The sequence below is a fragment of the Dermacentor albipictus genome, unplaced genomic scaffold (assembly GCF_038994185.2).
Source record: "Dermacentor albipictus isolate Rhodes 1998 colony unplaced genomic scaffold, USDA_Dalb.pri_finalv2 scaffold_24, whole genome shotgun sequence".
NCBI lineage: Eukaryota > Metazoa > Arthropoda > Arachnida > Ixodida > Ixodidae > Dermacentor > Dermacentor albipictus.
The window spans coordinates 1-104,189 of record NW_027225578.1 but is presented as its reverse complement, the minus strand read 5'-3'; the positions used below and the strand labels follow the sequence as shown (position 1 = coordinate 104,189).

Below are 104,189 nucleotides of genomic sequence, written 5' to 3'. Positions count from 1 at the left end.
GAGGCCCGCGCCCTGGCCATACACAAGCGATACGGAACTTTACCCTCTACAGCCTACACTGACGCGGCTTCTTACTCCAGACGCGCAGCCACAACAGCCACCGTAGTCGTCAACACAGAACATCGGAGCAGCATTTCGCTCACACGAAACAATCCCCTCCAAGCTGAGGAAGCGGCCATAGCCCTCGCTCTCTCCCAAACAGAGGTTGAAGTCATAGTGACCGACTCCCAACAGGCGTGCCGCAACTTTGCTAGCGGCAGAATTCATGCCACTACACTCCGGATCATCCATCAAAAGCCGCCAACGAGATCAGTCATGATCATCTGGGCGCCAGCTCATCAAGGCATTCCTGGCAACGAGGTCGCCAACCACGTGGCTCGAGATCTGACCCACCGAGCCGACGCCGAGGAATCTGAACCCGAGCGCATGCACCCTCTAGTCTCTTACCAAGACATCACACAACACTACAAGCTAACCCGCAGAACATATGCACCCCCACACAAGTCACTACCTAGAGAGCAGGAGCGATTCCTCCGGGCTCTACAGGTCAATACATTCCCCCACCCAACCAGGAATCACCTCATAGACCCTACAAAATTCTCTCCGCAATGCCGCTTCTGCGCAGAGCCCGGGTCCCTCAGGCACATAGTAGGAGGTTGCAGAGCGGCACCATTACATCATCCGAACCCTTACCCCACTAACGAGCTTTGGGAGAGAGCCTTGGCCAGCTCCGACCTCGAGGATCAGCAACAGCTGATTGCGAGGGCCCAGGACGCGGCCCGAGCTCAAGGCATTCTGGACTGAGGACGCCTCTCCCTAGCTGCTTCACCTAATAAAAATGTTTATTCTCTCTCTCTCTCTCTGTCGGCGGAATTGAACCCGTGCCATTTGTGGACTCTAGATAGCGCAGCGTGTGGAGTGGCCTACTAAAAAAAGTTGATGTTTTGCCCGAAGGACAACGCATCGCTTGCGAGAGCAAATTAGTAGTTACCTAAAGGCAGTAAAAATAGTAGTTTTATCTGCCGTATAAACAGTGGACGCATTCGCTTACTACGTGAACTAACGAGCATGGTGTGAGCGACACAAGCATTCATGCACACATCACAATCAATGAGCGCGAACACTCGCTCTCAAAACGCTGGTGTGAGCAAGCGCGGCAGCAGCAGCGAGCGAAGTGACCTTCGTGCGGTCTATCGCTTCAGTGCAAGAGCGGCGCGAAAACAGTGCGCACAAAGGTACGAGCCTTTGCAGACCCCTTTCAAGATACGGTGAGCGCAATCGCGCGCGACCGTGCAAAGTACGCACTTGTTGGCGATGTCGAAGCCACCCCCGCCTACCTCCCACGCTGCCTTCCCACTTTGCTTAAGTATGGCACGCGATAATGTGCCGCGACGGTCGGTTCCCTTTTCGCCCAGTCGCGAAATGCGCAGTTCCTGCTCGAAAACTGGCAGCAGGCTAAGGATTAGCTTGAAAGCAGAATTCAGGAATTCAGCGCGTTGCCATGCCCATTGACTGCCCGAGCGACAATTCTTCGCTCACTTGTGTTTTTCTTCCTTGTATACGTATGTGGCGTCTGTGTGTCCAGTTCCAACCCGAACCAAGCTTATCTTCGAGAGGGTCCTCGTTTGCTTCCTCTGGAACGGGACAACTGGTTGTGTAGCTAGGCAGGTGGTCAAGTTGTCCAAGGATAAGGGAGGATTCAGAATTGCCTCAGAACTCAGAATCGTGGCTACTGCACGACACGTCAGGTGGACCCAGGTCACTCTCTCGGATATGCTCCTGACTCGAAGCTTTACTTCCTTTTTTCTTAGCACCGGACTGCGCTTGTTTTCGCAGAGTACAAATACAAGAGCTAGTCGATATCGTCACCCCAGGTTTTCAGGTTTTCCCCCGCATTGCCAAAGATGCGATCTGTCCATCCAGAGGCCAAGCTGGAAGATTATCATGGCCGGTTTCGTCTGCGCTAGGCGAGCTACGTTCATGTGCCGCCTGGCGCTAGGGTGCCTGGCGTTGTGTTACAGGCCCTTCACAGCCGTCCCGACTCATAGAGCGTGCCCTTTTTGTGGCGGTTGGGAGGACTCGGTTCATCATCATCATCATCATCATCATCATCATCGTCGTCGTCGTCGTCGTCGTCATCATCATCATTATTGTGCTATCTATGTCCACTGCAAGACGAAGGCCTCTCCCCGCGATCTCCAATCCCCCCGTCCTGCGCCAACAGATTCCAACTAGCACCCGCAAATTTCCTAATTTCGTCGCACCACCTAGTCTTCTGCCGTCCTCTACTGCACTTCCCTTCTCTTGGTACCCATTCTGTCACCCTAATGGTCCAACGGTTATCTAATCTGTGCATCACATACCCTGCCCAGCGCAATTTTTTTCTCCTAATGTCTATTAGAATATCGTCTATACCCGTTTGCTTTCTGATCCAAACCACTCTCTTTCTGTCTGTTAATGTTATGCCTAGCATTCTTCATTCCATCGCTCTTTGTGCAGTCCTTCACTTATTCTCAAGCTCCTTTGTAAGTCTCCAAGTCTTTGCGCCATATGTCAGCACCAGTAAAAAGCAGTGATTGTATAGTTTTCTTTCCAAGGATAACGGTAAGATCCCAGTCAAGAGCTCACATTGTCACCTGTATGCCCGATCCAACTATTTTTTATTCTTCTGGGAATTTCCTTCTCATGGTCAGGGTTCCTTATGATTAGTTGACCTAGGCAAATGTACTCCTTTACAGACTTTAGAGGCTGACTTGCGATCTTGAGCTCTTGTTTCTTTGCCCCGTTAATTATCATTGTCTTCATCTTCTGAATATTAATCTTCAGCCCCACTTTTACACTCTCCGTGTTAAGGTCCTCAATCATTTGTTGCAACTCGTCCGCAGTGTTGCTGAATAGAACAATGTCATTGGCAAACCGAAGGTTGCTGAGGTATTCCCCGTTGATCCTTACTCGCATAGCTTCCGAGTTTAATAGCTTGAATACTTCTTCCAAGCACGCAGAGATTGTGTATATTTGTCTGACCCCTTTCTTCATAGGTATCTTCCTACATTTATTGTATACAATAGTGGCTGTGGAATTTATGTAGATATTTTCCATGGTATTAATGTAAGCGGTCTGTACTCCTTAATTGCGCAATGCCTCTATGACTGGTGGTATCTCTAGTGAGTCAAATTCTTTTTTCATAATCTATGAAAGCCATATAGATGGGCTTGTTGTACTGCGCGGATTTCTCGGTAACCTGATTAATGACATGGGTGTGACCCATTGTAGTGTATCCCTTCCTGAAACCAGCCTGTTCCTTTTGTTGACTAAAGTCCAGTGTTGCACATATTCTATTGGAGATTATTTTGATAAATATTTTATATAATACTGGGAGTAAGCTAATCGGCCTATGATTTTGCAGTTCATCAACGTCGCCATTTTTGTGGATTAGTATAATGTTTGCATTCTTCCAGTTTCCTGGGACCCTTGCAATCGATAGACGCTTCGAATAGAGAGTCGCCAGACTTTCTAGCAATATGTCTCCTCCGTCTTTGATTACATCGACCGATATTCCATCTTCTCCTAACGCTTGTCCCCGTTTCCCGTCTTGCAAGGCCCTTCTGGCCTCATTTCTTGTTGTAGGAGGAGTTTCTGCATCCTGTTCATTATTGTTTCGAATGGAGTACTCCCGAGTCCTCCGGGTACTGTACAGGTCAGTATAGAATTCTTCCGTTGCTTTTATTATACCTTCGAGATTGCTGATGATATTACCTTGCTTATCTTTCAGTGCATACATCTTGGTTTGTCCTATCAAAAGTTTGCTTCTCACTGTTTTCAGGCTGCGTCCATTTTTTTACGGTTTCTTCAGTGTTTCTCGCGTTATAATTCCTAATATCGCTTATTTTCGCTTCGTTGATCACTTGTGACAGTTCCGCGAATTCTATCTTATCTCTTGAGTTGGATACTTTCATTCTTTGTCGTTATTTTATTAGGTCTTTTGTTACTTAAGAGAGCTTGCGTACTTGTTACCGTGGTGCCTTTCCTCCCACTTTAATTGTTGCCTCTGAAACCAGCCTCGTTACGGTTTTATTCATTAGCTCTATGTCATCATCATCATCTCTCTGTTCTAAGGCTGCATACTTGTTTGCAAGTACTAGCCTAAATTTATCTGCTTTTTCCATAACTGCCTCTAAGTTTACTTGTTTTTTCTTGACCAATTTTACTCTTTCTCTGTTGAAACTGCACTATGCTGAGATCGGCAGAAAGTATGAAATCAATATCATTTCTTGTTTCACCATTACGGTTTTTCCAGGTCCACTTTTTGCTGATACGGTTCCTGAAAAAGGTGTTCAGTATTCTCCGCTTATTCCTTTCTTCGAATTCTACCAGCATCTTTCCTCTAGCGTTTCTAGAATCGACACTGTAGTTGCCAGTTGCCTGTTCACCGGCCTGCTTTTCCCCACTTTTGCATTGAAGTCACCCATTACTACTGTTTTCTTTAAGGCCATGATGACGGTTAGCCACCTTAAAGAAAACAGTTGTAATGGATGACTTCAATGCAAAAGTGGGGAAAAGCAGGCCGGTGAACAGGCAACTGGCAACTGTTACGCAACAATCTGTTACGGTTGATCAACGCCTTTGTGCTTTGCCACTTTGCCTACGTGGCGGCTATGCACAGATGGCAAAGAGCAGAGAGGAACAAACCTCAACACGTTGCTCAGAAAAATAACTAAGCGAGCCCTTCTTTGCCACGTTGCCTGCGTGGCGGCTATGCACAGGTGGCAAAGAGCAGAGAGGAACAAACTCAACACGTTGCTCAGAAAAATAACTAAGTGAGCCCTGGGTATGCCGATCTTCACCAACACCAATCGCCTCCTCCAGCTAGGTGTGCATAACACTCTGGAGGAGATATCAGAGGCTCAGGAAAGAGCGCAACTTGCCAGACTCTCCACGACCACCACCGGTAGGAGGATATTACAAGAGCTCGGCTACCCACCATCTGCAGAAGCACCAAGAAAATGCCAGTTACCACGGGACATACGAGATTTGATCTCTGTATCGCCGATACCAAGAAATGTACAACCTGAATATAACAAGGGTAGAAGGAAAGCAAGAGCTTCAGCCATACTCAAACAGATCCAGACAGAGGGGCGTAGAGCCTGCTTTGTTGACACGGCCGCATATCGGAAGGGGTGCTCCTTTTCTGCAGTAGTGGTGGATTCCAAACAGCGACTCACGAACTGTGCATCTGTACGAATCGGAGATCCGGCGATAGCCGAGCAGGTGGCCATTGCCTAGGCGATGCTTGATGACAGCAGCGACGTCATCTACAATGACTCACGGTCGGCCATTAGGGCATTTCAGTGTGGAGTGATCTCAGAACAGGCTTTTGGGCTGCTTCGTAAGGCAGGTCCGGATAGAATCAAGTATCACTTGCTTACTTGGTTCCCAGCCCACGTTGGGCACATGGCGGGTGTCCCCACGAACCTCAATGAGACGGCCCACGCTGCCGCGCGCGCACTGACTGACTGCGCTGGCGCTGTAACGGCCGAAGAGAGAGTTGCGCATGGTAGGGACGCGCCTGCCACTTATAATGAACTTCTTAAACACTTCTATCTCTCGCGGCGACAATACCCTCCTCCTCACCCCAAGCTCACTAGGCCTCAGGCACTGACATTCAGACTGCTGCAGACAGAAACCTACCCCAACCTGTTCACGTTACATGCGATATATCCGGAGATTTACACTGATGACGCGTGCCCTGCTTGCGGGGATAGATCAACACTTTCGCACATGCTCTGGGGATGTATCTCTATAGCAAGCCGTGACCTCAGCTCAGCTAGGTGGGAGGCGGCCCTCCGCAACCCACTCCTGGCTGAGCAGCGTTGGGCTGTCCAGCAGGCCCACGATGTGGCTGGCAGGCTAGGCCTGTCGGTCCCGACGTGGGAGCGGCCCGCGACGTGCTAATACGCGTTCTGCAGGACTGTAAAATAAAAGTTACTCAATCAATCAATTACTACTGTTTACCGCGCTTGCACTTTTGTTGTAATTGTTGTTGTGGCCTGTGATGCATGTGGCTCCAACCCACGATGGGGGATTGGCCAAGAAATGGGTGGATTATTCGAAATTATTATGGAGCATAAATTTCCTAATAGCTATTGAAATAGCATTGAATAGCGCAGAATTACCTGTTAAATAAAATGAGGAAGGTCATATTGAATGAGTAATAATTAATCTAAAAGTAAAAACAAAAAGAAATTGAATTGAATTATGGGGTTTCACGTGCCAAAACCACTTTCTGATTATGAGGCACGCCGTAGTGGAGGACTCCGGAAATTTCGACTACCTGGGGTTCTTTAACGTGCACCTAAATCTAAGTACACGGGCGTTTTCGCATTTCGCCCCCATCGAAATGCGGCCGCCGTGGCCGGGATTCGATCCCGCGACCTCGTGCTCAGCAGCCTAACACCATAGCCACTGAGCAACCACGGCGGGTAAACAAAAAGAAAGGAATTTAGCAGGGAATTCGTTTAGATTCCGTAAGGAATGTTCGGACAGCGAAGCATGCATCCGCGTGGCTAAATCCCAAAGTGGACGCTCCGAACGAAAGAATTGCAGGCTCTGTCAAGTCCAGGCCAATTCTTCGAAAAGGTATTTCCAACCATCTTTTTCTAACCGCAGTAAAGCGGCGACAAGATAGAAGAAAGTGGTGTATCGTCTCTTCCTCATTACAAAAAGAACAGAAGGGGGGAGGGAACCAAACCCGACCTGTGTAAATAGAAATTCAGCGAGGGTATGCGGCAGCGTAATTTGGTGAGGCAGACCTCAAGCATCTTTGTGTCACAGGATTCGCTATGCCAGGGAAATGCCAAGTGATCATACTCTGGAGAAGCAGTCAAATGTGGGTTTGATAAGGCTAATCTTATTGATCGCATCCGAAATCTTGCCGCCGTGATCTGTGCTGTCACTGGTAGAATAGGAAGAACAGGGCCGGATAGTGATGCATTTGCCAGTGAATCAGCAGTTTCATTAAAAAACAAACCTTTATGCCCTGGCGCCCAAATCAAATGAACACATTGCACATGGGCTGGAACTAATAAGTGGAATAGTTTTAGCATGGGTGACTCATTAGTAGCGGTAAGGCAAGAGCATACTGAAAGGGAGTCAGTCAGAATGGCAGCTGTTGTAATATTTGGGTCTAATTTACGTAAAGATAGGATTACTGCTAACAACTCGGCCAGAAAAATAGGCACAAAATCAGGCAACCTTAAAGAAAAAGACCAGTCGAGTGCAGGAAAAAATATTCCAATGCCAGCTTTTTCCTCGCACTGTGAGGCATCTGTTGCAATGATAACGTTTGTTTCTAGGCTGCTTAGGTGGGCATGCAACATGGCGTTTAAGATGCCGTAAGGGAGTAGTTTCGCGTGGTTTGGGAAAATGTCATCGAACATGATCTCTGGGCAATTTGAATGCGTATTATCATGACGCACCTCGCGAATTTGCACATTTAGTGGTTCAAGTAATGTTTGCACAAATATAATCTGTGGTCTATAAAACCTGGGCCAATGAATAGGAAAAAATAATTCTGGATCAGAGAGGAAAATAATTTGAAGGCGGTTTAATGTGGATTCATATAGCCTTAGGAAAGTCTGAAGTGTGAGAAGGCGAAATTATGGGTGGGATTCTTGCCTCCAGGTATAATACGGCATTCGAAACGTATCTTGCGAGGCCTTAGCACAGACGTAGCGTCTCTCGTTCCAGCAAAACTAGCGGCCGAAGCTTGTATGCTGCAACATCTGAGAATAAAACCCATCCAAATTCTAACACCGTACGAACATACATCTTATATACCATCAAGAGGGATTTTCTAGGCATACCTGTTCTTCGGTTGCTCAACTTGCGCAAAATGCCCATTGAACGAGCTCCTTTTGTCGCAATATATTTAATATGCGGCCGCCAGTTAAGATTTCAGTCGTAAATAACTCCAAGGTATTTTAGTGACTCTATGACTCTACTTGTGGGATATCTTCGAGATGATAGTTAAGCGATATGTATACTGGGTCTTTAACGGGAAAAACAAGGATAGCACACTTATTAGCATTCAGGTTTAAGTGTAAGCTATCCAGCCAGCCTTCCAGTTCCCTTAGATACGACTCCAGTGTTTCGTAAAGAGAGTATATGTCGCTAGCCATACCAAAAAAGGCAATGTCATCAGCATAAACGTATGTACTGACAGCTGGGTGAACGGGGATTCTGCTCAGTAAAATATCAAATAATACTGGTGAAAGTACCGATCCCTGAGGCACACCTCTTGTTTGCTTATATTTACTGGAAGAATAGCCGCTTCGAAAACAATAGAACTCCCGGTCTTTTAAAAATTCATGCACCCATGCTACAATATAGCCTGGAAAGCAATGGCTCTGTAACCGACTAATTAAAATTGTATGTTCAATGCTGTCATAGGCTTTACATATATATAAGGTAACTAGAGCCGCGTATTGTTTTTTCTGTCTGGCGATGTTAATGCGACTTTCAAGGTCTACATGGGCGTGCCATATTGAATAGCCAGATCGAAATCCAATTTGACACGGACTCAACAATCGATTGTCGTCAATAAAATCTATTATATGTCCGAGAAGCACTCTTTCAATAATTTCACTATGCTTGATGTCAACGCAATTGGTCTGATGTTGTTGATAGTATACCATGCCCCTTGCTTTTTAATCAATGGTAATAATTTTGGCGATCTTCCATTCTGGTGGAATCCATGCGTTACTAACAGTGTAGTTTAGAAACTTCAGAAGCTCACGTGGAGCTTCTTGAAAGAAAATTTTAACATTGCATTTGTTATGCCGTCCGGGCCAGGCGCTGTAGTTGGCAACTGTAACATAACCTTTGCTACTTCCGAATAGGACATCTACTTGTAGCCCGAGAATGCAGGAGAAAAAGCAAAAGTTTGAAGGCGCATTGCGAACCGACTCTCCAGTCCTTTAGCCAGTAGTTCTAAGGACTCCTGCATTTCCTGTGAGGTATAGACGATTGAGTCTGCATTAATGCTCATTGGGAGTTTGTTTCTAGAACGAAGGTAATTAAATAAAGCACGTTTGTTTTCGGAATTCTTCGTACTCATCTTTTGCATGTTTAATAGTACGTTTGAAGGTTGCTGAAATAAATTGATAATCTTTCCAATTTTGTGGGCTCTGATTATGTAGAAGTTTTTTTCCAAGCAGATTTCCTTTTTCGATAAACTCGTGTGCATTCGCTGTTCCACCAGGGACTAGATGAGGAACGCTTAGCTGTCTGAATCACAAATTCAGACTTTTGTCGGGACGTCTGTAATGCTGAACAAATATTCAAGCCAATTTCTTCGTCATTATTATTATTTAGTGATGCAATGGTGGACCGCAAGCAGTCTTTATATTTTTTTTCAATTCACAAATATTCTGCCTTGTCGTTCAACGGATGTTAAAGGGCATGCGATTTCAAAGTATACCGAGAGATGATCACTGTTTGTACAGAAATCAATCGTTTTCCAAGATGTCACAGTGACACTTATGCTAGAAAACGTCAAATCTAACACTGAGCGAGATTGTCCGCAGAAAAATGTAGGTCCACTGATATTAAGGCATGAAATGTTTTTATCTACGGTCCAGTTCCACAGACGAGTCCCACCTGAATCCGTTTTGTAACCCCAAGGCACGTGATGTGAGTTGAAGTCAGCAGTAAGAATGACTTCATTTTTGCAGCTGGCAAGCGCACTATCCAATTGGTATGTACTGTGTACGCCCGTGGGGAAATAAGCATATATAATTGAAAATGTACGGTAGCCTGGGATGCTAAGGTGCACTGCCAAAATTTCACATTCCGGAGACATTAACTTGAAAGCTATTTTGGCCTTATGGCAGAAGTTAGATGACAACAAAATCATTAAGCCCCCTCCTTGTGTAAGGCGATCTAATCGAAAAGATCGAAAATCTTTAAAATGGAAATTTTTCTCAGGAGTAAGCCAGGTTTCTTGTAAGATTATGACGTCAGGATTAAGATGAGTTGTTAAGCAATATAAGTCTGTTGAAGCAGAAAACAGGGAACGACAGTTCCACTGTAGCACATTTAAGGAAGCTATAATGATGATCTAATTGATTTAGTTACTTCAGCTACTACCATCGCAATGAACTTTCTTGGATGCCAGAATGAGAAATTGGATTACCCTTTTTGTTTTTTGTATACAGACAAGAAGCAGTTACTGGAGACCCAGTTCGTTTTTGTGGCCTGGTATCATGGCCTGTTTCCATGTCGACCTGCGCGTCTGACTGACGCGAAGAACAAGGATCGGATCCAAGAAATGTTGGGTCCGATGTGGTACTCAGCACTAGGACTGAACTGGCTACCTGTTCTGCAGCACAAGCAATTGATTTTGTGATTGGAGTTGCAGCTGTTTGCAATAGCTGTGTCATCTGCGCAGTAAACACTTGGGAAAGACAGTCGGTAACACTTGTGACAATATGTTGCATAGCCTTTGTCATTGCTGTTTCTATGGCCGATTCAATGAGTTTCGACAAGTTGTCTTCCTGTAAAGTAGATTGCCTCGAATTTACGCCAGCGTATCCAAAGGCTCTTTCCTTGACGACTGCAATAGCTTCTCGCCGCGAACATCGTCGCCTGTCAATTAGCTCGAGTACCTGTATTTCGTTAGCTCTAGCCGAGCAGTTTGCATAGTCAGCCGCATGGTTTCCTCCACATAGGCAGCAAGTTTCGGCTTCAGCTGTGCACTCATTGGGAGAATGATCGGCACCACAGGCGCGACAGCGTCCATTTGATTTCCAGCCTCCTGCACTATGGCCAAAACGCCAGCAGTTCAGACACTGAAATGGACGGGAAGCGAGAGGTTCCACTCTAAAGATAAGTGGCCACACTTTCAGTTCAGAAGGGTAGGACATGCCAGCAAACGTAGCAATAACTGATTCTGTGATTCTGATCGCTAATTCAACATCTTCATAAAACTGATCTACTTCCTCATCGTCGTGACTGGACGTTGGGGCTGAGGTTTGTACAGCCTTTAATCTATACCTCTCATTGAGTTTGATCACGACTACTAATACCCTCTCGTTGATGCTGTAAAATTCGTCAATGTTGCCCGCTATGTGTTTATGGATTAGGAATCCTACCCCGTATTGATTCTTATCCGGGAGACCTCTACAGCAGAAGACATGGCCATTGTTCAGCAACGTGTAAGCCTCACCAGTTCTTCTAATCTCACTAAGGCCGATAATATCCCAAACAGTGTCTGATAGTTCTTCGAGGAGTCCTGCTAAGCTAGCCTCACTCGAGAGCGTTCTGGTGTTAAACGTTGCAAGGGTCAATTTTTATTGGCGGCTTGTCCGGACCCAGATATTCTTACTCTGCTGCGTTGCAAGTCTGACCGCCGCGTTGGTCAGATGCTCCGCCGCTGCTGGTGACTCAGGGCCATTGGTTAATTGAAGACATAATTTGCGAGGTTCATATCTTTACGCAGTGTTTACTTCTTGCAGCTGTTCTTGAAAGAATTGCTAGTCTCTTTAAGCTCCCAGGTGTTCGTGGGCTCGTGGGGTCGTGCTGCACCACGGATCCCTTTGGTGGTCTCCATGGCTGTATGCCTTGACGTCTTTTGTGTCAAGGTAGTCCGAGGGTCAGTCAGGCTTGCGTCCTGTAAGACCGACAGGGATGTTTGTCCGATGAGTGCAGTAAATCAGTTGTGCTGCAAAACAGCAGCCCCTTGACCGGGAAGCACCGTTGGCCCGATCAAAGCGCCCCGCCTATTCAGCCTGGGTAGAGGGGAACGCCGGGGTCAATGTAACGAAGGATGCTGGGTTGATGAGTACATGAAAGCTATGGGACGTGGCACCTCCGGGTGCCAAGTTTTCTTCCCATCTAACCACGGCGCTGCTAGAGCAAAAACGACGCCCCCCCCCCCCCTCTCTCCCTCACTGCGATCGCCCCATGGCCTTTCACGCAACGAAAAGAAGGTGCGTTTGCTCTCCGCTTTCTTGCTACGCGCGCCGCAGATTGAGCCGCTTTCGTCGGCTTCCCTCGCTTGCTTTCCCTCAAGGGGGCTACTGTGCTGCAGCACTAGTGAGTTACTGCACTCAACGCACAAACATCCATGTCGGTCTTACATGACGCGAGCATGTATGATCCCCGGACTGCCTTCACCCAAAAGACGTCACGGCATACAGCCATGGAGACCACGAAAGCCATCCGTGGTGCAGCGCGACCACAGGAGGGTGCGCCATGACCGCTTCCGGCTCTGGGTTCCACTGAGCCAAACAAAACCCAGTGGATCAACTGGCACATACGGCCGAGCCGTGCAACCTTAGGGCGATGCCTCATCACAGTCAGGATATTAATGTACTCTTTGATATCATGTTAACACATGATCTCAGACAAGTCGCTCATGAGCCGACACGCGTGCAAGGTTCTACATCTTCAGTTGTGGACCTTGTTTTCTTAGCTCGGAAATTCGCTGAATGCACGGTGGTGATCGAGCAGGGGCTCTCTGACCACTATCTTGTTTGTGTTTGCTTACAGCTTGTTTCCTGTGCTAAAACTAAAAAAAAACATCTGTACATTTTGTCAAAGAATATTCTCGAGCGAACGACGCATGCGTGATTGATTACTTGGAAATTTGTCTGGCTGATTTTGACGAAAATAATGTTAACTTACTTTGGACCCGCTATAAGAAAATGTGCCATTTTTGCCTTAATAAAATCATACCAAATAAGAAAAAACTAGTTCACAAGCAAACACCATGGATCAATCTCAACATCATTAATATGAAACGTACAATTAAGAGATTAAGAAAGTCCCGTACGCCGCTATATTTAATATCTGAAGCACAAGACAAGCTTGTACTTGCGTTCGTAGATCAAAGGATTGTTATTTTAACTCATCTCTGCCTAACTTTTTTTACAAACGATCCAAGTAAATTTTGGAATTACGTTTACGAGAAGAAGAAGCCAATATCCCAAATGACAATAAATGGACAGATGGTTACAAAGAAGGTTGAACTTGCTCATCACTTTAATATATTTTTTCGCTGTGTCGTCTCGAATCCCAGTGATTCTTCACGTAACTGCCCAGCGTACCAACCATTTTATGCGAGTTTTGTATCGTATGCTGGTGTACTCTCTATGGTGCTGAACGTAAAACCGAAATGTTTAAGTGAGCCTGATAATATCCCTAATTTGTTTCTCCGTATATATGCTGTAACCTCATCAAAGTATCTTGTTATAATATTCTATGCTTCATTATTGTCGTCTGAATTACCGAGTGATTGGAGAACAACCCAAATAGCACGAATTCATAAAAAGGGAGACCATCTACGTGTACAAAATTATCGTCCTATTTCTTTAACGTCATCATGCTGCAAGCTCATCGAACATATCATGGCAAAACGCATAACCACATATCTAGAAAAGCATTCAATTTTAACTAACTTTTAGCACCGGTTCATTAGAGGGTATTCGACTGTTACACAGCTGGTCACTGTTGTTCATCCCTTTGCATGAACCCTTGACAACAATTGACCAATAGACGTAATATTGCTTGACTTCCGTAAGACATTCGATATGGTTCCTCATGATAAATTAATTCTAAAACTTGAAAATGCAGGAATCACTGAGACGTTTATTTTTTGGGTTTCTGCTTATTTCTCTAACCGGAAACAATTGGTTGGCATAAATGGCGAAAAATCGGGCTGCCTTCCGGTCACACCGGGTGTTCCCCAGGGCAGTGTGTTTCGTACTCTCCTTTTTGTTCGATGTACTAATGATATTGTTAACACCGTTGAAGGTGGTGTACAGATTCGATCATTTACCGATGATTGCGTGTTCTTTAAAGATATTGTTTCTCTCCATGATCAAACTAGTTTATGTTGTAGTTTGAATAATATTCTGGCATGGTACAGGTACTGGGGTATGACACTAAACACAGATAAAAGCGTACTACTGCGTATGACACTTAAGAAATCACCCCCACTTTATACATGTAAGTTAGGTCCATCACCTCTTCATGAAGTCACTAGCTATAAATACCTAGGAGTGACCCTTAACAATACACTAATATGGATTGATCACGTAACTAACACTTGCGTTTCAGCTTTCAGAAAACTATGCCTGTTGAGACACAAACCTAAGAAAGACCCATCTAACCTTAAACTGCTATGCAACATCTCCCTAATTAGACCTAAGCTGGAATATGCTTGCATAATTTGGGATCCATACACAATAACTGATATCAATTGTCTTGAGGGAATTTAGAGAAAAGCGGTCAGATTTATATTCAACAAATTTTGCAGATGTGATTCCCCCACCGAACTTATGGAAATTAACAACCTTGAACCACTCGAAATTAGAAGACAGAAACAGAGACTTGAATTCCTTAAACTGCTTCACACCAACAATTTATTCCTTGACCCATTTGAACATTTATCACAGTTATCGACCAGAACTACACGCCACCGCAGATACAATACATTAACCCCTTACTTTGCAAGGACAAACACACATAGGTTTTCTTTTTTTCGTCGAACTGTAACTGAATGGAATTGTATAATTGAATTCACTTCCTAATCTTGTATTTCATGGTTCTGTTTGTTTTGTCAACTTGATTTTCATTGTATGTACCATATGTCGCCCTACCTGCTTGGACCACGTGTCAGCAGTATGCAATGAATAAAAATAAATGAGATAAATAAGAGTTTACACCCTTTGAGTCGTATCTTGCCACATAACAATAAACATCATCTGTCATGTAAAACTCTTGCTTGGGCTAGTTGGTTCATGCTTGAATTAGCAAAGGCAAGGCGCAGAAGACCAGGACTCAAGAAGAAGAACAGAAACGACGTACAGGACAGGTCCCGGTCCGGTCGTTTGTGTTCTTCTTCTTGAGTCCTGCTCTTCTGCGCCTTGCCTTTACTAATTCATCTGTCATGTTCGCATTTCCTTTCTTTAAAGCTGCGAGCCCGGTACTTCCCAGTAACGAACGTCACGCGCGTTATCAGCATGAAATAGCATTGCCGACAGGAAAGTAGAGGGCCCGGTGTTTTCAAGAAAGGAAACGCCAGCAAGGCAGATGACTATTATTGTTGGTGGCATATTTACACCCGAAAAGGGTGTAAACTTTTCTGAGAGTGTACGACGCGCGGCGACGGTGGTATCACCCTTGAAGTTATACGAAATATCTTGGCGACTGTGACGGCCAGATTGTGCTTGGAGTGTCCATGTAATTGGTGTCGCAATACAGTAGGGAGAAATTCACCCAGCGAGATCAGTTGGTAACCTAGACCTTCCAGAAGTGCCTGGATTTAAAGTGGATGGAACCGGTCATCAATCGACCTAACCAAGAAACGTTTAGCGTACTGGTGAAAAAATAAGCGGGGAAGAGATTGACACAAGCGGATTCGTTACAGATTAGGATAGTGGCCCAAGGTGGATAAGTTTTGACGAAGAGAAAAATGACTAAGGGATGTGTACGAATATCCTAGAATAAAAACCATGTGCAGCATACCTAATTAACTCCAGCTCGTTAGGGGACTATTTGTCACCGCCCTGTTTCGAAGGGGATTTTAATAAATCATCATCATCAGCAGTAGGATCATAGAAGGTGCGAGAGAGGAGCACGGCTGCATACACGTTTCGGCTTTGGAGACACCGTCTGTCTCTACGTGGCTTCAATGCTAATGACATTACCGTCGACATTCATCGTGCGATCTGTTCTGCCGGATGTCTTTTCTTCTTGCTTTTCAAATTATATATATATATATATATATATATATATATATATATATATATATATATATATATATATATATATATATATATATATATATATATATATAGGCCACCGAAGTGTGCTTGAACATTCCTGCGCGTGTTCTGAAACGGCCAAATATTAAATCAAGTTTCCTAATACATGTTCTCAAACGCTTTGGTTTTGGTAAAAGACTGCTATGCATATGTCGTGTCGCTGCCTGCAACTGTTACAAAGCAAATAGACTCGAAGGCATGCATTCCCACACACGAGATGTTTGTCCTTTAAAGGAATCCTAAACCCCTTTGAGCTCAAAAGCAAGCGAGTGTTTTTCTATAATGTGTTTACAGGAACATACTTTCACCTTTGCGCATCCCTCTTGCTATATCATCATCATCATCCCTCAACCCACGTTTATGTCCTCGTTCCCCCTCCCCCTGTGCAGAGTAGCAGGCTAGAGCACCTTAGCTCGGGCCGACCTCTCTGCCTTCTTTCAATTAAATTATCTGTCTCTTACAGGCTGAATAATATCAGCAATACTTCCACAGAAGGATAGTCGTCATCGATCGTTTTTCTGCTATAGCACCGTGTTCTCCAGAACCAGATACCCTTATAAGAGTTCAAACAGTAGTACTTAGCACAGTGAATGAGAACGAAACTTTGTTTTGATTTCATACATTGCGGCTACATTGCAGTGCGCTATGATTTGCGCAGTTATCTTTTCCCTGCTATAAAGAAAACGCGCGAAATATGAAGATAGCCGCATGATTACGCGTATGCGCGCCACGGCACCTGCGATCCCAAACATTACTCTGAAGAATTAACTCTGCTCAATACGTTTGACTTCCTCCTCAATGCCGCTGCACACTGCATTGACTTCGCGCTTCACGCGCCAAAGGCACCTCGCACTTCGCGAGGACCAATGCCAATACCTATGCCTCGCCACTTCCACGTGGCCTTCTAGCCAAGTGTCAGAAGAGTTCATTATTCCGAGTAACGCCTGGGACCGCTGATGTCACGGCGCGGGGACGCGTAATCATGCGACTACTTTCATATTTCGCGCGTTTTCGTTGCAACGCCGATATAATAATTACGCAAGAATTAGCACACTGTGAACAACTGAACCGGCTGTTTTAAACCACAGTTATTACATTTCTGTGAATATTTGTGCCTCAATCAGTAATTAAAGAAATTGTTAATTCCTCTAAATTAATTTCAATAGCATAATTAGGAAAGAAATCCTCTGATGCGCTACGTCACTGATAACAGAATATCATTGGTTGCGTCCTCCTGTATTCTATATCTTATATTTCAGAGCTTGGCTAAAGTTAACCGGCGATAAGGAACGTACAAGTCAACTATTGCAAACTAGGGGGGGGGGGAGGGGGAGGCTCCACACTACATTGTAGCTAAAATGAGAAAATGACGAACGCTATCGGAATATCTTAACATACAAATGGCAAGTATTGTATCACACATATTTGATGTCGTATTATCTTTTATCTTGTGTGTGGCACGATTTCAAAGTACCTTCTCCCAGTCCTGCTGCTGTGAAGGCCTCCGCCTGCCGTCGCTCTTGCTTCGTACGGTGAATGACGCATTCTTGGTGCAGGTGCGGGAACATGCCAATATATTCCACACATCATATTCCAGAGAACTGAACTTGGGCTAGCGGGGCTATATGATGCGGCAAACACACCATGTTTTTTGGTGTAACACCACCGCAAGCTGAATGAGACCTGTAGCAGTGCACGTTTAACCAAAAAACCGTTTCTGTGTATGCAACGCGCTCGCATTCATGCCTATACTTCACGATAGTGGTGGGAGCCCCATTTGGCCTTGCTTGCACACACGATTGTTGGCATTAGGCAAAAGTTATGTTGCTGCTACATAATGAAGTTGATGCGACTATGAGAGCCATAATGTTTTTGGTCGTCGCCACGCTATATGTAGTACGAATTCATACAGGTCGCTCCAAACGCTGCACGCAGCTTGCGGAATCATCACAAGAGCACGCAGTTACTTTTGCATTGACAGCTTCAACGCATTTTCGATTCTTCATAGTCATTTTTGGAATCTCTGCGGGATCTACGTACCGCAGTTACTATGTCGTTCAGTAGATCAATCACACCGTTTCGAGAACTGTACCTTTTCGAGAATAATTTCCTTTGGCATGAAAGCAAAGCAACTTGGTACGAAAAGCGCATATCTGATCACCTTTTCTATTTTCATGCTACTGTTTTTTTTTCCTTTTCTCAATATGTCAGTCTGACCATGTACAATTACGCGTTTTGCCCTCTTTTCTTCAAAGTTCTGTATATCTTAATTCAACTTTAAGAGCTCTTAAATCCTTCTTGCACACGCAGCGCTCCATTCGTGGTCGACCGCCTCCGTAGTGGGTACGGGCCATACCATGATGCACCGAGAGCCTCGGTAAACGCTTGTTGTAGTTAGGACTTTATATGATGGCTCAAAAGTGCTGACACAATGTCTCCTACTAACAACGCTGGAGAGCGTGGATCGTGAGCGCTGTTACCTGACGGCAAATTAATTAAAACAGAAAATAGTGCGCGTATGGCCTGCCAGAGCATTGCAAGCTTTCGCAACGCATATATAACCAGGATATTTTAGTTCGAACAGTTCTTTTACGCGAAGATTTCTTTCCGAACCCGTCTGCGATTTGGCAAGTTGCCGTTGTCTTCGCTGTCGTCGTCGTGGTAGACGCGGTGGCCAGAACCTGTCGCTCTTCTATAGACCCTTAGGCCTTAGGCTAGAGGCACAAGATGGCGCTTGCGCACGATTACGAAATCATTACCGCTTCTTCCCTGATACTGTGCGATAACCTATCAGAATTCGAACACCAACTAGGTGTGTGCTAACGCACTCCATTTATGCTCTAAAGCACGGAACCGTAGAGAGAAGACATGTTCAATAGTTTGCTGCAAAAACAGTGACGGGCATATTAAGGAATGAAATGGATCAGTGCAACCAAGTCCACGGACTGCTGCTACATAAGGACTGCCTATGTTGTCGCGTCTTCGCGATGCACCGCTTTCCTTGAGGATAAAAAAATTTTAGTCATCTGCCAGCGTTGTGTTGCGAACCTTCAAAGAGTTGCACCTCGCAACATCGGGAAGAGTGAGTACCACTTGTTACACGGTGACAAAGAGAGTAGCGCCCTTCCTTGCACAGCATGTTTCTCACACATTATCTTCATGAATCTACCCCAACTCCCACGCAAAATTACGCCCTCTATATCGCCAACATCTCATAAATTACTGTATGGGCGCACACTTGAATCAATGCGCCGAAGCAAGGGTGACGGCGGCTACACCGCGTCAATACACGAACGTTCGAAGCTGAACTCTTCGTAATGGTCTACGGTGTAAACGAGTGACAAGCGATAACACGCATTCGTTACAAGCTAATAAAGAGTATAAAATATCTACTTCTCAGGGAAAACTGAGAGAAAACTCGTGAACGGTGCATTGAGTGCTCTTTAAGGAATCCCAAGGAGTCAAAATGAACCCGGAGTCAGCCCCTATGGCGTACTTCATAATCATATCGTGGTTTTGGCACGTAAAACCACAGCTCATTCAGGTGACGCAAAGCTCGGTTTCCTTCAACACCACCACATGTTACTGCCCTCTGCGCATCACGGACGGTGGAACTGGCGGAACCCACTGACTGCGTCCAAAGTATAGAGGGAGTTTTGCCGCGGCTCGGACACGCTTCGCGGTTTCTTTAGTGCGGATGCCCTCGCGTCGGTGGTGGCGCGGGCGTTTGCAGCCGCGCCATGCTTTCACTCGCGACAATCGTAACAAATGAGCCATGCAGTCCTAGCTGACATTTCCGGAACTCTCTATGTTCGCACAGTGCCAGGAACGCTTCCGGCCGTCTACTACGCATCTGGCGGAAATACATGCAAAATCTCGCAAATATGAGTCTCACAAAGTGTTCGATTGAGAATATCACTTCTACGAAGATATTAAAACATGCCATCGCTCTGCAAGGTAAGGCAACGCAGCTAACGAACGCCACAGACATGTTACGGGACGCGCTAGTCGATGAAAACAGCTGCGAGTTTCTTATCATTATGAGCCGTTTGGCTAGCCATGTACTCGACCAAGGTTTCGCTTACACCAATTTCTACGCACATTTTTGCTTACTCGCTTGGTCTATATAGCAAAATTTGGCCTCTCCTGCAAAACTGTTAAAAAGTACACTGATGTTACAGTTAAGAACCGGAAGTACTCAGCACAAGCTTTCGTGATGGTTAGATAAAACGCGAATGCATTTCGAAGCGCGTATTGAGGCCGTATATTTCAAAAATCATGCTACCCTTGAGACTTCTGCTACTTCAACGTCACTTCACTGCTTCTCGGCTTCAGTTTCGCAACTGAAGTATGTGTCACCATCCGTTAATCCGCACTTTCAAGGAATTAGTTGTGGACTACACCAACGGTCCGAAGAAATATATATTACACAAATGCATACGCAAGAATAAATGTGAAAGTGAACAGTACTGTTAAATGGATGCCGCACAGAATCAAACACAGCAGAAGAAAATGTAGCCGACTGGTAAGTCTGCCAAGATTTTTGTTCCGGGGTTCGCTGTCCCAACACGCCTTCAGTGTTTTTCCGTGTTGTGGCCTACGAGTGCCACGATGGCGTTTAAAGTAATTCGGGAGAGGCCGCCCTGTGAACCGCGCAAGTGGTCCACCCGCTCGCGGATCTCTTTGTGCATGTAGTTCGGATGCTTCTTCTGGACCATCTGCACAATTTTAATATCTGCTGTTCCACCACACTCTTCGTCGACGATTCTCCACGGCTGGGCCACGTGGGCTCGACGTGGGATGATGGGAAACAAGTGCGGCTTCTCTTTGGTCTTTTGACGGAGAGGCGGCGGAACCCTGTGACGCAGCTATAGTCGTGGCAGTGGATGCAACAGCCGGGGGCTAGCCTGGGCACTTACCCTCGGTGTGCTGGTGGGCGTGTGCTCATCCATGGCGTTCTTTACTTCCGCCGCACTGTGTGGCAGTGCTAGCGATGTGGGTGAGGACCTCTTGAACAGCTCCTCAATCTTGGCATGGAGCTGCTGCACCTCACTGTCATGGATCTCTCGGAAAGTTTGTAGCTTCTCCTTAAGTAACGCGATTTTCAAGTCACCATTCCGCAGTGTCGTCTCCAACTCGGCCAGCCGGACAGGGCTCCATCCCTGTGTCGGAGTCCCCGCATTGCAATTTTGCTGCACCACCTGCGGGGCTCGTGATTGATTGCGAGGAAGCGGGGGTACCTGGCTGGAACTGTCCTTCATTCGGTTTTTTTCTTGTTCATCATCTTCTCCATCGACGAATGACTCGTAAGAACCGCTGCTCGAAGAAGTACGAAGCAAGCGACGAGGTCTACCTTCAGGAACCACCGCATACTGACGTGCACTGTTGGTGCAACAATCCAGTGATGGCTCAGTGGTAGCTCCATACTGGACGAAGGATGTGCAGCTGCGTTCATTGCCTCTGACTTCTGTATGCAGAGTCAGAGGCATACAGATACAGAGCATTCTGTATATACAGAGCATTCTGTATACAGAGTCAGAGGTTCTGAAGAACCTCTGACTCTGTATTTTCATTAGCGACTTCTTCCTCTTTGATCAAGTTAGTTTCATGTTTAACTTCGGACGTGCTTGCCTGACATTCTTTTCTTTCTGATGATGATTGAGCATTGCATCTACCACTCGGCGCCATCACTGGACTCGTGAGGCGCTCACCATTTGAACAGTGCTTGGAAGCAGCTATTTCTACGTCATTTCCGGCCCCAGGGCTCCGATGTTTGTCTTCGTGAGCTGTGTGCGGCATTTCGAGAACGGTGAGGATGTCCGGGAGATTCGCCTTCATGTTGGACGGCAAGCTACTTGGACCGCTACTTGTCGAGCCGAACGACAGCTTGAACTTCAGCTTCCTCCTCCTGTCGCCCTTTGGAGCAGCGACGGTTGACATGCTTTAAAGCTGGTCTACCTCTGATGAAAAAGTCGATGCCCCCCGTGAGCGCTGGTTCCGGCTGCTAGATTCCAATGGCAGGCATGAACCGATTTGACCGCGAGCAGAATGTCAAGCTCGCGCGGGGCCGCGCATCCAAAGATACAACCAGCGGTCCCATGATGCCACGCGTGGCGCAAGGTGCACGTAGCACGGTAACGAAAGCACCGTGTAATCTTGCATATCCTTTAGTGACGACTTGTGTGGCACATCAGTGTCATCTTTATCTCGCCGGGCCAACTGCTGACTGAAAATGGCGCCGATTCTGGAAATACGCAATTTTATAAGGACATGACCACTTGGCTAGTCAAATGAACGTTTTTGTTCGAGGCTCGTTACGATGCCACCTCAAGCAGCTCCGACGCATGCGACAGGCCGGAGAAAGTGCAATGCACGTCGGGTAGATGATTACTGGTCCGATATGAAAGCACTGCAAACAACTAAATTTGATTTCCATGGGGACAGTGGCAAGGGTAAGATAACGAGAGTCATGCATAAAGCACAAGCGCTCATTCCCTAATCTTCGAATCGAATAACCTTCGAAAAGTGGTTTGGGTCCCTTTACACGTTATTTCTCAAATACTTGCATAATATAAACAAGTTTTCTTTGTTTTCTGTCATCATAAACCTCACGGCAATGCGTCTAATATCCAAGTCTACACTCAAAATCAATTTAAGAGCGATACGTTTCTATGTAGCCGCTTTTTAGATATTGTCAGTTGTGTATCGACGAGCCTCAACATTTTTGTCGAACCATTTCGACATTCTCGTAGGCATGGCTGGTTGAAAATTGGCCAGAACGAGGGGGCTGACCCTTAACATTCATTTCTTCTCTTTGATCCAAGCAAACCATTCGAAAACTCGTGCACGGCTGAGTGCCTGCTTCATAAACGTCGCTTGAAGCGTTGCATGTATTTCGGCGGCATTTTTTTAAAGAAGATATGAAAATGTTCAGCAGATGCACTGTCCTTTACGAAGACACTTCACAATATCTAAATAGTAGCGGGTCAACAGTTGGGACAACAGTCAACAGAAACCTTTAACATATTCTGCGCTGGCGTCCGCTTCACTGCAAACTTGTGAAGTGCCCACCTACGCCCACCTCTTGGGAGAACTACAATACAATTACGAAGAGCTTGATGAATCAATTTCTTTTTTCCGGTTCTTGGCGGTGCCCCATTGTGTATATACAAGGGGGGACGCGAAAGTGACAGGAAATATTTTACCGAGGTGGAAGGCATAGATTCCGACATCACGCACGCAGGTATTGTGCGATCTCTGAGACCATGCCGAAGAGCAGATAATACCGGCGGCTGCGTCTAGGTGCGGGTAGCACATTGTCATTGCCACAGAGTGTCCTCCAACAATTGCTAGAGGAAATCCTGGGGCTGCGATCGTTCAGCCACCATGGGAATGATAGGAAGTACATGAATTTGTCTGATCTTGTGCTTGTGGCTTCATACGTTCTTGCGACTTCGTTTATTACGCTTTATCTCTCTTCATTTTCCTCAATTGCAAAGCAATCAATACTTTTCTAAGTGCGGAAGACTCCGCGAACACGCACAATCACTACTAAATGCAGCGGTTCAGCCTGTTGAGGTGGCCAAATCGAAACTCGCCAAGCGTTTCAACGCGCCGACTTGCCCACGAGAAATTCATAAGGGCGTTCTGTCGCTCTTTTCGGTGCGTGCGTCCGTAGCGTAATGGTTTCAATATCGGACTTCTGTGCTAGTGGCCCTGTGTTCGAGTCGTTCTGTCGGGCAATTTTAATTAAGTTTATTTACTTATTTATTACACATTACTTCGTTGAAAATTATGAGTGTACAAAGTTACCAGGCAGTTTGAAGCCACAAGGATGAAATTTAGGCCAATTCATGTACGTTCCATATTTCACTCGCTGGCTGAACCGCCTCAATTACAGCTTCCGTAGATACTTGCGCCAGAGTTCCCACTAGCAATTATTATATGAAACTCTGTGGTCATCCCCATCAATTCGCGAAACATCGTTCCTGTGTAAAGCTTCCTCTGCTCCCTGCCTTGCTTCCTTCTCAACCTATGTTGCTGTCTGCGTCGGTTTTGCGATAGCAAAAGTCGAACAATGTGTGTGTATGAAGTTTTATTTTCTGTAGGGTGTTTTTGTTTATATATACATCGAATAGCATGTTTACGTTATCTTTGCGGCATAAGGTCAAAGACTCGAGCAGCATTTTTATGATGAAGTGCTCAAACGGTTGCGTGATGCAGTTCCAAAGAAAGGCCACGACCTGTGAAACTCCGGCCAATAGCTCGTGCACCACGACAACGATCCCACATGCGCAGCTCTAAGCGTGCAGCGCTAGTGTTTCTGTAAAAAAAATGTGATGACAACCCTACCTTAGCTTTACTGCCCGTATTTTGCACCTGATAGCTCCTTGTCTCCATGGTCTAAACGAGACTTCTAAGGAAAATGTTTTCCATATCTAGAAGAGGTACAGAAAAAAAAGTGACTGAAGCATTTAGGGTCGTGAAATTGCATGAATTCCAGAACAATTTTGAACTATCGGTAGGAGAAGTTTATTGCGTCCCTGAGATAGTAGTTGATGGTTAGTGACGTTCAGAATTATTTGGAGAAATTTGTGAATTGAGAAAGAAGATTCTCATTACTATTTGTCGCTTCTCCCTATACATAGATATATATCCCGTCCTATGACGACGGTTGAAGCTGAGGATAAGGAGAATGGCTTCACAATTACGCCGTCATAGTCGGCGTAACGCAAACGAGTGACGAAGGACACCGCAAACCTGGCTTTGAGCTCTGAACTGCTGTCACAGCAGAAAAAAAAGAAAAAAAGAAAACAAGTGTAATCTAGTCCATCAGTACTACTTGGGACGCATACACGCACGCACTGGCGTTGCTCTCTCTTTCTCTGTGTGCGCGTGTGTGCGTGCATGCGAGTGAGTGTGAGTGTTGTTGTTGTTGAAATGTAGTACTATTCAAGTATCAATTTAAATTCTACAAAAAGTGGCAACAGTGGGTGCGACTGGCAAATATTCCATCGAGGGACGCCCTATGTCATCATCGGGGACAAGGGCACGTACCCACTCCGGGGGATAAGCCCAAAATCGGGCGCCGTACGCAGTTTTTTAAGGCATCTCTAAGTCGAATCAAAATATAGCCAATTTAGAGGTAACGGAGGAAAATGCGCAGAGTTTTTTCTGCCAGCTTTCATTTCCTCTATTTTTTTCTCCTTTTCTTAAGATGACGCGAGCTCCTGTCTCGTGATTGTTGGCTGGCGCGCGCTGTGGTTCTAGCATCAAAGACAGACGAAGATGAACGCGTAAGAGGCGACGCGTCGCTGCCAGACCGGCCTTTGCCGTGGCTGTAACGAGGCCGTCTGAAGCGTTGGTGCTCCACAGGTGTACACCGATTACTGGGAGTTACCCGCTCACCGGCGGCGGCCATCATGAGCAGCGGCAGCATCGGCTCCTGCGAGCACCTGGTAGAGCAGGTGCTGCACTACGTGCCCGTGCGGGATTTGTTCAGCTGCAGCCAGGTGAACACCCTGTGGCAGCGACTCAGCCTGGTGCTGCTACGAACCAAGCTCAAGTGGGTCCTCTGCACCGCCGTGAGTGGAGGCGCCCTGCGCACACGCGAGTTCGCAATGGTTTGAGGGGTTGAGTTATGGGTGCTTCCGAAACACTGTAAAGCTAGACAATTTCCCCGACATCAACCTGACGCCAACATCCGGTTCACAATGAGGGCCGCCGTAGAGCCAGAGCGCATGACGCATCTATGGCCGTGCTTCCAAAGTTATAGCTGCTGCGAACGTTAGTGGGATCAATACAACTTCTCTTTGGGCGAGCTGGCTCATACTGCTTAAGCAGGGAAAAACTGTGCCAAAGATAAGCACGCGAGATACCCCGCATCTTTCGTGTTTGTCTGTCGTGTTTGTCTGTCTTTTGCGCAGTCTCTTTTATGCGAAGCATATTACGAGAGCTCAACCCAGCTCCTCAGGCGCGGCGGTGTCGCTTTCAATACCACGTGACACCGTGACGTCACGACAGAGGAGAAACGGGGCTCGCGCCGTCGCTCGCGGCGTCGCGGCGGTATATAAGCAGCTGCGCTTGCCTCTGCTAGACACTCACGAGGTGAGATGCCTCCTGGAGACAGAGCTGCTCGTTGGAATGAGAAGCGAAGGTTGCGGCGTGCTACAGAAACTGATTTTCTAGGTGGCTTTGGCTCAACTCTTGCAAGATGGGCTGGGTGGGAATCGAACCAGGGTCTCCGGAGTGTGAGACGGAGACGCTACCACTGAGCCACGAGTACGATGCTTCAAAGCGGTACAAAAGCGCCTCTAGTGAATGCGGTGTTGCCTTAGAAACGAGCTGTTTCTAAGGCTCAGGCGTGCGTCGCTTGCTCAGGCGCACATTTCATTGCCGCGCCGAACGCTGCGTTGCTCGACGCTCACCGCGTCCAATGCGGGGCGCGTAGTCGCTGCGCCGTAGCCCATTGTCTTACACCCCTTGGTGGGTCGACCTCGACGGGAACGCTGGCGCGTTCCACTCTTGAAGGCGAAGCAGAGTAACGCATGAGTTGTTTCTTCGTCTAGCCGAACCAAATATACCCAAGCAATTAACAGCAGTTCACCAGGCTAAACAGTGGTTCAACAACTAAAATAAAGGCTAGTATGCTTCGCATCCTGGGCTTAACCTTAGCTAAGCCACAGCCATTTTTTTTACCTAGGGGTTACTGGAGCTTGCATGAATAATGCATGAAGAATCGCACTTGCGTAATATGTACCCGTTTGGAGGACGGGCTCATACGGAACAGGTACTCGTATTGGACATTGTACACGCAACTTAGCATACGTGACCTCAAATTGCTTACTTTTCAGTCACGTACGTTATCCCTTTGGTAAACATGTATACCCAGCGTGTGAAAAAGAAGAGAAAATTATAAGTTCCGCGTAGTGTCATGTTCTCGCGCCGCAAGACGGTATAATCTTTAGGAATTCATCGTTGTCCTAAGAAAAACGAACGCTACTATAGTTTACCGAACTTCAAAAGCGGAGTAGACCAATCATTCACTATCGCAGTTCTATGACGGCTACTATTGGACGGACGGAGACAGACAGACACTGTATTTATATATGTAATTAAATTATGGGGTTTTACGTGCCAAACCACTTTCTGATTATGAGGCACGCCGTAGTGGAGGACTCCGGAAATTTCGAGCATCTGGGTATCTTTAACGTGCACCTAAATCTAAGTACACAGGTGTTTTCGCATTTCGGCCCCATCGAAATGCGGCCGCCGTGGCCGGGATTCGATTCCGCGACCTCGTGCTCAGCAGCCCAACACCATAGCCACTGAGCAACCAGGGCGGGTTGTATGTATGTATGTATGTATGTATGTATGTATGTATGTATGTATGTATGTATGTATGTATGTATGTATGTATGTATGTATGTATGTATGTATGTATGTATGTATGTATGTATGTATGTATGTACAGAGCGACACTAAAGAGTTAGGCTCAATAGAAAGCCAGTCGTGTTCAAAGACGAGAAAATATTTGACATTGCCGAAACGACCGTCGACTTTTACTAACCAGAAGCCCGCAAATGTAGATGAATGCTTTTGATTTCCTTTCTGTATCTTCGCCCGGTGCCTTCTGTTTTCTGTTGTGCTGCTAACATCCGCAATGGCACAGTAACTGGCACTTTGAAATGGTTTACAGCTTTACAGCTCTAAGTGTACCAGGAAAACTTTCTAGGATATGCGACGATGTTGGATATTGGACAACCTTTTAGAGTGATTACTATGTAGCTTTGGAAAAGGCATCCTCCGGTGCACATATGAAATAGTCCCAATGAATCAAAGCGCCTTCAGCAATACACGTCGCACATTAAAGAAATTAAACAATTCATGGGTGCACCAATTTGAGCAAAGCTACGTGAAATTGTGTTATAATGCAGTGCTGAGAAAAACAAGCGATTTTATTAAGTTAGCACCTATAGCATTCATACCACCGCGGCGCCGCGTGGTATGCTGAGGGCAATCGGTCACCCAGGTAATGGCAGTAGCACATCTTCGACTGAAGATACAAGACGTCGTATTCAATGTATTGTCAAAAAAAATAGTTCCTTTCCATTTTATTTACTTACTCCTTCCTGAATCTGCGTTTGAACAAATGTTGGCTTTCCTGCTAAAAAAAAAAATTCGTACCGTGAGGACAAAGAGACTGCAAACAGAGGAAGAAAAGCTCACAGAACAAATCAACACCTGTTCTAAAAAGAATTAGGTTGAAGAATGTCCGATATTGTTGACCTATGAAAGAATATTCTGAAGAGAGGCCGGATCTCCTTCAGCGCTTGTAGTCAGAGGCGCAGAACAAATGAAATAGTACACAGAACCACAGTTAACGTTAGTGAGCCATCCTTGTTTCGTCGCACAACTTCACTATTTTTAATTATGTTGATTTTTCATTTTCCGTCCAGCAAATATGGTCCAATAGCCCGTCGATGCACTCAGAGATGGTCCATTTATTTATTTGTTTATTTACTCATTTATTTATTTATGAGCGTGCCGAGTTAAGCAAACGGCGTTTGGTTTGAAATTTAAGCTCTTTTCGCACCGCCAAGGGTTGTAATACTCAGCAAACACGATCGTTGGTCAGCATTGTACGCACTGTACGCTTGTACAGCATTGTACGCTTGTCAGCTCGAAGTGACCAGATCAGGTGATGGGCCCTTTAACTTCTTTCTTTACACTCGGCTGCTTGCTGTTGTGCACTTATTCATTTCTCTGAAGCCAACGTGAAATTTTTTTTTTTTGGTTTCCGACTTCTTCAGTATCTGTCACTCAATGCTTCTCGCTCAATGACCGGTATCGTTCCATTTTATTCCCTTTACTTCTTTCGTCCCCCTCTCCTTTTGCTGGCGACTTCTTTGCCTATTGACTCTCATTCTACTTGTCTAATGGGGCTCCTGTCCAGTGGCACATGCTCAGGGGCACATACTCAGTGACACAGGCGCAGTGCTCAAAGTTCTCTTTGGAAACATGCTCAGTGGCACACACCCAGTGACAGGGACATATTGACCCAAGTTGCTCATTTCGGCAGATTTCCAATGGCACAAACCAAGTGGTGGTTGTATAATCAGCAAGGCAGAAGCTGCCATCATCCGCAAAGAGAGGGTGGGGGCGAAGAGCCAAAGAAAGCTTCGGTTTAAAAAGCTTCGCATCGGCTTTTGCTATCAGTGTGCGAGCACGGAAAGTACAAGACGCTCGGTATTTGTCCGGAGGAGGTAGAACCCCAGCGGGAGCCTTCAAATCGACTGAACCGAGGTAGAAAAGGCACGGGAGCGGGATGGGCGTTGTTCGGAACCGCCATGGTAGTGATGCGCCATGGTACAGCTTCTCGAAAAGGAGCGTACCTGTAATGAAAGAGAGCCGCGAGAACAAACTCTTCATAACTGCTGTTCACTGGAACTTAGTTAAGGGTGTGAAAGAGTCACTAGTGCAGGCCAGTTTTTTTTTCTTCTTTGTACTAACGTGACAGCACTCAGGGTCTTCCGGTTTCACATACGTGATTAGCTGCGACTCGAAGTTGAGGTAATCTAGGCCGAGAACTAAGTTCGTGCTGCTACATACTACTGAGTTGAAAGCACGCGAGAAACCGCGTTTCATTAATCTCCCTTTATTCCACATCTTGAGGAAAGTAGCAGAACACAGCACGAAGACCTGCCTATTGGTTGCATGGCAGAAAACGTTTCCGCATTCCTTGCATCCCACCCATCATTTCGCCGCACGTTTCAAGTTACTCGTTATAAGGCTAGTCGTAAAGAGCGAGGCCTGTCCCTATAGCAGTACGATGTGATCATAGAGTATTTTAGAGCAAAGATATTTGTCCACTGGCTGCGCAGTGGGCGAGGAATCCCCAATAAGTATATATATATAAAACTGAGGTGGCAGTTCAAGAGCACCAAAGCAACAAATGTGCGCATCTATAATGGCTCTACAAATACCTGAAGTAAAAACTGTCATTAGTGGCGAAAAAAGCATAACATCAGTAATAATGATCTTTCTTACGTTCGGTCTAATCATGCATAATCAGTGTGTAAATCTCATATCAGAGGGGGAGTTTTCGCGTTCTCCGTGGCATCGCGCGACAGACAGCCGAAAAGGAATCACCAGAAAAAATTTTTGACCAATTGGGGTAGGCCGATTGATGAAAAAGAGTAAAAACAGTTTGAAAGATCTTTACGCTATAGCGCCCCTTTTTCGCTGTAGTGGAAGCCCCTTTGTAATTAACGTATATATGCGTTGGTTATTAGAAAGCCTTAGCTCGTCCGTAAGCGTATTACCTTTTGCAGAACACAGGGTTACCTGAGAGGTGTATAGATAAAGCGCCTAGAATGTACTACTAGTGTGTTGGACGCAGGTGCCGCGTTGGCACCGAGAATGCCTGCCACGGGGGGTAGCACGGTGCCGTACTGCAGCGCACCAAGTGGTTTTTCTTGTCAGTGCGCACTTCGGAACCACGTGCCCTTGCTGAAAACGTCACTTCGGTGCCCCTTTCTTCACATGCGTACGCGATTATTCAATATAAATAACAAACTATGGGTTCTTTGCACTAGCGAACGGTCATACGTTTGGTTGACGTGGTACCGTGCGTGTCCCTCAGAGGTCATTTCCCGTGGGGACTGCGCTACACATAGAGTGCAGGAAAATTATGGGGTTTTACGTGCCAAAACCACTTTCTGATTATGAGGTACGCCGTAGTGGAGGACTCCGGAAGTTTCGACCACCTGGGGTTCTTTAACGTGCACCTAAATCTAAGTACATGGGTGTTTTCGCATTTCGCCCCCGTCGAAATGCGGCCGCCGTGGCCGGCATACAAGAGTGCAGGAACAGAGCAAGGAAGTCGCAACCAAGTAAAGTGTAATTCAATCTGTAAATATACAAGCAGAAGTCATCAAAAAGAAACTGAGAGAAACATTGAGACAAAATTACATGCAAAGAATGCAAACAAAAAATACCATGGACATTTATAAGAATGACAAGGAAGAACATAGAATGATAAATCTATATGATAACAGAAATGACACTGCCTTGCTATATTATGCTTGAGCTGCTTGCCTGAGTACAAAATCATACCGGGACAATTGTTCGCTACAATATGAATTGTGTGTCTGCTGCAGCAAATATTCAGAGACCACTCAGCACACGTCCTAACAGAAAGTGAAGCATTGCGAAGAATGCGAAGGAAGCGCTTGGATTGAAAGTGGATGGAAGCATCAGTCGGTCAGCAGTCCAGATAAGCAAGAGGCATTTAGAGCATTTGTGGAAGAAAAGCAAACAAGAGATTGATACGACCAGATCCGCTACAGGCAAAGGTAGTGATATGAGGTAGATATTGACAGTTTAAGGAAGGAAGATAAAGGAGTTCTATACAAAATGCTAGAATGAAAGCGTGTATAGCATATAAACTTAACTCAAGAACGTTAGGGGACTATTTCTCACCACCTAAATTCAAAAGGGATGCCAATAAATCATCATCGTCATGATCACCATCGTCGTCATGGTACCAACCATGCGGTCCCCAGGCATCATTGGTGGTACCACCATCCACCATTGGAGAGGCCCGGCGTTCGGCAGACTAGTCACTATATCCTAGACACTGTATAGTGTGGCAATGACTGCGCTTGTAGCGACACCTTGTTACTCAGAGTTTAACCAGGGAGCCCACAAATGTAAAACTGCAGTTATATAGCATATTATACTTAACTTCTGGCGCAAAACGTTAGTAGCGACGTAATTGTTGACTTGATGAAACCGTTACGGGCAGCCTTTTATTTCTTCTTTTTTTTTGTATGAGAGCACCCATGTTATAGTGGGACACGTGTGTACAACGTTGCAGTTGGACAAGCCGTCGCAAGATGCCACTACCCGCTTTGCTGCTTCCGCGCACGGCTCTGGTATAGCCCTGGAATACTTAAACGATAAGAAGTGTACGGGCAAGCTTAAATTCAGCAATATCTTCAATTGCAGATTACCTACAAAGAGTGCACTCATAGTTTGTAGAGATTAACGTTTCTCGGCCCTATAGTAGTGATCGTTGCAAATAATCACCGAATACTCCTTTTTCATGCCTGCACTTGTGTCCTACTCGACGGGGGATGCGGTGGAGCAGCCCCGGAAGGACGAGGACGAGACGTGGTGTCTTCGAAGCTACTGCTCGCAGTTGCACCATTTCTCCGCCATCGCCAAGGAGGCCGGAAAGAAAGCCACACTCAACTTCCTGCTCATCTCGATCAAGCACGATGACGAACGCCGGGGTGAGATAGATGCGCGCTCGAGGGCCGACAGATACACGCGTCTAAGCGTCTGGAATTACGCCTATACGAAATGCGTGGCCCGTTGCGTCGCTGTTGGTGTTACGTAAAGCTTAGTAGAGTGCGTTCCACGCCCCGTTGGGAGAAGACACCTTACTAAATATACGACATCAGTCTGAAACAAAGAGCAGCGCAGGTGGGAAAACGGTGTTAATCCTGTTGCCAGGCTACTGAAAACCAGCGCGTGTTCTGTCGCCTACCTTAACTCCGCCGTCGACATTTTTAGGCTGGTTTTCGTATCTTTATTGGCATTTAATAAAATGTTCGCCATCTGTATCACTTATTATGAAAATGAAGGGTATGGTCCCATTAGCCTGTAGAGCCTCAACATGTCTTGCATGTAACAAAACAGGTGTACCCTACGCCGAAGTTTTCGGAGTGCTTTGGCTTTCTTTTTCGCAACTTGGACGTGCATTCAAAACATAGGGAGCAGTACGCTTATCGCACGCAGAGTTACTGCCTATGCCCCTCTCCTCGATTTGGTTGCGCTTCCTTCTCCCAGGATGCCCCATTATTTCTCCGTCCGGTTGCGCCTACAAATATAACGCGCACACTAGCTGGCGAGTCAGACTCATTCTCATCCGCCGCTACACACGCGTAACCACTGCGAATCATCGAATTTGTTCGTAGCATTGTATTTTTACTTTGTAACGAGCAAACGAGGTAAAAGATAAAAAACGCAGTTCCGTTTTTGGAGCACTGCACACTGGGTCACTGGAGAATCAAACGAGATGGCGTGCACCTCACTACACCGGTGACTCATTTTTTTCACCTCGCGTCAGCAGTGACAGGCTTTGTCACAGCGCTCGTGCGTGGAGCTAAAATGTTTAAATCTGCAAATGAAGTAGTCAGTACAATATTCTCCTAGATCAAATTATTACAGAACCAATCTCACGATGACTGTCTAACTTAATGCGAGAGAATTCACACGCACACGCAAAGGGCACTATGACGTAAAGCTATTACAACCTTTTTTATTCCAACTCTGCAATCAGCCCCCCGCGATTGGTCAGAAACATTTTGTACCACCCCCCAGTTCGCCTGTGTGTTACGCGAAGTCACGACAACCGCGGTAGCTCCCCATCTGATACGACGTGTGCACACTGATTATGCATGATTTGGCCGAACAAACGAAAAATAGATATCTCTGATTTGATGCCTTTTCCCCATTAGACCTCGCCTATTGGTCAATAGTTTTCGGGCTGCACCCACTTCACCTGCCTGTCAAGCGACGTCACAAAACCGCGAAAACTCACCGTGTCAAAGTGACGTGTACGCGTTGAAGATGCATTAATATGCAGAACAAAACTGGATTTTCTTCTGAATAGCCGCAGGCTGCCCCGTCATAGAGAAAGGAATACAACAAGAGCGGACACTCCCATAGAGCCCAGAGGCCGAATGGACTGCAGCGCACCAAGCCGTGGATGTTAAAACCTGAATCACACTTCCGGTTTCGGTTTTGTGCGCGCGCGTTTTAAATTCTAGCTGGTGCGCGTCACGCCGGCTCCGTTTTTTTTTTTTTGCTTTTGCAGCAAATATCTATTTACACACTTTTTTTCATTTATTAAACATTTATGTGCAAATTATTTTATTCAGTAAAATTGATTCCGAACGATCTTCACAAGCATCCATTGAATATGTGCCACGTGCAATTTCATAAAGACGCAAGACACCTTGTGAAATGTGGAAAACTTAACGTTTATTTAATTCGTTGTAAATGCTCGTCGCGGGCTTTTTGTGCAATCATCCAGCGTTGTGGCACCAGGTAAGCAGCAGTAGTTTCCGCAGGAAGCTCCACCAGATGACGTGAGCTGAGAAAATTACAAGCGTTATCTTGGTATTAACATGTAAGAATAATGCCTGTAGAGGCGAAGCGTGCGAAAGTGGTGAGTGGGCGGCATTACAAACAAAAGCAGTTCGTATTTACACACACGGCGTAGAAAATACCCGAGTCATCCCAAGCAATACCGTACATACCACAAACACATTCTAATTCCAAGCATTTCCCTCTTCCCAATACTTATTTCCTGCACTTTAATAGCATGAATCCGCGGGCAACGGCGCGTTTCGCGAACTTGGCTACAACCGACGCGATAGTACGCTACGAATACACAGAGGTGGCCACCACACAGGCTCTCAACCAGAGCATGCTGGACGCTCGCAGAATACCTTCTACTCGAACTCAAGACAAAATGCGTGGGTGCCGTTCAGAAGACAGAATTTTCTAGTTACTAGTTCCTGGCGTTTGAGCTCCTTGGCTTATCACTTGTGCGTTCTGCAGGCGCAAGCAACGCACTCCCGTGTTATCACTCTTGACGATTGCTCGTCGCGTTTTCGACAAGCGTGGGTACCGAAAGAAGGCTTAAATTGTTGCGGGGACATAAAAATTGCGACAAATTTGTCGCAGTAAGATTCAGTACGCGCCAAACTAACTGTCACCACGGCCGAGCTGCTTTTCTGCGTCACAACAGGCGCGGCGAGCGGGCCTCATAACATAAAGGTATCGAAAATAATTTTCAACAATGGTGGGCGTCAGAGAAAGAAAAGCGCCATGAACTTGTCAGTGCATTAAAGCGTGAAACCGCGCACCACGGCCGAGCTGATTTTCGCTAACCGAGTCACAGCGCCAGGCGCGCCCACTGCACTCGAAGGGTAGCCCAAAAAGTAATTAAATTAGTTTCAATAATGTTGGCAGTCAGAGAAAGCACCAAAACTTGTCGCAGTAAAATTCAGTACACGCGAAACTGCGTCACAGGACCCTGTGCGACTAGCGTTCCCAAAAACTACCGAAATTAGTTAAAACAATATTGAGGCGTATAGGAAGCGTCGCAAACATCTCCCAGTGCGATTCTTTAATTCAAATTAACTGCTCCACGATGGCCACGCTGTTTTTCGTTAATTGCGTCACAAGTCTAGCCTAGTTGCCGGGCAGTAAGCCTAATTACTTGAAGTGCGTCGCAAACTGTCGAACAAAGTTTCTCACCTTGCCGTAGTCCAATAGTGCAGTGCTGCCTTGTCGAAGTTCCGAATGAACGCAATAATTCGCCGGGAGGCCACCAAACTAGGCTAAATCCCAATATAGAAAAACAGGAAGACGGGCGCCCGAACAGTCCAACGCTCAGATGCGCGGCCGGTCTCTCTCGCTTCGGCGGCGTGTCTGACGAATGACGCAAACATCTGGCTCATCATTCGCCGGTTCGCCTGTCGCTAGGCGACGGAAGTAAGCCGCAAAGTTTAATTTAATTTATACGCAGATATTTTTGATTTTTCCGGGAAAGAATAAAAAAATAAAACAATTTCTGTTAATCTCATTTCACATTCTTCTTTTTTTTCGATGCTCGCGACCCCAATTCGTCGATGTTAATACTATAGCGTGACGTGTTTCCTGTTTCCAATTTTCGCCGAGGGTCCGCTCTTGTTCAATCCCTTTCTCTATGGCCCCGTTCTGAAAGGAATAAAAGATGGCTTCCGCCGATCACTCAGGCACTGGCTGCTCGCACCTGCCGGAGAGCATCAGTTTATTTGCGCATAATAAAACTTTCTGCGTGGTCGTGTTACGTTTTCGAGTCCTTTCGGCACGTTTACGACCTCATTCTACCAACGTTTCTTTGCTGAGGATGCGTTTTAGTGTCATTCTTAAGCTTCCGTTGCATGCCGCCGCGATTTGAGACAAGCCACCGCAAGCTAAGTAAGGGAAAGCGGACCAATCGCAGACGCCGGCACCATCATCTTCATCCCTTTATCGATTTTCAGTGCGCTGGCTCGGCCCCATCGAATCCCTCTCCACTTCAGTGTGCTCCTCGCCTCTTGTCAGCCAATTAGATGAGACAAGCCGCTCAATGTAGGCAATGATATTCGTTTTTCAAGGAAACAAAAGTGACCTCCTATGATCGAGGAGAGTGTTTGATTGGTCTGTTCAGACATACCTGCGGGTCACTGCCCGATGCTTCCGTCGGTGGTTACGCATATTTGACATCAGTAGATTGGAATAAAAGCACATTGGAATAATTTTACGTTACAGGGCCCAAGCACACACAAGCACACGTGCACACACATGCGCACGCAGGCGTGCGCGCCGTTGGAGCTGGCGTTTCCTGGCTGACCCAGTTTGGCCAGTTTGGGGCATAGCAAAGGCGTTCCGTTTCAACACGCCGTTGTTTCCGATCCACGCCTCTTCTGTTAGCGTACGGATCCACTATAACTGCGTGAATAACAAACCAACTTCTAAAGCCTTTATTTAAACGCAAGATCTGCAATGTAGATGTTGTAGAGCCTGTTGAGAAATATCCAAACAATTGTCGTGATGATAGCTGCTGCGCTTTTATTTCAGCGCAGTGAGACTTAAAAAAGTGCCACATGACTGCCCGCTTATGCGCAGCGACATTAGGGCATTCAATGATTCTACCATTGAAGTATCGACGCTATACGCAGACCAAAGGCCTTAAAGTATAAACCCCATGCAAGCGATCTTGCACGCCACAGTGACAAGCGACGCGATGGAGATGGCTGTCGCGTTCGCTCGTCGCCTACAAGTCGTACCCCATGCGAGCCATGACTTCGAGCGACGTCGGCGACGTCTCCTCAGTGTTGCCGGTATGAGGGCAGCACTATAGGCGCCGAAACTAGCGTGACGCGTGCTTTATTAACTTAAGTTGATGTGTTTTACTGTAAAAAGCAGGATAAAATATTTTTGAAAGTCTTGCAGTACGTTCTTATCCTTGCAAGTATAAAAATTCAATCGTTTGCTTGTTCCGTGCGACAATGTGGAAGTACTTGAGTTATGTACAGGCTCGTCCACTCTTAGGGTGAGCACGGCTCACCGTGGCCGCGCTCCGTGGGGCGCCAGTGCGTCCGGCGCGGCGGCTCATCGAAGCGAAGCGGCGCAGGCGCACACGGACCCAGGGGAGGTGCCTCGCGTCGTCTGCTACAGCGCTGGAGCGCACCGCTGCTTGCTTTGCTGTACACTTCGCTAGACCCAGGTGACTGAGTGCCCGAGGCGGCATTGCAGGAAGGCGCACTTCACTAACTTTAGCAGTTTCCAGCTGGTTCCGTCTACAGCTTGTCAACAGCCTGCTTAATGAATATACATAAACAGAAGCAAGCTTCTCATCACATATGTCATTTAGCATGTTTTTCATATGTGATAAGGGTAAAAATTAATAATCAGTTTTTCGCGCTCTTTATTAGGCTGGGGCCCTCTTATTTTACTCTCACAGCACTTGGTGTAGTGCATACCGAGAAACCTATTAGGCGCGCTCTTGGTTGGAGTCATCATGGCATGAGCCTAGCACGCCGTTTCGCGCATGTCTTGATGCTAGAACGAATGTGCTTAATTGACTTAAGAAAACGACCGAAACCCGCTATAAATTTCGCAGAAAGTTAGAGAGCGATTGTTCAACCACGCATCATCATGTTTGTCATGGATTTTACCATTAAAGAGGGCGATACTATTACTTCGACAACAACTAAGAAGTGACATCCACTGCTTCGCACTCTCTTATTGACGCGTTAATGTCGCTGGTAGGAGAGCATGGAGCGCTTTACGCGGTGTAGGAAAGTGCTCTCCCTGGCATAGCAACTGATTTGGCGGCGATTTTACTCCCCCTTTTCATCTTTCTGCATCCTTTAAAAAAAACTAAATTCATTTTTGCTGTCACAGCTTGTGTAAAATCACCGAAGCGGTGCCGGTCCTCTGACGGCTACCTGATGCGAGATGTCGCATTCTCATTTTGAAGAATCGTCGGTCAATTATTTGATTACATTGATTAGGTGAACTAAAACATATGGCGCCGACGCTTTTTTTGTTGTTGTTTTTTTTTCTCTTGGGAATCAATGCACGCCGCATGCGAATGCTGTTTCCGTCCGTTTCGAATAGGTAATTAAAGTGGAAAATCTATAATCTACATGTCGCTTTTCTAGTTTAAATTACGCCTTGCCGGGTAATTAAGTCGTTATTTGCTTCTATTTCATTTCAGTACTTCCTCAGAATGGGCCATATGCATATTCTCACTAGCATATAAGAATTTGCTAATTGTGCGGTATACGTCCCGAAGTGACACATGGAGTTACGCCATAGAGGTGGGCATCGGATAAATTTGGAGATTAGGAGGAATTTATTTCTTTTTCTTTGGGGGGGGGGGGGGTGGGCTAGGCAGGGGTGGGCTGGGCTGAGTGGGTAAAACCAAAATATGAATACGGCACAGGAAACCTTGCCGCCGACAAGCGATGCTGTTGCCGTCGTGGGGAAGTGGCCGGTCCGTGTGTTGGACGAAGGTGGCCACGACATATAAACCGACGGTCATGAGGCCGGCATGGTGTCGTCTGCCCACAGCATGCCGGTGGTCGGTAAACGGACTCGCCGTTTGTAAACGCTAAGCCCGGACCAAGCCAGATTGCTGTGTTATAAGGCCAGTCTACTTTTTAACTGACCATGGGTGTCAGCCCGATCAACCGCTGAGCCCCCCTCCCCCTTTTTTTTTGCGTAGGTCATGCTACCCCATTCTAGCTTAATATGATGATGCGGTGCAGCCAGCGACTACTCAACTGGGTGACTGGCCACTCAGGAGTTACAGATTCTGGGATGACTCGCCAAATCGAAAGACACCAGAGGTGTTTCCATTAAACGCATTTCCGTCGACTTGCATGATGAATTGCATTTTGTTCGGTTGCTGGTTGCCATGGCACTTCGGCGATAAAAACGCTGTAAACGTGCAGGATAATTTCATTTCCCCGGTGTGCTTTGGAAACTAGCCATGTCGCAGGTACTGGAAAAAGAACGACGACGCATCGTAGATGTGTGCCTACAAAACTATTCTCAACGCGTTATATCGGAGATGACAAAAAGGCCACAGAAAACTGTAAATAGAATCGTCCAGGCTACTACAAGAAGGATGGAAGAATTGCGGATGCTCCCCGTAAAGCCCGGCAAAGAGTGACCATTGTTGAGGCAGCTTCAGCAAACCCGACCTCCACCATTCGAGAAATTAAGAACAGCCTCAGGCTGGGTGACGTCCCTGACATGACTATCAAGCGTCGCCTCTAGACCCCAGCCTAATTAGGAACGCGAAAAAAAAAAGACCGCATTTTTACCCTCATCACATATGAAAAACATGCTAAGTGACATATGTGATGAGAAGCTTGCTTCTGTTTATGTATATTGATTAAGCAGGCTGTTGACAAGCTGTAGACGGAACCAGCTGGAAAATGCTAAAGTTAGTGAAGTGCGCCTTCCTGCAATGCCGCCTCGGGTACTCAGTCACCTGGGTCTAGCGAAGTGTACAGCAAAGCAAGCGGCGGTGCGCTCCAGCGCTGTAGCAGACGACGCGAGGCACCTCCCCTGGGTCCGTGTGCGCCTGCGCCGCTTCGCTTCGATGCGCCACCGCGCCGGACGCACTGGCGCCCCGCGGAGCGCGGCCACGGTGAGCCGTGTTCACCCTAAGAGTGGACGAGCCTGTACATCCAGTTCTAGCTTTGCGTTATTGGCTAGTCGCTCATAACACTTCCGGGCGACGAGCGACGAATTCTAGATTTGCAGAAGCGAGCGATCGCGCGACAAGACCGAGTGATCTGTACACGCGACGGCCCGATCCGTCGCTCGAAGCCGTCGCTCGTCGCCGTCGCGCATAAAATCGCGCTCATGGTGTCTAGCCTTAATAAGGAACCAGCACTGGCCAGTAGGCTGTACGGCTATTTTACTGTCCTACTAAATGCTGGTGTGGCCGTCCGACGCATACGCCAAGAAAATGCTACGAGATGTTCAATGGGGACAGACGCATGCCTATGTCAGCGCTTCATAAGGCCCTGCGCATCTGGCGAAGCAGGGTTTGGGTACGCGCTAGTTATGATGCCATTGCAAACTTGACTACAGCGCGCACATAGACAAAAGGACCGAAGGAACGACAACTACAAGCGCTTGTTCTTCGAGGCACGCTGTTCTTCATCCGTGAAGGAACAGCTACTCGATGGGCCCGAACCGTTGGCCCATTCGCGCTACTGTTTTCGATGCCACTCCTTGAGGGCACGTTCTTCTTCGGAGCGAACGATACGCGTCCTGCCCAAAGCGCGGCTTAAGTACAGCTGATAACGTCGCTACAGAAATGACTACGGCAGGACAGAATGAAGCACAACTAATGGTTGATACAGTATTTCATTTTACTCCGACACGCCTATCGTCGAGCAACGCTCACCCACGCGCCGATAACGTCAGACTATAAACGCTAAAGGCGAGTTCTACGCTGCTAGATAGACACACGTAATTTTTAACGCGATAGCGTTAAGGAGCTCGTGTTGCAGATAAGCCGATGTTATCGGCGTCGGCGGTGTTGGCCGTGAACAAAAATGGCGGAAGGCAATTCATAAAAACAACTTGCAAGATAGGCTGGGTGGGAATTGAACCAGGGTCTCCGGAGTGTGAGACGCTACCACTCAGCCATGAGCTCGATGGTTTAAGGCGGGACAAAAGCGCCTCTAGTGAATGCGTGTTGCCTTAGAAACGTGCCGTAGAAAGTTATACTGCGGTGTATATCGGTAATTATGAGCATGTATATTACAGAAGTCGCAGTTAAACGAGTAGCGAAGTACGTTTCCGCTACATTTCTTCTGCGCTTGGCACACACGCAGAGCCATCTTCCGGCATACACAGAAGACCTCGCAATGTACGGCGCTGCCCCGACAGGTGGCAGGCCACTCGCCCGCTTCTCGCCTTCGTCTTATTTGAGCGCATTGGGGCCGTGCGGGGACCGGTGCGAGGATGCCCCAATACCCTTGCGTTTAATAAGTTTTCTCGCTCTCTCCCCTTCCAACTTCCAGCGTGCGTCACTCGAATCCTCGTGTTTAGGCAACGCGGCTCCTCTTTCCGCTCACAGCGCGATTCCTAGGTGCAGCGTCCGATGCGGGACGCCTCTGACGTGGTCGCTGCGCTGTAGTGCGTCTGGTGGGAAAGCATATCCTGCGATGTGTGCCGTGCTGCTGGCGAGGAGTCATACGTCTGCGTGGTGCTCCCAAGCGAGATAGAGGACGATCCCATCGAGGCGTCAGCCCCATGATCGCGTCCGCCTTCATGGCGCGTCGCGGCGCGGCTGTGCGTGCCGATCACGACGTTTGGCTCGCGTAAATCGTTTCTCCCTCCGAGACACCGAGTTATTTGGTTCATTCCGCTTGCTCAGGCACACGTTTCGTCTTTGTGTGACTCAAGATCATGCCGAGCGAATGAGTGGGCGGTGCGAACGGGGTGTGATAACGCTATCGAGTTCCACTCTTGAAGGCGAAGCTTAAGCGTCCTTTTTTTCGAGAACGAGAACGAGAACGAATAAGTTTTTTTTCGAGAACCGAGCCATATACAGTGTCGCTGTGAAAAGTCGCAGTTTCAAACGAAAGGCGAATCATCAATTGCGATACCAAATTAGTATATAGCTATTTGAAGTATAGTAGTATTATCGGCCGTGTAAACTTGGAAACATTCGCTTACTAACTAAATCAATGAGCATAGTGTCACCGTGCACAAGCAAACATGAGCACATCAAACTCAATGAACGCGGACACTCACTGTCAGAACGTTGGTGTGAGCAAGCTCGGCAGCCGCAGCGAGCGAAGTGGCCTTCTTGCCATCTGTCGCTTCAATTCAAGAGCGCGAGAACAAAGCGCGCACAAAGGTATGAACTATCTGCAGATCCCTGTCAAGATACGGCGCGCGCGACTGCATGTGCAGCATGTATTTAAATAAATTATGGGGTTTTACTTGCCAAAACCACTTTATGATTATGAGGCATTCCGTAGCGGGGGACTCCGGAAGTTTGGAGCACCTGGGGCTCGTTAACGTGGACCTAAATCTAAGTAAACGGGTGTTTTACAGCCGTGAAAGTACGCACTCGTTGGCGCAGTCGAAGCCACACCGCCTTCCTCCGTCCATCCCATCCCCCCATGGCCTTTCGTGCGACGGAAGACCGCGCATTTGCTATCCGCTTTGCTCCTTCGAGCGCGCAGGTCTGAGCCACGATCGTCGGCTTCCCCCGCGTGCTTTCACTCGCATATGCAGCATACGCCACGCGGTGACAGTTTTATTGCCCTTGGACTTCTGTACGGAACATCACGCGGACCCAGAAAATGCGCCTGAAGTGTCCATATAATTGCTACCGGAATAAAATATAATCTCAGTTCCCTAAACTCGTTCCTAGGCGCTGCTATCGCCACGCAACGTTCAGTGCTGGTTCCCTATAAACCCCAAGAAAAATTGATAGGTGATGACCACACCTGCCATGTCTAATACACCTCCAATCCGCCGCCAAAACCTCCTCGCCCTTTACGCTGCCAGTGAACAAAAATAGTACTCGGAAATCTTTAATAATTTCCATGCGCTATTTATCGCGTACCCCATCGCTTCAACCAACAAGATTTCTCGGCAAAAATGGAAGCTTAGACCATTATATTCGATCCATCTCAGTTGCTCAAGGCCTGTCCGTGCCTTTGGTCTGTGTGTAATATCGATAATTCACTCGTGGCATGCTTGAGGGCCCTAATGTCGCTGCGTGTAGGGTCGTATTCATGTGGTACTTCTTGAAATCTCGCGCGTTTTCTTTGCAGGTCGTCAAAATTTAAACCACAGCAGCTATCATCACGAAAAAAAACTTTATTTGAACATTTCTCAGTAATCCAGAGTTCGACGGAAGCCCGTAATTAAATAATGAAATAACATCGTCCCTCAGTGCCCAACCGCCAAGCGGTTACAAAGAAGTGTAAACGCGCAGCCCTTCCGTATGCGCGCGGAGTAAGCCAGGCATCGGCAAAAGTTTTATGCGAAGCATATTACGAGGGCTCAACCCAGCTCCTCAGGCGCGGCGGTGACCATGAAATCACGTGACACCGTGACGTCACGACAGAGGAGAACCGGCGCTCCAACTCCCGCCGTCGCTCGCGGCGTCGCGCCCCGCATCGGACGCGGTGCGCGTCGAGCAACGCAGCGTTCGGCGCGACAACGAAATGTGCGCCTGAGCAAGCGCCGCACGCCTGAGCCGACGTTATGCGAAGCATATTACGAGGGCTCAACCCAGCTCCTCAGGCGCGGCGGTGACCATGAAATCACGTGACACCGTGACGTCACGACAGAGGAGAACCGGCGCTCCAACTCCCGCCGTCGCTCGCGGCGTCGCGCCCCGCATCGGACGCGGTGCGCGTCGAGCAACGCAGCGTTCGGCGCGACAACGAAATGTGCGCCTGAGCAAGCGCCGCGCGCCTGAGCCGACGCCGACGACACCGGCTTTTCTGCGACACGAGCTCCTTAACGCTGTCGCGTTAAAATAAAGGCTAGTATGCTTCGCATCCTGGGCTTAACCTTAGCTAAGCCACAGCCATTTTTTTGATGAGTACGACGTTTAGGTTGCGCATGTCCCGTCAAGCGCGATATGCGGTCAAATGATGCGCATAAAGGACCCCTTGCAACGACCGAGGTACCCCGATGGTGTGTATAAAATGCCATGCAGAGATTGTGACGCAACCTATGTCGGCGAGACCAGTAACTTCAAGAAACGCATAAAACAGCATCAGTGCGACGTCGCCAAGGGCAACACATCTCCAAACACTTTATCAGAACACCATGTGAACACAGATCACTGCATAGACCGGGAATCGGCACCCATTATTGCCATAGAGAAGAAACTGCCTGCAAGACTAATGCTTGAATCACGGCCCATTCAGACGACGCAACATGCGATAAGTAAGACACAGGGGAATCTGCCAGAAATCTACACACGCCCACTGTGCCGTCTATGTCATATTTAAACAAGAGCCACAGTGTTTACTTTGTGATGAAGGGTCCGGTAAGGGACCCGATACGTCAAGTTTTATTTTCCTATAGATGTCTTTCCATTGGCGAGTGGTAGTTTTATTTCACTACAACATTTCTCAGTAGGCTCAACAATTTTCACAATGAAGATCTTGCGTTTAAATTGTTACTCTAAAAGTTTCTCAATTATTGATTTTTAGTTATCTAAGATGATAATAAAAAATAGTTTGAGTTGCCCAAGAGGAGAGAAAATAATATGAAGTCGGTTGCATTCTCGCAACTCACACGTGGATTTTTCAATGTTTGGTCCGACTTAGCTGATACACCTTGTGCAGCGTGTCCCAGTTAACGCTTAGCCAAACTCTGAAAATTTTCGCATAGGAGGACGCAATTAATGGTATTGGGCCAGTATTCACCTATCGCACCTAGGAGTATTTCTTTCCTAAACGGAATTATGGATAATTAGATGGAATTATTAACAAAGTTTTTCATTATTGCATTGATGGTAGGAGTTGCAATAGGAAAGTTGGGAATGCGTTCTGAAACATCTGATTGACTTTTCTGTGTGATATGACCCGCGTAATTATCTTTTTAGCGTTATAAAGAAAAAACGCGACATATGGAAATAGCCGTGTGATCGCGCGCTCCCGCACCACGACACCAGTGGTCCCACACATCACTCGTAAGAACTTACTCCACTCACTGCCTGCGTAGTTTCCTGCAATAATTACTAGAGGGAGCTCTGGCGCTGCAATCGTTCACCCACCATGGGAATGATGGGACGTACATGGACTTGTCTCATCTTTCTGCTTGTGTATTCAGACGTTCTTGTGGATTCCTTTATTACCATTTGTATTCCTTCATTGTCATATATTTCAGAACAACCTTTGCTTTTCTAAGTGCAGAAGATGCTGGAAACACGTGCAATCACTGCTTAATGCAATGGTTCCGCTTGTCGAGGTGGCCAAATCAAAACGCACCAAGCCTATCAAAGCATTGACTTGCCTGCGATAAATTAATAAGGGTGTTATTGACTCTTTCCTCGGTGCATTTTGTTCTAGAGAAACGAGATGACGTTTTCAGCGGGACGCTCAATGTCCACTAGCGCTTCCACCTCATTCGTGTGCGATTAGTTGTCGGAAATGCAACTGAGTTTTCACTAAAGCACTGTGCTCCAGTAATGCCGGAATAAATAATGTGGATTGAAGATGTGTGAGTACTTGGCTGCAAAAATAGTTATTGGTATATTAAGGAATGGAATCAATCTGTGTGGCCAAGTTCGCTGACTGCAGTTACAACTGTCCATACTTGTTACCGGTACTTCGAGATGTACGGCTTTCCTCGAGCAAATGGAAATTTGCTCATCCGCCAGCGTTGTATCGCTAACCTTCAAAGAAAGCGCTTATGCCCCGGAACGTCGGCAAGAGTTGGCACCGCTCATTAAACAATGACAGGGCTGAGTAGTGCCGCTTCATATCATACTAAGTTTCGCGCACTCTTTCAATACACATCTACCCCAACTGGCACAGAAAGTTAGTATTCCATCGCGAACATGTGAATGAATTAATAGGCGCACACACCATATACACACCGTATATGCGAACCAAACCTAAGATTTACGAAATGGGCAGCAGAAACTTCTGAGGCGCGCTGCCGAGGCGTGCCAATTCAGACGCACGCCCTCCTTTTGTGGTCCAAGCGAGTGCATCGAGCACGTTATTATAATTTTTAAATGCGAGTAGCGTTATGGGCTCCATGCTCCAGAAAATCCGGTGTCACAGCCTTCCGATTCGTTCGTGAGCGAAAGTTCTCGCGTGTATATACGCATATATATATATATATATATATATATATATATATATATATATATATATATATATATATATATATATATACGTGACTGAGCAGCTTATCCGGCTTGGCCTTTAAAGCAGCACAAGATGGAGGTACCTGTGTCTCGGCGCCTTTCCGGTGAGAGAAGCGACCAGTTCTACTATTATTCCGCCCCTTCTCGTTTTAAGCGCTGTCAGATGTGGTCGAAATGCCTTCTACCTAGCCGGGTTCACGGCCGATTGCGTACGTGAGATTTCATCTATCGCGGATACACCAAGGAACATAATGAGAGCAGCATTCCGGGAAAGTTGGTAATCCTTTACTCAGATGCTATTGCGCAACAAAAAATGACATGGACGTAAGAGAAGACGACACACCAAGCGCAACTGCGCTTGGTATGTCGTCTTCTCTTGCGTCTGTGTCGTTTATTGTTGCGCAATATCATTTGAGAAATCAAGGAAGCTTTTAGGCATGTATAGGGCCCTCTGTGCTCTACTTGATGGCCATAAGGTAGCCTCGCCGCCTACGGGATTACCTGACTGAACTAAGTGGAATGCTATGTGGCCACAGTCGGAAGTCCGAATTCTTCTATAAGATTCTTTTTTCTTTTCTTTTTTTTAATCTGACGATGGTGAGCTTAAATTTCACTTCCTCCACTGTACATCTGCAGGCTTGGAGTGACGCCTGACACCGGCAAAAGATGCCGAGAGCTAGTGGTGTGATAATAAAGAAAAAAAATTAAATTATGGGGTTTTACGTGCCAAAACCACTTTCTGATTATGAGGCACGCCGTAGTGGATGACTCCGGAAATTTCGACCACCTGGGGTTCTTTAACGTGCACCTAAGTCTAAGTACACGGGTGTTTTCGCATTTCGCCCCCATCGAAATGCGGCCGCCGTGGCAGGGGTCTGATCCCGCGTCCTCGTGCTCAGCAGCCTAACACCATAGCCACTGAGCAACCACGGCGGGTCTTATTAAACCAGGTACAACCAAATTAAGAAGGCCCCCTAAGCTTCAACAAAGACACTCCCTCATCAGAACAGGAATTCGCCTCCCTGGTGGAGTATTCGGCCACTACCTCCCTGATCATTGCTACTGTGAGCATTATTTTACCCCTTCATCTTCTTCATCTGTATATATTCATCATCATGGCCAGCGTCATCGTATTGCCCGGTGTCGCGAACGTGCCCGCCTCAACACCGACGCCGGTCAACAAGACCGCAAAATTCGCTATGATGCATCTGACCGTGTCGTTTCCTTCCCCCCAGGAGACGAAGTGTTACTGTGGACCCCAGTTCGCGCTCCTGGATTGTGCGAGAAACTTCAGTCCCGTTTTAACGTGCCCTACATTGTTCGGGAACAGACCACGCCAGTTAACTATCGTGTCACTCCCGTTGTTCCGCCTTTGGACGGCCGCTGCCGTGCCACAAAGATTGTGCATGTTTCGCGTTTAAAGCCTTTCATACGGCATTAAATTTCCCGCCATAACCAGCGTAACTAGCGGCCAGGTTGGCCGCTTTCACGCGCGGGGGAAATTGTGTGAGCATTATTTTACCCCTTCATCTTCTTCATCTGTATATATTCATCATCATGGCCAGCGTCATCGTCTTCAGCGCGCGAGCTGCGAAATAAACCGTTGAAGCTGAACAGCTGTCTCGCACTACAATTAACTCATGGCCCTCAGTCCCTTGCAGCTGTGGAGCACTTCACCAAGGCGGCGGTCACACCTGTAACGCAGCAGAGGGTGCTAAGAATCTCTTTGTCCGGCCAGGGCACCAATAGAAGCTGACCCTGTCAACATTTAACAGCCGAACTCTGTTGAGTTAGGCTAGCTTAGCAGGACTTTGTGAGGAACTATCAGACATTGTTTGGGATACCATCGGCCTTAGTGAGATTAGAAGAACTGTTTAGGCTTATACATTGCTGAATAATGGCCATGTACTCTGCTATAGAGGTCTCCCAAGTAAGAAGAAATATGGGGTGGGATTCCTAATCCATAAGGACATAGCGGGCAACATTGACGAATATTACAGCATTAAGGAAATGGTAGCAGTAGTCCAGTGGCGTAGCCAGAAATTTTGTTCAGGGAGGGGGGGGGGGGGGGGGCTCACGTTCCAGCTGGGCCTGCTCCCTATAGAATTTGTCGAGGGATCAAATACATCAATGATAACCGAATTGCCATTACCAAAGATGCTGCAAACAAATTCTTGTGCGCTACGCACTGTCACGGCATTTAAAATATATATTTTTTCATAAACGGATATATTCGTTATTCCCTAACAAATGTGCCAGAAATAACCGATATCAACGCTCCCACCATTCTCGTCTATTTAAAAGAAGATATGTTAGAACTATATCAGTTCGAAACCAGCAAAGGAGTGCATGCAGCTGATATGAAAAAACTGAAGGCCATGAAATGACCAAGTTGCGGACAGATACTTTAATTAATGAAACCTTGTAATTCAGGAACCTTCTTTACTTTTCTCTACATATGCAATGGCCAGAAAAAAATCTCAATGACGCTGTCCTTCGTTCCAATGTATTGCGCAGGAGCAGATGCCACCGCTCCTGTACTGTTATTAATTGCACCAAAATTAGAGTCGAAACAGAGAGCACATATAAAAAGCAGGAGTTCTGCAAAATATGCATTAGAAATGCAAAGACACAAAGGAATATACAAATGCGAAGAAACAGCTTGATAACGGGCAAAAAGTGTCATTGGAAACAAAGTTCACTGCATGTATACACAAAAGCTCAAAATAAGATATAAATATACCTGCAAGTCTCCAATAAATCTACGTATCTAAACAAATTTCACTGTATATAATGCATCAAACAAGGCAAATAAACATGTTGTGCAATCGCAGATTCAGAGATCACACAATCCTAAGCCCCCTCCTCTCCCTACCTCCACTCTCCCCGATGCATCGCGCGCGACGGAAGGCAGCGCGCTTCCTCCCTTCTTTTCTCCCTTGCGCACACAAGACTGATCCACCATCCTCGTCTCACCTATCCCCCTTCCCCCATACGTTTTCACTCGCACGTACAGCATGCGGCGCGCATTGATGATGTTATCGCCCTTGAAGTTTGATGAATAAGCGCGAAAAGATGCACCGACTAAGATAACTGAAAATTTAATGACGTTTTGGCTCGCCGTACGGGAGCTTTGTTCACAATAAAACACATAACAGAGATACAACCTATTTAAGTACGTTTCAGTACGTGACAGAAGCGGCGAGTGTACACCGTCGGAAGTATCCCGTCACGCCCATTCAATGGGTTCGCCTTGGTCTCTATGTGCAAGGACTCGAGATGTAGGCGTGATGCAAGCTTCTTTTCCTTGGCCAGGACACGTGCACTTGCCCAGTCAATATTGTGGCCTGTAGATTCCACATGTTCAGCAAGGGCGCTCGAGGCCACGTGCCGTTCCTTGACGTCATGCTTATGCTGCTTCACGCGTTTCTTGAAATCACCTGTCTCGCCGATATTCTGGTTATCACAGTTCTCGCGCGTTATGGCGTAGACTACAGGAGGGAAATTTTCTTGTGGCAATTTCTTTTACGTTTACTAAATCGTTTCTTAGACTGCGGGTTAGCACATGTCTAACTTGGCGTCGTACCTGCGCATGATGTGAGTGATGGTCTTTGTGCCAGGGACATATGGAATGGCAGGTCACTTCTTCGGAGACGACCTATAACGCCGTCTTTCTGGGAGTGACACTTCTTTCCTTACCGAGGAGAAAAAGCACGGAGGGTAGACGAAGTTTCCTAAATCTGTACAAATGCTTTTAATATAACACGTGTAGTCTTTCTGTCTTGTGTAAATGGTTTTTGCTCGCTGGAAAAGCGTAGCAAGAACAGGGCCGGTATTTTGTAGCGATGCCTTTTCCCATTCTATGCCTTTTCCGGCTTTTCGCGCTTGGCCAGTGGTCAGAGCGACGGTCTGCCCACATTATCAACGGGATCAGGCGGCCCTGTGTGGTGGATGATAAGAGTAGCATAGAATAAGGCATAAGGCATCGCTACAAAATAGCGGCCCTGACCTTTTGTGGGAAAGCGGCTGTACCGAGTTAAAATGCAGATACCGGCCTCTATATGTGTGCTTCCTGTAGACATTGAAAGAAAGGCAAGCGTCATCGCACTTGACAATAACACCAAGAAACGGTATAGACAACCGTATGCTTCTTGCTCGACAGTAAACTGAATCGCCTGTTCCACACAGTTAAGACAGGCAGTGAAGGCAGCGAGAGCATCCTTCTGAATTATGCAGAAGCAGTCATCTACATATCCCAGGAAAACCTTTGGATAGGGGGTAAAAGACGCAAACACCTGGCTTTCGACGTCGTCCATGACCAGATTCGCAGCAGTAACTGATATAGATGTACCCATAGCCTTAGCATGCATTTGCAGGTAAAAATTCTGTTGGACGATGAAGTATGTATTCGATAAACCGAACCTAAAGAGACCGGACAGGTCTGAGGCGTCAATCGGATACCTATTGGGAAACGACCCGTCAGGTCCTAGGGCAGCGGTGCAAACCTTTACAGCCAGTTCTACTGGAAGGCTTATGAATATTGACTTAACATCAAATGAGAACAAGACGTCATCATGAGCAGGAACAACGTGCCATATCTTTTAGATAAAGTCGCCAGAATTGTGTACGATAGCACCGCTTTTTCCAACGAGTGGCGAGATGTTCCGGTGTAAGAAACGTGAAAGCTTGTACAGAGATTAACAAGCGTAGTTGACAATGGGCCACATTGGAACACCTTGCTTGTGTATTTTCGGTAGGCCATGAGGTGCAGTAGCTGATTTGTTGTGACAAAGTAGTTGGTAATAGAGTGATATGCCGGAGCGGGACCAAACGGAAGTCGTCGAGATAGAAGGTTTTTAGAAGTCCCTTTGCACTTCCTGTGGGCACAGGAATTCTGATCGGCGACGGGCATAGAACGTATCATTTTCCAGTATACACACCTTAGCCTTGCACTCTGATATCCTTGGTTGTAGTGGTAGTCTCTCAACCCTTGAAATCGCGCAGTCTTAACGCGTTTAATCAACCTGTATTTTTCCGGCCAGACGGGCCACTGTCAGAGTTTTGATTTCAGCTCTTGGAGTTTACACTGAACATGACGGTGACGGCAGGAATGCGCCTGAAGTGCCCATATAATTGCTATCTCAATAATATAATAAGAGTGTAAGAGTACCGTGGCCCATCACTTTCCGCAAAAGAAGTAACAAAATCAAACTTTCACCATGCGAGAATTCACTGCGCCGCAACAATGTCTTTCTTGCGCGAGGTGGGGGCACCAAAGTGAAAAAAAGAAAACGCAAGGGAAACCATGTTGTACGCAATCAAATGCCTACTTTGGGCACCTAACTTGGCTACCGAAGTAATATCGAAGAAAACGTGAGACGCTTGGTCCACAGAGAACCATGCGCATACTGCTTGGTATCCTACACCGGCGAGACAAAACTTTCCGGAGAGGTTGCAATAACCTGAAAGTGAAAGTAATGCCCTCAAGCGGAGGCGTCGCAATCCATCGAGCCCCACAGTAATGGTGACGAGCGACCATTGTTTCTTTTTATATAGAGAGCAACGGCAACACTGGACTTTAGCCACCCAAGGGAACAGGCTGGCTTCAAGAAGGGATACTCTACAATGGATCACATGCATGTCATTTATCAGGTGATCGAGAAATCCGCAGAGTAGAACAAGCCTCCCTATATGGCTTTCATAGGTTACGATAAGGCATTTGATTCAGTAGAGATACCAGCAGTAATAGAGGCATTATGTAATCAAGGAGTACAAATCGCTTACGTAAATACCTTAAAAAATCTACAGATATTCCACAGCTACCTTATTTCTACACAAGAAAAGTAGGAAGATACCTATAAAGAAAGGGGTCAGACAGGGAGAAACAATGTCTCCAATGCTATTCACTGCGTGCTTGGAATAAGTAGTCAAGCTGTTAAACTGGGAAGACTTAGGAGTAAGGATCGAAGGCGAATGTCTCAGCAACTTTCGGTTTGCCGATGACGTTGTTCTATTAAGCAACACTGCAGACGAGTTACAAAAAATGATTGAGGACTTTAACAGAGAGAGTGTAAGAGTGGGGTTGAAGATTATTATGCAGAAGACAAAGACAATGTTGAATAGAATGATAAGGTAATAAGAGTTCAGGATCACCAGTCACCCTCTAGAATCTGTGAAGGAGTACGTTTACCTAGGTCAACTAATCACAGGGAATCCTGCTCATGAGAAAAAAATTCATAGAAGAATAAAAATGAGCTGGCTCGCATATGGTAGACATTGTCATCTCCTGAGTGGAAGCTTAGCATTAGCATTGAAAAGGAAGGCGTACAATCAGTGCATTTTACCGGTGCTGACTTACGGGGCAGAAACTTAGAAATTGACAAAAAAAGCTTTAGACCAAGTTAAGGACCTCGCAATTAGCGATGGAACGAAAAATGCTAGGCATAACGTTAAGAGGCAGGAAGATAGTGGTTTGTATCAGAGAGCAAACTGGTCCAGCCGATATTTTAATTGACATTAGGATAAAAAGATGGAGCTGGGCAGGTAATGTAATGCACAGGATAGATAACCGTTGCACCATTAGGGTTGCAGAATGAGTACCAAGAGAAGAGAAATGCAGTCGAGGGCGGCAAAAAACTAGGTGGAGAGATGAAATTAGGAAATTCGCGGGCTCTAGTTGGAATCGGTTGGCGCAGACGAGGGGTAATGGGAGATCGCAGGGAGAGGCCTTCGTCCTGCAGTGGACATAAAATAGGCTGATTATGATGATGACACGCAGAGTAAATAACGGACTGAACCGATAGCGCACGGATGGTCGAAGCTAAACATTTCGTGACGGTCCACAAGGGTAAGCGAGTTACTAGCGATAATACATCTCGGATAAAAAGTGTCAGAACGTACCAGAAAGAACAAATATATTGGAAATGAGCACAGCCGCAAGCGGTTAGGGAGAAAATAATCAGATATGACCGCACCGAGTAAATTTACTGAGTCACAAATGGGACAAGCTGCTGCTTAAAAAATATTTGCCAAATAAAGAACGAAGATGAAAACAAAGTAATCCTGATTCAATTCATGAGCGGAAAGTTTGGATACCTTGGAATACATACTTAGCCTCGCTTTTAGAACAAGCATCATTTTCGCTGGTCGCGCCGTTTGGACATAGCTTGATCAGCTCTCGAAGCTGTGGCCAAAGCTTCGTGTCATCAACCTAGTCACAGTCTACGATATCTCCAGACGCAGAGGTTTTCTAAGCTGCACCGGCGTCATACACACGCATTGTAAACATGTAGGCAACGGAGGCTGTTGAGGCAAGCAGTGGACGCGTCACCACGTGATATAACATGGCCGCGCCATGGGATCACCGCGAAAAGTGTTAATATGTCGCTTGTAGATGAGTGCGCCCGTGGCGTAATGGCTTCAATATTGAGTGTCTGTACTAGAGGTCCTGTGTTCGAATCGTGCCATCGGATAATTTTAATAGTTTTTATTTTATAACACAACGCATTGCTGAAAATGAGGAACTTACAAAGTCACGAAGCCGTTTGAAGCCAGAAGGACTAAGTTTAGGCAAATCCATGTACTTCCCGCAATTCCCATGCTGGCTCAACCACCTCTACTGAAGCTCCCGCGGACTCTAGCGGCCGAGTTTCCCCTAGTAACTATTGCATGGAACTCTATGACTGCCTAGCTCGGCGTCCTTGTGAAAGTGGTGAGGCGTCGGCATTGGCGTTCGCCACCACGAACTGCCAGCTGCGTTTTCCGCGTGATGCCCGAAGCCAATGCACCGTTTACTACTTGGGGTTGTTCGACTGGCGCCTAAATCAAGTAAACGTTCACCTTGCAATTCCTCCCCTATCGGAATGCGGCTGGTGAAGCCGGGAAATGTAACGCGCGTTCTCGTGTACGTACGCCATAACTTGGCCACCAAAAGAGGTGCGCACAAATGATCCCTCGACTTTTTCTCTCGTATAGTTATCGCGTTTAACTTAGACCGTAATATATGTTACTGAATAAACACCTAAGTTTCATACCTCGGAAGCTCAATGTGACCAGCGTTTGCGACCTCGCACGCCTTCAGCCGGCAATTAATCTCTACTCGTGCGGACTTCAAAATGCCGTGTCATATACTATGTTACCTTTCTCAGCCGCGATGTGCGCCTTGCGTCAAGCTTAAACGAGAGCGGTGGTAACTAGGCTTGATTTTTACCATAAGCCAGAAATAAAAGAAAGAAAACAGAACAAGAAAACAGATCATGGGACTCGTTGAGCCTAAGCGCCTCACTTACACCGCCTGCCGAAGCTCGTCCAATGCAGAGCGTACGCCGTTTCTCACTAGCCGTATAGCACCGCATGTCTTTATAGGATAAATGCTTGAAGGCAGTCCCCTACAGAACAATGTAGGCTACATGTCGTTCAATCAGCCATACACGTGGCAGGGAGAGCAAAATCGTTGCGGTTAGTTTAACCTCCGCGATATAGAAATGTTGCTTGATTTCTCTGCCCCCCTCCCCCTCTTGCATTGCGCATGGTGACACAGAAATCGAGAAAATCGCTCATGTTTTCAAAAGAAACCAACAAAGATTAGCTGCCTTGTTATATGGATCTGAGACTTGTTGCACTACACTGGAAGATGAATAGAAACCGCAGGTATATGTGGTCATTGATGCGCTGTAAAAAGTAGTCCAGGGTAATCATTTTTGCTATCCCTGAAGATAGCAGGGCAGACGTTGATGCCATGGCATCATCCTAACGCGTTACAACTGTTAGATTGAAGTGGTTTGATAATTGATGTGCTCTTGTTTTACTTAACGCGTACGTCCATCGTGTTAATTTGCCCTGTTGTGTGTGTGTTCATTTGCCTTCAAGTCTATGACTTGAAGTGTGCGTGAAATCCGATTCGCTTTGACCTTTCTTATGACCGAAGGCAACAATTCGAAGCCCAACGGTGCAATCAGGTGTGTCGGTGTTCTGGAAGAAAGCGCGTAAGGAATGCAATGACTAATATTTTCGGTGTCTCTGCACTGCTCGGGACAATCAGTGGAGGAGTCACTTTGTGGACCAAATCAGAAGCCGTTTGGCCCAGACGAATTATCGACTGTGACACCAACGTATTAGAGAAAACACGCAGTTCCAACGTAAGCTTGGAACCGTCATGACGCGAAGCGTCTTTGAGTTGGAGAGCTACACTAACGGAAGGGGATGACACGCAAAACTACGACACCTTGACACGAAATTCTATGGCGTCCTTCACTGTGAGTTGTACCGCATTCAGAAGCTTTATTCCATTGCTGATATTGCTAGAGCAGCGTTACAGCTGGCAAACTTCTAATTCGTCTGCTAATATTTTTTGTTTTGTCTAACGGATAGCGACAGAATCCCATCTTTCTTTTTTTTTGCTCACACTCTGTCACAAACTGAGATTTTGCACCACTCAACTTGCAAAGGCAAATTTTTTCTTCATAAAACATATAAATAAACAAAATTATATGTACGCCAAGCCACATTTGTTCTAGGTGAGAACAGTTTCGGGAGGCGTCAATAATGATAAATATGCTTGTATTTCAGCCCCTTGAAGCTAGACACCTTTCCTTTTTTTTTCACAGAAATATGCCCTATGTATTGGAACACATATTTACGCGAAGAAAAAATGGCGTTAAATGTATTTGCATAATATTTACAGTGCACATAGCAGTCGGAAAGTTAATGGGTTGTCCATGAAATTGAATCTGTGCCCCAGTGTTCCGCTCGCGCTGCTGTCAAATAACCTACTGTGGTTGAAGTGCCGTTCCAGGGCTGGCTAAGGCGCAGCTAAAAATTGCGGCTTCAGAGAGGGCGGCGTGATCGATATCGGTAAATGTTTGGACCACGTGGAATCGAGGGGGGCCAATTTCGCACGTGACATCAGTGGCATGTCGTAAAACGTGATAAAGGTAGGAACACAGATGGTCGGGGCAGCGGGAAAGATGCTTCTCCAAGAGGCGGACGGAGCCGGGAGGGAGCCAAGCCAAGGCCATAACACCCGTGCCGAGAATTGCTCCACTGTGCGGGTGTCATAAATGCGCCGCTGGCTGGCCTTTTCAATTTTGTACATGCATAGCGCCACAGTCGTGTCATCCTTGGTCGTACACGCCATCGTCTTCAAGCGTATTGGAAGAGCTTTTATCAAAAGTCAACGTAAGATATCGATGTACAGCACTGCATGGTAAACGAAGACGCAGAACGAGAAAAAGACTGAACAAGTGCTTACTCCTTTTGTGTCTATGTTAATTGGTTAATCGTACGCTGCAATCATGGGTAATTCCAACTCGCACGATTCATCAACTTTCGTTATATATCGGCTGTACAAGAGATAAAAAAGATTACGACAGGTAAAAAGCTCTTTTTCGGAATCAACGTTAAGCGTAGCTTTCATGATGCGTTTCAATAAATAATTTGCATATGTACGCATTAGGCGTGCAAGTATACTTGATACTCGCAAGGAACTGTTCAAAGGTTAGATCACGCAAATATCTCACTTTTGGAACGTTGACTTGCACTCTCGTGATTCGACGGCGCAGCGCTTTCGTCAACGGTCGTCGGTTCGGCGAGACGGGCACGCCAATTCAGCCTGCTTAGTGACGTAGGAGGCAATGCGAACGTTCTGAAAGCTAGACGCTTGCGCAGTCTCGCCCCAGGTTTTGCTCTCCATGGCACAAGTTTCCTGTCATTCGGCTTCGCGGTTATGAGCGTGTCCATCTCGCTTCACCGTGTTTTGCGGCATAGCGGTTACGTGGCCGCCCGGCAAGACGATAACACATGGAGATTGCCACCATGTGACCACGTGAATCACGAGGCCGCACGTTACACTGCCTCCGGTGAAAAAGTTATAGGATGTTTCGTTTTAATAAAGAAAATATGCGATTTAAGGCGTACATGCTTTGCAGCGAGAATTTTTAGGTACTGTCGTTTCATTGAGTAATTCGGTAGAGAACGGAGCAGGTCACCGGAAAAACTGTAGGGGTAGTACAGATAATGGCAGCATAAGTCGATTGGATAACGTGCAAAAAGTCAGCCACGGCGCGTTCCTGCATGAAGCGCGCAAGTCGAGCTACTGTGATTTATGCGGTCATATACCTTAATCCGCAATTTTTCTGCTGGGGCGCTCAAAGCGACTGGATAATTTATTTATAAATGTACATATGAAACCGACAAACATAGCTAACATTTAATTTTTTACGAAATAAGTGGGTGATTGTTTTCACTTGACCTTTTTGTTAAAGTCTGCGCTTTATTACTCGAAGAAAGGCTTTGAGATTTCAATGACGGGCGATAAGCAGCAGAAATTTGGTATCGATTGTAGTCTGGGCCCTTTATCGATTCTAATTGTACGGCGGTAATTTTTGCCAACCGGGTGGTCATTTCCTTTGAGCAGAATAACGTATGTTCGTTTTAAGAGGAAGCTTTAGCTCAGGTGCTCCTATCTAAATACATGTAAAAGGAGAATTCGTTTTTCTCGGCAACCACTGCACCAAATTAGGCGAGGTTTGTTGCATTTAAAAGAAGAACTTAAAGTCTAGTCAGTGTTGGTTCTGAATTGTTGATTTATCTCGTCAAGTTTTTAATTAAAAAGTGGCAGAAATCGAAAATTTTCAGAAAACAAAACTATTAAGTTTACAACACTGTAACTCAGCAATAAAAATGATATCACAATCATGTGAATTGCATCTAATAGTACATTAATTAATACGTTACACATGAATTGAAAAAAATTAGCAATTTGGAAATGCAGCTTTTGCAGAACCTTTGCAAACAACGTAACAATTTCACGTAATATATAGAATGACGTATCAAATTTGTCCGCTTTCAATGATCTAGTGGATGCCGATTACAGAACCGTGATATCTATTCTTGATGCAGAGCTATTAATTTGCAAAATTCGTGCTTCTATATTCTTCAAACTTTCGAATATTTGAGTTTTTTTTTTAAAAGTGCATGCGCTAAATTGAAATTCCACTTCCAAGAGTCAGTAGAATTTAACTTTCTCTCTAAAATGCAACAAATTTCATTAAACTCGGCCCAGGAGTTATCTCAGAAAAACACTTTTGCATTTTACATATGTTTGAATAGGCCGCGTTGGAGTTGGGTCCGAGCTAAAGCTTCCTCTTAAAGCAGGTTTCTTTGGTAATAATAATATCTCAGCTAGTTTATGAGTCCAACATACGATAGCCGCCATCAAGCGGACGTGATTAAAGACGGTGAATTTTATGAGCTACGGCGTTTCACTGGGATAATGTCTGCACGGCTTCCATCGTTAGTCATCAGTCGCGTCTTGTCCCGTAATGACGTCTTGCTTTAAAAAAAAAGTGCTAGCTAGCGCGAAAATTCACTGCTGGAACCGAGCACAGTCTGTAGGAGACTACTCACGAAAGCGGATTAACCTTGCAGCCTCTGGGCGTGTACATCGGTGAGTAAAAGAAAGCACTGTTTCCCGTTTTTAACTTTAAATTTATTTGCATGCGAGGCGGATAAAACCGATTCCTGTAGAAATTTCTAGAAGTGAAAAATAAATATTATATAGTTATTGCTATTGAATGGCAATTCAAACGAGGCTCTTGGTAATTTGCCAAGTCGCTAAAATTCCTAACATGGAGTACAGTATAAATAATAAATAGTTTTTGCTGATTCTGCATAAATGTACGAGTGCGATTTCACTGCACTTTACTGGCAAATGTACTTCCACTGACACAGTTAGATTCGTTGCATTTGAGACATAATAAAATGACTGTTCATTATTAGTATCCAAGAGAAGCAATCTTCACCTAATCGAGACTTGACTATGCACAGCCATCACAAGGACAACATTGAAAGAAATGCACATACAAAACAGTGTTGTGGGAGTCTGCTTTTCTGTGATGGACCGTTTTGTGCACTGTTCTTAGTCATAAATCACAAACTCACCTACACTTTCACCATAGTAATTGAGGCTCCTTTTTCTTTCAACTCTAGCCTCCAAAACACTGCTCCTGATTATTGACGCCTGATCACTCTCTAGCCTCTGGACGTACAAATAAACAGTGAATGTGTCACCACTGAAAGTAACAAGAAGGCCCAGAATACTCACAGGTTATGTTTCTGAACGCTTCACCTAGAATCGTGATACGTTCATTTATTAGGCTAACTTTTGCCTCAACATTTTTTGTTTGCATTTTGTCATGGCTTCATCATTTTTCTTTTGAGGAAGACGGACAAAAGGGAAATTATTGGTCTGCAGCCTGACCATAAGAAGCCCGACGCTCACCCCAACGACAACAGGTCGTCTTGAACTCCATGCCTCACCATGAAATGTTTACCTGTTTACCAGATAGAAGGGTGTGAGCCGTATCGGAAAAGCCGCAGTCTACAATTTTGTATCATATTGAGCAGGAATGTTAAAATGTGACATATAAGCTTACTTAGCTTTAAGGCCATCTCATCACAAACGGAGAAGTAACATGTTGAGTCCCAACTTTCTTTTTCAAGTCACTAACAACCATGACCACCAGAACAGAAACAAGGTAGCAAGGTTCTAATTGCTAATGTAAAAATTTTGTCATCTGCTCCTTGCTAATCAAGTTGGCGGCCAGTACCACCAAGTATCGAATGCTCCCTCACAACAATGATCTGTTACATGAAAATGCAAAGAATTTAAAATGATCGAAAGTGCTCAAAGGAATTTTGAGCATGTAATATTTCATGGTGACTGAATCTCTGGCAGTCAGTTACATGGTTCATGAACAGTTAGAAATCAAGGACTAAGCTATCCCTTTACCTGTAAGATAAGAGAACTAGAAAAGGCAAGCTCATGCCAACAGCCACCACCACATTTCACAAATATGACAAATCACTAAAACATTTTTTTTTCTCTTCAAACAGCAGATGATAAACCTGAACACAGTGTGCCTCCAAAATTATTTCGAAATATATATTATTTCGAAATATAGTTGCAGAATAAGTTCGGCTTAACGTTCAGCCAATGAACACTGGACGAGCAAGGCAAGCATAAGCGGGGGAACTTGTCTTCGTCACGGCTCTCCCAAAAATGTTTGCTTGTTGAAATTTTCGCTCCAGGCTGAACCTCCACTTGCTCAGCTCTTTTAGTCAATTCAAATGTTCTCCTTACACTCTCTTCGCCTTGTATGAATACACAAACAGGGATAGTCAATTCAAATGTTCTCCTTGCAATCTATTCGCCTTGTATGAATACATAAACCGGGATATGTTTCCAACATGAAACCGCAAATTGCATTTTCCAAGAATATGCGAGTATTAATTGGGATTGATTATATGTTTATTTAGCGTGTTTTGTTTACACAATCTTTGCAGAAGTCCTTGTAAGCACTGTTCTCTCCATAAATTTCCTTGAGCTCCTTTGAGTACTCCACTTGTGTCAAAGCGTTTACTGCCGTACCTGAGCACTAACTGTGTAGCAGAAATATGAAAAGCATAACATACGTGCGGGAAACTTAGCATAACGTTTGTTTCCCCAACACTAAGCGCCTCTCGCCAATGTGTTATGAAAGGTATTGTACATTGCAGCTCGATTGCGGCAATTTAACGGAAGTGAAAGCTGAAGTCAAGCGAAGTCAAGTGAAGCAATATCTGTGTTTCGTATGTTGCAAACTCGCTGACTGACAGCATTAGGTTTACGTGACCTATATGAATTGTGTGGGCACGTAGTACTGCTTCATTCAGGATTGACAATAAACGATGCAAGCTTACGTGTTCGAATTTTTTTTTTATTTTTTGCCAGTTGAGGCCTTCCGGTCACCTGGCGACATAATAAAGATATCTGTAGTCATGTTACATCCCTGTACACACGAATACCGCCTCGACATTGGTAACAAAACTGCCAAAACCAGCAAGTCCGCAGCAACAGCAGCCCCCCCCCCCCCTCCTCCCCAGCTGCTACTGCAGCAGCCATATCACAGTGTACTAGAAGGGGGTAGCGTGTTTAGGGGTGGCACGTGCCATGGATTGACGTGAGGCCGAAAGTGTGAAAAAATCCGGCAGTTGGCGGATGCTAGCCCATGCGATAGCAGCGCCGCCACAAGCATCCGTCGTATAGGGTTTCCCGCCGCTCATTCCTGCTGTTGGCAGTTGTGCTGATTGTGGGCCGCCATCGTGTGTGTCCAGCTTTGTCTTGACCGTGATTTTTTTGTAGTTTATTTTGTTCAAACGACGTATTCATTTAAAACAAAGGCTTGCTTTTTCCTGAGGTGTACCAGTTTAAATTATACCCAGCGGTTGTTCCCCGCAATATAAAGATTTGAATGTAGTACAACGTATTCGATTACTTTTAATTACCAACGTTGAAATATTTCATGCTAGTGAAGCTTATATTTATTAACAAGTAAGTAATTAATCTCAAATTAATCAATCCATTAATAAATAAATAATTGATAACCTAAGCGTGCTGTTGGTTTGCATTACTCATATTACTTCAATATTTGAGTGATTAGGTAAATAATCATTTTATTATTAATTACGTTTGCTATCTCCAATAGAGTGTTGATCCTGGGAGTTTTAGAATTTAAGTGGCCAGTCTAAAGAATGTCCATGCATTGTTTGAGTGATATCTGCACACGATGGAGTAGGTTCTCGCTGATAATTTTTTTATGTGGTCCATGTGATTGTAAGAATGGCATGTGCATTTCCACAGATGATTTTCTGCAGCCTAAACATGTATAAGCAACAATTGGGATTTCTAGGGCGAACTATTGTATAACACTTGATTTAATACTGCGAAACGTTATGTAACGAGTTGGTTCGCTCTTCTTTTGAATATGTTTGCCCTTTCTTAGACCCATTACGCAATACTCCACCTCAGAGCATGCAAGGATCTTGAATTAAAAAAAAAACTAAGGTACAAACATTACCAAGCGCAACCGGCGCAACGAGCCGTCGTTGCAGAGCGTCTCAAGGGAAACACGGCGGCTTCCATGTTGCCCATGAGGAAGTGGCGCCAGCTGGCGACGTCTACAAAAGCAGCCTATGCCACGAACCCTCCTTGAACACACTACCCCCTTCTAGCACACTGCACCCTCATTACTCACTACGTAATGAGTCCGCGCTACTGTTATTTTTGTGGCACTCTGAAGAGTACAGTTTCCATTCTCTAAGCTCTATAGCTGTTCTTTGCCTATACAATGTGCGGACTATTCGGCAAGAGAACAATATACATGCTATGTTCTTTAAGTTTCCTTATGAGTGGGTTGAAGGTTAGTCACAAAACCAGTTGGACAGCTTCATTCAGATATGTCTTCTGTTTATACATTGATACACGTATATTGCTCATGTTTTTTCCGGTGACTGTTCTTTACCGGCTAGCTACTGTACAAAGTTAACCCTTGGCGCAAGACCCATCTGCATGCATTATAACTTTCTAGAATGTTGTAGCCGTTTCTGTGTGACAGAAATCTTGTCTAATCAGAATGCATAAGCGAAGCGAATAAATTCCGCAACCCCTGCGAGCACCAGCGATTCCGCTAAAAGCTACGATCAGCATGGTCGGCAGTGCGGAAGAATACTCACTCACACTGACTCACCATAATTTTTCCAGACCCCGCACTCACTCATGTTGACGCTCACCTCCGCTCACACTCACTGGCACTCACTCGCACTCGCACTCACGTCCATCGACACTCACTGGCACTCACTAGCACTCACCTCTACTTAAAATTACTGGCCCTCACTCGCACTCGCACTCTCCTCCTCACTCACAGTGGCACTTACTCGCACTCGCCTCCATTCACACTCAGTGGCACTCACTTCCACTCGCACTCATCTCCACTGACATTCACTGTACGTTATCCTTCTGGGTGAAGGCAACTAGTCAATAAACCCGCAGAAAGGATGTTCTACATCCGCCGCCAAGGTTTGTTAGTTCGAACGATACTTCGTTCGAAAATTCATTTCAAGTGGATCCACCTTGCGAAGTCCCCGGCTAGAATTTGTAAATTGCAATAAGGGCCATTAGATAATTAGATAAAATGTTAATGAGTGAATTCTTGTTAATTAGACGATTTTGGATATCAATTTTTTGTACAAGTAGTGTCCGCCACTTCGAGAAGAGCGGCTTATCAACTAGAATTGAGCTATCTGCCACAGGCGACCTTGGAAAAAATTTGAAAGTGTTCGCTGAAACACCCTGTATGTTTATATATGAAGGGTGTCCCAGTTAACTTGGAGCAAGATTTTGAAAAAACCTATGCGTGCTTCGGAACAGAAATTGCGTGGATGTTGTTAGCGTTTATCTAAACATAAAGTACTATTTTTTGCTTGTCTTTTGTTGAGTAATTAGCCGAGACAAATTAATGAACTATTTAGATATAGCTTGATACGTTCAGGCGTCAATAGGAAAGTTGTGGAGCTGCAAAAATATTGCCCAACTCAGGCACTTCCAACGAGAAAGATTTAGCATGGCCGTGTTTATTCGGGAAAAACGAAATCCCGCGGAGTTTAAAAAATACCACGCGACAGCGCGGTCTGTGCCCCCGATATTTATTTATTCATTTATTTGAAATACTGTTAGCTCTTCCGGGCTGTTACAGGTTAGAAAGAGTACAGTCAATCAATACAACACAGTTCCAACTCTTTTTCCAATGTTTTTAGTGAACAAGCGTTATCGAATACGCGTCGGTCAAGGCTATTCCATTGTATAATTGTTTCAAGCAGAAACGAATATTTATAGACGTGAACTCTTGGCACGTAAGACATAAGTGCAAATGAATGGTTAGTACGCGATGATCGTCTACAGGGCGGCTGCAAGTACAAGGCAGGAATCCCAACTGAACGTGTTGTGATAGAGCTGGTAACGATACATAGGCCTAGCGATTTTTCTGCGAACAGCCAAGGTTCGTAGCTCTGCACGTGCAAGAAGTTCTGTTACTGACTGCGTTCTTCGGTAACTGGAAAATACGAACCTCAATGCCAATCTCTGAACACGTTCAAGTTTGTCAACGAGATATTACGGATTTCGATCTCAAATTATACGGGCGTATTTCAGAATTGGCCTTATTATTGATTTATATGCTTTTAGTTTTACATCCAATGCTGCATTTTTTACGTTTCGTCGTAGGAATCCAAGTTTTCATTGGGCGGTTCCACATATATTTTGTACATGATCACTCCAGTTCATCTCATGAGAAACCGTAATACCTAAATATTTTAATTTACTGGAACGTTTAAACTCTGTGTTGTGAATTATGTAGAGGAACACAAATGGCGCCTTCTTGTTTGACAGAATTATAGAAGATATCTTTTTTTTTAATTTAGGGTTTCTACATATATATTTTTACAACTGTATCTTACGCTGAATAATCACAGTTACAGTTCTGAACGCCAAAGGAAACAGCTATCACAGTTCCGCAAACAGCTATTGACTGAGCGTTTCAAGGGCAGAAGTTTGCATCAACCTACAGCTTACATGTGAATAACACTTACTTCTTAACTTCTTAATGAGATTCCTTTTAGGGGATTGAATTGAATTCTGCAGTTTTAGAAGCCGAAATCACTTTTTTTTATTATGCGACATGCTGTAGTGGGAACTACGAAATAATTTTGTCCACCGGAGATCGTTAACATGCCCCTAATGCGCGTGACATGTGCCCTTCTTGGGAATCATTGAAAGATATTAAGATGGTGGTACATTCTAGAGCTAGGTGCAATGTTTGATTGCTTCTCCTCCATAAAAGCAAAAAAAGAAATGGTAAACATTATTCTTTTCCCGGCAGTGCTGAAGGGAGCCCGTGAGTCGCTTCCACAAGATTGCGTGACGGTGCTGTTCAAGTCAAAGCGAGACAGGACGCTCAATTTTGAGGAGAGCTGTAAGGGGCTCAATGGCATCCTCGTCTTTGATTCCGCCGTCAGAAATTCGCGGCCTTCACTAAGGGTAAGACATCTGCACTGTCAACTATTCATCAGATATTTTCGCCGTACTTACAGTGCTGAGCAAATGAAACGCGATACACAGAGTGCGTGGCCACCGGCGCTTGTTGAGCCTCCGGTGGGCTCTCGTGAAAGCGAGCAGGTGCGTTGAGGTACACGCTGAGGGCGAGAGGGTTGATGACGCATGTAGGTCACATGGGGTAGGGAGCGTATCAACGACCGTCTTGTGCTGCTTGGTAAATCTAGGCCGATTTTACAGCGGCGAGAAAGCGATCTTGTCCACAACGCCTTTGTCCTCCATCGTTTAGAGCACAGCTCTTAGCCGCCCGTTCTTGCGGTGAGTGTCGGTGTTGTCCGACGGCGTCGGCGTAACCGCGAGAACGAGCGAAGAATGAAAACGAACGAGGAGGGCAGCGGAACATGAAGAAAGGGTGATAGCGCAGGAGGAGGGTGTAGCGGAACCATGAGGCGGAAAGCGGAGAAGAGAAGGGGGCGGCCTGCGCATGCGCTGAGTTGCCGTCGGCCAAGGCATCCGCAGCCGCAGGTGCGATCTCGTCTGCGCTTCCGAGGTAGGGAACAGGGTGCCGTGAGTTGAGGAGGGCTACGCTCGCTGGGGCGTCAGCTGCTGAGGTCAGCCGGCGGTACCAGCGTGTGTGACGGCGACCACTGCTCCTACAAAGGGCGATGCCAAGCGGCTGCAACTAAAAGACACTTCCTAGTCCAACCCAGCATGTGCGTCAAGCAGCGGCGGTGGAGGTCGGCGACACCAGGTTCGCCACGTTAAGGCCCGACCACTCATGCGTCGGTATGCTTCGGCACGCGCCGACAAGCGAACGCGTCGCTTCGCCTTGGTTGGAGGAAAAGGGCACGCAACCACTGGAAAGAAGCTCAGACACGCGCCGACCCTCGCTCCCCGGCTGCGGCGCACTGTTGCTGGACTATTCTGTCTTCAACCATGCAAGTCCAACCTAAAACAGCATGCTGCAAACTAATGTTGAAACAGTAAGTTAGTTATCTGTATGCTCTTTTGCATACCAAAAACACGTTTGATTATTGAATGTACGCCTGCCGCAACAGTTTTTTTTTTTTTACATACGAAGACTAGTACACAAAATATCGACATCAGCGCTCGCACTCGTGCGTCGTCTGTCGAAGGTCGATCGAAATAGGTCGCGAAGCTTGGGGCGAAAAGCGGTTCAGTACAAATTGTCAACGACATCAACAAGGGGGGTTAGCAGCGATTGAAGAGCGACTATGCTTGAAGGGAACAAACATTGGGAAAGAAAAAAAAAGCGTTTTTTAAATTCAAGCTAGACATTGTTAGTCATTCAACGAAAATAAAATTTTTGGTCAGTTAAGAAAATACAAGTTTATTTAATTTCATTAGTATTATAAATACATTTATTTTCCGCATGCATCGTTACAGGAGGCGTTGACGCCGCTTTCACTCGCAGTGCAATGCAGCTCTTGAAATGTGCAAGAAAGGCGCGCTCGTAAAGTTCATCTTTTGAAATACGCCCCACTCACACTTGCTTTTTTGCTTCTCGACGTTTGTCTGAATTTGGTGACGCGGGTAGCTTCATTCTTTCTTAAGCTGTTCACTCCAAATTAATGAGTTACGATCGCCAGATAATTGTTTATTTCTTTTCATGCGACTGCGCTTGCCGACGGGCTTGGCGTCCCACGACAGGACCAGCACTCTACAAGCTTTCGTCGGCCTCCAAAGAAAGTATGTTCTGTGCAAGGGTGCGATTTCGAAAACCGTACGGCTGGCCTATTCCTGCATTGCTTTCCGAGCTGAAAGCTCGAAACGCCCATCAAGTGGAATGGCCCATCAAGTGGAATTTGAATATGTAGCTCAAAAGGCAGGCCAACAAAAATTTCGTGCCTTCTAAAACAAAATGACGTCACTTCTGTTTTTAACGGATATGTCATTACATTATTTTTTCTTCCAACGGAAATGTTCCCTCCACATAAAGATGGCGCTAAGCCCCATGAATTGCCGATGAAGCGCCATGTTTTGAACGTATGGGCTCCTATGAGAGCTGCGCTACCAGGTATATCTACTTTGGTCTGTCTGCAAGATAAACTTAGAAACACCTGCACGACCATGCCATATTGTATCAAAAGCTGTTGTATGATTTCATTTTTGGTAGCTCATTGCGCAGCCAAATATGTAAGAATTAGGCATGCAAAGTATCACTGAAAGATCTCTGTTAGACACATTGTCACGTAGTAGTGACGGTGAAAAATTATGCAGAGTCAAAAGTGGGAATTACAAATTTAACTCTTTACTAGTCGAACTTGTGCCCAGCAAAAAGCAACACTCATTCGCAATGATAGCGGCGACCAAAGTAGGCGACCGTCGAAAATCTCATCTGTGGATGAAGCGCGTCGGCTGTAATATATCAGTCCTCGAAAGTTCTATCGTATTCGTCAGTGCCCAGACGCGTTCTAGAAAGCACTACGCAATTAGTGTCACGTATACAATCAGATTATACAAGGTTCGTCGACAACAGACAACCGTCAAATTCACTGATAACATTCGCGAAATTTCCGATACGTGCAGGCGCGTTCTGCGCCGAGCGATAACGTTAGCATTTGTTAGCCGCTGAAATACGGTCACCGGACACAGATGAAAAAGTATCCGTGTCAATATAACTATGCTTGTTGGTGTATAAAAGAAAAGTGAAAAAAAAATGGGTTCGGAGAAAATCAGCAAAAAGAATTGAAACACCTGTAGCACTCACAAAAACACATCTGGAATAGCTAAAATTAGCATAATTCGTAGCTTGTCTCCTGCACTCCTTTATTCTGTCAAATCTCAACCATGGAGCGCTTCATTTATTATTCTATGTTGTTTTGAAGCATCGGCACCGCATCGGGAGGCCTTCACATTGAGTGCATTGCTAGAACAAATTTCACTGTGTAAAGGCCATGATCTATTGTAAGTGGTTGCAGCATCTCAAGCCTGTCTTTTTCGACATTAATAAAATGACATACCATCAGATAGCACATGCTTGAAAATTGGAGGCTTTTATTAGGTGACATTCGTTGCCCTTTGCGAAGTCGTACTATAGAAGCACTTATTCGAATGTATAGGGACAGCTCCATTGGAGAATATATATATATATATATATATATATATATATATATATCTATATAGATATATATATGACATAAGTGGATGAGAGAAAATGAGAGAGTGAGCCGGTAGCCGTAATAGAGATCTTCACGAGAATCATGTATTGTTGGGCTAGTTGGTTTGAATTGTGAAATTCCCCACACGAAAGAAAGGTTGTTGTCAGCCTACTATGATGTTTGGACTGAGAAAGACATTGAATTTATGTGAGGCACGCAATAATTGCTGTTGTATATTGTTATTGCACAACACTGGATACAGTAGCTAAGCGTTATTACAACTCAGAAGAAATTAATAGCCCCATGCATACGATCAGGCACACAGCATTTTATTGCACTTTCTTAATTGATGCCTTTTGTTTAATGGTACCAATGTAGCTGCACTGAAATAATATACTAGTGCATACTTAAAAACCACGATTTTATCCTGCAATAATAATTCTGAATCAATCAGTCAAATGTTAATTATGGCACCCAAAAACAGCTAGAGAGCCTTCGTACTGGTGCACTTTAAAAGCAATATGTGAGACAGAATGTACAGAAAACATGAATGTGGTAGACAAAACAAACAATGCGAGTTGGAGAAACTATTAAGGAAAAATAAAATGAGGAAGGCTCAAAGGGTGTTAATCATACATCATTATCTACAGATGCACGAAACACAGGAAATGAATTCTGAAGTATGTCAATACATGTACAATTCTTATTACCTGTTTCTCGGAGTAGAGCCATATATTATAGCACAGTCTTTAATGCAGCAAGGCCAGGCAAAGAATGCGATTGCTGCCTGGTATGCTGTTGCGGCACGAACAATTGCATATGATGAAGAAGCTTTAGGGAATGCATAATGCCATGGACCTTCTTATACTGGAACAAAAGATCTGATTAATTAAGTCTTGAGTCTAGAGGTGCAAGTTGAGGTATATTTGAGAAGGCTGAACTATGGTCACCAGAATGGCAAAAGTGGTGCTTGAAGATAGATATCAATTTATTTTGGGCGCTTTCATTGAGGTCGAAATTAGATGTGCACGTTGCACCCCATCTACAGAGGCATACTTTATTAGTAGAAGGCACACAGCAGAAAACAATTTCAGAAATAGAACAGGTGAGTGGAAAACATGCAATATACGACATACAATTCAAAGAGCGTGAAGGGCACGTTGTGTCGTTGTGTGATTATCTGTCTGAAGAGAAGCTGAGCGTTTTGTCGAAGTACACACGAAGATCTTTCATTCCATCGACGCTGGGCAGTGGAGCATCCCGAAGGATGTATGAAAGTAGCACATGGTGTGTTTTTCGCATATAACTTAGTGTCATGGTACTGGAAACATTTTACCTTATTATTTCTGCACCAGATTGAGAGAGAAAAATGACTTTTTGGAGGTTGATGCAGCTGTGAAGACTGTTGGCAGTCTCAAATAGGTTATTATTTGATAATAAGTTATTGGCACACAAACCCATGCTGTTCACTTATTAAAGTGTTCTCAGCACTAACAGAACGCAATAAATGCAATACCGATTCAAATACTTTTGACGCACTGCAGAGGATAGATGTAGGCCGGCAGTCAGTAACTGCACATCTAGCACCCGATTTGTGCATGTGCAATGTCCATGCTACCTTCCGAGCGCTAGAAAACCTACCAACTTTAGGGAACTATTGAAGATGCCTGTGAGAACAGGGAACAGGTATGCTTCATACGCCCCAAGCACTGCGGAAAGAATACCATCAGTACCACAAAAAAGGGAAAGTTTGAGGCGCTTCATACTATTTAGAACAACGCCTTCATTGACTGATAGCGTCCAGCAATCTCCTGCAATGCCCTGCAAAGCCATCAGCAGTGTTCGGTACTACCATTTTCATCAAGAATGCATACATAATTGGCGCTCTCTTTAGAAGAGTGAGAGTGCTACACACACACACACACACAAACACACACACACACACACACGCACACACGCACACGCACACACACGCACACGCACACACACACACACACAAAATTTGTGGTAATGTTCATAGGCTGGCATGAGCTTACGATGACTGAAAACACAGGAGTAGACGGTGCGTGTTGCCCAGCTCTGAACAAAATCACCTTTGTCAGCGACCTGAGTTTGGTAGAGGGACTATACTGAATAGCAGTACTCAAGCCGTGGCAGAATGATAGAACTGTAGAGTGCTAGGAAAACCTCAGGTCCACAGGGAAGGGATACACGGGACACAAAACGAAGAATGCGGTGATCGTCAGATACAGTGCTGGTGACATATGCAGAAAAGTCGCGAGAAGGGTTGAATGTTACACCCCGAATGGGTAGGGCCCGAACGGGTGCTTCCGAGGAAGTAGGTTGTACACGCATCAGCTTTGTTGTTGCTGATGCTCATGACCGGACTTTTTGCAGTGCTACTACAAAGTTTATTGTTGTAGGCCCAGTCGTTCACCTTTACGGAATGTATTTATTTCAAGTGCGTATGCTGTTGCAGTGGAGGTCTTAACTTGTTAATCGAATGTAGATGCATTAAGGACTTGGTGTTGAGTTTACCTTTTTCCTGACTGCAGTTTATAGTATCGCAGCGAGAAACATTTTAGTGGTAGCTGAAGAGATTTGGGTAGTTTAAGCACACCGGCTGCACAAAGCACCGAAGACACCTTTTCACCTTGCCCACAAAGCTCTCGCACTATCTGTTCTCTCCATAAACAAAACAGATCAAAAGCCAATTACAATTTCATTGACTCAGTATGTCATCCTCATCATCATCAGCCTGGTTACGCCCACTGCAGGGCAAAGGCCTCTCCCATATTTCTCCAACAGCCCCGGTCATGTACTAATTGTGGCCATGCCGTCCCTGCAAACTTCTTAATCTCATCCGCCCACCTAACTTTCTGCCGCCCCCTGCTACGCTTCCCTTCCCTTGGGATCCAGTCCGGAACCCTTAATGACCATCCGTTATCTTCCCTCCTCATTACATGTCCTGCCCATGCCCATTTCGTTTTCTTGATTTCAACTAAGATGTCATTAACTCGCGTTTGTTCCCTGACCCAATCTGCTCTTTTCTTATCCCTTAACGTTACACCTATCATTCTTCTTTCCATAGCTCGTTGCGTCGTCCTCAATTTGAGTAGAACTCTTTTCGTAAGCCTCCAGGTTTCTGCCCCGTAGGTATAAGTACTGGTAAGACACAGCTATTATATACTTTTCTCTTAAGGGATAATGGCAACCTGCTGTTCATGATCTGAGAATGCCTGCCAAACGCACCCCAGCCCATTCTTATTCTCCTGATGTTTTCCGTCTCATGATCCGGATCCGTGGTCACTACCTGCCCCAAGTAGGTGTATTCCCTTACGACTTCCAGTGCCTCGCTGCCTATTGTAAATTGATGCTCTCTTCCGAGACTGTTAAACATATTTTAGTTTTCAGCAGATTAATTTTTAGACCCACTCTTCTGCTTTGCCTCTCCAGGTCAGTGAGCATGCATTGCAATTGGATCCCTGAGTTACTAAGCAAGGCAATATCATCAGCGAATCGCAAGTTACTAAGGTATTCTCCATTAACTTTTATCCCCAATTCTTCCCAATCCAGGACTCTGAATACCTCCTGTAAACATGCTGTGAATAGCATTGGAGAGATCGTATCTCCCTGCCTGACGCCTTTCTTTATTGGTATTTTGTTGCTTGCTTTATGGAGGACTACGGTGGCTGTAGAGCCACTATAGATATATTTCAGTATTGTTACATACGGCTCGTCTACACCCTGATTCCGTAATGCCTCCATGACTGCTGAGGTTTCGACAGAATCAAACGCTTTCTCGTAATCAATGAAAGCTATATATAAGGGTTGGTTATATTCCGCACATTTCTCTATTACCTGATTGATAGTGTGAATATGATCTATTGTTGAGTAGTCTTTACGGAATCCTGTCTGGTCCTTTGCTTGACAGAAGTCTAAAGTGTTACTGATTCTATTTGCGATTACCTTAGTAAATAGTTTGTAGGCAACGGACAGTAAGCTGATCGGTGTATAATTTTTCAAGTCTTTGGCGTCTCCATTCTTATGAATTAGGATTATGTTAGCGTTCTTCCAAGATTCCGGTACGCTCGAGGTCATGAGGCATTGCGTATACAGGGTGGCCAGTTTCTCTAGAACAATCTGTCCACCATCCTTCAACAAATCTGCTGTTATCTGATCCGCCCCAGCTGTCTTCCCCCTTTACATATCTCCCAAGGCTTTCATTACTTCTTCCGGCGTTACCTTTGGGATTTCGAATTCCTCTAGACTATTTTCCCTTCCATTATCGTCGTGGGTGCCACTGGTACTGTATAAATCTCTATAGAACTCCTCAGCCACTTGAACTATCTCATCCATATTAGTCATGATATTGCCGGCTTTGTCTCTTAACGCATACATCTGATTCTTGCCAATTCCTAGTTTCTTCTTCACTGTTTTTAGGCTTCCTCCGTTCCTGAGAGCATGTTCAATTCTAACAATATTACACTTCCTTATGTATGTGCTGTATGTGCAGTATGTGCTGCTTCTCAATAGGCATCGAAGCAATCCAGGCGTACGCGGCTGCACGCATAGGTATTGCATGACGCAGGTCCACCTATGCATTGCACACGGTGCACATATTGGAAACAGATCATTCCTTTTTGAAGTGCTCAAGTATAAGGACACATTGACTCAAACATCACTGAACTGTGTCATATTTCCTTGAGGGCGTCAGCGTTCTTAAGTTCTGCACAAGCGATTTATGCCCGACTAGCTCATGCACTTCAAAAAAGGGAGTAATGGAGAACGGAGTACTGTGAACTCGTATACTGTACTGTATTTATATGATGAATAGAAATGCGCACTGTCAACTGAAACGGACGGCGTGGCTGAGGACGTACGTACTTCCCATTGTTCGGCTATTATTGCCTTTTGCTTTCGAAATTTATCTTTGCCACTGGAAACAGCGCACAGCTCGCCCGTTAAACTTCAGTCATCTGAGACCAAACGAAACACGCCGTGGTTCACCCCACAGAATTCCACACGGTTCATCCACCACATCAAAAACCACACGCAGTCAGGAGGGCCATATTTTATACCCGTGTCACACGGGCGTTTGGAAGGTCTTCCAAACGATAGTCAGTTGACTCAAAGGTCAAGTTCGAGATGCTACACGGGCGGTTTCGAAGGTCGCCGAGTCAATAGTCTATCGAGTCAATGGAGCACCTTACAACTCTATCGAAATCTCGATGGCCTTTGAGCAACGGAAACGGAAACAGTGCGAACATGCCCTCTCGTTCACATTGTGCTCGTGCTATCGGTTAGAAAGAACAAATCAAATCAAGATGCTCTAAAAATACTGTATATGAGTGTTATTAATTATTCAATAAAGTATTTTTGCCACTTGATATGTGCGAACTGCACATACTCTTGACTACAGCGACAAGCACCGACGCAAACGTTGCCGCAGTTTCGCTACTCAACAACTTAAAAACTAAACGTATATGTATGGCAATGTATAAACATTTTTTTAAATGTATAAACAAACATAACAGAAATTATAGTGCGTTTAAGTGGTTTTAATGTTGCTTAACTTTTCGTTACATGAAAACGAGAGTAAAGATCCGCAGCGCCACACAATTTTATGAGAAACGTCTGAACCACTCAACGGCCCTTCGAAAGTGCCGCGTAGCAGCGCGACAACTCCTTTGAGTCGATAGAGTTGTGGCATTTCGAAGGCCGTCAACTGGAAGGCCTTCCAAATGTGCCTGTGTGACACAGATATTAGATCGCTGCAGCGCCAAAGGGAACTGAAAATTCATTTCCTTCGACAATTTTTCAGGTTGGTTCGATCACTCGCCGGCTTTGAATTCGATGGAGGCGCTAGGCCTGCGCGTAACGTCAATATGGGCGGTAGGCGAGTGCTGATTATTCAGACTCTGGAGTTCAGAAGCATGTTTCCATTCGCTTTCAGCACGACAAAATACACATACACCAAGCACACTCGTTGTCGCAATCGTTATTCGTTTGGATGTTTTAGCAGACGGTCACACCGAGACCGGCGGAACCCAATGGGCAGGTTGGATTTGTCGGCGTCGTTTGAAGTCGGTTCGGATTCACGTCGCAGTGCTCCAACCCACGGCAGTCGGTCGTCTCGTTGTCGCCCTATTACCACAACACTGTTTTACAGGAACACTGTCACGCGCGTCGGGCGTCCAAAGAATTCGGACTATCGTTGGTGTCGGCGTGTTTGCGTTGGCGGCCATTATAGGCATATACATAGCAGCCGCAGTACTCACAGCCGTTGATTGGTTGACGCCGGCGACGCATCGCAGTCTCTGATTGTTGCACGCCGGCGAAGCGTCACCACGCCTTGACGAATTTCTAGCATTGGCAGTCGACAAAATCTCTGCGCATCGACATGCTTCGTCCTGTTGCCGACGGACGCTTTTGACGCTTTTGACGCATTGGCGCGTGCCGAAGCTTGCCGACGCGTGCCAGTGGTTGGGCCTCTATGGTGGAGCGAAAACTGACCCCTCTATAGGGCTCGTGCACCGCCTATAGAGGCGCCACTGATAGCCACCTAGCGGGCGCTTCCAACAATACGCGCGGGAGCAGTAGCAGACGACAACGCTTTGCAGCAAGGGTGACTGAAGTTCGCGGCTGCGATTTGTCCTTTGTTCGGGCGCCAGACTGCTTCTTCTACAATGACAGCTGTAGGGAAGGCGCAGACCTCCGTGGGAGTGGGTATGAACAATTGTTATCGGTGTTTGGGGCAACATGGTCCACATACGCGCCAGGTGCATCCCGCAGACAAACGCCATGAAGACCATTTACATGAAGTGGAGCTCATGCATGTAAACTAGCCGAAAAATTTTGTTGACTAATGCGATGTCTCGGCCGTGTTTGTTTCTTAATTCTACCCTTGCCGTAATGCTGCTTCTGTACCTCAATAATGAGCACCTGTCGTTAATGCAGACTTAGATAACAAGTCCGCATGGTGCGATGTCTGCATATGCCGTTGTGATTTTTCTGCCGATGAATACATGTGACGCCGCCGAATAAGTGTAGTGAAAGTCGCCTGAAGAAAAATAATCGCGAATTTATTGATAGAAACGCGTACACTATAGTCAACGAAGCCACCAAACGCACGGGTTAATAAAAGTGCGTGTTAGCGCTGTATCCGCCGATGAACTGCCGTTCGCGCTGCAGTTTTCGCAATTTTAAATTCCCTAAGGGAGCTGCTTGGAAACGTACAAAGCTATAGTCTGACTAACTTCGCAGTACTTTTTTGAAATGTTACTAGAGAGAGGTGCCACATGATGTATTTAAAGGCAGAGCAGCGCCAGTCAAATTAGATCCAGCGCTAGCGGCAAGGCCGGGTTTATTCCTATGCGGCATAAGCATAATAAGAAATAATTCAGTTGAGTACAAAATTCACTTGCAAGAAGCGACTACGTTGTGAAACAAACAAATCACTCGGCGTGTTAAGTCTGCTCAGACAGCATCAAGGTGTGATGATTTACCATACGTGACGCGAACTATACAGCGAAAAATGGAACAAAAATACCATATGCAGGAACTATTAGCTATTCTCGCCCTGAGTTACCTATTTTCTAAACACATTTCCCAAAAAAATCACAATATCAAAGATGCCCTCGGGCGAAATGAATAAAGCTGTTAAAGAAGCACTTGCTTGGTGTCATTCCGATAAGACACAGCTTGATTTATACCCTTTACAAACGAGGTAGGGTGAAAACCTCGCACCTCAAAAGAATCAAGAGTTATGCATGAAGCAACTAGCAGCAGTTAAACATGTGCGAAACCACGCATAATATAGATGTAAAAACATGAAGTGCGCGACAGCTGGTGCGAGGATTTTCCGGGCCACATAAAACTAACAATTTCAGTTCTTGCAAACTTCTGTAGCTTTAACATACAACACAATGCGCTCATGCAGTCATGCTGCCTAGCTAGCCCAACGCGGTAAAGAAGCGGAAAACAATATAAGCGGCAAACGGTATTCCGAACTTTAGTGAAATGCCTTTAAACCGCATGTTGCACTGCAGACGAACTTCGTCGCTTACGCGTCTAACTACAATCGAGTAAAAAAAATAATAATAAAGAAAAAACACCGAAGCGACAAAGGAAAGGATGGGAACAAGAAATTTCGCGCCGAAGCGACGATCCATTGCCACCGTTGTTCCTGCTGATGAGGCTTTGCGGGGAATAATTAGAACCGTATCGCCGGCACGTTTTCGCCGGTATTTGAGCCCCCCACCCTGCAAAAATTCTTCTTCGTCATTCTTCGGAAGCTTTGGCCATTCCACACATGCGAAGGGTGTTGCCTATTTTGCTCTGAAAACACAAATAAGACGGAGAAGCGCTATCAGCGACGCAACAAACTATATATATACGGCGTGCTACGGTGCGCGGCTCGCTCCTCTCCCGTGCGTTCTGCGCAAGGCCGCCACCAGTGGCGCGGCCATCGGCGTGCACACCGCGTATAGTACACCGCATGCGCCGCGCCGCCTCGACGCATGCGCATTTCACACAAAACTAGGAGTTTCAAGATGATAGGAAACTGCAAACTTACGGCAATGTACGCATTTCGATGGGGCCGAAGTGCGAAAACACCCGTGTACTTAGATTTAGGTGCACGTTAAAGAACCCCAGGTGGTCGAAATTTCCGGAGTTCCCCACTGCGGCGTGCCTCATAATCAGAAAGTGGTTTTGGCACGTAAAACCCCTTAATTTAATTTTTAACTCACTACAATGTGCAGTGGAAGCTACCGCCACCAGCACCACTTGTTCGACAAGACGCTGACGCGGTGCATTCTGGGTAACGAAGCCGATGTGGAATGCAGCATGTCGCGTCTCACGCCGGCTGCACCCGAGGCATGCCGACGGATGACGGATACGTCGGCCGCGCCACGAACCGAACTATGGAGTGCTGCGATTTCACTGGCGTGGCGTCGCTGTGCCGACCTGGCACGCGCGTGAACCCTACATCGGACTATAAGGTGTCCTTAAACCTCGATGTGATGCTCCATGGGGTTGCGTCCTCGCTGACACGGGTGGCATGACTTCCCCGTTATGAAAGGCCGCTCTAGTCGTTCGTGGAACGAAAGTGTAAGAAGAGCGTAGTGCTGCGCAAGACGGGCTGTGCGTCGAGGTTGGCTACATTATGGCGCCAGAATGGAAACAAATCGCTGCATGAGGCGAGGTCTCGCTGTGGCAGCTGCTGTGAATCGCGCCCACGCGTCCCCCCTGCGCTGTTACTCGCGATCTCCCAATTGGCGAGGTACACGAGCCACACATCGCTTCGTTTGAAAGGTGCCCCACGAGACCGATTGTCCGCACCAGCCAATATACCGCGAAATGAAAACACATATACAGCTGCACTCAACATTCGCATCAGGGAGTATCATATTGTTCGGAGGTTTTTTTTTTCACTGGTCTTTCGTTGACGAGTTCTTCGTTGTAAAGAACACCAATGCCCGTTCATATGACGACATCAATTAGCTGGCTTCGGTTGCGCAGATACATTTGGCGAAAGTATCGCGAGGTTTTACGTGCAAGAGAACTACATACTTGTGGCTGTATGGTATTTTGTTGCGCCTGCACAGACATTAGGGAATTGTAGTGCATCCGGTATTCCGGCAAGCACGGGCGGTTTGCTGGTTTAGCGGGAGCGTAAACATGAGAGACCAGATTGGTGGCGCCAGTTGGTGGCGCCAGCTGGTGGCGCAAAGGTCAACCGCATAAACAAACAGCCAATTACTATATTCTTCTTGGCTTCTGGTGTAAATTTTTGACAGCGGCGTAATCGTGTTCACAATTACGCCGCTGCCGAAAATTTGCACCAGCAGTGAAGCAGAATATAGTGGTTTACTGCAGTTCTAGCTCTGTGTTTGTCTGGTAGAAATCTACGTCACCAGAGGGCTGCACCGGGCCGCTTACGTTTACGCCCCTGCAAATCCGGCAATCCGCACAAACCGCCCCCGTTTGCCGGAATAGCGGACAGGCTAAAAGTCTCTATTAGAGAGGTTTAGCTTGTACGGTATTCGGGTAAACACAGGCGGATGGGGCGTTGGGGCGAAGGCGTTAACGGGACCTACCTGCATGGTGCAGCCACTTGGTGGCACAGCTCAAACAAACCGAAAACATCTGATATGGACTTAATGAAGGGTATTCTACTTCGCTATTCGTGTAACTTTTCGGCACTGGGGTAATCGTGATTCTGCCAAAAATTGCACTCGCAGCAAAGTAAAATACACTTGGTTACGGCAATATTAGCTGTTTTTGTCTCTTTGAGCTATGCACCACCAGGTGGCTGCACCATGCAGGGCACTCCCATTTACGCTTCTGCCCCAACGCCCCATCCGCATCCGTTTACCCGAATAACGGAGAAGCTAAACCTCTCTACTAAGGCGAGTACAAGAAACAAACGGAAATCTCGCGCGAGAACTTCATTAGAGACTTTTAGCATGTCCGGTATTCCGGCAAGCGCGGGCGGTTTGCCTGTTTAGCGAGGGCGTAAACGTGAGCGGCCACATTGGTGGCGCAAAGCTCGACCACACTAACACAAAGCTGATTGCTATAGTCTGCTTAGCTACTGGTGTAAATTTTCGACAGTGACGTAATTGTGTTCACAATTACGCCGCTGCCAGAAATGTGCACCAGCAACGAAGCAGAATATAGTGGGTTACTGCAGTTTTATCTCTATGTTTGTGTGGTTGAACTCTACGCTACCAGGCGGCTGCACCAGTCTGGCCGCTCACGTTTACGCTCCCGCAAATCCGGTAATCCGCCCAAAGCACTCCCGTTTACTGGACTAGCGGACAGGCTAAAAGTCTCTATTGAATCGCTCACACTTATAATGCATATTTCACATTTCGCAGGGAGTAAACGATTGCAAGGACACAATTAAAGGTTTGATGGGACACTAAACCCATAAAATTACATTAAGACACGTACCTCGAAGACATGGCGCAAACTGATGCACTGCGCAATACTTCTCTTTAAATAATTTTGCAGTGTCCACAATGAAGAATACAGAAAGTAAACTGAAATACCGTGTGCATCTAAAATGCTCAGTCATGGGGAAAGTATAATTTGTCCCTCTATCATTTCAATAAAGTGATAGGGCACAGCGTCGTTTGGGGAAGGGTATAAAGGAGCGTCGAGCTCAACAGCACAACGTCATATCCTCCGGTTTCAGCAGCATGCCTGTTTGAAGACCAGCCCGTGCGGATGTTGGCCATGGTGGACACTCGACCGAGTTACTATAATAAAGTATTCGGCTAGCTATATACTAACCGTATGCAAAAGAGCCAGTGGGGAAAGCGCTCGCAGTCTATTGTTCTTTTTGTTTAGTTTTTTTTCTTTTCACCTGAGTTTCTTTCCCCTTGTTTTGTTGTAAATCCCTTAAATGGTTATCTGCGCCCATTCTTCTCGTTTTCCTGAGCACGCAATATGCTCCGAGCACGTTAACTCTCCTCCGAAACATGGCACACTAGCAAGTCGCGAAAACGCGAATTAAAGTAGCCCTGAACTACCTCTCGGTTTTTGGTGAAATGATATAGTCCGCGGGTAGCGTACGCTGCTGTGAACATCTCAGCCAAGTTCTGCGGTCGTACGCGGTCCGTGGAGCACGCAAGTGGAGCGCGAAGTGACATTTTAACGCGAGAGTGTTAAGGAGCTCGTGTCGCAGAAAAGCCGGTGTCATCGGCGTCGGTGGCTTTGGCCGTGAGCGAAAAATCCCGGAAGGCAATTCATAAATAAAAACGACACTCAAGATGGGCTGGGTGGGAATCGAATCAGGGTTTCCGGAGTGTGAGACGGGGACGCTACCACTCAGCCATGAGTTCGATGGTGCAAAGCGTGACAAAAGCGCCTCTAGTGAATGCAGTGTTGCCTTAGAAACGTGCCGTAGAAGGTTATACCGCGGTGTATGTCGGTAATTATGAGCAGGTAAATTACAGAAGTCGCCGTTAAACGAGTAGCGAAGTACGTTGCCGCTACATTTCTTCTGAGCTTGGCACACACGCACAGCCATCTTGCGGCAAACACAGAAAACCTCCTCCTTGAAATGTACGGCGCTGCCCCGAGAGATGGCGGGCCACTCGCCCACTTCTCCCATTCGTCTCGTCAAGAGCATGCCGAGTGAATGAGTGGGTGGTGCTTACGAGGTGCAATAACGCTATCGCGTTCCGCCATTGAAGGCGAAGCTTCAGCGCCCTCCAACTTTTTCTCAAACGCTCTCGTTTGAAGAACCCCGTGATCCTCGCTCTTTTCTGTGTGCTTCATTTCGTCATAAAGCACACTTCAATGCGCAGCTGCTATTGGTCGCTGCGCTCGGCGACACCGCGGCCGCCGCGCGGTGCAGCCACGAGGGCAGTGGCTAAGCGCACTGCGGCTCTCTGAGGACAGCCGCATTTGGCTTACGTTTAGCGTGGCATAGACACCAAATCGGAAATTTCAACTGCATTCCGTGGTGTTGTCTCCGCCGTAGCCTTCGCAGTGCAAGGCATTGTAGGGGGAAGGGGAGCACAGCAGAGACCGTGTTTGATTGCCGATAACTCCGCTTCTGCTGAACGCGGTGAAGTACTTTTTGCGGCAAAGTGGTTCTGAAATAGTCTATCTCCACTTGAAATGTCTTTCTCTACTTCGATAAAAAGTAGTTCAGGGCCCCTTTAAAATGGAGTCCCGTACGCTGCTGCTAAAGGTAGCTGCGGTCTGCTACGTAGCGTAGATACCGCGGCCGCCACGGGGTGCCACCACGAGTCCACTGGCTAAGCGCAACGCGGCTCGGTGGGGACACCCGCATTTAGCTGACGTTTCGTGCGTCGTTAGCACAGAAATCGGAAGCCGTGGCGTCAACGTTAACATCAGAAATAAAATTTGAACTGCGCGCCACGGTGACATCTAGAAGGGTACGCCCCACTCTGCACGCCCCACTCTGCCATAGCCTTCGCAATGCTAGGCATTGAAGAAGGAACGGGAGCACAGCGAATGCCGTCTTTGATTTCCAATAACTGAACTTCTGCTGAACGCATTGAATTTTTGCTGCGATGTATTTCGGAAATAGCCTATTTTCACTTCAAATGCATTTATCCACTTATATAAAAAGGGGTTCAGGGCCCATTTTAAATGTTTTGTTAAACTTAAATTATATTGTGGTTTTTTTCGTGCCAAAACCACTATGTTATTATATGTGACGCCGTAGTCGGGGACTCCGGAGTAATTTTGACCACCTGGTGTTCTTTATCGTGCCCCAAATGCACGGGGCACGGGTGTTCTTGCATTTCGTCCCCATCGAAATCCTGCCGCAGCTGTCGCGATTCGACCCCGCGACCTCGTGTTTCGCAGCGTATTGCCATAGCCGATTAGCCACCGCGGTGGGTAAAAAAGTTTTTGTGATGCGCGCCCAACCAGCCTGCCGCGAAAGTTCGACGGCGGCACGTCAGCTTCGAGAGGCGCGGCAGGCGAGCGCGGTGTAGAAATCATGGCTTGCAGCGCTCCGGCGACGTCACCGCGAAACACAGACTGAACGACTGTCAGCCGGATGCAGCCTTCATGTGTAACGAACCCTCTCACCCTCAGCGTATGCTACAACGGACCAGCTCGCCTTCACTAGCGCTCACCGGCGGTGCAACAAACGCCAGGGGCCACGCGCTCAGAGTATTGCGTTTCATTTGCTGAGCACTGTACACTGCATTAGTACTTGGTTGTTTATTTCAGATTGCACAATGGCCGTGACCTCCACCCAGTACACCCGCCGTGGTTGCTCAGTGGCTATAGTGTTGGGCTGCTGAGCACGAGGTCGCGGGATCGAATCCCGGCCACGGCGGCCGCATTTCGATGGAGGCGAAATGCGAAAACACCCGTGTGCTTAGATTTAGGTGCACGTTAAAGAACCCCAGGTGGTCAAAATTTCCGGAGTCCTCCACTACGGCGTGCCTCATAATCAGAAAGTGGTTTTGGCACGTAAAACCCCAAATATTATTATTATCCACCCAGTACTACTAATTGCAGTAGAAAACCGTTAAAACATGTAAAAAAACAATCTGACAGGAACGAGCATCACCCCCAACTAACTTTACTAAGAGATGACAGGTACAGTTTTTAATAAAAGTCACAACGCACGCAAATATATTTGCGCACCGAAACAGGCAAAAAAGCCATCGAGCATCACATGACAAAATGCGTGCTTTTTCATCTTGCACAGAATAAACATGCGTTTTGGCAATCCAAGTTCCATTCCTATCGGTTTCCGTTCCTAGCTTCCTTAAAAACTGCGCACACCTGCCGCGACTTCCCAGTGACTGCGTTGCAGAGCTAGCGGCAACGGGTTCGACCCCGTTCGCGGCGGCCGCATTCCAGTGAAGGCGGAATGGAAAATATTCGTGTACCGTGCATTGCGTGCACGTGAAAGAACACGCAGGTGCTCAAAACTAATCAGGGCCTCCTCCCCCCCCCTCCTCCCACATGGCGTGCTTCAAAAAAACACTTTAGCTTTGCGCGTAAAACCCCATTATTTCGTAAACATAGAATGCACACCCTCCGTCACGGCTGTCTAAAGCGCGGAAGCTGTGCGCTTAGTGTCCCTTAAAGAGGAACATATAGAAAAACACTGTCTCATTATGTTGTTTATTGACATCCCTTTTGAAACGGGGAAGGACAAATTGCGCATTAGCATGGTTGATTTAATCAGGTTTTACTACACCTATCGCTATATAGCCTTTGGCCTATCTGATATCGATCTTAATTTTTGTATTTAAGACCTCTAACACTACACATTGTCTTCTCTGCTTTTCTTCCACCACTACTGTAATAAACTTTTAGTTATCTCCACTGCTGACCAATTAATCCTTCCAACTTCGTTCAATCGGAACTTACGGAAGGTGGACACCCCCTACGGGTCTCCTTGGGTCAATGTTTTGGCATTCCATTAGGATGCGTCCAGTAGTTTCCGGGCCTTTTATGAAGCACGCACACGTTTCATTTTATGGCGCATATTTGCTTCCTAGAACTTTGGCGCCCCCTACCGGAGCAAACTGGAACTACATATTTGCTTCTGAGCATGCACCGCCAGGCATAGAGTTTCATAGAATTACTAGACGGAATGGGCCGGGACTCTAATGCGTACGGGAGCTTCAAGCAGGGTGGTTACGCAGCATGGGAATCCTCGTTAGCACATCAATTTGCCTAAACTTCATCTTTGTGGCTTTAAAACGGCCTTGTGACTTTACAGAAAAGATCATTTTCAAGAAAGTACTGTGTTACGGAAAACACGTAGTTTCGCCCGAATGACCAAGCATTGATTGCGATAACAAATTAGTACATAGCTAACGAAGTAAGGATAAATTTATCGGTCGCATAAACTTGTAAACATTGGCGTACTAATTAAATTGCATGTGCGCACAAACAAATGTAAACACATCTCACTCGATGACCGCAGAAACTATTGCTGTCAAAAGACTGGAGTGAGGAAGCGTGGCAGCAGTAGCGAGAGAATTGACTATTGTTCTCCCTCTCGTTTCAACGCGAACTAAGTGGCCAGAACAAAGCGTCCACGAAACTCTAAGCCCGTGGCGCACCTAGATTCTGTACTCATCGCATAGCACTGTCAAGATGCGGACCGCGGGGCCGCGCGCGTCTGCACGATTGCCCCTTTTCGCGGCGATCCCGTGGGCGCTGCCATGTTTCACCACGTGGTGACGCGTCCATTGCTTGCCTCAACTGCCTCTGTGTTTACAGTGGGTGTGTATGAAGCCGGTGTGGCTTAGCAAACTTCTATTTCGAGATATATCGTAGACCGTGACTGGGTTCACGACACGAAAATTTGTCCACAGCTTCAGAGACCATGCAAAAGTGCTTTCGGAGCTGATTAAGCTATGTCCAAAAGGCGCGAGCAGCGAATAGGTGCTCGTTGTAAAAGCGGGGCTAAATATTTATTCTAAGCTATCCAAACTCTCCGCTCATGAACTGAATCGGGATTAGTGTGTTTTGCTCTTCGTTCTTTAGTTGGCATATATTCTGAAGCAGCGGCTTGTAATATTTCTGACTCAGTAAATTTCCTCGATGCGGCCGCTATCGGAATATTTCCTGCCTAATCAGTGCCGGGTGTGCTTAGTTCTGATAGATTTGTTCTTGCTGCGCGCAAGGCTTGATACATGGCAGTTTTCTGTGTTGTAATACCCTGTAGCAAAGATGTATTATCGTTAGTAACTCGCTTACTCTTGCGGACTATCACGAAACATTCAGCTTCGATCATTTGTGCGCTATCGGCGTAGTCCGTCGTTTGTTGCGCGTATATGGCGCGCATACATTCAAATGTGTGCCCATTCAATCATTGAAATGTTGACGATAAAGTGGGTGTAAGTTCTTGTGCCAGTTGGTACAGATTGGTGCTGATACTGTGCACGAAACTTACTATGAAAGGACGTGGTGCTACTCCCTTTGTGATTGTTTAACGAGTGGTACTCACTTTTGCCGACGCTCCGGGGCTGAAGCATTTTGTGGGAACGTTAGTGATACAACGTTGGCGGATGAGCAAATTTCTGTATCCTCGAAGAAAACCGTACATCTCCAAGTGCCAGTAACACGCACGGACACTTGCAGCAGTGGTTCGCGAACTTGCCCGTACAGATTCATTCCATTCTTTAATATGCCAGTCAGTATTTTTGCAACCCACTACTGCACACGTCTTCAATCCACATGATTCAATCTAGCATGACTGAATCACAGTGTGTTAGCGAAAAGGCTGTTGCACTTCCCACAGCTGATCGCACAGAAGCAAGGTGGAAGTAGTAGTAGTTTCACATTCGTGCGCTGTTGCTGAGGCTACGTGCGGCGCGCCGTCGAAAGTGCCACCTCATTTCTTTAGAACAAGCTGTTCCGTGAGAAGGGCCAGTACAGCTGCCAGAGTAGAACGTCCCACTCCCTTCTCTCTCTTCCCCCCGGTGCCTTGCGTCCGACAGAAAATGGCGCACTTGCTCTCCGCTTTCCTCAGAGCCGCCGCTGTCACCGCTGCGACAGAGCCCCGCTTCGTCCCCGCTGTCACCGAGCCGCCGTCTGTCTCTTTAAACGGGGATGGTTGTACCGGTCGCAGTCATGTGCATTGTGGCGGGTTGGTAGACCAGGTGTCTGAGCCAACGACGGGGCGAGTTTCCGTCTGGGTGCTTGACGCGACTTGCGCTTTCGCAGCGTTCTAGCTGCCGGGCTAGGGCTCTCCGAGGTGCTCAACCTGGCAGATCTTTGCAAAACGTCGTATGCAACCGAACTGTACTGGTCAGAATCCGTGCCATCAGAATAAGATAACCGACCTGCGATGAGCGTTGAAAAAGTAGTAGTTGCGAGCTTTTTAAGGCTCGACGCTGTATAGACAGCTGTGCCTGTGCGGAAACCGATGGTTTTTGGCGCGTCTGCTCTCCAGCGCCGTTTCAATGTACCCGAATTCGGCCAATGGCTGCTTTGAAGTCATGAGGTGTGGTTATTGTGTAGAGCTTGGAGATGCGTCACCAAGTGCAGTGTATGAGATGAGATCTCGGGCCCTGGCAGTGACGGCCTAGTGCAAGATGCCCAGTCAGTGTCCGGGACTCACGGTGAGGAAAGTAGCCCGTAAGCAGGGTCTACAGCGGAGCAGGCTGCAACCCTAATGGCCAACACCTTGTCGGGTGCAGCAGCAGCGACCAGATAGTGCTGCTCCCGAGCTTCGCGGATTTGTCGTCGCAGAAGTTCGGCTGGCGCAGACGGCCACGCAAAAGTAGGAGCGCTGGTCGCCGCACACTTCCCACCGTCTAGGGTGAAGCCGATAGCGACACCCGGTAAGCAGCGCCGGCGGGGGGTGGGGGGGGGGGTGGGGGTGATCGGTGGTCAGCCTGCGTGCCTCTCTCGCTATCGAGGCGCTGCTGGGTGTGATTGCCACGTCCAGGTGGTGTATTGCACGAGCTCCGGTCGCTGAGCAGTGCAGGTTGAGGTCTTCGTAAGCATACTTCAGCGGGCGAAAAGAGCCATCAAACCTGTGCTCCTTTTTGCCCATGGCCGGTACTTTGTGACTTTTGTAGCTGTCCCACGGCTTGGCGCCACCTCGAAGCCCCGCCGCTGCAACCAGCCATATCGTGCAGTCGAGTCAGGCATGGCGAGCGGCGAGCGCGTTGGCTGTTTGCACCCACTGAATGGGGTCCTTGTGAAATTCATGGAACTCCAGTAAGTCCGAGACAAGGGGTGATGATAAGGTTGTCGGCGTGAAACGGGAGGGGGTTGAAGCGATGTAGTTCAGCTGCATCGACAGCAGTGAGATGGTTCGCATGACATCATCCGTCAAGCTGACGGCTGAGCCACCTGTTGAGGCAGGGGCGAAACCTGCGCACAGTGAGGCGGTGACAGCGGCTGCAGTACTCATGCCACTTCGACCCTTCGCCAAGGGCGCGTGAACGACATGCGTTCAGCCAGGGGTGGAGTCCACGTAAATGAGGGAGCGGCAGCGGCCACAGTGCTCCTGTCAGAAAGCCACATGGCAAACGGAGCGTGAACAGCATCCATTGAGTCAGGGGTGGAATGCATGTGGAATGAGGGAGTGGCAGGGGCCACAGTACTCCCGCCAGTCAGTCCAATGGCAAAGGGAGCGTGAGCGGCATCCGTTGAGCCAGGGGTAGTGGCTGCCGTGGTATTCACTGCCGCCGGAAACATGGCCAGAGGAGCGATACGTGAACGACATCTCTTGCTGGCTGTGAGGTCGATTATGCTGTAGGGAAGAGATCCATGACATAGGAACCGTGGACGGCGCACCTAATTCCGGAAGTAGCACTCCTTGCCATGGTGTTCTGCTGTTGTGTCAATATGGAAAGGCCTGTGCAAGGTCGGCGTTGCAGTTTTGCCGTAGAGTCGCCGTGGAGGCTTCGACGCCGTCCCTGGGCGGTAGTGACTGCGAGTCCGAAAGGACTGGGCCGCTTCGAAGGGCTGTGGACGGAGGCTGATTAACATCCGATGGCTCCGTGTTTGGCGACGGCACCATTCTAAACGAGAAACAGAAACAAGACCCGATAACCGGGCTGGATTTTCTACTCTCTACCTCATGGTCTTCTTCCTCTGCCCGTGCCCGCAGCCCGAGCTCGCCAGCCTAAGTGAGTCTCTCTCTTCATTACATATGAAACATCACGGCGACGACGATGGCATCAATGCGCCTGAAATTTGCATATATTTGCTATCGCAATAAAAATTAAATGAACATTAATAAAAATGTCCAATGGCAGGATTTGAACAAAGGACCTCTAGCATTGAAGCAAGATATTGAAACAATTACGTCACGGCAGCATGGGCAAGCGCAACCACTGCAATCAGCAGCAATTATGCGTGTTCGTTGAGTTTTATTGCTTTCTGCATTAAAAAAAGTATAAATGGCTTTAAACTTCAGGCTAACTTAGTGCAAGATAACGCATAATAAATGAAGCGACAAGAACGTCTGAAGCCACAAGCATCAAGATTAGACAAATCGATGTACTAACCATCATTCCCAAGGTGGCTGAACAATCGCAGCGCCAAAGTTCCCTCTAGTAATTGTTGCAAAAAAAATCATATGCTGCCAGGAGGACCGGGCTAGGTTACTCACGGTCATAGCTGATAGTCATAGTTCTCACAGCTAAATAAATTATGAGCTTTCTTGCCTCCCGTCTATGGCCAGGCAAGACGAAACAAGTGCGGAACGAAGTTCGCATCTTCCGAGACCGACGAGGGCAGTCTGAGTCGGGTCTCTAAGTTCCTGCGGCGGTGGGTGCTGGGTGATCGGGGCAACACTCACGTCGCGTGCTTCAAGAACACATCCCCCGGCGTGCTCACCTTCCAGTCGAAGCTCAGTGTGCCTCTCGACGACACTGGTCGCATAACAACTTACTACGTCGAGCAGTCTACGGGCCACAAGCTACAGGTACGAATGTTGGCTGGCGTCAAATCTAAGGAAGCTGGTACCAAAGTAGTAATCGCGGTTTTCAATGTAATCCTATACTTATCAGAAACGTACTGAAATTCCCGAAGTGTGGCACTAAAGCGAGCTTGTGGTACGCCACTTTGGTCGAATTTACAAACCTTTTCTTTTGTGGGTACTCTTTACCATTGCCTCATCAGCTTCGCTAATAATATGTTTAACATCATCATTTGCTGAAATGTTGTCTCACGAACAGTCCTATTGGAAAACTTCTTGGTGTGTACTCAAAGGAGCATAATCTGGCGGGGTTGCTCAGAGGCTATGGTGTTGGCGTGCTGAGCACGAGGTTGCGGGATCGAATCCCGGCCATGGCGGCCGCATTTCGATAGGGGCGAAAACACCTGTGTACTTAGATTTAGGTGCACGTTAAAGAACCCCAGGTGGTCGAAATTTCCGGAGTCCTCCACTACGGCGTGCCTCATAATCAGAAAGTGGTTTTGGCACGTAAAACCCCATAATTTAATTTTTTTAAGGAACATACTGGCGCGCTATAGTCGGCACTGCATAACGTGAGGTAAAGCGCAAAAGAACACGAAGAACGACAGAAGGAGGCAAAGACACAGCGCTACTAACAACTCATTGTTTATTGTACATATTACATGTACAGGTTGTCCCACACAATTTGAGCCAGTTTTACAAATGAAAGGCACACCGGACGGAAGTTGAACCGAATACATAATGTGGGCACTTGCCTAGAGTTACTCAAGCTATCTTACAGCGAAGCTGTATACCTTTGCCGTCGAAGGACATTTTCGTGTTTTTGGCGTGGTAAGCAAAAAACACCACATACGTCGGCCGGTCCCGAAGATAGTCAAATGCCGGGCCGACCCCCGTCGGAGGTGAAGCAGGCGTTAAGCACTTCCCATACGGGGGCCGATCCCGAAGATAGTGCAGTTCCCGGCCGACCCGCAACGGAGGTGAAGCAAGCGTTAAGCTCTCCCCAAATGTGGGCCGATCCCGAAGATAGTGCAATACCGACCCGACCCGCGGCGGAGGTGAAGCAGACGTTAAGCACTCCCCATAGGCGCACCGATCCCGAAGACAGTGCAATACCGACCTGACCCGCGGCGGAGGTGAAGCAGACGTAAAGCACTCCCCATAGGCGGACCCATCTCGAAGACAGTGCAGTACCGACCTGACCCGCGGCGGAGGTGAAGCAGGCGTTAAGCACTCCCCATACGTGGGCCGATCCCGAAGATTGTGTGGTAAAGGTGCAGTTCGCCATTAAGGGGCCCACATACGCAGCTGCGCTGGTTTTCTTCAGACCCACATGCAATTGTTCGGAGTGTGCGCTCTGAAGCTGGAGTGTCAAAGTCTTCAGTGTGGAGAGTACTTAAGGAGAGGCACCTTCATCCGTACCACGTGCAGCTGCACCGGATGTTGGAGCCCCGCTATTCCCAAAATCGAAAGGACTTTGCAAAATGGATTTTAATCAAGACCGAGGACCAAAGCTTTATCAACAAAATACTGTGGACCAATGAAGTTACCTTCGCACGTAATGCCCCAGTGAACGTTCACAACACTCACTATTAAAGCGACGCAAACCCTCACTGGGTTTCGAAGACACATCACCAATATCAGTGGTCGGTTAGTGTGTGGTGTGGAATTTACGGTGGCACTCTCATTGGCCCAGTGTTCTTTGATAACACGCTTACAGGTGAAAGATACGTCAACGACATCCTTGATGGGGCGCTTCAGGATTTTCTTTGCAAAGTTCCGTTGGCCAGGATTAAGGAGACTTGGTATCAGCATGATGGTGCTCCCTCGCACGGCAGCAGCAAAGCTTGCAAATGGCTGCGTGAAATATTTCCGCAGCAGTGGATTGGATGGCATGTGGGCCCATTGCTTCGCCGGCATGATCACCAGATTCACCTGCGCTCGATTTCTTTCTCTGGGGCTACGTCAAGGATCAAGTATACCGGACAAGAACCACAAATCAGAGAACCTAAAAGAAGAAATAAAACACGTCTGCCGCTCAATCCCTGATACCATGATCAAGAACGCCTCGAAAAGTAGGCCTATGAGATGCCAAATGTGCATTGCAGCAGGTGATGACCTCTTCGAACACGCATTATAATCAAAGGGCGCTTTTTCGATTGAAGGTCACTGGAAAATCATTCCGGCCTCAACCCCGCCTCACTACCCAACCCCATTACGCTCCGTCGGCAGGCTGCCATCTCTTGCCCATTTCAAGCATAAAAAGGTAAAGCTATGTTCGTGATCTTTTTCTTCTCCTTAGACGCTTTATCGCTGCGGCACCGTTCGGCCAGCAGCATGCACATGGGCCGTCATGCGATAAAAGCCGCATGCCCAGATACCTACGCCAGACAAAGCTCTGTCGCGGCTCAGTCTCGCTGCAGCCGACCTTGTTTATCCATAAAAAAATTATGGGGTTTTACTTGCCAAAACCACTTTCTGATTATGAGGCACGCCGTAGTGGAGGACTCCGGAAATTTTGACCACCTGGGGTTCTTTAACGTGCACCTAAATCTAAGTACACGCGTGTTTTCGCATTTCGCCCCCATCGAAATGCGGCCGCCGTGGCCGGGATTCGATCCCGCGACCCCGTGCTCCTTGTTCATCCATCGAAGGCTTGACAGCAGCATAACAACAGTAGTCAATGGCCCCGTCACGTGGTATTTTTCATATTTCGCGGGCTTTCTTTGGAACGCGTAAGAAAGAACCACGTGAGATATGTCGTGTTGAAAACAATTTATTGAGAGGTTTCTCGAATCGTCTAGAACTTTCGTATCACACTTGGGGCCTGCAGCCAGTACTTAAAAACTTGATTATTTAAACATGACTAATGCTTTAGTTAACACGAAAATAAAACATAGCCTGGGTAACTCTAGGGCAGTGCAGTCAGTGCAACTCGCGTCAGGAGGGCCTTTAATTTGTAAAACTTTGGCTCAAGTGATGTGGGACAACCTGTATATACGCTACGCTGCAGACACAGCTACGCGCAACTGTAAGTGCACGGCAAGGCTGGAGTGCCAGCTCGCGTGCTGCAGTCTGACTGTGCTACGTGGTGCAACGTGGCTCTATCCTGCACGGGTAGTAGGCAAATCCAGATTGCGCATCGTGAAGCGCTATCAATAGATCAATTTAAAGCACATCTAGACAGGAACGGCCCGTAGTTAGCGCGTGCTGGTGCGCCTGCCTTGTAGATGCTGACTGCCATTCCTCGTGAGTCGCGGTAGGCGTAGTGTACGTGTGATCTTGGTTTAAGTTTCACCGTGGTTCAAGGCTATTTGAGTGTTCAAAACTAATCGAAATCAGGAAGACCCGAGGGCTACGACACCGCCTAAGCAGTGTGACCGAAGTTTCGTTCGAGAAGTGGCAGGCGTGACCGAGCATGTGTAGGCGATAGTTAGCTTCTTTTGGAAGTGCGCAATCCTTATCGAAATTTCAAGCCATATGTTTCGCTTACTTCAGCCTGTCTCGTTCACTGCATCAAGTATTACACACAAGAACAGCAGGAAGAAGCGCACTGATCAAACCCGAAGTGGTATCACCTAAGAGCCCCCTGCCTTGATGTGCACGTGTTTTCGTAGTTACTCCTACGGCGTCAGTGTTCATTAGGTCGCAAGTTGAGAGGGCAAGAGAGCTCAGATTTTGTAGCCTGTCCTTTTACTCCCTCTGCGGGCGAGTGTTTTATTTCCTCCACGAATGAGGGCTGCTTTCCCCGAAACACGCTGCGTGTAGCCCTATTCAGGTTCAACGATCGGGCACTCAACCCTTGATGCCGGGTAATGAAGGGGTGGGGCTACAAGTTACGTCCCCCAATCCCCCAATACGCTCTTCGCGTTGTCAAAGGGCCTCTCGCTTCCACGCTATTAAACCGGGGACAACCAGTGGCATAACCAGAAATTTCGTTCAGGGAGGGGGGCTTACTTTTCAGCTCGGCCTCCTTCTTGTAGAAATAGTCGGGGGATCAAATACATTACACATTAATGATAACTGCGTTGTCATTGCCAATGATGCTGCAAACGAATTCTTGAAGGCTACGCGCACTGTCAAGACAAGTAAAATAATAATTTTTCATAAAAGAATATACCCGTATGTCTCAAAATGGTGCCCGAAATAACTGATATCAATGCTTCCATGTTTTCTGTGTATTTAATAAGTAAAGCAAATGTCGCACGAACTTTAGAGCTATATCAATTTGAAACCAGCAAAACAGTGCATGCCGCTGATATCCAAAATTCTAAGGCCATGAAATGTACAAGTTGAGGACAAATATTTTAATTGATTTTGTTAGGCTCCCATCCTTTCTCTAATCTGCATCTCTCTCTCTCTCTCGCTCTGTCATTCAAGAACCTTGTGTACATTTTCGTACATATGCAACGACCAGGGAAAAATCTCAATGACGCTGTCCTTTGTTAGAATGTATTGCGCAGGAGCAGCTGTCACCGGTCGTGTATTGCGAGTAATTGCTCCGAAATCATAGTCGCAACAGAGAACACATATAGAAAGCAAGAGTTCTGCAAAATATACGAGGGCGACTAAAATGAAAGTGAGCCATTGCGAATATATGACAAACGGGGTACTTTATTTAAAAGTAGTCTCCATGAGCATTTAGACACTTGTCCCACTGACTAACGAGTCGCGTAATTCCCGTCTCATAAAACTCCTTGGGTTGCTGCTTCAAAAATCTGTAACTGACTCTACGTCATCGCCCGACGCGAATCTGGTTCTCTTGAGCAGTTTGTTCAAATTCTCCCAATTGTGGAAGTCACAAGGTGACAGGTCTGGGCTGTATGGCGGATGTTGCAGCGTTTCCCACTTGAACTTAGCCTGTTTTGTATTAACCACATCAGCGACGTGGAGACGGGCAATGTCGTGGAACGATATGACCTCATTGCTCAATTTTCCACGTCGTTGGTTCTTGATTGCGACACGCAGCCTATCCGACCTTTCACAATATCGTAAACGATTGATAGTCGCTCCAGGTTTAGCAAATTCGATCAATGATGGCCCCTGACTATCGAAAAAAAAAAACTCAACAACACCTTCCCGGTAGAAATAACTGCCTTTTCTTTCCTTGGGGGTGGTGAATTCAAATGTTTCCACTGTAAGCTTTGCCGGAGTGTTTGAGACTTGTAGTAGCGGCACTATGATTCATCCCCGCTTGCAACTGCAGACAAGTCATTACCCTCATCGTGATACCGGATTAGATGAGTCAAGGCAGCGCCGAACTTCTCCGTCTTCTGGCGATGATTCAAAATATTGGGCATCCGTTGCACACAGAAGAGCCGATAACCGGGATGTTCATGAATTATGGTGAGACCCGGACCGTGACTGATGTTCACACGCTACGTCAATTCATTAATGCTTATCTTTCGTTCTTGCCTAATCAGCCTTTCCAATTCTGTTGGGGGTGACTGCACGGTGGCTTTGGCCCGGCCATGGATCGTCTTTGCAATTTTCACGCCCTTCTTTGAACCGTTTGCTCGAACACTTCAAGTGGCCAATGAAATGCATTGTTCAACGCACACGGCAGCCATACATTGGCTAATTTCTTTTTGGGAAACATCTTCATTTGTCAAAAACCTCATGACACCAAGCTCTTCAACTTAAAAAAAAATTAAATTATGGGGCTTTAAATGCCAAAACCACTTTCTGATTACGAGGCACGCCGTAGTGGAGGATTCCGGAAAGTTCGACCACCTGGGGTTCTTTAACGTGCACCTAAATCTAAGTACACAGGTGTTTTCGCCCCCATTCAAATGTGGCCACCGTGGCCGGGATTCGATCCCGCGACCTCGTGCTCAGCACCCCAACACCATAGCCACTGAGCAACCACGGCGGGTCTGTTCATCTTTTGGAGTGTCCATTATATCACGCAACCATGTTCAACCCAGTGTATGAGAGCATTAAAGAACATTTAACCTCACCCCTGCATGTCCGTTGTAAATGAGATGCGTATGTGCTACGCGCATGCCTCGAAAATAATGAACCGAACCATTATTGCGCGGGGCGGGTTGCCTCACTTTCATTTGACTCGCCTTCATACATTAGAAATGCGAAGATACAATGGACTATACAAATGTGAAGATATAGCTTGATAAAGGGCAAAAAATTGTCACTGGAAACAAAGTTCACTGCGCACATACACAAAACCTCGCAACAAGATATTTAAATATACGTATAAGTCTCCTATAAATCTACGTACCGAAGAAAAGGTCACTATATATAATGCGTCAAACAAGTCAAATAAACAGGTTGCGCAACCTCAGATTCATGATCTGAAGTGAAGGCGCTAAAAAGACGCTGGACGAAGAAGGAACGCACACACACAGGCGCCCTGTGTATGTGTGTGTTCCTTCTTCGTCCGTCGTCTTTTTAGCACCTTCACTTCAGATCATGCTTAACGAACACTCCCAACTATCCATTCTAACGCAGATTCATAGATCACAGACCCCTGCCCCCCCCCCCCCCTCCCCGCCTCATCCCTCCACTCCCCCCGATGTATCGCGCGCGACGGAAGGCCGCGCGCTTCCTCCCCGCTTTTCTCCCTTGCGCACACAAAACTGGGCCACCTTCATCGGAACACCCATGCCCCCCCCCCCCCAATGCTTTCACTACCACATACAGCAAGCGCCGCGCGGTCGCGATGTTATCACCCTTGAACTTTATTTATACGGAACATGAGGGCGACGGCAACGGCAGGAATGCGCCTGCAGTCTCCATATAGCTTCAATCGCAATATAAGAGTATCCGGCAACTGAAGCGTCCCGTCGCCCATTAGTTTCCGTAAAAAAAGCAAAAAAATGGAACTTTCACCATGCGACAATTCACTGCGCTGCAACGATGTCTTTTTTTTTTCTCTTTTGTGGTGCGGGTGCCGCCGAAATGATATAACGCAACGGAGAGCATGCTGGCTACAATGGAATGCCTACTTTGGGCACCTAGTGTGGCTACCGAATGAATATCGAAGAAAACGTGAGACGCTTCGTCCACGGAGAACCATAGGCATACTGCTCGGTGCCCTACACCGGCGAGACTAAACTTTCCGGAGAGGTTGCGTTCAAGCGAAAGCGTTGAAATCCGTCGAGTCCCCGCAGTGCTGGCGGCGAGTGACTATGCATTGTTTCTTTTTCTCGCCTGCTAGCCAGAAAGCGTACTAAACTCTGCCAGGCGAAAATCCAACCAGCCAGAGAAAATGAACGCACATAGAAGTGCGCCGTGCGGTGGTTGATGCAGCAAAGAGAAAAACGCATGCGTTCTTGCTGGATCGGCAGCCTGCGGGTAGGCTCATGTGTGCTCGCGAATAAAAGTCCAAGTAGAAAAATAAATAAGAACTTAATTACCTTTGGTTGCTTTAGTGACTTGACATGGAGGCTTTGGCGCAGGTGAAAAAGAAATGGTCACTATATATAATGCGTCAAACAAGTCAAATAAACATATTATTTTTTTCTGTGACATGACGGCACAAATTAATCACCACAACGCTTCGTCTCATCCGACCACGCTGCGTACTTTGTCAACTTGTCTTTTAGTGTGTTGATTTGGCTTGTCTCTTTGTATGGTCTGACGTTCGACTTTAGAAAAGACAATGCACCTTTGGCGTCAAATGTTTATAACAGCATTAAACCCACAAAGTTCCGGAATTGAAAATCTAAAGCACGACTTTGGAAATGTCAATGCACCTTTAGCATCAAAAGGTTACGAGAACTTTATACCCATAAAGCTTCAGAATTGAAATCCAAACGCTCCGTATATTCCGCGGCCTCCGCCAAATGCCGAGACGAACCGCTCGCCATCAAAACGCCCTTGAAACTTTGTTCTCGGTGGGGCTCCTTGCGTTACGATATGTGACTCCCGATGCATGGGCGTTGCCGCGAAATCCAGCCAGATTTCGCAATGTTCGCGTGAAAATGTCGTTTAGAGCGTGAAAAGGACATTCTAGACAAAATCGAGCATGATTTCCGGCGCCGGGAGTTGTTTTGGTCGGCGGCGCATGACATCACTAAAGAAATTCGGGGGGGGGGAGGGCTGACGCTTAATAAGGCCCTCCCCCCTGGCTACGCCCCTACACAGTAAAATAATTTACACCCTTGATGGTGATAATTGCGAATCATAACACCCTTGAAGGGTGTTTTCATTCAAGAAACATCCCATCATCATGACTTTTTGAGAAGCATAGGGCAGTTCTAGATGCCATAACACCCTTTTACCCACCGAAAGGGTGCACTGACTAACAATATTGGGGGTGGGTGCAAGGGTGTTTTTGTTTGTTTTTATCACATTCACAAACATACAATTGCACGAAGAGACGGCGTGTCCCACGGCACTAAAAACCAGTGGCGGATCCAGAAATGGGCCCTGCCTTACCCCAAGCCCTTCCCCCCCGAGACATGTCGGGCTTTCAAAGCCGACAGAACTCCTGAAGAGAGTCCCCCTCCGTTTCACTGTCTGTTTTGATAAGCCATTTTAAATATGTCCTGGGAAAAACCTGTTGCTGAAGCACTACTATCTATTATGTCACAGTGTTCTAGGTGGCACACAGTTCCTAAATGTCGTCACGCACAAATTCCGCGGAATCCAAAAGCGCGCACCTACTTTTTCTAGTATTGAATACTTAACCAAAAGAAAAATGTTCAAAATGTTTTCAGCAAGGCAGAACTAGTGCAGCTCTTGCTTTTGGGACGCCAGGAATCTAGCAAAATGAATAGGCCACGTGACAGCATGCAGCTGGACGCGCCACAATTGCTCTAAAGCAGTGCGGTCGTCTAGGTTTCTTTCAAGCATGACAAAACAGGCAGAAAAGGGTGCGGCGAACCATGCGCGGACAAAAGATACGCCGATTCGAGAAGCTTTGACCCCACCTGACCTTCTTTCGCCGAATCAATAACCCCAATTCGTTCTGCTTCTCTCAAGTTTATAAACAAGGTAGGTTCGTTGGCAAACTTGAGCCTTCTCACCCACCACAATGCTTTGCTCAAGCAGCATCTGCAGAAAGAGCCGTGCAAAACGCTCATGGCTTCGCGTCTGCGTCAATTTACGAAGCTGGCTGTACAAAAAGAAACTATTAAGTTTGTAGTTGTATAGTAAAGGAACGTTCTACTGGCTTACAAACAACTGCCTGAACGGAGTGCTCAAAAATAAAGGGAGAATAATCTAAGAAAGTATAGAGAACCAACGTACAACTTGCGATGCATAAAGTATTTACAACACCGACTAACAACGGTATTTACTGAAATATTTCCCCTCCCAAATTGGAGACAGTATTATTGCATGCATGAATAGGATAACAAGCCAATCATTGTAGAAATAACGAGATTCCAGAAATTGGCGGGGCATTTGCAGACCCATCTTTGTTCACGGAACAGTGGTGAGGCATTTTTCAAGTGTGCGCGCTACTGCCCACCTGCCAAGTACGTTCGCGATGTCTTGGCATATGTAGACCTGCGCGAGACTCGCCCGTCTCCCCTCGCGAGACGGGTAGGACAGGTGCACATGCTGAATACGGGAAAGAAATACTTTGCAGAATGAAATTGAATTTTGTCAAAACACCAGAGCTCTGGATTGCAGGTTACAGCGTGCACAGGGGCGCTCTGCCAGATTTTAAAGCGAAGCTTTCTATGCCTCCTCCCTCACTTTTTCCAATTCTGCTGCTGCTGCTGTCACTGGCTTGCCAGCCGCGTCGGTGGGTGGTTTGAGAGCGTGCATAATGAACATGAGAGGGACGCGGGGAAGGCGTGTGCGAGTCCTTTTAGCGAGAACTTCGTGGGCATCGCTACAATACTCTTTGGACCTCTTTAGCCGTCACAATGCCCACTGAAACACCCTGGCCATCGACACAATGCCCCCTGGAAGACTAATTACGCGTTAGCCCCCCTCTGCCCACCCCCACCCACCGCAAAAGTAGTGCAGAAGGTGCAGCACTTCCTTTTTTGTACTCACATGCAACAGCGCATGAGGAGAGACAGTATGGTACTAAGGGGAGACAAGAGAATGCTTAAAGCCAACACCCAGACGAAATGTCATCACAGTTCCCACACTTTGCCAGGAAATTGTTGTTGTCATTCAATAGCCTTTACCACAGCTGCACCCTCGCCGAGCAAAGGGGTTCGGCGATGGTATAGGCACAGCTATTGAATGGGAACAATACTAAATTTCTCTGCTCGTGGTAGTTTGAGGGCGAGCGTAGTTGGGTCGAAAATGACTTGTCTACCGCATGCACAAAATACCTCGATTTTGAATATATCTTCCTCATTACCCGTCAAACTGCTATTATAAGCAACTGCAGTAAGACAAAGACCGACATCAGATTATGACAACGACAACTCACGGTGCTGTCCACCAGAGGGGAATCGTTGTTATATTTGTTCTTTCTTTTGAGCGGTCATCGGCCGCACTTGCTCACCCGCTCTTAAAAAAAAGAAAGAAAAAAAACCCCCGAGATCTGGATTCGCTTCGGTTGCACTTTCACGACACCACGCAAAGACTGCACATGTGAAATTTCGTGGTGTCGCCTATACGTTTAGAAAGCTATTATGCAAGTTCTTTTATATCTGTCGTTCGTCCAAGCTATTTAAAATTTGCGTGAGCACACCAGTTCAGAAATATGAGCATTGTGAACTTCTTGAAAATGCCAATTAAAGCTTTTTTTTCTCTCTCTCTGTTTCTCTGTGCATAAAAGAAAAGACAGACTCGCAAGTACCTCTGTATCTTATACAATCAGGAAGGGCCACGCCTCTTTACAAATGAACGTCCAAGCAAACAAACAAAAAAGAAAGCATCGACAAATAAATTCACTTACACGCAGTTACCAGCCCACCTTTGCCCCATTTGATTTGATATCAGCCCATGTTTCTGGAAATAAATTTCCAGTGAAACTACCCGTAAACACAGAAAATGGCTTAGAGGTAGCGTAAAATAAATAGCTTTGAAAGTAATACACACACATAGTTTAAAAGAATATTTGTTTTTATGCCTTGAAAACGAAACCGAAATTGAAATAACTTCCCCCGACGGGTGTCGCCGCTATCGCCGCTACGTCATTTCCTGCGTCTCGCGGCGGGCCGCCGGGAGCACATGTGTGTGTTCTCCGTGACATTCTTGAAGTTGTGAGTAATTAGATTGTTTTTTGCTGCGTTTAGGTTGTACCAACTCGTTGTTTTCGTGTACTTTTGTGCTCATCGACGCGAAGTGAGCGTCCGGAGTGAAGGCGACGCGATTATGCGTGAGAAAGAAGGGCACCAGCGGCCTACGACATCGGTGTTTCTTTGTGACAGTGTGTTTACTACGCCTACGACGGCCGTCATTCGTGGCGAGGGAGAAAACATCTTCCATTCGGCCTGAACAGTGATGAAGTGGACGTTTTGTTTTTCGGCGGAATGCATCGTCAACATGGTCCATCCACTACGTAAACGAAACTGCGTGCCCAGAGTACAGATCGTGACAGCGCTCCGCCTTCAAACCGAGGGCCTTTTGCAAGGCGCATGAACTGCTCATATAAAAGGTACGTACGTAGCCACGTTCAGCGTCGCGTTTTTTATGGTGCGTCATTGCGGTAGTAATTTTCGCGTAATTTATTTAAAGGACAGCTCAAGGTGTGTTGGATGCGAGTGTAGTATATGTACTCCAGGCGTAGCCTATGGGCACCGAATGTGAAAAAGAAAAAAAAAATGAAGGTTTCATTGTTCACGTGTCCTCAACTAGAGTTGTAGAGAATTAAGTACTGCTACGCGTCAGTATTCGGCGCAGGCAGGGAAATAATACTTTGGTTTGACTAATTGGTTCTTTCTGTTACCAAAGATGGGCGCAGACTTATACCGGTGTCACACGGCCACTTTCGAGCACGATTGAGCGCGTTCTGGATCGAAATTTTCGACCGCGATTGGCTCCCGTCCACCGACTGTGCAACGAGGCCAAACGCGTCCAGAAATTCGATTCCAGGCAGGATCGATCGCGGCCAAAAGTGTGCAGTGTGACAACCGTATTAAACTTCGCTTGTGTACTTTCACTCAATTGTTATTTTTTTTTGTCGGAGGTCCCGTGGTAGGTAATGGCGCAGGCAGCTTGCAGTGCTTGTGGTTTCATGACTAGAACTAATGCAAAACAAAAGAACCACGACCGTCCCGGCTATGTACTTATCAATCGCTTTAAGTTGTGCTCGTTTGTTATAGAAGCTGTCGTGCTGTTGCGGATGAATGCGTGGTTGCGCTATTTGTTTATAAATTTATCTTTTTGTATAAATAAGCACACCGAGCCTAATCAATTTTTTTCTCGTCCTTGTACTCGTTTCTTGGTTTCACGCAGGCGTGCTTATTATTACTACTATTTGTTTTCTTGTTGTGTGACTGAACCCTGCCTAAGGCGTCCTGTCAGTTGTCAACAGTATTTCTGAAATGAATTGCACTTAGCGTCCTACGGTTATTGTACGCTTCACTACCTTATTTTAATGTCTAGTTATAAAGTGTATGGTTATTGTAACTATTCTTGGCCTTTATATATGTATTTATTAAGCTGGTAAATGCTTAATTGTATTTGCAGTTTTGAGAGGTTCTTTTATTGAGTCGTCAATCTCGAATGGTATTAATGGTGGGTTGTTTTCTTGTGCCCATGCAGTTGCAGTCAGCATGAAGCAATTGCATGGGAACCGACTGGCTGTCTTGGGCCTACACGTTGCTGAAAAGACAGTGAAGACGTCTGGCCCGACAGGTATACTTTTTTCATCACAATTGGCCTACATATTTTTTTCACCGGAGGATGAAGACCTCCCCCAGTGAGCTCCAATTACCCCTGTCTTGCGCTAGCTGATTCGAAGTGAAGCCTGCAAAATTTTTTGTCTTCATCGTAGTCTACTTCTTTACCGTCCTTGACTACCCTTCTCTTCTCCTGGCATCCATTCTGTAACTCGAATGTGCCACTGGTTATCTGCCCTATGCATTACATGGTTGAAGAAGGCACTTGGGCTAGTTGGTGCTCATTGCAGACTTGAGACATCAATAACTAGCGTGAAAAAGACAACATCAAGAAGCACATAAGAAAGAAGTCTAGACTTCAACTGAAATTTTTGCTACACAGAAACATGGAATGCACAGAATGTCGACGGACAGAAACAACACAGGAGCTATCGGAACAAATTTATGAACAGGTTAATTTCACTTACGAACATTCTTGGTAAGAGCCAGAGACGGGTGCTTACACACCTATTCCCCACTTTTTTGATGCAAAGTGGTTCGTATATTTCCCTATGTACCTGCTTGTGGAGCTGCCTGAGCACACGATTGCTTTGAAACTGCTCGGTGCATGAGCACGTATGGCGATGATTGGCCATGTGGCCACCAGCCACCAAGGCACTCAAAGCTGCCCTATGTGTTCTCAAGCCAACAGGTCGGTGTTTAAACGACCGCTTGGGGGAACAAAGATAGGGCAGCTGTCATGGCTGGTGGCCATCTGGCCAATCATTGCTGTAAGTGCTCATGCACTGAGCAGTTTCAAAGCACTCATCTGCCCACGCGGCTCTAAAGGCAGGTCGACATGTAAATATTCGAAGCACTTTGCATCGAAAAGCGGGTGATTAGTGTGTAAGCACTCCTTCCCTTGCTCTCGCCAAAAAAGAGTGTTCGTATCTCGAAATGAACCTGCCCATCGATTGGCTCCAATACCTCCTGTGTCAGGCAGGGAAAAGGAAAGATAAATGTTGCTTCCATGCGTTGAGGTCACATCCCCTGAATCCTATGTTTCTGTGTAGCCAAAATTTCAGTTGAAGCCTAGAGTTTTGTCCTGTGTGCTTCTAGCTGTCGTCCATTGTCTTTTTCGCGCTAGTTAATGATGTCTCACGTCTGCACTACATGGCCTGACCAGCTCCCTTTTTTTACTCTTTATGTCAGCTAGGATATCAGCTCCTTCATCTACTTTCTGAACCACGCTGCTGTCTTCCTGTTTCTGCTCCCATCAGGATAGGAGTGGACATGACAAATGAAACTGAATGTCCTTTAGACAGAGGAGCAGTGAGACTTCCTGTGCTTTACCTTTTGCTGTTGTGCATAATAGTTGAAATTGCACCAACACATCTTTTCCACCTTGTGATTTTCCCATAGCTGTGGCAAATAAATATATAGGCTTTAAGAAACTAGAAATGCAGTTTGCCTAAGAAAGAGAATACTCTTGCATCTAAAGGTAATGTGTATGATGCTGTGACTCCTTTGATGCATGTGCCTTGAGAGGTGTTGACGTTGTTCTTCATTTCTTTCTCAGTAAGCTTTACTCGATGGGTCTGACTTTGTATAAAGAAATAAGTTCTAAAGAAACCATAATACCTAACAGGCAGAATTGTCGAGGTTGAAAGTCAAGTTTTCTTTCATGACATATTTTTTTCAGGCTGTACTAGTTGATCCATGATGTTCGACAGACAGCGCAGACTTGTACAAGGGACGTCAAAAGTGGCGAGAAATGGAACAAATCCTATCGCCTCTTTCTCCATCCTTTGTCGAGTTCACATTGTCTAACGTCATCGACCAATACCAACTAGCCCGTTTGCGTACCTGTACTAGTTGAGCCATTTATACTATGGTACTCTAAACCAAATGTGATAAATTCAAAATTGGTGCCTTTTCTATCGTTGTACAAATACCTGTTTCATAAAATAGTTTAAAGTGTTATGGTTGATGTCATGTTTCGACATCACCATAACCTCATAAAATATCTTCATGGATGCAAAAGGTGCCTCTTGTGCAAGTTCCGTTCTAGCCTGACACGGAAAACAAAACTGGCAGAAGGTAGAGCACATGCTCTTTTGTAAACAAAACGCATGATTGCATTTTCTTGGCAGTTATTGCAATGTTTTCTGATGTTTATCTGCATGAACATTAATTATCTCAGCTGCTAAAGACACATCACTAGACACTGTGAGCAGAAAAAAGTGATTGTGCAGTACTGTTAAAGTCATGCAACATTATGTTTAAGCAAACTGGCAGGGATGCTAGCTGTTAAAAAGAAAAAGCTGACTTCTAGAAAAATTTGCACTCCTAAATGTGGAATGGAAATTCACTATGCTGATAAGCTACAAAAGATTTCCAGGATGATCAGACTAGTTACACTGGCCATTTGCTGATTCAATAAGGTTCACTGAAGCTTGTTTTTAAATTCACACTGTTTTTATGCAGGGTGATGATTTTCAGTCTTGTGGAATTTTTAAATATAGTCCTGTTGCATATAGCATAATTCTAGTCCTTGAGCAGGAATATTCAAACACGCAGATATATCTAGCACAAGAAGTCGAAACATATTAAACTAATTAAAAAAAATTATTATCCTTGAATGAATTACATTATAGCTAATATAACCGAAAAGAAAGGGGCTTAACCAAGAAACCCGATGTTTATTAATCATATCCTAAGAAGCCAGCAAACACTGACACCAAGGACAAGTTAGGGTAAATTACTTGATTAACAAATGAAATAAAGAAATGATAAATTAATGGAAATGAAAGTGGATGAAAAAACAGCTTGCTGCAGGTGGGGAACGAACCCACGTCTTTGCATTGCGCGTTAGATGCTTTACCAATTGAGCTACTGCGGGCGCCGTTTCCCCATCACTTTCTTGGGTATTTATGCTTCCTAGTAGAACGCTGGGAGTGTTTGCCAGCGCCACCACATATCTGGGGCACATATTATAATTTACGAATCATAGCCAGTGAGATTACAAGGTGTATCTACTTGGAATTGATTTCCAGAATGGCGTCAGTTTGGAGATATGCACCATCAAACTTGCCGGAAAAATGCACTGTTGTTCCACTTACTTTTTTAACAAAATGTACTTTTATGCACTGAGGCACAAAAGTGGGTTGTGCACTGATGCACAACCCACTACTTTACCAGTAGTACTTAAAACATTTTGGCTCTTTATCATTAATGCACTGATGTTTAAGCTATAGAATGTCGCTTGCCCCATCTTCCTATCTCTTCACGTTCCAAAGTAATCGAGCAATGCATGGCATACAGTGGTGATGTCCGGTTGAAACAGTGGGCTGTAGTTGAATTTCTCACTGCGGACGGTTCTGCGCCCTTCAACATTCATTGCCATCTGAAAGCAGTTTACGGGGATGCCTGTGTTGAAATCAGCACTGTGCGTAGGTGGGCAAGTACTGAGAAACATCAAAATCCAGCCGCATCAAATGTCCAGGATCAGCACCGAACTGGACAGCCCACAATGGCTTCTTATGAGGATCATCAACATCAGGCAGACGAGTTGAATCGGGTCAATCGTAGGATCAAGCAACACCAGATTGCAGCAACACTCGCTATTTCCATTGCCTTCAGTGAACCACATCATTAAAACTCTGCGTTACAAGAAGACTTGCGCTTGTTGGTTGTCACGGTAACCTGAC

General features: G+C 46.3%; 1 protein-coding gene across 1 annotated transcript; it reads left to right on the top strand.

Moving 5' to 3' along the window:
* The first annotated feature begins 25,086 nt into the window (after window positions 1–25,086).
* LOC139052467 (uncharacterized) lies at window positions 25,087–92,277 on the top strand. The gene is made up of 5 exons (XM_070529584.1): window positions 25,087–25,411; window positions 31,981–32,125; window positions 64,578–64,735; window positions 87,545–87,787; window positions 92,245–92,277. The coding sequence occupies exons 1-5, from the start codon at window positions 25,250–25,252 to the stop codon at window positions 92,275–92,277; spliced, it is 741 nt and encodes a 246-aa protein (XP_070385685.1). The 5' UTR covers window positions 25,087–25,249.
* The last annotated feature ends 11,912 nt before the right edge of the window (window positions 92,278–104,189 follow it).

Coding starts and splice junctions, on each gene's coding strand:
- LOC139052467 (XM_070529584.1), top strand. CDS start 25,250: ATGAGCAGCGGCAGCATCGGCTCCTGCGAGCACCTGGTAGAGCAGGTG. Junction 25,412..31,980: donor AGTGGGTCCTCTGCACCGCC/GTGAGTGGAGGC, acceptor GCGGTGGAGCAG/CCCCGGAAGGACGAGGACGA. Junction 32,126..64,577: donor GCACGATGACGAACGCCGGG/GTGAGATAGATG, acceptor TTTTCCCGGCAG/TGCTGAAGGGAGCCCGTGAG.